Here is a 140760-nt window from a genome sequence, read left to right as displayed (position 1 = left end):
ATTGGTCGTCTCTGCTGGACATTCTAGTTCCATTGTACCTGCTTTGATATAAAGAAAAAAAGTTTTCCAATTCTTGCTTAAAGTTAATCAAATAATACGTAATCATATCCTAAATATTGGCTTATCTCAGTAACTATACAATTAACTACATGTAATTTAAACCTAGGATCTACAACAAGGCCTAATCCATATAAGAATGGAATATCTAACCAATATTTCTCATATTTTTTTTCCATCTTTGAAACAATTTCCATTAAGACGTCATTATATATATATTTAGCAAAAGTTTCAGAAATTTGAAGTAAAATATCTAATGCTAAATTAGTAGTAGGATAATAAATATCACTTAATGTATTAGTGGATTCATAAAAAACTTTAAAAAATGAATATAAAAGTTCGAAAACCATCCAATCATCATAGCTAACAACTTCCTCTGGATAGTTCTTTCGGTTGACGAAATCTGTAATTTATCTTATGGTTAGCAAAACTTTTCCCAACATCAAGTAGGTGGAGTTTCAACGGATGGGCATGTCCATACATAACTTCAAAGGTCGAGCTGGTGGGTTCTCTTGCTTACAATATTTGACGTACTCATGTCATCTTTTGTTGCTACCACCGATGATGAATCCGATAACCGCGCACACCCTCTCAATCTTTGAATTTATAACTTCTAGACATGCTTTAATAATCAAATTGATGATGTGGTACGCATATCTCTGGTGAAAAAAATTGTTTTCACCGCGCGGATCTATTCTCTTTTCAAATAAAGAGATAGCCGCAGTGTTAGCAGATACATTATCTAGCATTAGTGCTACAACTCTATCAGTTAATACATATTCTTGGAAAACTTCAAATATTGTAAAATAAATAGTGTCAACATTATGTGCAGTATATAATAGTCTAAAACCTATCAATTTTTGTTGTAAATCCCAACCATGATCTAAATAATGTATTGTGACAGTTAAAAAATCTGTTTTTTACCTACAAGCCCATATGTCTGAAGTAAGTGCAATAGATATATTCCTAAAATTTTGAATTTCGTTTTTAAGTTGAACATTTATTTGGTTATAAAGTTTTTGTATGTTCTTTCTACTTGTACTTCTACTAATAGGGGTATACGTTGGACAAAATGTATTTTTAATCATGTGAATAAAATAAGGATTTTCAAATAAAGAAAGGGGAGAGTCCGTAACAACTATGTATTTTGCTATTTCCTCTCGTGCTTGGAGTGCATTTTATTGTCATGTTAACAGAGTTGAGGATTGTGGATTAAAATTAAATTGAGTTTGATTTTGCTTACTTGGTCCGATTGAAGATGAACCAGATAGCTGCATTATTTGGGGGTGCTTCTTCTCCAAATGTCATTGCATCGTCGAAGTCCCCTTCTCAATGTTGATGACGGTTCCACAGAAATTACATACCCCATACGATTCTTCCTCTTCCCCATTCGCCTTTGTCCGTTTTGATTTGGTGAAGTCTCGTCATACATCGGACACAATCCTCTTTGACGGTCAGGGGAGTTGGGCTGTGGAGTCGCAACTCGTTTGTGTTTGACTGCACCCCATCTCGACTGAATGTGGTTGTTGTCATTGAATTGTGGCTACTGCCTCTGGAAAGGATGAAAATGGATCGAACCCTTCCATTTCTTCGGTGGATGGAACGTAGAACTCATTTGACCATTCCATTATGAACTTATGATAAAATAATAAATAATTAAAATGAAAAAAAAATAGTAATATGAATAAAAGATGATATTGAAAAATATAAAAAATTGAATAAAATAAATAAATAAAATGAATAAATTATAAATATAAATATAAATTGAATTGAAGAAAATATGAATGGTAATTGGGTTAGAGTAGAGAGATTGAGAATTGGTGTGAAAATTGGAAGTGTGGGGGATTATTTATAGTGTAGGATATTGGGGGGGTGGGGGGCGGCCCAAAACCGCATGACCGTTGGCTGCTAACGGTTATAACTGTTGGCAGCCAACAGTCGTGTTGTATTAATTGTTTTTTTTTTTGTAAAATATCAATTTATTCTTTAATATTTTTGTCAATTTCAAAATTTTCAAAGGGTTTTTAGATATTTTACAGATGACTTTTTTGAAATTAAGCAAAAGGGTTTGGGCCCAGGTTAGGATCGGTCCCAAGCTTGGGCCTTGGAGGAGGGCTCGATCAAGGGATCGGTCCCTCCTCCCATAGGCCTGGTCTGGTTTGGGACCAGACCCTCCTAGAACCGGTCCTTACAAGGACTGGTCCTTTGGGCCAGGTTTTTGGGACCAATCCCAAATGCCCAAGTAATTGAATTACCATATATGCTTAATCCCAAGTTTCTCTTAATAACACTCCATAACTATCAACTCCAACAGTTAAGATAAAATAAAAAAAATATATAATTATACCAAATCAATTATTGCCGAAACCATGTCATTCGACCGCTTGGATATAACCTATCTTGGCCAAATTACTTCATCTTCTCTAGCAAAACCTATGTTTTTTGGTTGAATCCAACCCCTTGATTCGACCAAAATACACAAATTTTGGCCACCATACAACCTAATTATCCGGCTATTTTCGCACTCTTCTCAACAACATTTCAACATATCTCCCATTCTTAACCCTAAAATCCCATCAAAAACCCTAAATACAAAACCAGTATTTCAATTCAAATTCTGCTCGATTTTGACACAAATAGGAGCAGGGTGGTTTAGGATTAAAAGTTTGAATTTTGGCAATGGAGGGAGGGGTAGGTTAGGGTTGAAGAAGATGGGTGAATACTATAAGTTTTATATATCTGTGGGGGCAATTTCGTCCCATAATATTGTGTGTAATAGAATTGTACGATTTCTTGAGACATTTCACACTTTAAAAAAAGAGTAATACTATACATATATCGTTTTCATACAACATTATGTGGCAATATATGATTGGCTAATTTAAAGTTAAAATTAAACTTTCACCAAATCATATCTTGCCACATAATGTTGTATGAGAATGATGTATGTGTAGTATTATTCTTAAAAAAAATGCTACTTCTCATTTCAAGGCTGTAAATAATATCATTTAATATAATTTCTCAAGCTTTTACCATAAATAAGTCCAATAAACAAACTCTCAAATATAATATTAAAAGGAAAACAATACAGTTACTGGAGAATGCGCACCGAATTAGTACACCGAATGACGTGACGTCATCCTGACCGTCGATTAATTATGAATTTCTTTTTTCAAGAAAACAGGATGGCGTCACGTCATTTGGTGCATGAATTCGATCTCATTCTTCGGTAACTATAGCATTGCTCATATTAAAAACAGTGCTAACTGTAGTCGAATTTGCAAGAGTCGTTCACTCCCTATGGGACACATAAAATTTTGCAAAAACAAATACATATTAAACTCACTTTTTATACATGTCAAAAGAAGATTTGACAACTATTAGAGACGTGATTATAACCAACAATTCTCTTAACATACGTTTAGTTTAGTGAATATTCTACTACTAGAAATGTTATATTAATGAAAAAAATTGATTATCTGTGAATGTTAAGAGAAATGTGTTGATTAGGTTATAATAAATTTGTGGGTATATTATATTGATATGTTTGGGTGGGATGAATAAATTAGCATGTATGTTATATAGATTACTAAATTACCCTCTTTTTTAAATATTAATATAATATTATTTTATTATTATTTTTGGAATCATTTCTTTTAACCCCCTTACATTTGAGATTTCACTAAAACAACCTAGCCACATAAAAGTTTTATTTCGAACAAAATTACCCCCACCCACCCCAAGCCATTATCGAACACTACCAGAAGTCACCATAAAGTTGCACAACCGATTGGATCTGGCCAACCATGCTGATCTAGCTAGAAACAGCCAAATCAATGGTTGTTAACGGCTAAATCTGTGGCTGTTAACAACCATGGATCTGGCTGTTAACAACCAAATCTATTATGGCATCGTGCGGCATGTATTAATAGCCAGATCTACAACCATCTAGCTATTTTTTACCATCACTCTGGCCGCTATTCTGGCGACCACCGGCCAATGGTGGTGGCTAGTAGGCAGCGGTGGTCCTAGGTGGCCTGTAATTTATTTTAAATATAAGGGCATTATGGTTCAAAAACTTGATGAATTAGGAGTAAAATTGTAATAGCATGTTCATGTAAATTAATTTCACAATAAAGACATTATGGTCCAAAAATTTTAATAATTAAGGATAAAATTGTAACAAAATTAAGACTATCAAGTAATCTTAAAATACCCAAGAAAAATGAGATAATCAAATTACCACCTATATAACCAATAATTATTATTATTGGTTTTGGAAGATTACCGAAATCTTATATTACTTGACAAACAGAAGTAGTAAATTAAATAATATAATATGACATTACCTCAATAATAAATGATAACTCCCAACCAAACACACCCTTATAGTAATTATGTATTCATTTTTTACATGTATTACAAAGAGAATTGACAATTATCAAAGGCAAGATTGCAAGCCCTTTAGCCAGTGGAATTAGTTATACCTAAAATGTTTTATACTCAAGTCGTAGGAGAGACCAGGGGCGGACCCAGGTCCCTTGAGGGTAGGCCCAGGCCTGCCCTCAACTTTTAAAAAAAAATTGAAATTTTTTTTTTAAAAGGTTAAAAAAAAATTAAAAAGTTAGGTTTTGTCTTTTTTATATTCAAGTTTTTCTTCCCTAATTCTCAATTTCCCTTTTACATGCGGATCTGGATTTGGATTGATTGTAATCTATCTTTTTGTAAACTTTGGTGTATTTTACTTTTGTTAGGGTTGTGATTGAGTTCTAAATTTGTATAGAATATTTGGTGGATTTGTAGTTATTGTAAACTCTTTTGATTATATTGGATTTAAGTGGATCGCTAGATTCCCGTGGTTTTTTTTATCTCTTCACATTGAAGAGGTTTTTCCACGTAAAAATTTTATTGTATTTCCTTGTGAATTAGATGTTATTTTCTTATGTTTTCATTAGTTGATTGACAAACAGTGGCAGAGTGATGGGGCCCTTCCTGTGTAAAAATTTTGGGTCGGTCACTAGGAGAGACACCTATTATACTGTACAATTACCTTGGTCTATTAGATTTGTGTTCTATAACCCTAAGAATTAGGTCGACTCGACTGATAATTGTGTCGGATATCTCATTTATAAAAAAAAAAAAAAAAAAAAAAGGATTATAATAATTTTGCGTAGAGGAAAACCTTACCGACAGAGTACTACATACTTACAATATAGACGCGAAGCATGCAGCCGAAGAAATGGGAAGTGGCCACTCCACATGTTACGTAGAATAGAAGCATTAGATTTTTAGTTTGTCTGCCCAAATTATAATATATGGTAGCAAAATATTTCTGTGCTACTTGCATGCCAAGTCCAACTGCTTTGGACCGTGGTCGCCACGTGCCTTCCAATCCAACGCACCAAGAACTTACAACTCAGCAACTTAACTGATCTTTGACTTTACAGTTTCAACAGCTTTCTAAAATCCTATTGGTTGACAATCTCACCGCGATCCACAGAATCTATTTTTTTGTAATCTCATATTGCCTTGAATTTTCCAAACCCTAAATTCAGCTCTAAAAATCCTCGATATTTGAACAATCCACCGGTTACCACGCTCGATTCAGCTTCCGAATTTCGATAGAGATGTCTGAGAAGTTCTCTCCGACGTTAAGAACCGGAGATCTTAGTGATTTTATCGCGCCGTCGCAGAATTGCGTAGTTTCTCTTAAAAAAGCCACCGCTAGAAACCCTGGTAAACCCCAGGTAAAGAAAGAATTTTGCCTGGAAGTTTAGTTTCATTTAGTGAATTTATATGTTACCCTTTCGGTAATTTTGGAAATTGTTTTGGTTTGATGAAGGTTTCTAGTTCTAGCAGGCAGCAAGCGGAACCGGTAAAAATATCACTCAAGGATTGCTTAGCTTGTAGGTAAGCTGATTTTTTTATTTTTTGTTCAAGTTTTTTTTTTTTTTTTTGGATTTTTGATCATATATGAATGAGAAATTTTAAAATTTATGATGGTTTTGGACCTGTGTAGCGGATGCATAACATCAGCTGAGACAGTAATGCTTGAGAAGCAAAGTTTGGATGAGTTTTTATCTAATATTAATAAAGGAAAGGCTGTCATTGTTTCACTATCTCCACAGTCCAGAGCTTCTGTTGCTGTTCATTTCGGCCTCTCTCCACTTCAGGTCAAGCTCTTATTATTCATTAATTTTTAATGGCTTTTTTCTTGTTTTATGCTTGTTGTAATTGAGGATGATATGAATTTAGGATATCAGCAATCGGGTATTTCTTGAGTGAGGTTGATATTAAGAATTGTAGTTTATCGTGTGAATTTTTTAAATATTTGGTAAATGATTTTGAGTTGGTGAGTGATTGTTATATGCAAAGAGTTTGGTACTTTAGAGTGAAACTGGTTTGTGGTTGTAATGCTTGCAAGTTATTTTCTAATTTTTCAGGTTTTCAAGAAACTTACAACGTTTTTGAAGTCTTTGGGAGTAAAAGCTGTGTTTGACACAAGTTGCAGTAGAGACATAACGCTTATTGAAACTTGTAATGAGTTTATTTCTCGGCACAGACAGAGCCAAGAATCTGATGATGAAAAGTCTCAATCCTCCTTACCCATGCTTTCATCAGCATGTCCAGGTATGTAAGGCAACTGTATGATTATTAGCTTGGCTCTAAAAACTGCCATACACTGTATGTGAATGCATGGTGTTCTAAGATGCACAAGCAAACATTATTGTTAAAGCACAAACACATGCACAGAGAGATGGAAGAGTGGGAGGGGCAGAGGAAGATGATGTTTTAGCAGTGGAAGGAGGCTTCCTAGGTGAATACTGTCATATGAACATCTTTCTTTAATTGTAGGTTGGATATGCTATGCTGAAAAACAACTTGGATCTTATATTCTGCCTTATGTCTCTTCGGTGAAGAGCCCCCAACAAACAATTGGAGCTACTATCAAACATCATGTATGCCAAAAACTGGGTCTTAGGTAATCTTTCCATTAAAAAGATACTTATCCACTGGAGCCCTTTTTCTTATTGGAATTGGAATGCTAGGCATATTTTTGGTATGAGTTATAGGGAATGAGATTTAATGTGTTTTAAGCTTTAATTTTAAGGAAATTCTGCGTAGTTGTAGAACACCCAAACACTTGTGAATCTTATTGTCTAGGTTAATGTAAGTGAATGATTTAATTGGAAATACTTGTTTAATAGGCCAGAAGAGATTTACCATGTGACTGTGATGCCCTGTTATGATAAGAAGCTTGAAGCTGCAAGGGATGATTTCGTTTTCCAAGTGGATTCTCAAGAAACATATAATAATGAAGGTCCTATGATTCCTGAGGTTGATTCAGTCTTGACATCCGGTGAAGTCTTGGATTTGATACAGGTGAGATGAAGCTTTTCATTTGTTGTAATTTCATTAGTTCTCTGAGAGATTTTTTTTTTTTTTTTGAAAGTAATCATGACTTATAATTTTGTGTTGCTCTATGTCAATTTTGCAGTTAAAAGCAGCTGATTTTAAAGCCTTAGAGGAATCTTCTCTTGATAAGATGTAAGAATAAAGATAATTTTCTAAGGTTTTCTTCATGCCACTTAGAATTACTGATTAGATATAGAGTTCCTTCAACCTTCATGCAGGTTGACAAATGTTGATGAAGAAGGGCATCTTTATGGGGTCCCTGGAAGCTCTGGAGGTTATGCAGAAACAGTTTTCCGATATGCTGCTAAAATGCTCTTTGGAAAAAATTTAGAAGGCAAACTGAACTTCAAAACCATAAGAAATTCTGATTTCAGAGAGGTGGTTTTGGAAGTAAGTTATCTTTTTAATTTGGTCTCATCTTATAAGCATATGAGAAGCTTATCTGTCAAACATAAGTTTTTCTATTAATTGGGATATCAGTATTTATACATAATAAACTGGAGCTGGTGCTAGGCCTGAAGAGCCAGCTTGTTTTTTTATTAATTAAGCGTGAACCCAGGTTACCTAAGCCGCATGTGATGCACTTTATTGCTGTATGATTACTGCACAGAGGACTTACGTATTACGTTTTATTTGTGTTATAACATTTTGTTCCTTCTTATAATGTAGGTGGAGGGAAAAACAGTGTTGAAGTTTGCACTATGTTATGGCTTCCAGAACCTGCAGAACATTGTCAGGAAAGTGAAAATGCAGAAATGTGATTATCATTTTGTGGAGGTCATGGCATGCCCTGCAGGTCAACCTCTTTTCTAATATTCTTTTTCATCCCATCCTTCCCCCACAGCGCCGCCCCCCCCCCTCTTTCTCTCTTTTTTACTGGATTTTAAATGTTTTGTACATATGGATGTTAAATTTGTATGGTAGCACATCCTTTTTTCCATTTTAATGTCAAAGCAAAAAGCTGAGTAGATAGTAATGGGCCAGCATATTTTAAACAGGGTGCTTGAACGGTGGAGGTCAAATCAAGCCAAAGTCAGGGCAATCTCCAAAAGAATTGATTCAGTCATTGGAAACCATCTATATGGAAAATGTAAGTAATCATCTTTAGTCAAGAACTTCGTTTCTGTGACTTGTGGTCTTCTTGGTTAGCTTGTTTATAACTTGGAAAAACATATTAAGTTTTTGTGTAATGTTAGAGTTGGATTGCATAATCATTAAATGTGAGTTCCTTGAAATGAGTAATCACATGCACAAGCATATTATTGGTACGTGATTTTGTTGGTATCAGCCTAATTCATCAAACCTTGGATGGTTGTATGTGAATGAAAAGACCCCATTCTCTCTCGATGCATTATCCAATGTTAGCTGGAAGCCAAATATAGTCCATCAAAACACTGTTTATAAACTCCTTCGAGCAATATATTCAGAAACACCTTAATGATTAAAATGTACACTGTGGAAATTTGGACTGTATTATACTACACTTGCATGCAACATCTATTTGTAAGTTCTTTTTAATTATGCGCTTTATTCGCGTGCGGTTAGTGCTATATTTTAACATGATTGTTCTTTAATATATAATAGGTGTTGGCAGCCGATCCTTTTCAGAATCCTCTTGTGAAAAGCCTATATGATGAGTGGCTTGAGCAACCTGGTTCCGAGAAAGCTAAAAGACACTTGCACACAGAATATCACCCTGTGGTAAAGAGCATTACTGCTCAGTTACACAATTGGTAAACGAGTTATGGTTCAAACGCTTGATCCTATACAGTCTTGGATATTAAAACTCTCCTTGGGCCCCATGCCCCCCTGGAAGGTGCGACATTGTAGCAATCACATACACAACACCTCATACAACACTGGCCCATAACTTCTCAATCACAGGATTTCATTGCAGGGGCGTTCAATTTTGATAGAGTAAACAGATGTTGTCAATTTTGATAGAGTAAACAGATGTTTTCAATTTTTTCCCCTTTGTGTACATGCCGTATATTAGAATCTTGTTATACATAGAAGAAAAGGTTCCTTTGGTCACTTAAAACTCTTTGTTTTTGAATGGTCCAAATAAAGTTCCCTTCATTTATGCACATGGCATTTGTTTATGGACCTGTCATTCTCATTTTTGTACAATTGAACAGGTTTTGGGGAACGGTGGTGCCTGCCATGAAACGAAATAATAGTCATTGTATGTGTTGATTAAACTTAATAATAGAAATTGAAATTCATTTATTTATTTCTATTGTATGATGAGTAGAATTTGTACCTTTCAATCGTGGCAATGACTATTTGACATTGAATATCTGGACACCTATCTTTACAATAATGTTTTGCGTACAACTGAGTCAAGTAATCAAATAAAAATTACGCAAAATTTATGTAAAATGACTATTATATCTTTTGTTTTTTGTCTGTTTGTATGAGTCAGTTGTAAACATAACATTGCTCTTATTTTTAAAATGAACATATGTTTAATTGCTTGCACTCAACTCAAATTTTATGCACTTCAATGTGTCACTCCTGCCTTCCACATCTCAACACTGTTGCGATACAGCTTCCACAGCCAACCACAACCACCACACCTCCAATCTGCCTTCTACAACACAGCACTACTGGCGGCAGCCTCTCACCAATTTCCATGGGTACCACCAAGACAGCCACCGTCACAACCCTCGAATACTAAAGAGATTTTGAATTTTGATTTTTGCAGCTTCATGTAAATTGACCATCCTGCCTTTCTTTAGAACGGATTTTACTAATGGATCTGGCATGTGGGTGAGAAAGTGTCGTTTTGAAACATTTCGAGTGGGAAAGTGTCTTTAGGCCAAACCTTGCGTGGGAAAATGTGGTTTACTCTTTGAAAAACCATCTAGTAATGGATACACTTATAACTAACCAATGTTAAATCCCCACACGTCGCATGTGTATTCATTGACTGGAAGATTTTCTCTTTGAATGGATGTAAAGTCCCCTTTTTTACTGTCATTTTACACCATTCTAATTATGTTCTTTTCTGTAAAATAGAAGAAATCCGATGAATTGTAACATTAAAGTGGAAATAATAGATGGCATTGGCATCTAAATTTTAGATAGGTTATATTCATGTGTATCTTGGATATATATATATATATATATATATATTAAGAACTTAATATGGTAAATCCATACTAAGTAATTACTATTATAAGAAATACTCCGCACTTGGCGTCTTTTCAGATTAGGCATGGCAATGTTCCCCAGAATTCTGGGGATTTGTCTTGGCCCGCCCCATATGGGGCGGGGAAGCCCCTATCTTTTCGAGGATAGGGGTGGGGGTGGGGGGCATTTTAATCCCCGTCCTTGGGGATGGGGCGGGGGTGGGTGATGCATTTTCCCTCCCTCGTATATAATATATAAAATTAAAAATTATATATATACTTTTCAGTTTTCACTAATACCCTTATATTTCACCCAGTCACACAATTATCCTATATTTCACCTAATTACACAATTATCCTATCTATATAAACCCATATTTTTCTAATTTCTCTCACCCGAAACAATTGAACAAGAACAAACCCTAACCCATATTTATGTAAAATTAACTATATTTAAACAATTAATTTAAGTGTTTATCATATGGACGGAAATTAACTATTGTGTTTGGTAATGCTCAAATTAATTTATATTTATGTAAAATTAACAGGGCGGGGATGGGCCTCCAGTATCCCTCTTTGGGGTAGGGAAGGAGAATTTCTGTCATCTTCGTAACGGAGATGGGGTGGGGGTAGGGAGCGATTTTGAGGGCGGGGATGGGTACGGTGAATGGAATCTCCGTCCCATTGTCATGCCTATTTCAGATAGATTAAAAATGGAAGGTGAGCAATAAATAAGTCCTTACCATAACAGAAACCAGACCAAACCAAACGTAGACACATACTAAATCTGTTGACTTGGTGCTGTTAAGGAAACGACAAAGCAGAAAATCCCAAAAACAAACCAGACAAACATGGCTTGAAACAGGCAAACAAGTGTTTAATTTTCAAAGCCACGGATTTTTGAAACCAGGACACCAGCCCCATGTTTCCTCTTCATAACTCTTCTTTCAATCTTATGATTCCCCAATTATAGAAAAAAAAAAAAAAAATTAAAATAAACAGCCTTCTCTGTAACAGCGTCTTCAACATGGTAAATCTCTCATCTTTTACATTACAATTGTGGGAAAATAAAGATTTTGATTCATTAATATTTTTCTTTGGAAAATTTTGATGTTTTCTTTGTTTTTTGTTATTTGGGTTTGAAAGACTACCTCAAAGAGGCTTGCAGAGAGGAAGATCATCAAGTTCCAGAAGAACATAACGAAGAGGGGATCTGTTCCTGAAGCCTCAGTGAAGAAAGGAAAAGACTACCCAGTTGGCCCAATTCTGCTTGGCTTCTTCGTCTTTGTTGTTGTAGGATCATGTATGCCCTTTCTCTTTCTCACATTGCCTTTGTTGCAGATCTCCTTAAATACCAGCTCTATCTATGATAGATCTATATGGTTTTGACTAATTTTTCTGCCTGATTAATCAATCGAATTTCTTCATTGTTAAACTGATTTTTGTGGTGTGAAATTGCATGATATTTGCCTAAAAGATCATTATGTGAAGTTATGTAAACTTGTTCACATTGATTAAACAGAGTGAATGTAGACTGAAAATCCAGATCTCAATCCAGAAGTATAAGAATTGATAAGAGTTTGTGAAATTTAGTCTTTTTTTTCAGAACAGTTAGAACGTCCACAGAAGACATTGACTATTTATAATAACCATCCTTGAAGAGAAAAATAACTAAACATGCATCAATTGGCGTACTGTGGTTCTTGAAATTTGTTATCTGCATATGTTTTTATGTTGTATCTTGTATGGTTGTTGATGAATATTGCTGGATTACTAGTGTCCATGTTCTTTAAGAAAGACGATACATATTGATGTCATATCATCAAAGCATTTAAGGGTTCGGATATCCTTATGATACTTATAAACAGTTCATTCTTTTATCTAATTTATTTCCTCAATTCCTGGTTGCAGCTTTGTTTCAGATAATCAGGACAGCTCTCCATGGTGGCATGGCCTGAGGAATTCAAGGAACAACTCTTTTGATAATGTTATAAGCTACCTAAGCAGTAACTATGTTGAAGAGTATGTTAGAAAACTGTCGACTTGATCCATAAATAAAGAGGTTTTCTCTTCACTAATCTCAAATTTTCCCATTACATTTCCTCTGTCAAGTTCTTTGCAGATAAGTTTATCCCGCAACATAGTAATTCAAAGATATAGCCTTTCATTTATGGCAACTCATGGCTCCCTAGTCCATAGGACATTTCATTGATGAGTATTCAACTTCCATATCACTTTCCACTCTTTATTCATGTGCTTAAAATCAACCATGTACAGCAAGGAGCTATTGCCATTACTCTAAATCAAACACTGGTTTGATTGGATACCAAAGACTGAATATTCATAATCTAGAAAGAGGAAATAGAGGGTAACAAAAGAAAACAGAAGATGAAAGAAATGTTGCAGAAACTATAAATGACCCTCAAGCAGATTAGAAAGCGTTATGGTGCATTTGTCTTCCATAAGTGCGTTTGTTTTCATCTGATTTACGAGCTGCTCGAGCCATTCTGCTTCCTCTGTTTGAATTCTGGCAACAGTCGGAACTTTTGGATAGTTTCCTGTTGTGAGAATTGAACCCAACCTCACTGGAGACTTGCACTTTATTCTCAGATAAGCTTTCATCTTCAAGAGAATCATAGCCCACTGCCTCAAATTCCTACAATACACCAGTCGTTTAACAAATTTTGCGATGTAAATAATCATCTTAAATCTACCAATGATATCGTTGTTAGATTCGACGTGATACAACTAAGCAAGAAAAGATCAGAAATGTACAGCATACCTTGGACTTTGTCTTGGCACAATAAGGTGTTAAACAGGGATTCAAATCCTTGAGAAACATGTCATCTGGACTGCCAGGAGTTGTTGCATCCTCAGAGCTGAACTCCTGAATAAGTTTTTGAAAAAGATCAACCAGGCATCCATTGTAAATTCAGGTTTGGCCAACACAATAAATACAACTGTTATTTTAAATGCACATTTGAATGTGGGGAGCTTACCAGAGAATTAGCAGCCTCTTCATAATCATATGTGGGTGTTCTTGGATCACTACCATGTCGTTGTAAACCTGTTCTTCCTGAATGCTTTTCTGCCTTCACCTGTTTAACCAATTTAATCAGCCATCCAAAGCCAAACAAGTCTCTACTTAATTAAAATAGCAAGAAGTAAGAATTTAGTTAAGATTTACAAACATATTCAACCATAAAATCAAACTTAATTCATTCACCAATCTTATTGAATAAGAAAATGTATGAAATTAGAGCAATACCTCAGCAAGGCCTTCTGCAAGGAACTGGAGCTGGTCTGTCAGAGAAGTAACCTGTTTCTGTAGATGTGGAATGACTTGTTTGGCTTGTTTCAACTCAGAACCCTGCTTCTCTAGCAGTTCTTGAAGCTGAGAATTCATAGCATCTGGAAACAAAATTGCACTCTTTAATGCTTTAATCTCTTCCCTCTGCTTCAAGCACAAATCTTTCAACTTCTCTACCTGCAAATTCCATACAAATATTCGCATTAATTTCAGATGAACCCCATTTTAATTCTGCTCAATCAATCGCATTAAAATCAAAAACCATAATACAAACTTTTAGCAAATAGACTTACTTCACTGTTCTTCTCTTCGAGCAACGACTTAAGCTGAGAAATCTCCATTTCTTGTTCCTTATTAGCATTCAAAAGCTCTCTCTCACTTCTCAAAACCATGGCCAACGTTCTCGTATTCGCATTATTATTTCCTCCCTTCAGTTCTGTCAAAGCTTTAACCTCACTCTTCTTCTCCCCTTTCCCAAACAACTTCCTCTGTAATCCCCCAAAGTTCCCGCCTTTCCTCGCCGTCTTCTTCAGATCCTCCGCTATCACATCCGCCGGTATCACCAGCCCCATTGTCCGATTCCCCGACCCTTTTGTTGACGACAACGACGACGACGATTTCTTCTGCAGCACCAAGTTCTTGACCAAGCTGGTCAAGTTTTGATTTTTATTAGCTGAAGGTTTAGAATTGACAAGTGCACGCGAAGTTGAACTGGGTTTGAGGGTTTTAGTTTTGAGTTCTGCTGACGAAGATGGATCTGAAAAGTAAGATGATGTCGAGGACCTTGAATCGTACGAATTGTACCTGGTTGCCATTTCGAGCAAATATATGATTCCGAATCGAATGAAATGAAAAACAAGGTGATGATTTGATAAGTGAAAGATGGATAAACAGTTCCTTTGAGGAGAGAATTAGAAGAAGAAGAAGAAGAAGAAGAAGAAGGAGAAGATTTGATTTTAAGATTGAGTTTTGTCTGTACTGTTGGCAGTTCTTGCTAAGGTTTTTGAAAATGGGGTTTTCTGACAAGGTGATGACGTGGCATAAAGGCCGCTGTCTGAATTCAAATTTTTTGAATTGGCGTGAGCGGCGCGGGCTTGTAATTATTTATTTGACTTTTTGATTTTAAATCAGAGTTGGGTCGGATCTTGATGGGCCGGACTTAGAACTGAATGGGCCGAAATTTTGGAGGAATGGTTGATCCATCTTGTTATTAATAATGGGCCATTATAATCTCCAATGAGAATTGTTTTTTTATAAGAAAAAAATGTTAAAATAAAACCGATGTACCACGTCATTTGTATATTTATTTAATAAAGTCTTATTATTTATATATGTTGTGACTCTTGAAGTCTCACATCGCTCCTATATGAGGATAATTGAGTGTTTAAATAGGACTAATAGGCCTATACTCAATAGACACGTTTTTGGCTTGAAGCCCAATAGCAAAACTATGAGGCTCTGTAGTGCCAAAGCAAACAATATTTGATGAGCATCCATACTCGGTAGACGCGGACCGTGAGGCCCTGTGGTGCCAAAGCGGATGGACAGTCACATACAATATCTGCTCAACACCTATACTCAGTAGATACAGACCGTGAGGCCCTATAGTGCCAAAATGGACGGATGGGTAATATCTGCTAAGCACCTATACTTGGTAAACGCAGACTGTGAGGCCCTATAGTGCCAAAATGGACGGATGGGTAATATCTGCTAAGCACCTATACTCGGTAAACGCAGACTGTGAAGCCCTATAATGCTAAAGCGGATGAACAGACAATATTTGCTGAGCACCTATACTCGTTATATGCAAACCGTGAGGCCTTATAATGCCAAGTGGACAGGCAGACAATATCTGCTGAGCACCTATACTTGGTAGACGCTGACCGTGAGGCCCTGTAGTGTCGAAGCGGACAATATCTGTTACATTCATAATGATAGTTTTCATTGTACGTTTCATACCAAGACAAACATCCAACATCTATGAATAAATTGTTGAGAAAACAAATTTGAATTCAATTAATCATCAAATAACTCAAAATTAAAATTGAATTATCCATAACAAAATCTTTTCATTTACTTAATTAATCTAGCAGGATTTCCTACAGCAGTACTTCTAGGAGGAACCTCCTTCAAAACCACTGACCCTGCACCAATTTTTGCCTCTTCACCAATTCTAATGTTCCCCAAAACTTTAGTCCCTGCTCCTAATAACACCCCATCTCCAATTTTCGGATGCCTGTCCCCTGAAACTTTCCCTGTACCCCCTAGTGTCACATTATGCAAAATTGTCACATTGTCCCCGACCACGGCCGTCTCTCCGATCACAATTCCGGTGGCATGATCGATCAATATCCCCCGTCCAATTCTAGCCCCCGGATGGATGTCCACAGCGAAAACCTCCGAAACCCTACTTTGGATTAGTAGTGCCATACTAGACCTACCTTGTGACCAAAGTTTATATGCAATTCTATGAGCTTGGCAGGCTAAAAAGCCCTTGAAATGTAGCAAACATTGTACGTTACTTATGCAAGAGGGGTCACGTTCTCTCGCAGCCCTCAGGTCATCTCTGATAGCCGTCTGGATGCCATGATCATCACCCACAATGGTGATGAAAATTTGTGAAAGAGTGTCAATGGGAAGAGTGGGATGGCTCAGCTTCATTGCCAGGTGGTTTGCGAGAGCGGATTCTAATGAAACGTGTGATAGAATTGAAGAACAATAGTAGTTGAACAAAATGGGCTCCTGTTTGATATCTGATTGAGCTTCCTCTCGAATTCTGAACCAGAGGTCGTCATCATCTATGGCGTTATTTTCAGTTTCCACGAAAACCCTTTTGAGAGATGGACATGAAAGTGGATTCGACAAAGTGCGGTGGCATGATCTGTTGGAGTGGAGAGGATAGGATGGCTTTGAAGTTTGACAAACTGCCATTGAAACGAAGCAAAGAGAAAGGGCTGGATATGAGATTTGAAGAGAGAAATGGGAAGATTATATAGGGAGGACTGAAGGGAAAAGGGATAAAGGACATGAAGGAGGAGGAATTTCTTGGAAGGAGATGGTGATGCAAGAGGTGACGATTATTTTTGTGGTTAAAATATAAGAATGATTGCTCCAAGAAAGAATTCCGCAGCCTGCACGAAACCAAAACCTATTTCCAGTGAAGTCAACACGAAATTTTGTTAAACGAAATGAGAGATCAAAGAACGATCGATATGATTGAAATTTTATAGTATTAAAAATTATATTTTTCCTAAATCGTTAATTCGGTAGATTGTTATAGTGTTAAATTCCCTCTTCTTTTGAATTAGTTTTTGAAAGTGAATTCGACTCTAACTATTGAGAGTGAATTTTACATTATCTAAGCCGGCTTATATGTTTGAATTTCTATAATTAAACTACTCTTGATAATTGACTTTCTGTAAAGAAATTTATATTACAAATTAATATTATATGTATCTTTTAACGGAAACATCATATAGTACTCTTAACGTTTCTAAATTTATATCGTAAATTAAAATAAGATATTGAATATATAATATAAGTGGAATATATTAATAATTATTAAAAGTCTTTTAAGTAATTGTCTATGGTTTTGTATTATGGATCACATGGTTATGTTGTTAAGATTATAGAAGTTTTTGAGGGTTAAATTTAGGGTTATTTTTATGTACCCCTTCGAGATTGTTTTATTCAAAAAGCATCCCTTTTTTTTTTTTTGAAAAACTTCTAAAATCTTTTGCCAAAAGGGTTTTTTATGGGATAATAATGAGGCGGATTATTTTGCACGAGCTTTGGATTTGGTCATTGCTCTTCACCTCATTCCCCAATTGTTTTAAGTTGGATGAGGATGACGATACTTATATACAGATAGTTTTCCTCGTCAAACTCTATTCCCCAATTTATTTAAGTAGGGCAAGAACGGACATATATAAAACTATGTATTATAATAACATTATGATTAAATAAATCATAATATTCTAAATAAAACCTCTATAACATATTGTTGCAATATTAAAAAAGAGAAAATTTAAACAAGTCATAAACCAACATAAATTATAATGGAGAATGTGGTGGTTTGAATGGGGACTGGGGAGTACAAAATCCATCCCCTCCCTATTTTAGTACGAGCATTCAGTTTGCCCCCCAAACCCATCAAATTCCCAAATTTACACCTCCATCTTTATCCAATAGAGGCAATTCTTTACAAATACCTAACTTGTCAGGCATTTACCACCTAATGTTTATACTTTTACAGGGGTTTTAAAAATTTAGGGTTTTTTTTTTTTTTTTTTTATATGGTTTCCTAAAGTGGGTGCATTTAAATTAAAATATACAAAACAAAAATGTTTAAAAAAAAAAAAAAAAGAGTTATGAAGTTGAAAATAAGATTTGAATACATTGACATTAAGAAAATGAAGATGAATCAAAATAAATGAAATGAAAAGATTGAGATTTTGTATTTAAAGCAAATAAATCTACAATGTTGTACTTGGTATATTTAGCAAAGCAATACTAATGTAGACCGGCATGTGTCATAATCACAAATTATACTTATTATGGAGAGTTTCAACGTCGTTTAGTATGTGTCAGTGTGTTTATGTAAGAAAAAACAATGTCCGTTATGACGGCCGTTATTTTCTCTCTTTTGTAACCCTCTCTATATATATGTTTGTGGCTAGAGTTGTGAGACACTGCAAAAATATTTATAATCTCGCATTTTCTTCCTTTACTGTTAAACTCGTTTTGAGTATTCTTTGTTAGTCCTTTTATTACAGTTCCATTTCACTTTCTTATTTCTTGTTCTTGCTTAGTTTATGAAATCCTTTTCAATGTTGTAGCTATTTGAAAATTAAAGCATCTCACATTTATTTGTTTATTTTCTGTAGGTTAAATTATGGCAACACCTTCGAACATACCATCGCCGCCATCTAAAATTGGAAACAGTAATGAGGCTAGAGCAGAGAAACAATCAACATCAACTCCGACAACCATAAATACACTTATCATGGTATCATCAGAGGAAAATAATGAATCTTCAAATGCTATACTAGTAGCACCGTCAACTTCAGAAATGTTGAAATCTCCAACCATAGCACCTATTACGGTACCATCAATCGAAACTCCATCTAAGAAGAAAAAATCCAACGGTATGCATATTATTATTATTATTGTCATAGCGAATGTTTTTATTATAGAACTCAACCAAAATATACGGGTTCTCGTTGATATTAACCCTTAAACTTGAGGCTTTTGTGAAATTTGATCGAATTTCATATGGTAAAAAGGCCTGAATTTGTTGGGCTTCAAGTCCACAACTAGGCCCAAATTATCCTTAGCAGGATTAAACAAAATACCCAAAAGATTTTTTGTTTTTAATTTTAGTTTTTTTTTTTTGTTTTTAATTTTAAGAAAATAGTTTTTATTTCCAAATATATCATCTCCTTGTGTTTATCCATAAGAATTTCCTTAATTGACAACCGAAAACCTTTTAATAATTTAAATAATATAATAAATAAATAAATTTTCTTTTTAATTTATATTTGAATGAACCCAAAAATACAGAAATGGTAATTTTTCTTGGTTGGCACCAATAACTTTCTTGCCAAACTAACACTCACATTCACTGTATCAGAGTAACCTGAGACTGAGAGAATTCAAATCAAATTGACCTGTAAACTTTATTACAAAATCCATTGGTTCTCTCTGTTTGGCGTCACATTTGGCAATGACAAAACAGTAGTTACTCACTTCACTCTTCACTTGCCTTTTATTTAAAACAAATTCAATCCAAATCTTCCACTGAGATGCAAAAAATCTCAGAAATTTATGATTTTCATCTATGCCCATTAATTGTTACCCAGAAATGGAAGAACCCTTTTCCCAATTTTAGAAGATAATAATGTTTCATACTTGTTGAGAAACTTTAGGGTTTTTTACTCTCACTCTCTTGGTCCCTATAAATACCAGTCTCTTTCTTGTTCTTGTCATTGCAATTTAAGATATTCACTATTACATACATTTTCTTGTAAACAAGCAGCTGTTCTTCGTGAGCTTATTCAGCTTCAGAAAGATATGGGTCGTTCTCGTGGGAATTTTCACTCTAATGACGAGGACCCAACTCAAAGGTTTGATAGAGTCTTGTTTCTTGATTTTAGTTTATTTGTTTCTTGTTTAAATCTATATGCCAAATTTGTGTTTGATTGTTGCATTGTAGTTATGTGATTATTAACTTGTAAAGTGTTTATTTTGAAGCTGAATGTTTTGGAAGTAGAATGGCTTCTGCTAAAGTGTATATTGTGACTGTTTCTGGTGTTTGAGGAACAGTGAAGAAATACAATGTGTTTCTTTGTACTTCAGTCATTTTGCATTTCCTATGACATAATATTTACTCAAACTCCATAACGGCGATCATTGTTCTGCCTATATTTGTGTCATAGAGATGTTCCATTTTGCTTGTTTCACTGAGCATGTTTAGCACGTTTTTGAAGTTTTATCTGAATCCGGGTTTTGGTCTGTGCAGGTCTAGGAGAAAGAAGAATGTCTCCAGTGAAAATTCAGAATCGTCAGCTGCAGGTACTTTACCACCATAATATAATTGTAAAATGAAATCTCATAACTGGCTCACTGAGTCGAGCTGGGCCTTGGCTCTAAATAGTAATGGTCGTACAATGTACTCTTTTTTTATTTGATTGCAGAATATATTGCATTACAGAGATGTTGTTTTTATTTGCCAGCAAACTCTTATGACTAGTGCCTTTTCTTTTCCTTCTAAATTCTCATTTGAAACCAGGTCAAGGAGCAGGTGAAGGGAAAAGGGCTTTATACCACTGCAATTATTGCAACAAAGACATCACTGGGAAGATACGCATCAAGTGTGCGGTTTGTCCTGATTTTGACCTGTGTATAGAGTGCTTCTCTGTTGGAGCTGAGGTGACACCTCATAAATGCCATCACCCCTACAGGGTTATGGTTAGTAATATTAATCCCTTGCTTAGTTTATAAGAGTCCTCTATGGTCTATGTTTTTATAGATCCTGCTTTTTTGTTTTCCTTACAATATTGAAGTGAACATTTGCTTTTAACATCAGTGTTCTCAAGTAACTGGAAAGTTAAAATTTGTTTTGTAAAACATTTAACCACTTACTATGCTTGAAGCCTTGAACCTCTCCGCTCAATTGAAAATCATATTCTAACAATTGCTTTTATCATTTTCATATTTTTTCGTCATCTTGTTTATGTCAATTCATTTTTGGCTGCAGCTTTTATCAGTAATTATATATCCACGTTTTATGCTTGTGTTTATATTTTTCATTTTAACAGGACAATCTCTCTTTCCCGCTAATATGCCCTGACTGGAATGCAGATGATGAAATACTGCTTCTAGAGGTGTTTTGACTTCTCCTTTTCTTTTCTAATCCCTTCAAAAATTTGTGACCAGTCCTGCATGATTTGCGACAATATTTGGAATTTGGAGTAAGTGACTTGTGTTTATCCTACATCTGTTGAAATTTTGTATATTAGGGAATCGAAATGTATGGCCTGGGAAACTGGGCAGAAGTTGCTGAGCATGTGGGGACAAAGACCAAAGAACATTGTATTGAACACTATAACAGTGTATACATGAACTCCCCGTTCTTCCCTCTCCCGGTATAACATTTTAAACAAAGCCAGTTCTTTTTCAAGTTATAAATTTTTTGACAGAATAATTAAGTTATCAATTTTTTTCCTAGGACATGTCTCATGTTGTCGGGAAAAATAGAAAGGAGCTCCTTGCTATGGCTAAAGGGCATACTGAGGACAAGAAAGGTTTGTTATATTATAATCATCATTCACCTTCCTTTTAATCATTTTTATTCTTGTTGTTGATTGTTTGGTAGAATGTTTTTATCATGCATTGGGCATGCACTAGAAATGTTATGCATCATAACCTGGGCTAAAACTGTAGCCAGATCAGGTCATGGGCTTAGTTGGTTTCCAATTTCTTAGTTTTTGAAGAATCAATACCATATTAGGAGGCAAACCTATTCGGTAGCAAACAGATGACTTCTGATCATTTTGCATAGTTAATGTTAACTACTCCAAGTTAAATTCTTATTGTTGAAACTTCTTATCATCTTTTTTCCCTGAAATATAAAGTCTTATAATCAATTGCTTGTGGCTGTTACAGGATCAACCATGCTTGGGGAGCTAACTTTGAAGGAGGAATCTCCTTTTTCTCCTTCAAGAGTCAAGTATGGCTATCATTCTTATTTGCTTTATCTTAGTTCACCTCTGTGTCTTATGTATCAACATGGGAAAGAATTTCTAATACTAATTTTCTTAATTTATTCAGACTTGAAGAACCACATAAAGGTGGACCCTCTGGCCGTTTAATTTCTGGTTCGAATGCAGGTGAGCCTTAATATATTTGCTTGACTAGCTGGTCATGCACAACTCACTATCTATTCAGTAATTTCATGGGTATCACCCTTAGATTTCTGCCTTGTTTGTCAAACTTCAGAGGTAGAATCTGGGGCCTGTACTAATCGCACAAATTTGGCAGCTAAAGCTGCTGTCAAGAAGGCATCGAATATGACCCAGGTTAAAGATGGCCCCAGTATCATTAAAGTGGAAGGTCTGATATATGATGTTTTCTATAGATTGTGATTAGTTGTTATTAAATTTCCCTCTTCTCTAATGCTATGTTTTTCACTTTGTAATAATGCTTGTCAACTACATAGTCTTGGGATTACCACTGTTCATTTCAAGTTCTAACTGTCTCTGGCACTCTAAATACTGATGTTGTCGGGTTTGGATGATGGTGATTATTGTGGTTTCACAAATGCCTTGGCCATTTTCTTGCTGTTGCCACACCTGCACATGAATTAGTGGCACTCTGTTAGCTGATGTTGAAGTTGAAAAACTGTCCATTGGAATATAAGAAACCAGAGTGTTATCTTGTTTGTGTACAAGATGTTAATGACTTGTTAGAGGAGCCATAATCTAATATGTTTGTAGAGAGAAGTGGTGTTGTTCATTGATAGCGTCTTAATCTTATTGCAGAACCTCAAACGGAGAGGAGTTTCAAGGGGAAGAAACCGATGTCTTCAGCGAATGATGGTCCATCTTTAGTTGAGTTGAGCGGTTATAACCCCAAAAGACATGAGTTTGATCCTGAGTATGACAATGATGCGGAGCAGCTATTGGCTGAGATGGAATTCAAAGATACTGACACTGAGGAAGAGCGGGAGCTGAAGCTGCGGGTACTGCGCATCTATTCAAAGAGGTAAGTGAATAAGTTGAGTTTCTGACATGTTTGTTGCCTGCTATTACATTAATACATAATTCCTTTTAGATAAAATTGTGGGATCCAAAAGTGTCAATTGTGTGATAGTAAAACTGCATTAACAAAAAGAGAAACAAAGTTGCTAGTTGTACTTGAGGCTTACTTTTTCTGAGACCTCGAAGTGATTGTAGTTATATATAAAATGCAATTACTATTGTTGATTACATATGTTATGGACCGCAGAGTGAATTTTACTAAAGCCTGTCTTTGCTTTCTTGTATATGTTTTATGGTTGAAACAGGCTTGATGAGAGGAAGCGTAGAAAGGATTTCATTCTGGAAAGAAATCTGCTGTATCCAAATCCTTTTGAGAAAGACCTGTCTCCTGAAGAAAGGGCAATATGTCGGCGTTATGATGTCTTCATGCGCTTCCATTCCAAGGAAGAGCATGAGGAATTGCTTCAGACTGTTATTGCAGAGCACCGAACTCTGAAGAGAATTCAAGAGCTTAAGGTATGAAATAGAAGAGTACTAGTAGCTATATTTCCTTTAATTTAATAATAAGCTTATGCAACATGGTGCGATTTTGTTTTAACTTGGTTTTTTAAACTTTTTTTTTTTTCTGATTCTTTGTTGATACTCATGATTCTAATATAAGACAACTAAGATTCTACTAAATTATGCAGGAAGCCCGAGCTGCTGGATGCCGTACATCTGCTGAGGCAGATAGATACCTTGAGCTAAAAAGGAAAAGGGAAGCTGAAGAAGCTTCTCGCAGATCAAAAGACAGTGCTCAGGTTGGTCCAAGCAGTCAGGGTGGTGCAAACGCTTTCATGGCTTCGGAATCTGGTGGCAAAGACTCAAATTCAAGACCTGCAGGACAGGCTTCTGTGAGCCATGTAAACGATTTCGATATCTTGGGTTTCACTGAAACTCAATTACTGTCTGAGGCTGTAAGTATCCTATCCATAGTTTCTGAACCATCTTTATCACAAAATGAACATAATGCCTTTAGACACTTCATCTTTCCACTGGTATATTGAAGTTGCCTTAATTTGTGTTGGCAGGAGAAGCGCCTATGCTGCGAGATCAGGTTACCTCCACCGCTCTACCTTAGGATGCAAGAGATCATATCAAGAGAGGTTTTCAGTGGGAATGTCACCAAGAAAGCAGATGTTCATCATTTGTTCAAGATTGAAGCAAACAAAGTTGATAGAGTTTATGACATGCTTGTGAAGAAGGGGCTTGCTCCACCATGATAACATACATCTCTTGCTTGTAAATCTCTCTGTTGTATTCATTGTCATACAGAAATGAAAAAATTTTGTTTACTTAATCAGTGTTATCAAAGAAAGCATCCAAAACTAAATACATCTATAAACATCAGGACTTAAATGTAATCGGGGAAATGAATACTAACAAGATTAAGAAATCCCCTTATGGTAAAAGCTTATTCAAAGGGTATTTTCAATCTTATTGAAGACGTCTCTAACTTGGGAACCTACTCAGGATTCCCTTAATTTGAAGGATTCAAAATCCTCCCTGAACCTTAGTTAAGACACCTCATGCTCATTCATGAAGATACTTCCAACACCTAATCGCTCCAACATTGCAATACTTGATTACTTGTGAAGACTGAAGACTAGCATTACACATTCCAATAAATTTAAAATTTTTATGAAATCCCAATAAAGATTCTTCATTTAAGATTAATTTTTTCACAACTGATAGAAGATGACACATTATTCTAATGGGGACTCTGCATTTCAGTATAATTCTTTCATATCCAATGCACTGTAACCACCCAGTTAAGGTGTACCATGTTCATTATGCATTTATGGACACTCCTTTATTGGGCAGTTGTACTTGCATCGGATGCACAAATGAATTGTACCTGCATTTGATGCTACTAGGCTTGTCCCTCCTCCCAACCCACCTTCAAACAAAAGATTAGAAAAAAACTTTCTTCCTTTTCCACCTTCACTTTAAATGGGTCCAAACTGGGAATGGTTCATGCAAACAACAACGAAAAAATGATACCTCCGGAGTAATATAAGTTCACTGTTTGATTTCCTTAACAAACATAAACAAACTTAAAACCTTTACAGTTAAAACTTGACACTATACTGAAAACATAAACCTTTTAACATGTAAAAGAAAATTACAGAAGACACTAGCACACCAACTATAGGCGCAAAAGAACACCCATCAATTGACGACTCCTAAGATTGAAGTCAGCTACTTCTGACCTAATACAGATACTGCTAAATCTTAAAACTAAAACTTCTGATGCATATTTTAACCCAACCCTATATTGCTATACATCTGCCATTTCTCCTGAAGTTAGAAAACCTGAGAATCAACCTCTGAACATTTGTATGCCAACTCTTCTCTATCTTATATACAGGAAAACCAGAAAAAAACATCATTTACCATCCAGGTCAAAATTTCTCCACCGCTTTCTGTACCAACTTTTATACAACTTACGCAATCACTTGCTGAGCTTCTACTGCTAATTTCTTCTGGTTGGCAGATTCAATATCATCATCATCCAAAACCATCTTGGTCTCGTCGCCAGCATCTTGTTTGTTATTTTTGTCATTAACATCCTCATCCTCATCCTCATCATCTCCATCTCCACCTTTGTTAATTTCATTTCCGACATCGACATGAGGCTGCTTTCTCATATCAACTTCCTTCACATTTTTCAGGTCGTCAATCATGATTGAACCTGCTAATTCTGCTTCAACTTCTATAACAGTTTCAAGTTTGGAAGTTGTTATAACTTTCTGCTCCAGCAATCCACTGCTACCGCAATGCTGTGCTTCTCCAATAGTAGAGCACATTAAGCGCTTCAGATTTGAATTCATATTTGCAGAAATATAAGAGAGTATATCTGGATTTACCATTACATCAACCCATTTGTCACCAACCCAATCTTTGGAAGTCCTAACATCTTTTTTCTGGACAGTCAGGAACTTGTCTTCTCCTAAAATCACAAAAAAATGCACATTGTTCACCATGATGCCTATTGAGCACATGACAAAGAAAAGAACCAGAAAGTACCATGGAACATACCAGGTAGGTAAACTTGCAGGAGATCATTTCCAGAAATGTTGACACTAAATACAAGACCTTCCCACCATCCGTCACTCCACCATGCATCAACTGGTGCTCCAACATCAAATTTAAAGCCTGCAGAATCTTCTGGGGGACATGGTCGGATTGTCAGGCGGCCTGGGCATCTCATGCCCAGTTTATCAGGAGCTGCGACTCTACATGCAGGCACCCATTCCTACACAGTAAATAAAACATATAAAATTAAATATTTTCTGGGTTAAGTCTTACTATAGACAGACACACAGACTGCTCAAGTGATGGTATCAAGGGCCACCTCTTTAGCTAAAAGTCACCAGCATTATTAATATAATTGAATTGTGTACCAGATAAAAGACACACCACCAACAAACTTTCAGTACAACCTTGAGAAATTAAAAAGAAAAAAAAAAGACTACCTCTAGATTTCCAGGACCATCAGCATCCTCCACATCGTCATATTTAACTTTAAGATGCTTCTGAGATGTTTGCAAAACTTGACACCTAAACCAGCAGCCTCGAATGCCACTGTCTTGACAGAGCAATTCTATTTTTTCATTCACCTCAAATGAAACAGGACATTTAGGCTGTGGTAAAACCACCTTTATGCCCATTGTTTTTCTTGAAAACCTTAACTTTAATTTTGGGTATTTCTGTTCACCATTCAAAATTTGGCCAGCAGGAAACTTATTTTTCACACCAAAACCACCTTCCAGTCCCTCTTGCCCCTTACTACTTCTACTTCTTTTAGCACTCACCCTCACAGGATCCTCATCTTCCTCATTCCTTTTATGGTACTTCACCTTCTGCTTGGACACAGTAGGGGATAAAGCAGAGAAGATTGCTTGATTAGAGTAACCTCGCAATTTAGTGAGAGTGAAGGGTTTAATCTTATTGTTTTTTATCTGCCTAAAGCAAATATGGATACTTGAGGTTGAAGTATGAGGAACAGCAGCCACACATTTCTCATAGTGCATAGGAGTCAAGATTGTTGCCAGACCGTCAACACTCTCTGCACTGATAACTTGAACATGAGCTGTGATGAAAACTTCTCTAGGATGTGGATGCAAATTAGGAATTACACCTTCAATTTCCTGATGGTGGTGAAACCACCGCACTTTCACTTTCTTCTGCCCCTTCTTGTCTTCATACATATCTTCCAAGTATGCAAGGTAGTGACTTTTTTCTTCAGCCATGATAAATACAAAAGAATGAACCTAGATGCCAGGGACACGAAGACAAAAGGAAGCAATCTTGTCGATCAGAAGCAAATGAGAAAAGTACCAGCACTAAACAAGAACAGTTTGTTACTATGAGTAAATAATTGACTAAAAAGTTGCATCTTACGGCTATTGTAGTTCCATTCCTGCAAAAAGATGGGTAGTGCTTGAGCTGTTTAGCGCACATCCAGGCAACACCAGACCACTGAATGTTTGAATGTTGAACTCTCAATTTCCTCAGTACCTGTATTTGCATTTAAAACTCAAACCTAACAATAAAAGAGAGTATGAAAATCTGCAAAGCAGAAATAACAGACCACAAAAGATTGATACCATTGAATCCGTTAAATGGGTTTGATGAGTAATTAACCCAGCCATCAAAAGATCAAGAGATCCGAAATCTTGTTGAAGACCATTCACCTGTGAATCTGCCATGAAAATATTAGTATTATCCATACATTTGGTATAACAGTAGACAGAAAGAGTAATTTAAAAAAAAAACATCAAAATTATTGAGCCTTCCATCTATGACTAAAAATGTAATTACGTCATTATGACAAATGTGGCAAGAGAAAGTATGTATATATATCCAAGATTGACCATGTGTCAAGGTTTTGTAAACACCAAAAGTCAAAAAATAGAGAAAAAAATCAAGTAATTATGAACCAAATAACCGCCTGCTTTTTTGGTAACCACTACCAAAGGGGCAAGATTATGACAGAAGAAATAAATAAAGCTATATAATACACCAATCCTTACGTGATTTTTTCAGAATAAATATTTAAAACTTTGAATACCTGAAAATTGAAAGTCAAAAAAGAAGCTTGGCACATTCTCACATGATAACATGAATTATGCTTTGTACTAGTTTCATTCTTACTACTTCCAAGTCACGTAGACTCCAAGATAAGCATGCCTTAGATAAGAACAAACACAATCATCTTACGTCTACATCAAACCAAATAAACGGAGGTAACCCAGGTGTCAATAGATTTCTATGAAACCCCTATGGTCCTTTTTCCCTTCATGAGTGATATGATCAACTGCATCACAATTTGCATGTTTTTATTGCTAGCAATGGTTGATGAAACTCGAGAAAGCATATGCTAAGTATTGAAATATCTAAAATCAAAATTTTCTTTCAAAATTTAATGAAAATAACTATATGGAATGTGAAATCGACAATTTGCCAAAAAATGAAGTACAACAATACAAGATTGACAAATGCAAGACCCACAAACGATCACTTTCTACATGCCAATTGATCAACCAAAAACGTAAAATGGCAAAATGCAACAAATTTCCTGAAGAAATATTAAAAAAGAAAAAAAAAAAATTGCACGAAATGCAAAATCAGCAAATTCAAGGTAAAAGTGAAATATTCCATTGTTCTTGCCATGCATGCGCAGCGAGAGTTCCCAAACACAATTCTATGCATGCCTAAACCCCATATCTTGTGCCACGTAAGATCCATCATTAGACAATACTAGCACACCACAACACTATAGAAAGATTAATGATAATGAAACCAATTTAGAATGCAATAATGGGATATAAACTAGAATCATTACATAACTATAGGTGCAAAAAAGGCTATTAAATAAGGTTCCAAAAAACCATTAGCACCTTGCTCCAATAGCCAAAATGAAATGGCCATTACTACTTTGGAAACTAAGAGTAAAGAATACAAAAACAACATCTGTGTGCTACAATACAAAATAACATGCTACCAAAAAGGAAGCATAGAGGAGAATGCCACATAATTATAGCGATTTTTAAGGTTCAATAATTAACTTAATTCCTCATGCAAAGCCCAAAAGTCTTGGCGAAAAATTCACGGCAGTCCTATGTCTTTCCCTCAGGTAAAATCGGATTGGAAAGATTGAGGAAGGTAAGGTAACAGATGTATGACATTATGACATGGTAAAAGAACAGGAGGGTCAAAAGAGCTTAAAGAAATAATCACCCTATCCAAACACGTAATGTACAGCCTCTCTGTATAAGAAAAAGACTGTTTTATAAGTGGGCTTTCAGATTTACTTACAATAAGTTAATGGTAATGATACTTTTCATAGAAAAAAATATATTTTACAGTCTTAAGATTTCAACAAGAATTCAAATACATTCTTTTGACATCTCTGATGTAAATATTAAAACACCAATGCTGTTGCAAACCATAGATAGAAAGTTATTATGTAGTCAACTTCAATCAAGTACACTTACCGCCCATAAAATGCAATCTAAAACAGAAAAGATGATGAAAAACACGTGAAAAGATAAACATGCTGTATCTCTAACAAAGGGCAACGTTGAACAATAATTAAGGCCAATAAACAAACAACTGATATCGATGATGTAAAATACTTAACTACCTCAAGATACTTCTGATGGCAAGTTATTAGTTAAGCCCACGTGAGTATGCATGCATGCATGTAAGATATACACGAGAACAACAAAATCAGGAATACTAATTAATACTAAAAAGATGGGCATCCAGTTCAAATATCATGGAAAAAGAGTTCCAATTACTATTAAATACTCACTAGACATAACACATAATCTACAACTCACAAAGAATTTTCAAATACTCTCATAAATACTGACAATGCCAAGAGATAAAATAACCTTGTGCAACTGTACGTGCGTACATATAAGAGAAAGGGACTGTAAGAGAATATCATATAAATTTTGTATCAGAAGGTAGGGAATATTGTTTCGATAGTGAAATTAAGGATCCTGTTATTCATGCTACAATATACAAAAAACTAGATAATTCAACATTGAATAAGAAAATCTGAAAGGTTGAATATCAGTGACTAGAACTCAAAAGATATTAAGGTCCATAAAATGCTTCACCCAACCAGTAGGATGGAACTAATGCAGCAAGCCATGACAAAGTCAGAGAAGAAAAATAAATTTTCACATTCCATTTCGAGGAGAAAGCGGCTCAAATAGTAACTAACAACCCGGCATGCAAGTTACAATCCTACCCTAACTGTTCAATTGCCACCCTTCTATCATGTAAGGCAAATCATAATTGTGCGTTTTAATGCTACGTCGTTATTCAATTACAAAAAACAACACTTATGGAATAATTTCATGCTACGTAAACTTGAATATTGACGATTATAGAACTTGCAAATGCATTCATTACATACTTGAAAAATCAACCGGGGGTCGACACTTCACAACCAGTGATGACAACCAGTCTACAACTTCTCGTCTTGCTCGCCATTTTGTAGACGCATTGATAAATCTTTCTGACCCATAAGCATTCAAGAACTCATCTGAAACAACATACATCATGTGCCTTATACTCCTCTCAGTGCCTACAACTGCAAGCACCAAATCCCCAAATGTATCCTTCAAGTAAAAGTGAACAACACGGTTACCACGCTCATGGCATATAATGTGCTCTTCCCAAGCAACAAAACCATGCGTATCTTTAGACATTTTGACAATGAAAAGTTCCACAAAGCTTTCAAAGAACCCCTTTTCTGCTACATTAGCTGAAAACAAGTGAACAACAATTCAAGCAATAAGTTTTTGACACTAAACTAACCCACTTAAGTTCACATAAACACAATTATACCCACAACAAGGAACCCTAATATGATACTTAAAATATCAACAAAACCCTAAAAGCACTAAAACAAAGCCATCAAATATATAAACAAATTAGAGAAAACCCAGTAAAGTTAAAAGTCTCACCATGGCGTTGGTCTCAGATTATCAGCTTTATGAACGAACAAAGTCCCACCAAGCACTGCAAAACAAGCCAGCAAACCAAAATAGACAGAAACTAGGGTTTGAAAACCAAAACCCAAGTGAAGAAAAAAACAAACTTTCCGCGGCTTAACTCGAGAAGCTAAGAACAAAAGAGCTCAGTCGGTTAAGACTTAACAGGGTTATCTTTGTTTCTCTTTTTATGTTGTTTTTAACGTTTAGGTCTAAGCCAATTCAGTCAAGAGACACAAGAAACAGAGGATTCACACACAGAATGAGAGAGGCTGCAGCCTTGCAGGACAAGAGTCAAGAGGCCATGACCGAAGTGGAGCACAAAGAAAATACTAAACAGGGGTAAAAATGGAATTTTTAAGCTACATGAGGATAGTCTTCTAATGTAACGGAAAAAAAAAAAAATAATAACATGATGAACCCTAATCAACACGTGGCGATTCAGAGTGCTTCGATGTCATCAATCAGAAAACAGATGAAGTTTTGATTCCTTGACCTAAAAAAGTAGTCTTGTTTTAGCCATTCAAGGGGTTTCTTGCAAATCTTAGTGTGGGATTTTTTTGGGAGATAAAATTTGACTAAAAGTGATAGTCATCTTTATACTCAATCTATTGCTTTATCTAAATGACTTTGTCTTTCGGTTATATATTTTTCAACGTTTAGTAACCACCTAAGGAAAATAATATATAGTTATTAAAGAATGTATACCGAATTTATGCATCGAATAACGTGACGTCATCTTGACAGTCGATTAATTATGAATTTCTTTTTTTTAAGAAAACAGGATGGTGCCACGTCATTTGATGCATAAATTCGATATATATTCTTCGATAACTGTGACATTGCTTAACCATCTAATGCCTTCCCTAAATCAAAATTTATGCATTTACCAAGGCCATAATACTTTTATCAATATCTTGGTCTGTTTGTTTAAATATTTTTAACTATCTTATTCATACTATTTCAAAAATACCAATTTTGTTTCTCTATTTTGAAAATACTGTTATATTTTCTTTAATTTTTTAGACCCCTTAAGTTTATTAATTTAACTAAATACCTCCAGAAAAAAAGTTTAGAAATTAACAAAAACACTCCTACCTACCCACATTTACCAAATTCTAGTCACCACCGCTAGAAGGTGGTCGGAATATGATATAATGGCGCACTACTGGCTAGATCTGACCGGTACTGCACCAATCTATCATTTTTTGGCCAGATCTTTGGTCGTAGCTGGTCGTTAACGATGGCCATATCTTTGGCCGTTGTTGACAACCAAACATGGCCAGATTTGGCCGTCAACGGCCAAATCAAGCCATAGATCTGGTCTTTTTCGATCAGATCTACGGTGGATTTTGCTGGAAAAGGCCATCTTGGCGCACGACCTGCCAGATTCAACCAATCGTGCGTCGACACGACAACTCTGACTACCCTCCGATTGTGGTGGTCGGTTGTCAGAATTTAATGACAGGATGGGGGTGTTTTTATAATTTTTAATGTTTTTATTACAGGGGTATTTAGTTATTTAACAAACCTAAGGGAGGTGTTTTTGTTAATTTTTAAATCCTACCTCATTATTCCCACCAAATTATAAAAATATCAAAAATACTATCTAAAATACTAAAACAAACACACCATTGACTTTCATTGGGAGGAAAATCAAAGAATTTAGTTGCTAGTAGGGGTGATTACTGGAGGGTACATCCGATCGTTAACTTTAAAAATCCTAAAAGATTAGTTGAGATGCGTACAAATTAGACGAACGCCCAGAAAAAAAAAAAAAAAAAAAAAAAAAAAAAAAAAAAAAAAAAAAAAAAAAAAAAAGAGAAGAAGATTTATTTGGAGACAGTCTGGGTGCTTTCACACTGAATTGGAGCCTCAGTTAACGACGTCTATATATTTTTAACAAGATAAGGTTGGGAATGGGAGCCAGGAAAAAGCCACAACCACCACTCACTCACTCATGGTAGTGGACTGGCTAGTTGTAGCATCTCTCACGATCTGAGCTCAGAAAGACACCAAAATGAAGACCTTTACAGTTCTGAGAACCCAATTCTACCTCCCAACATTCACCAATCTCACCAACTCAACTGCTAACCCTTCATTTTTTATCCCCATCAAAACCACTTCTTGCCTAAAACACCCCACTTCCCATTCACCTTCAAGAATTGTCACCCGCACAAGACAAACTCTGGGGCACTCTACAGAAACCTGCCACATAGACAAGCCCTTAGTTTTAGAATCTGGAAGAGAGTTTCTTCAAGTTTTGCCAGATGGGTATTCAAGGTTTTTGTTGCTTGGAGCTGTTTCTGTAGGATTTGCTTTGTTGTTTATGGGATTAGATGACCAAAAGGCCTTGGCTTTGGGGCCTGAAGGTCCTTTAGTAGAAGAGTTCTGGGAAAATGTTAGGAGATATGGACTTTATGCTCTTACAGTGAGTACTGGTGCACTTTACACCATCCTTTTGCCCATATTTGAGTTGCTGAAGAACCCCATCTCTGCAATTCTCCTTTTGATGATTTTGGGTGGTAGCATCTTCCTTATTTCTCAAGTACTTTCAGCCATGGTTGGTGTCACTGAATTTAATTATGATTATAGCTATTAGATTGAGAGTATAGTTTTGGTTTTTCTATGCAGATTTATTTGTGTACTTAATTTTGCAGCCTTATTTTCATTTTATATATGCAAACAGCAGATAGAAGGCTGATTAGCATGGGCCAAATGTTGTGTTAATCAAAACTCAACCATTGTTAAAGACTAGAATGGCATTGCAACAGTGATAGTGTTTCATTTTACATATATAAACACCAAATGCTGTTGATTTTGTCACGCCTCTACCAATGCAGAATTTATCAACAATTTGCGACCGAACAAAAGCATTCTAGTCTCACACCGACTAGGCACGCTTAAGTTCATTGGTTTATAAACACCAATTAGACACGCTCAACTCTACTAGTTTATAAGATTGGGTATACTCAAACCTACTGATTTATAAAAAAGGTAATCCTCTAATTCAACAAGGTTTTATCGCCTGATTCTATCAAAAATTAAACTAATCTTACAGCCTCAATTATCACAATAGATATCAAGCTAGCTCTTCAAAACAACAGATTCTGTCTAAGTCTTGCAACTATTATATAGCATTGTTCATTTCCCATTTTTATTGAGGAATCACAGTGTATGCTTATCATAGACAAAAACAGTAGGTACTCAAAACATATACACTATCAACATTGGTGGGATGGATCATCACTTCAGCAGCAAGCAACATTGGATATTGTTAAAGGGTAGCGAAAACTGTTAGCATACTGGAAGGAGAGAGTTTCTCCAGGACCAAGAGGCTCTCCATCATTGACCAGGCAATCATCATAGTACACTCGCCTAAACACTCTGGGATTTACCAACCGGGCAGAGCTGAACCATCCACAACTTACATGAATGTCGGAAATGCTACAGCCTGAGACACACACATTCAGGATTTGAACTGTGTATGAGGGAATTCCATTAGGGAGTGGAGCTGTTGAGCCTTGAAATATCAAAATGTCATCCTTTGAACAAGCTGTACCAATCCTATTTCCGTCACCATCATCTGCATCATTGTAAAGTATTAGGGCCTATGATTTTTCTATTTTGGACCTCCAAGTGGAGACTCTCTCAACCTAAAAGGCCTGCCCAGTGAGCCTGGCTAGGCCTGGTTAGTTTTTAGTTGATGAACAACAACACAGGCTGAAGTCCATTTCTAAACCAAGGGCTCTATATAGGGACTTTGCCCTTATCAAACTATCAAAGTCAGGACCCAGGCTTTAATGTCTATTTACAAAGTCCAATTCAAGTTTAAGGCAATTTCACAAGTTCCGAAGTGATTTTTAGGCTCCATCTAATTTAAATTAATGTTAAATTTATCAAAGCAAAAAATAAATTTAAAAGTGGGGTGAAGATCAGAAATAACATTATAATTTTTAAAATTTTAAATGTATTTATACTTTATTTTATATATATTTTTTAATTTTTAACATTGAATCTTACATAAACCCTAATCCTAAATTTTTAGAACCTAGTCCTAAATTTTCATAATCATTGAAACATTTTGTTTTATTTTAACTATTTGTTTGATGAAGATATAATACTAATAAAACTATAGAAAATATAACGGGATGAATTTAAATCCGAAGATGAATGATTTAGTTAACGACTGGGTAAACTCTCCAATGACCATCCCTATTAGGAACCGAGGTGACTTGAAATTAAGACATCTTTTAGGACATCTTGAGTAATATACCCAAGAGTCCTTATCTTATCACTCGACTATCCAAGGGTGGTTTAACTTGATTATTAATGGAAAACCCTTAGTTTGGCTGTAAAACTCTCCTTAATTCAATGAACTCATTAATTAGTGAATTAATACTCTCATTATTTTACAGTAACCAGCTGTAACAAAGAGTAAGGAGTGATGAGGAGTGAGGAGGAGGCACTGTTACCAGGAGACTGCAATAGCTTGCGAGCAATGGCAGTAGTGTTTTGCTTGGAAAAGACCAATCTTTTAATGCTGCCATGTTTAACCGGTTCAGCAAGAAATAACTCCACCCCTGCATGCATTTTCACCAACATGTTTCGTTTCAAAATTTAAAACTTTTCCCAGCAACTCAATAAATGGTGCAGCCCCTCTTAACTCTATCATAAATTAATTAGTACATCGCAGCAGACAACAGTTTAAACTCAAGGGTGTTTTTCATTAAAATTATATGATACAACAAAACCAAACCAAACCAAAAAAAACCCTGTTGCGTGCATGCATGTTCATCTATATTTGCACCAGAAACACCCCCATTATTTGTAATTATTCAATGCAAAACTTCTCATTTGATCCAAAAGTTAATATATATATAAGTTACTCCACACAGTTTGAAGTTTTGTGATTCAATATTGGGACACAGCGTAAAGCAACGGCTGCATAACGTTTTCTGAAAAGTTTTGCACAAAATCAGAAGTATCACAAATTTACGTCCACTTATAATTAAAGTCCGAATCTAAAGCGTAGACCAGCAGAAAACAAAGAAATGACTAAAGTTTTGCCAGTTTTAACGATGCATTTTGTTAACCAAGCAAAACATTTTTCAGTTAATCATCGGGGTTTTTCAGAAACACAGACGTTTGCACGATAATGATACTCGTTTTAGAGAGGTTAGAGATGAGATATAAAGATCTACGACGTACCAAAGTGAACAGCTAGCAATATAGCAAGAACCACAGCCACAAAAAGCATGTATATTCTTGGGATATCAATGATTCTGTGTTTGAGCTTCGCTTCTCTCATGGTAACTCTGACTCCCGTAAAACTGACCTGAAAATGCTGCACAGCAGATTATTAACATTCAAACACTTGAAGACCATGTAGGGACAAGCCAAAAATATATACTAATCTAAAATAGATAAAGACATTATATGATGATAGATATATTCAATAGACTAAAAAGAGAAAGAATTGAATAACCTTTGAACAAATTAAACAAGTACAAACAGCTGCAGAAGAAGAGGTAGCTTGCTTAATTAGCTGAATATGGAGAAGTAGTACTGATATGATGAGCGAGCGAGGCTGTGTTTATGCAGCTTCTGGGGTCAGAATATATTTATATATAAAATACAGTACTTAAATGCTTCCACTCACACGGGCGCCGTGCGTTCTTGTAATCAGAAAAGAAATAAAATCTAAGCAGCTAACTGTACATATTTATAATGGAAGTACAATAAGTGAATGATATATTGTTTTTAGTATACAACAGGAAGCGTGTTTGAACATGACTGCCTTCGTTTTTTGCAGAAGTAACTGTAGATTGTACACGTATGGAATGGTTTTAATGTTCATCTAGAGGTTCCTGCTCCTTAATTTAACCATAACTTTCAATGTGCTATTACCGTTCTTTATTGACTCTTTGCAGGCCCTTGTCCGAGGATGTTAATAATGCAGCAAAAATTCTCAGGTGTAGTCGGTCTGCAAATTTATAAATTTGGAAAAAAAGTTGAACATCTGTTTTGAAAATTAAAAAAGCTAGCTTTAAAAGAAAAGAGTGACATTGTTTACAATTTATTTGAAAAGAAGGGGAGCCATGAACTGGAAACATGGTGTAATTGATGTTGAAAGTGATGAATAAAGTTACAATTATGTCAAAAACAACCTTTAATAAAGCCAGCATGAAATTAAGCTGCCTTTGCGTATGTCAAATCAGAAGATGCTCTCCACCCTAGCTGATGTGAACCCTAATTTTTGTTTCAACTTCTGTCTTTGCTCAGAATCAGTTAATGAGGGCTTTGAAACATGCCCAGATCAGTAAATTAGTAACAGTTGAAAGCAGCTGGCAATCACAAACGTAGCGCTTGGAGAAATTACAGTGTACGTAATTACTTGTAAGGTATTAAGAGGTTCTTAATTATGGTGAAATTAATTAACTGAAGTTAAATGCATATTAAAGGTTTGAGTACTTTTTGTATTTTGAAGAAAGGAGAGCTGTCAAAAGCAGGAGATAGATCCTGCCTTTAAGCTTTTCATAAGCGGCGTTATTTACTGAAATTCTGTTTATTGACCCCCTAAACCTTGATTAAGTTAACCCTCCAGAGGCTCCAATTTGTTTTATCCATGATTGTCAAATCCCGTATCATATTATGTATTGAAAACCTAATTTTTTTAAATCGTGTATTACGTATCGTATCATATCATAGGATACGCATTTTTCAGAAAAATCAATAAAATAACAAAAATTTTCAAAAAATCAATTATTATCCTCAACATTAATTAACGAATTTTGTGGTATTTCTCAATCCTCAATGGTTGATGCAGTTACGATTCTGGAAAATTGACCATGTCCCTCGTTGCTAAAGTGGTGATGTTTTTGAAGCTCATTTTGGCCCGATACATCTTTGTAATATAATTTTGTGGTATTATTTGTTTTAAATTATGGTATTATATAATCAAAATTAATTACAAAATAAAAATCTATATCATTTTCCCTTAACCATTCATATCATTTCTAAGATCAATGTTAATATCTAATATCTCCACTTGTGTTATTATTATCATACAAAATAGACAACACATCTTCCTCTTCATTTTTTCTATGCAAAATAGGTAAATTTGGATAGGTTTTAGTGAACCGGGTTGGGCGACTTGGATCCAACCTGAAAATATTTTTGAGCATTTGGTCCAAATTAATAAAGCCGTATCAATTTGTATCGATATTTTTAATGATACGAACGGATATATATTGTATTGTAGGATACATATCAACGTATCGAAAAGATTTAGAATACACTCGTTAGCAACTCATATTGAATCGTATCGTAGGATATGTATCGTATATCATAGGATACTAATAATATAAGTTTGATCTTTCATTAGAACATGCAACAAAGACAAGAAGATTTGATTAAAGTTTTGTCTCACAGATGATATTAAGATTAAGTATTGTTGTTATTAACACATACACTGTGGCAAACTGAATCATGTTAAGAATCATTAAAGTGGGATGATTTAAAGGATGAACAGCGGCGGGCCACAAGGGGTGCAACCCCACTGCCTTAAATTAGGCAACACTGTACACACCTCGACTCATGTATCAATGGCTTGATTGATCTTGGCAGTGATAAGAACCGACTCATCAGTCTGCTCCAATTTGACTTTTGAAATGCGTGTTTCGATCAAAACTGTAATCTGTTTCTCTTACAAATGTATGTTGAATCGTATTATGTAACATTAATCAGCCATATATTGATAAAAATACAAACCTTATACATAGGATAAGGGTAATAAATAGAAAGAATGGACATATAACTAAGTGAAATTGATGGTACAAGTTTAGGAAAAATGGAACAACATAGGGCAGTAGAGTCAAAAGATTTTGAAGTGGAGGATGATCCTGAATGAATTCATGGCTAAATTGGACCAGGGAATCCTTATCATTATCCTCAAAAGTTGTTGAAACAAAATTAATTATGCCCCCTTTGCCTTGTGTTATCTTCTTATCCTAAAACCTAATAAAAGCCAATAATTGAAAGCTTTGCTCATCTCCCACAACCCACAAAATACCTTGTCTAGGACACCCCATATATCCCCCTTTTATTTTAGGGTAACCCATTTTTTCCCACCCAAGGTTTGCCTTAATAACACTTTCCCACCTAAAAAGTTTTAAACTATCACTTTTCTATCCAAAGTTAATACTCGGTTATTACCCAAAGCCGATTCCGACGCTTCGTCACCACCAACAACTGATTTATCGCTGATTGTTAGCCATCACAAAGCTAGAGTTTTTTGTTCTTAGCTGATTTTCGGATGATTTTAAAGGCGAATATTTAACCATTCACCACCATTTGATCCACTTGCCTTCACTCTACAAATATCCTCTTACCCTGACTCCTGTTAACTCGCCGAATGCTGACTGAGAAAATAAAGTGTATTTTGAATATTAACGGAATGTAAACTTTTTGGGTGGACAAGTGTCACTAAGGCAAACATTGGGTGGGAAAGAGTCGTTTACTCTTCATTTTATTTTGATTATTCTAGCCATATTTATTGATGAGGAGTTGTCTCTATATATAAAATTTAATTTGATTATGTAGAAAGAAAGCCACTCGACATTATTGAATATGAAAACAAAGGGCCATGCTCTCTTCAAACACGCAACTCAATTATGAAATTTGATGTCACACTTAAAAGAAATATTCTTGATTTAAGTTAAAAAATATGTAATGAATACTATGCAATTTTGTCCTAAAGTACTAAAGAGTATTGTGTATATGATGATCCTCTCTTAAACAATTATATTTTTGCAGGGAGAAAGTCTTTCGTGCATTCTTTTACGATACAATTATTTATTAAGAAAATATATTTTATTCGTGTTGATATGATATATTTTCATTAACAGGTTGTAGTGCAACAGGATGTACATAATTTTTTTTTTTTCTTTGTGCCGATATTTACCATATACTAAAGTAGGATTTGTTTTTCTGTCATTTATATTAACCATCGATAAAATACTAGTATTTTTTATTCAAAAAATTAAATATGAGATCATGAGAATATCCTAATGCAAAATTTTATATTTTTAGTAGCTAATTAGTTTTAACCAGAATGATCTAATATAATTAAAAAAAACAAAAAAACGATATTTGTATTGTACTAGTGAATTTGTATTAAAGAAAATTGTCATGATAAACAATTAAATATCCTTAGGGCTATATATATGTAAGCACCCCATTAGAACTTTAAGCTTCGAGAGAGAGAAAAAGAGAGAGAGAGAGAGAGAGAGAGAGAGAGAGGCATAAAGAGATGGCTCTCAGGTGGATAGTCCATACAGCATGCAATGTTTTAGGCTATGATCAAAACCACCCAAACAACATCCACTGCAAAAATGCTATGGGCTACCAGAACCAAGTTCATCCACAAGGTCTCCTCAACAACACCTCAAAGGTCACCACCACCACCACCACCACCAGCAATTCCTCTTCATCTTCAGGCTTCACCTAAGGAAAATAATATATAGTATTAAAGAATGTATACCGAATTTATGCATCGATAACGTGAGTCATCTTGACAGTCGATTAATTTGAATTTCTTTTTTTTAAGAAAACAGGATGGTGCCACGTCATTTGATGCATAAATTCGATATATATTCTTCGATAACTGTGACATTGCTTAACCATCTGCCTCCAAATCAAAATTTATGCATTTACCAAGGCATATACTTTATCAAATCTTGGTCTGTTTGTTTAAATATTTAACTATCTTATTCATACTATTTCAAAATACCAATTTTGTTCTCTATTTGAAAATATGTTATATTTTCTTTAATTTTTAGACCCCTAAGTATTAATTTAACTAAATACCTCCAGAAAAAAAGTTTAGAAATTACAAAAACACTCCTACCTACCCACATTTACCAATTCTAGTCACCACGCTAGAAGGTGGTCGAATATGATATAATGGCGCAACGGCTAGATTGACCGGTACTGCACCAATCTATCATTTTGGCCAGATCTTTGGTCGTAGCTGGTCGTTAACGATGGCCATATTTGGCCGTTGTGACAACCAACATGGCCAGATTGGCCGTCACGGCCAATCAAGCCATAGATCTGGTCTTTTCGATCAGATTACGTGGATTTTGCGGAAAAGGCCATCTTGCGCACGACCTGCAGATCAACCATCGTGCGTCGACAGACAACTCTGACACCTCGATGTGTGGTGGTCGGTTGTCAGAATTAATGACAGGAGGGGGTGTTTTTATAATTTTAATGTTATTACAGGGGTTTTAGTTATTTAACAAATCTAAGGAGGTGTTTTTGTTAATTTAAATCCTACCTCATTATTCCCACCAATTATAAAAATAAAAATACTATCTAAAATACTAAAACAAACACACCATTGACTTTCATTGGAGGAAAATCAAAGAATTTATTGCTAGTGGGTGATTACTGAGGGTAATCGATCGTTAACTTTAAAATCCTAAAGATTAGGTAGATGCGTACAAATTAGCAACGCCAAGATAAAAAAAAAAAAAAAAAAAAAAAAAAAAAAAAAAAAAAGAAGATATTATTTGGGACAGTCTGGGTGCTTTCACACTGAATTGGGGCCCAGTTAACGACGTCTAATATTTTTAACAAGATAAGGTTGGAATGGGAGCCAGGAAAAGCCACAACCACCACTCACTACTCATGGTAGTGGACTGGCTAGTTGTAGCATCTCTCACGATCTGGCTCAGAAAGAACCAAATGAAGACCTTCAGTTCTGAGAACCCAATTCTACCTCCCAACATCACCAATCTCACCAACTCAACTGACTAACCCTTCATTTTATCCCCATCAAAACCAGTCTTGCCTAAAACACCCCACTTCCCATTCACCTTCAAGAATGTGTCACCCGCACAAGAAAAACTCGGGGCACTCTACAGAAACGCCACATAGACAGCCCTTAGTTTTAGAATCTGGAAGAGAGTTTCTTCAAGTTTTGCCAGATGGGTATCAAGGTTTTTGTTGCTTGGATCTGTTTCTGTGGATTTGCGTTGTTGTTTATGGGATTATGACCAAAAGGCCTGGCTTTGGGGCCTGAAGGTCCTTTAGTAGAAGAGTTCTGGGAAAATGTAGGAGATGGACTTTATGCTCTTACAGTGAGTACTGGGCACTTACACATCCTTTTGCCCATATTTGAGTTGCTGAAGAACCCCATCTCTGCAATTCTCCTTTGATGATTTTGGGTGGTAGCATCTTCCTATTTCTCAAGTACTTTCAGCCATGGTTGGTGTCCTGAATTTATTATGATTATAGCTATTAGATTGAGAGTATAGTTTTGGTTTTTCTATGCAGATTTATTTGTGTACTTAATTTGCAGCCTTATTTTCATTTTTAATATGCAAACAGCAGATAGAAGGCTGATTAGCATGGGCCAAATGTTGTGTAATCAAAACTCAACATTGTTAAAGACTAGAATGGCATTGCAACAGTGATAGTGTTTCATTTTCATATATAAACACCAAATGCTGTTGATTTGTCACGCCTCTACCAGCAGAATTTATCACAATTTGCGACCAACAAAAGCTTCTAGTCTCACACCGACTAGCACTTAAGTCATTGTTTATAACACAATTAGACACGCTCAATCTACTAGTTTATAAGATGTATACTCACTACTGATTTATAAAAAGGTAATCCTTAATTCAACAAGGTTTTATGCCTGATTCTTCAAAAATTAAACTAATTTACAGCCTCAATTATACAATAGATATCAAACTAGCTTTCACAAACAACAGATTCTGTCTAAGTCTTGCAACTATTAATAGCTTGTTCATTTCCCATTTTTATTGAGGAATCACAGTGTATGCTTTCATAGACAAAAACAGTAGGTACTCAAAACATAACACTATCAACATTGGTGGGATGGATCATCACTTCAGCAGCAAGCACATTGGATATTGTTAAAGGGAGCGAAAACTGTTAGCATACGGAAGGAGAGAGTTTCTCCAGGACCAAGAGGCTCTCCATCATTGACCAGGCAATCATCATAGTACACTCGCCTAAACACTCTGGGTTTACCAACCGGGCAGAGCTGAACCATCCCAAACTTACATGAATGTCGGAAATGCTACAGCCTGAGACACACACATTCAGGATTTGAACTGTGTATGAGGGAATTCCATAGGGAGTGGAGCTGTTGAGCCTTGAAATATCAAATGTCATCCTTTGAACAAGCTGTCCAATCCTGTTTCCGTCACCATCATCTGCATCATTGTAAAGTATTGGGCCTATGATTTTTTATTTTGGACCTCCAAGTGGAGACTCTCTCAACCTAAAAGGCCTGCCCAGTGAGCCTGGCTAGGCCTGGTTAGTTTTAGTTGATGAAAACAACACAGGCTGAGTCCATTTCTAAACCAAGGGCTCTATATAGGGACTTTGCCCTATTCAAACTATCAAAGTCAGGACCAGGCTTTAATGTCTATTTACAAAGTCCAATTCAAGTTTAAAGCAATTTCACAAGTTCCGAAGTGATTTTTAGGCTCCATCTAATTTAAATTAATGTTAAATTTATCAAACAAAAAATAAATTAAAAGTGGGGTGAAGATCAGAAATAACATATAATTTTAAATTTAAATGTATTTTACTTTATTTATATATATTTTTTAATTTTTAACATTGAATCTTACAAAACCCTAATCTAAATTTTTAGAACTAGTCCTAAATTTTCATAATCATTGAACATTTGTTTTATTTAACTATTTGTTTGATGAAGATATAATACTAATAAAACTATGAAAATATAACGGGATGAATTTAATACGAAGATGATGATTGTACGACGGTACTCCAATGACCATCCTATAGACGAGTGACTTGAATTAAGAACTTTTAGGACATCTTATACCAAGAGTCCTTATCTTACACTCGACTACAAGGGTGGGTAACTTGATTATTAATGGAAAACCCTTAGTTTGTCTAAAACTTCCTAATTCAATGAAACTCATTAATTAGTGAATTAATACTCTCATTTTTACATAACCAGCTGTAACAAGAGTAAGGAGTGATGAGGAGTGAGGAGGAGGCACTGTTACCAGGAGACTGCAATGCTTGCGAGCAATGGCAGTAGTGTTTTGTTGGAAAAGACCAATCTTTTAATGCTGCCATGTTTAACCGGTTCAGCCAAAATAACCACCCCTGCATGCATTTTCACACCCTGTTTCGTTTCAAAATTAAAACTTTTCCCAGCAACTCAATAAATGGTGCAGCCCCTCTTAACTCTATCATAAATTAATTAGTACATCCAGCAGACAACAGTTTAACTCAAGGGTGTTTTTCATTAAATTATATGATACAACAACAAACCAACCAAACAAACCCTGTTGCGTGCATGCATGTTCATCTATATTTGCACCAGAAACACCCCCATTATTTGTAATTATTCAATGCAAAACTTCTCAGTTGATCCAAAAGTTATATATATATAAGTTACTCCACACAGTTTGAAGTTTTGTGATTCAATATTGGGACACAGGTAAAGCAACGGCTGCTAAACGTTTTCTGGAAAGTTTTGCACAAAATCAGAAGTATCACAAATTTACGTCCACTTATTAAAGTCCGAATCTAAGTGTAGACCACCAGAAAACAAAGAATGACTAAAGTTTTCCAGTTTTAACGATGCATTTTGTTAAGCAAGCAAAACATTTTTCAGTTAACATCGGGGTTTTTCAGAAACACAGACGTTTGCACGATAATGATACTCGTTTTAGAGAGGTTAGAGATGAGATATAAGAATCTACGAGTACCAAAGTGAACAGCTAGCAATATAGCAGAACCACAGCCACAAAAGCATGATATTTCTTGGGATATCAATGATTCTGTGGTTGGCTTCGCTCTCTCATGGAACTCTGACTAACCTCTCCGTATACGACCTGAAAATGCTGCACAGCAGATTATTAACATTCAAACACTTGAAGACCATGTAGGACAACCAAAATATATACTAATCTAAAATAGATAAAGACATTATATGATGATAGTATATTCAATGACTAAAAAGAGAAAGAATTGAATAACCTTTGAACAAATTAAACAAGTACAAACAGCTGCAGAAGAAGAGGTAGCTTGCTTAATTAGCTGAATATGGAGAAGTAGTACTGATAGATGAGCGAGCGAGGCTGTGTTTATGCCTTCTAGGGTCAGAATTATTTATATATAAAATACAGTACTTAAATGCTTCCATCACACGGCGGCCGTGCGTTCTTGTAACAGAAAAGAAATAAAATCTAAGCAGCTAACTGTACATATTTATAATGGAAGTACAATAAGTGAATGATATATTGTTTTTAGTATACAACAGGAACGTGTTTAACATGACTGCCTTCGTTTTTTGCGAAGTAACTGTAGATTGTACACGTATGAATGGTTTTAATGTTCATCTAGGTTCCTGCTTTAATTTACATACTTTCATTGTATTACGTTCTTATTGACTCTTTGCAGGCCCTTGTCCGAGGATGTTAATAATGCAGCAAAAATTCTCAGGTGTAGTAGGTCTGCAAATTATAAATGTTGGAAAAAAAGTAACATCGTTTTCAAAATTAAAAAAAAGCTAGCTTTAAGAGAAAAGAGTGACATTGTTTACAATTATGAAAAGAAGGGGAGCCATGAACTGGAAACAGGTGTAATTGAGTTGAAAGTGAGAATAAAGTTCAATTATGTCAAAAACAACCTTTAATAAAGCCAGCATGAATTAAGCTGCCTTTGCGTATGTCAAATCAGAAGATGCTCTCACCCTAGCTGATGTGAACCCTAATTTTGTTTCAACTTCTGTCTTTGCTCAGAATCAGTTAATGAGGGCTTTGAAACATGCCCAATCAGTAAATTAGTAACAGTTGAAAGCAGCTGGCAATCACAAACGCAGCGCTTGGAGAAATTACAGTGTACGTATATTGTAAGGTATTAAGAGGTTCTTAATTATGGTGAAATTAATTAACTGAAGTAATGCATAGTAAAGGTTGAGTAATTTTTGTATTTTGAAGAAAGGAGAGCGCAAAAGCAGGAGATAGTCTGCTTTAAGCTTTTCATAAGCGGCGTTATTTACTGAAACTTCTGTTTATTGCCCTAAACTTGATTAAGTAACCTAGAGGCTCCAATTTGTTTTATCCATGATTGTCAACCGTATCATTATGTATTGAAAACCTAATTTTTTAAACGTGTATTACGTATCGTATCATATCATAGATACGCATTTTCAAAAATCATAAAATAAACAAAAATTTTCAAAAAATCAATATTATCCTCAACATTAATAACGAATTTGTGGTATTCTCAATCCTCAATGGTGATGCAGTTACGATTCTGGAAATTGACCATGTCCCTCGTTGCTAAGTGGTGATGTTTTTGAAGTCATTTTGGCCGATACATCTTTGTAATAAATTTGTGGATTATTTTGTTTTAAATTATGGTATTAATAATCAAAAATTAATTACAAAATAAAAATCTATATCATTTTCCCTTAACCATCGTAATGTACAGCCTCTCTGTATAAGAAAAAGACTGTTTTATAAGTGGGCTTTCAGATTTACTTACAATAAGTTAATGGTAATGATACTTTTCATAGAAAAAAATATATTTTACAGTCTTAAGATTTCAACAAGAATTCAAATACATTCTTTTGACATCTCTGATGTAAATATTAAAACACCAATGCTGTTGCAAACCATAGATAGAAAGTTATTATGTAGTCAACTTCAATCAAGTACACTTACCGCCCATAAAATGCAATCTAAAACAGAAAAGATGATGAAAAACACGTGAAAAGATAAACATGCTGTATCTCTAACAAAGGGCAACGTTGAACAATAATTAAGGCCAATAAACAAACAACTGATATCGATGATGTAAAATACTTAACTACCTCAAGATACTTCTGATGGCAAGTTATTAGTTAAGCCCACGTGAGTATGCATGCATGCATGTAAGATATACACGAGAACAACAAAATCAGGAATACTAATTAATACTAAAAAGATGGGCATCCAGTTCAAATATCATGGAAAAAGAGTTCCAATTACTATTAAATACTCACTAGACATAACACATAATCTACAACTCACAAAGAATTTTCAAATACTCTCATAAATACTGACAATGCCAAGAGATAAAATAACCTTGTGCAACTGTACGTGCGTACATATAAGAGAAAGGGACTGTAAGAGAATATCATATAAATTTTGTATCAGAAGGTAGGGAATATTGTTTCGATAGTGAAATTAAGGATCCTGTTATTCATGCTACAATATACAAAAAACTAGATAATTCAACATTGAATAAGAAAATCTGAAAGGTTGAATATCAGTGACTAGAACTCAAAAGATATTAAGGTCCATAAAATGCTTCACCCAACCAGTAGGATGGAACTAATGCAGCAAGCCATGACAAAGTCAGAGAAGAAAAATAAATTTTCACATTCCATTTCGAGGAGAAAGCGGCTCAAATAGTAACTAACAACCCGGCATGCAAGTTACAATCCTACCCTAACTGTTCAATTGCCACCCTTCTATCATGTAAGGCAAATCATAATTGTGCGTTTTAATGCTACGTCGTTATTCAATTACAAAAAACAACACTTATGGAATAATTTCATGCTACGTAAACTTGAATATTGACGATTATAGAACTTGCAAATGCATTCATTACATACTTGAAAAATCAACCGGGGGTCGACACTTCACAACCAGTGATGACAACCAGTCTACAACTTCTCGTCTTGCTCGCCATTTTGTAGACGCATTGATAAATCTTTCTGACCCATAAGCATTCAAGAACTCATCTGAAACAACATACATCATGTGCCTTATACTCCTCTCAGTGCCTACAACTGCAAGCACCAAATCCCCAAATGTATCCTTCAAGTAAAAGTGAACAACACGGTTACCACGCTCATGGCATATAATGTGCTCTTCCCAAGCAACAAAACCATGCGTATCTTTAGACATTTTGACAATGAAAAGTTCCACAAAGCTTTCAAAGAACCCCTTTTCTGCTACATTAGCTGAAAACAAGTGAACAACAATTCAAGCAATAAGTTTTTGACACTAAACTAACCCACTTAAGTTCACATAAACACAATTATACCCACAACAAGGAACCCTAATATGATACTTAAAATATCAACAAAACCCTAAAAGCACTAAAACAAAGCCATCAAATATATAAACAAATTAGAGAAAACCCAGTAAAGTTAAAAGTCTCACCATGGCGTTGGTCTCAGATTATCAGCTTTATGAACGAACAAAGTCCCACCAAGCACTGCAAAACAAGCCAGCAAACCAAAATAGACAGAAACTAGGGTTTGAAAACCAAAACCCAAGTGAAGAAAAAAACAAACTTTCCGCGGCTTAACTCGAGAAGCTAAGAACAAAAGAGCTCAGTCGGTTAAGACTTAAAAGGGTTATCTTTGTTTCTCTTCTTATGTTGTTTTTAACGTTTAGGTCTAAGCCAATTCAGTCAAGAGACTCAAGAAACAGAGGATTCACACACAGAATGAGAGAGGCTGCAGCCTTGCAGGACAAGAGTCAAGAGGCCATGACCGAAGTGGAGCACAAAGAAAATACTAAACAGGGGTAAAAATGGAATTTTTAAGCTACATGAGGATAGTCTTCTAATGTAACGGAAAAAAAAAATTAACATGATGAACCCTAATCAACACGTGGCGATTCAGAGTGCTTTGATGTCATCAATCAGAAAACAGATCAAGTTTTGATTCGTTGACTTAAAAAAGTAGTATTGTTTTAGCCATTCAAGGGTTTTCTTGCAAATCTTAGTGTGGGATTTTTTTGGGAGATAAAATTTGACTAAAAGTTGTAGTCATCTTAATACTCAATCTATTGCTTTATCTAAATGACTTTTGTCTTTGGGTTATATATTTTTCAACGTTTAGTAACCATCTAATGCCTTCTCTAATTCAAAATTTAGGCATTTACTAAGGCCGTTTGTTTAAATATTTTTCACTATCCTATTCATACTATTTCTAAAATACCAGTTTGTTTCCATATTCTGAAAATATTATTATATTTTCTTTAACTATTTTAAACCCTTTAAGTTTATTAATTTAACTAAACACCACGAGAAAAAAGTTTAGAAATTAGCAAAAACACCCGTATCCATCCCACATTTATCAAATTTCAGCCATTATCACCAGAAGGTGATCAGAATATAGTATAATGGTGCACTATTGGCTGGATTCTATCATTTTCTAGCCATATTCATGACCAAATCTTTGGTCGTAGCTGGTCGTCAACGACGGCCATATTTTTGGCCATCGTTGATGACCAAACATGGCCAGATTTGGCCGTTGGCCATAGATTTGACCTTTTTCGGTCAGATCCATGATGGATCTGGCTGGAAAAGGCCATCTCCGTGCACGACTGGTTAGATCCAATTAGTCGTGCGTCGACATGACAACTCTGACCACCCTTTGGTTGTGGTGGTCGGTTGTTGGAATTTAATGGGTGAATTGGGCTGTTTTTGTAATTTTTAACTGTTTTTATTACAAGGGTGTTTAGTTATTTAACAAATCTAAAGGTGTGTTTTGTTAATTTTTAAATTCTACCTCATTATTCCCATCCAACTATAAAAATATCAAAAATACTAAAACAAACACACCCTTGACTTTCATTAGGAGGAAAATGAAACAATTTGGTCGCTACTAGGGGTGATTACCAGAGGGTATGTCCGATCGTTAACTTTAAGATCCTGGAAGATTAGTCCAAATACATACAAATTAGCCTAACACCTAAGTTAAAAAAAAAAAAAAAAAAAAGGATTTATCTGGGGACAATGTGGGTGCTTTCACACTGAATTGGAGCCTCAGTTAACGACGTTTATATATTTTTAACAAGATAAGGTTGCGAATGGGAGCCAAGAACAAGCCACAACCACCACTCACTAACTCATGGTAGTGGACTGGCTAGTTGTAGCATCTCTCACGATCTGAGCTCAGAAAGATACCAAAATGAAGACCTTTACAGTTCTGAGAACCCAATTCTACCTCCCAACATTCACCAATCTCACCAACTCAACCGCTAACCCTTCATTTTTTATCCCCATCAAAACCACGTCTTGCCTAAAACACCCCACTTCCCATTCACCTTCAAGAATTGTCACCTGCACAAGACAAACTCTGGGGCACTCTACAGAAACCTGCCACATAGACAAGCCCTTAGTTTTAGAATCTGGAAGAGAGTTTCTTCAAGTTTTGCCAGATGGGTATTCAAGGTTTTTGTTGCTTGGAGCTGTTTCTGTAGGATTTGCTTTGTTGTTTATGGGATTAGATGACCAAAAGGCCTTGGCTTTGGGGCCTGAAGGTCCTTTAGTAGAAGAGTTCTGGGAAAATGTTAGGAGATATGGACTTTATGCTCTTACAGTGAGTACTGGTGCACTTTACACCATCCTTTTGCCCATATTTGAGTTGCTGAAGAACCCCATCTCTGCAATTCTCCTTTTGATGATTTTGGGTGGTAGCATCTTCCTTATTTCTCAAGTACTTTCAGCCATGGTTGGTGTCACTGAATTTAATTATGATTATAGCTATTAGATTGAGAGTATAGTTTTGGTTTTTCTATGCAGATTTATTTGTGTACTTAATTTTGCAGCCTTATTTTCATTTTATATATGCAAACAGCAGATAGAAGGCTGATTAGCATGGGCCAAATGTTGTGTTAATCAAAACTCAACCATTGTTAAAGACTAGAATGGCATTGCAACAGTGATAGTGTTTCATTTTACATATATAAACACCAAATGCTGTTGATTTTGTCACGCCTCTACCAATGCAGAATTTATCAACAATTTGCGACCGAACAAAAGCATTCTAGTCTCACACCGACTAGGCACGCTTAAGTTCATTGGTTTATAAACACCAATTAGACACGCTCAACTCTACTAGTTTATAAGATTGGGTATACTCAAACCTACTGATTTATAAAAAAGGTAATCCTCTAATTCAACAAGGTTTTATCGCCTGATTCTATCAAAAATTAAACTAATCTTACAGCCTCAATTATCACAATAGATATCAAGCTAGCTCTTCAAAACAACAGATTCTGTCTAAGTCTTGCAACTATTATATAGCATTGTTCATTTCCCATTTTTATTGAGGAATCACAGTGTATGCTTATCATAGACAAAAACAGTAGGTACTCAAAACATATACACTATCAACATTGGTGGGATGGATCATCACTTCAGCAGCAAGCAACATTGGATATTGTTAAAGGGTAGCGAAAACTGTTAGCATACTGGAAGGAGAGAGTTTCTCCAGGACCAAGAGGCTCTCCATCATTGACCAGGCAATCATCATAGTACACTCGCCTAAACACTCTGGGATTTACCAACCGGGCAGAGCTGAACCATCCACAACTTACATGAATGTCGGAAATGCTACAGCCTGAGACACACACATTCAGGATTTGAACTGTGTATGAGGGAATTCCATTAGGGAGTGGAGCTGTTGAGCCTTGAAATATCAAAATGTCATCCTTTGAACAAGCTGTACCAATCCTATTTCCGTCACCATCATCTGCATCATTGTAAAGTATTAGGGCCTATGATTTTTCTATTTTGGACCTCCAAGTGGAGACTCTCTCAACCTAAAAGGCCTGCCCAGTGAGCCTGGCTAGGCCTGGTTAGTTTTTAGTTGATGAACAACAACACAGGCTGAAGTCCATTTCTAAACCAAGGGCTCTATATAGGGACTTTGCCCTTATCAAACTATCAAAGTCAGGACCCAGGCTTTAATGTCTATTTACAAAGTCCAATTCAAGTTTAAGGCAATTTCACAAGTTCCGAAGTGATTTTTAGGCTCCATCTAATTTAAATTAATGTTAAATTTATCAAAGCAAAAAATAAATTTAAAAGTGGGGTGAAGATCAGAAATAACATTATAATTTTTAAAATTTTAAATGTATTTATACTTTATTTTATATATATTTTTTAATTTTTAACATTGAATCTTACATAAACCCTAATCCTAAATTTTTAGAACCTAGTCCTAAATTTTCATAATCATTGAAACATTTTGTTTTATTTTAACTATTTGTTTGATGAAGATATAATACTAATAAAACTATAGAAAATATAACGGGATGAATTTAAATCCGAAGATGAATGATTTAGTTAACGACTGGGTAAACTCTCCAATGACCATCCCTATTAGGAACCGAGGTGACTTGAAATTAAGACATCTTTTAGGACATCTTGAGTAATATACCCAAGAGTCCTTATCTTATCACTCGACTATCCAAGGGTGGTTTAACTTGATTATTAATGGAAAACCCTTAGTTTGGCTGTAAAACTCTCCTTAATTCAATGAACTCATTAATTAGTGAATTAATACTCTCATTATTTTACAGTAACCAGCTGTAACAAAGAGTAAGGAGTGATGAGGAGTGAGGAGGAGGCACTGTTACCAGGAGACTGCAATAGCTTGCGAGCAATGGCAGTAGTGTTTTGCTTGGAAAAGACCAATCTTTTAATGCTGCCATGTTTAACCGGTTCAGCAAGAAATAACTCCACCCCTGCATGCATTTTCACCAACATGTTTCGTTTCAAAATTTAAAACTTTTCCCAGCAACTCAATAAATGGTGCAGCCCCTCTTAACTCTATCATAAATTAATTAGTACATCGCAGCAGACAACAGTTTAAACTCAAGGGTGTTTTTCATTAAAATTATATGATACAACAAAACCAAACCAAACCAAAAAAAACCCTGTTGCGTGCATGCATGTTCATCTATATTTGCACCAGAAACACCCCCATTATTTGTAATTATTCAATGCAAAACTTCTCATTTGATCCAAAAGTTAATATATATATAAGTTACTCCACACAGTTTGAAGTTTTGTGATTCAATATTGGGACACAGCGTAAAGCAACGGCTGCATAACGTTTTCTGAAAAGTTTTGCACAAAATCAGAAGTATCACAAATTTACGTCCACTTATAATTAAAGTCCGAATCTAAAGCGTAGACCAGCAGAAAACAAAGAAATGACTAAAGTTTTGCCAGTTTTAACGATGCATTTTGTTAACCAAGCAAAACATTTTTCAGTTAATCATCGGGGTTTTTCAGAAACACAGACGTTTGCACGATAATGATACTCGTTTTAGAGAGGTTAGAGATGAGATATAAAGATCTACGACGTACCAAAGTGAACAGCTAGCAATATAGCAAGAACCACAGCCACAAAAAGCATGTATATTCTTGGGATATCAATGATTCTGTGTTTGAGCTTCGCTTCTCTCATGGTAACTCTGACTCCCGTAAAACTGACCTGAAAATGCTGCACAGCAGATTATTAACATTCAAACACTTGAAGACCATGTAGGGACAAGCCAAAAATATATACTAATCTAAAATAGATAAAGACATTATATGATGATAGATATATTCAATAGACTAAAAAGAGAAAGAATTGAATAACCTTTGAACAAATTAAACAAGTACAAACAGCTGCAGAAGAAGAGGTAGCTTGCTTAATTAGCTGAATATGGAGAAGTAGTACTGATATGATGAGCGAGCGAGGCTGTGTTTATGCAGCTTCTGGGGTCAGAATATATTTATATATAAAATACAGTACTTAAATGCTTCCACTCACACGGGCGCCGTGCGTTCTTGTAATCAGAAAAGAAATAAAATCTAAGCAGCTAACTGTACATATTTATAATGGAAGTACAATAAGTGAATGATATATTGTTTTTAGTATACAACAGGAAGCGTGTTTGAACATGACTGCCTTCGTTTTTTGCAGAAGTAACTGTAGATTGTACACGTATGGAATGGTTTTAATGTTCATCTAGAGGTTCCTGCTCCTTAATTTAACCATAACTTTCAATGTGCTATTACCGTTCTTTATTGACTCTTTGCAGGCCCTTGTCCGAGGATGTTAATAATGCAGCAAAAATTCTCAGGTGTAGTCGGTCTGCAAATTTATAAATTTGGAAAAAAAGTTGAACATCTGTTTTGAAAATTAAAAAAGCTAGCTTTAAAAGAAAAGAGTGACATTGTTTACAATTTATTTGAAAAGAAGGGGAGCCATGAACTGGAAACATGGTGTAATTGATGTTGAAAGTGATGAATAAAGTTACAATTATGTCAAAAACAACCTTTAATAAAGCCAGCATGAAATTAAGCTGCCTTTGCGTATGTCAAATCAGAAGATGCTCTCCACCCTAGCTGATATGAACCCTAATTTTTGTTTCAACTTCTGTCTTTGCTCAGAATCAGTTAATGAGGGCTTTGAAACATGCCCACATCAGTAAATTAGTAACAGTTGAAAGCAGCTGGCAATCACAAACGCAGCGCTTGGAGAAATTACAGTGTACGTAAATAATTGTAAGGTATTAAGAGGTTCTTAATTATGGTGAAATTAATTAACTGAAGTTAAATGCATAGTAAAGGTTGAGTATTTTTTGTATTTTGAAGAAAGAAGAGCCGCCAAAAGCAGGAGATAGATGCTGGCTTTAAGCTTTTCATAAGCGGCGTTATTTACTTTTACTGAAACTGTCTGTTTATTGTCCCTCTAAACCTTAATTAAGTTAACCCCTTAGAGGCTCCAATTTGTTTGGCCATAGTTGTCAAATTATGTTTAAAAATCTAATTTTTTTAATTATATATTACACGTACGTATTGAATTGTAGTATACATATTTTTCAAAAAAAAATATTAAAATAATAAAAATTTTCAAAAAATTAATTATCACCCCTAACATTAATTAACGAATTTTGTGGTATTATTAATTTTAAATTATGGTATTACATAATCAAAATTAATCACAAAATAAAAATTTATATTATTTTCTCTTAATCATTCATATCATTTCCAAAATCAATGTCAATATTTATATCTCCACTTGTGTTATTATTATCATGCAAAATGGGCAATACATCTTCCTCTTCACTTTCTTCATGCAAAATGGGTAAATTTGGGTAATAGGTTTTAGTGAACCGGGTTGGGCGACTCGAATTCGACCCGAATTTTTTTTGGGGTATTTGGCTCAAATTAATAAAGTCGTATCAATTTGTATTGATATTTTTAATGATACGAACGGATACGTATTGTATTGTATGATACATATCAACGTATCGAAAGATTTAGGATACACTCGTTTACAACTCATATCGAATCATATCGTATGATACGTATCGCATATCGTAGGATAGTAATAAGATAAGTTTGAGCAAAGGCAAGAAGATTTGATTAAAGTTTTGTCTTGCAGATGATGTTTAGATTTAAGTACTGTTGTTATTAACACATACACTGTGACAAACTGAACCATGTTAAGAACCATTAAAGTGGGATGATTTAAAGGATGAACAGTGACGGGCCACAAGGGGTGCAGCCCCACTGCCTTAAATTAAGTTAGTCTGGTTTTTAATTAGGCAATACTGTACACACCTCGACTCATGTATCAATGGCTTGATTGATTTTGGCAGTGATAAGAATCGACTCATCAATCAGCTCCTATTTGACTTTTGAAATGCGTGTTTCGATCAAGACTGCAATATGTTTCTCTTACACATGTAGGCACTTACGCATACCTAAGGTTTATCGAAACGATAGTTGGTATCCAAAAGATTTTGAAATAATAAATAGGTACATTCTGTCATGTTTTGTTAGTGATTTTCGTTTGATAATAGTGAAAAGACTAAAATACCCTTGAAAGTTTAATATTTTAGTTTTCTATAAATTTAAAAATTTCAAGAAACCCCCTAGGCTTGCTAATTTGACTAAATACCCCAATATATAAAAATTTTATAAAATAACAAAAACACCCCCACCACCCGCAGTGCCAGATTCCGGCCACCACCACCGGAATCTGACCGAAAAAATTGCGTTACGACACAGACCCATCGGATCTGTGTCGTAACGTGTAGATCTGGCATTTTCCGACAAGATCTGTGGCTGATCTGGCCGGAAAAGGCCAGATATAAGGCCAAATCTGGCCGTCGAAGCCGGAATCTCACCAGAAAATTGTGTTACGACACAGATCCGAATCTGGCATTTTTCGGCCAGATCCGTGGAGGATCTGGTCGGAAAAGGCCAGATCTGGCCGCCGAGGCCAAAAAAGGCCAGACATAGATTTGGCATTTTCTGGCCAGATCGATGCGTTACGATACAAATCTGACGGGTCTATGTCGTAACATAATTTTCCGGCCAGATTCCGACAGTGGTGGCCGGAATTTGGCACTGCGGGTGGCGGGGGTGTTTTTGTTATTTTATAAAATTTTTATATATTGGGGTTTTTAGTCAAATTAGCAAACCTAGGGGGTTTTTTAGAAATTTTTAAATTTATAAAAAAACTAATATATTAAACTTTCAAGGGCATTTTAGTCTTTTCACTATTATCAAATGAAAATCACTAACAGAACATGACGGAAGGTACCTATTTGTCGTTTCATGACCTTTTGGGTACCTATTTATTGTTTCAAAACCTTTTGGGTACCAACTTGTCGTTTCGATAAACCTTGGGTATGTGTAAGTCGTTCTCCCTACAAATGTATGGTGAATTGTATTATTTATGTAACATTAATTAGCTATATATTGATAAAAATCACAAACCTTATACATAGGATAAGGGTAATAAATAGAAGGAATGGACATATAACTAAGTGAAATTGATGGTACAAGTTTAGGAAAAATGTAACAACATAGGGCAGTAGAGCCAAGGATTTTGAAGTGGAGGGTGATCCTGAATGAATTCATGGCTAAATTGGACCAGGCATTCCTTATCATTATCCTCAAAAGTTGTTGAAAGTTAAACAAACCCACTAACTATTAATTATGCCCCCTTTGCCTTGTGTTATCTTCTTATCCTAAAATCCTAATAAAAGCCAATAATTGAGCTTCGCTCATTCCCCTTTTATTTTAGGGTAATCCATTTTTCCACCCAAGGTTTGCCTTAATGACACTTTCCCACCTAAAAAGTTTTAAACTACCACTTTCCTATCCAACGTTAATATTCGGTTATTACCCAAAGTCGATTCCGACGCTCCGTCACCACCATTTGAACCTCTGACTACTCTCTACAAAACCCCTCTTACTCCAACAACTGATTTCTCGCCGATTGTCAGCCATCATAAAGCTAGAGTTTTCCATTCTCAGTTGATTTTCGGATGATTCTAGAGATCCTCTTACCCAAACTCCTAATAACTTGCTGAATGTTGACTGAGAAAGTGAGACGTGTTTTGAGTATTAACAGAATATAAACGTTAGGTGAGAAAGTGCATTTTGAAACTTTTTGGATGGGAAAGTGTCATTAAGGCAAACCTTGGGTGGGAAAAAGTTGTTTACTCTTTATTTTATTTTTATTATTCTAGCCATATTTATTGATGAGGAGTTGTCTCTATATATAAAATTTAATTTGATTCTGAAGAAAGAAAGCCACTCGACATGATTGAATATAAAAACAAATAAGGCTACTTACTGTCCACTCTAATCCTCATGCCCTATCTCTGCCTTCCATGTAATCACTTAACATCTATCTCTACCCAATCATTCATCCATTTTAATACTTATTTATATTGTTCTAATATCGTATGCTATGGTGTTCTTCATTTAAGTTAACAAATATGTAATGAATACTATGCAATTTTGTCCTAAAGTACTAAACAGTACTGTGTATATGATGATCTTCTCTTAAACAATTATATTTTTGTAGGGAGAAAGTCTTTCGTTCATTCTTTTACGATACAATTATTTATTAAGAAAATATATTTTATTCGTATTGATATGATATACTCTCATTGACAGGTTGTAGTGCAACAGGATGGTACATAATTTTTTTTTTCTTTGTGTCGATATTTACCATATACTAAAGTAGGATTTGTTTTTCTGTCATTTATATTAACCATCGATAAAATACTAGTATTTTTTATTCAAAAAATTAAATATGAGATCATGAGAATATCCTAATGCAAAATTTTATATTTTTAGTAGCTAATTAGTTTTAACCAGAATGATCTAATATAATTAAAAAAAACAAAAAAACGATATTTGTATTGTACTAGTGAATTTGTATTAAAGAAAATTGTCATGATAAACAATTAAATATCCTTAGGGCTATATATATGTAAGCACCCCATTAGAACTTTAAGCTTCGAGAGAGAGAAAAAGAGAGAGAGAGAGAGGCATAAAGAGATGGCTCTCAGGTGGATAGTCCATACAGCATGCAATGTTTTAGGCTATGATCAAAACCACCCAAACAACATCCACTGCAAAAATGCTATGGGCTACCAGAACCAAGTTCATCCACAAGGTCTCCTCAACAACACCTCAAAGGTCACCACCACCACCACCACCACCAGCAATTCCTCTTCATCTTCAGGCTTCCAGATGCCCCTTCATTACCCTCGTTACTCCAAGGCAGACTACGAGAAGATGGAGGAATGGAAGATCGACATGCTTCTCAGAGAATATGGCCTCACTTTCCAGGGCACCCTCGATGAGAAAAGAGCTTATGCAATGGGGGCATTCTTGTGGCCGGATCAATTCTAATCATTCACCCTGGAGAATTTTATACCATAGTTCTTCACATATATATATATATAATAAGTTCTGTTCATATATTATATATGAAGTTTATGCTTTCATGGTTATTCTTCCAGACAAAGAGAGACCTAGTTTGGTATGCTAATGCTATATATGTACTGTAATTTGCTTCTTTTTTGTTAATTACATTACATTAATTTCTCTCTGAAATTGATTAATGAATTAGGAAGCAATTTCTGGATATTCCTAGCTTGCAGAGATCATAAATTTCGTGACTGATTTGAATTGAAGTTCTAGTTCTAGTTCTAAAGGAGTTTGCTTATGTTTGATGGAAAGTATGAACATAAATATCAACCGTATCATAAATGTTTCTCTAAATTATCATTTATATCACAATTATTACCTTAATTGATACCTTGTTCTTTGCATTTAATTACTATATTTTCTTAATATTAANTAATTTGCTTCTTTTTTGTTAATTACATTACATTAATTTCTCTCTGAAATTGATTAATGAATTAGGAAGCAATTTCTGGATATTCCTAGCTTGCAGAGATCATAAATTTCGTGACTGATTTGAATTGAAGTTCTAGTTCTAGTTCTAAAGGAGTTTGCTTATGTTTGATGGAAAGTATGAACATAAATATCAACCGTATCATAAATGTTTCTCTAAATTATCATTTATATCACAATTATTACCTTAATTGATACCTTGTTCTTTGCATTTAATTACTATATTTTCTTAATATTAATGTCCTTCTCACTCCAAATACAACTCAAGATATATGTAAGGCCAAAATTATATTTTATTGTGTATAAGTTAATGGGAAAATTGATGTCACATTAGTCAATTGAGTTTGAGTGTACGATTTATTAAATTAATTTACAAGAAGGTTGATTGTATTAGTTCTACATTAATTAATGTTTAAGTTATAATTATTACCACTAATAATTTAACTAAAATACTATGAAACGACATAATTCATGGAGTAGGTTTTAATTGGTTTTGTCTATTTCTTGAAAATTACCTATGAAAAAGATCGTAACTCAATCATTTCCTCGATAAAATCCTTCGTGGAACAGTCTTGGAGAATACATCAAGTCATGTACTTCATCTATGCTGAATTTTGTGGACTTCCCTAATTTCATGAAGACAAATGGTAAACAGGAGTCGTTGGGGATAAAACTACGTATATAATTGACAATTTTCATGCTTAAACATGGGAATAATTACGGGAGAAGAGCCGTAATTTGAGGATTCATATAGAAATATCGTGTAGAGAAAGCCAGAAAATATTGTTAAAAAAAGAAGTTCCTTATGAGAGTGTATAATGAATGAGCTATGTATCATAGAGCAATGAAGGCAATAAATTAATTGCTTACGACAGGAGAAAAGAAAACCCAAATAGCACTTCTATTAGGTTCTGTAATTTAATATATAAATATTATTATACAATAAGGTCAACATTAGACTGAAAAATAATTAAAATATTTATAACATTCATTGATGGTTGATTAAGTGGTGAATGGTGATAGCTAGAAACTTCTAAGGTATAAAGATTTTTATCTTTCTACAAAGTGCTTGTACAGTGGATTGATTTTGGGGTGATTTTATGGCCACAATTCTTTGGAAAGTTCCATTCCATGCCCTCTGGAAATACAATTAGCATGGTCATATTCGTAATTTCCTTAAGAACCCCATGTCACTGTACCAGTTTAGGACTTGTATATAAACCAAGAGCCTTCAATCTTCATTCACATTGAACTCCAAGTGCCCACAAACAAATTTGAAGACCCTTTTCAAGGCCATTGATTTCTTCAAACTTTGGTTTTGTGTTTTATTGCGTAGATATAAAGAAGCAAACCAAGATGTATGAATACAAGCACTTGATCAGGAAAAGCAGCAGCAGCTTCCTGAAAAGGACTTTGCAGCTTGTTCTTTCAATCTCTATATTTTCTTGCATTCTTTGTTACTCTTCAGGATTTTCTTTCTTTCCTCATTCTTTCAATGTCTACTTCTCTACTTTCCTTTTCTCATTCTTGACTCATACTCTTGAGAGGAAGTACATGTTCCTTATTTGCAATGGCATCCTTGTGTTCCTTGCCAAAACCTCAATTGCTTGTTCATCTTCTTCTTCATGTGTTGGTAAAAAAAATTTACCGGCTTCTGAATTGTATTCTGAAGTTAAAGCACCAGTTCGTGATGTTGGTGAAGAAGCTATAGTTGAGGCAAGAACTGAATCTAATTCTCTGGAGAATGCTGCACTTGCCGCCGAGGAAGAACTAGATCAACAAGAAAAAGAAAAAGAACAAGGGTATTTGCTTAGAGAAGAAGAAGAAGAAGAAGAAGAAGAGCGAGAAAAGGAAGCTTTGAGAGCAGAAGGTGAAGATGAAGAAGAAAGGTCTGTGACTGTAGAAGAAGAAGAAAATAGAAAAGTGCTAGAAGCAACAGAAGGAGCAAGCACTGAATATACACAAATAAGTACAGATGAATTGAACAAGAGAATTGAAGATTTCATAAGGAAAATGAAGGAAGAAATCAGGATTGAAGCTCAAAGACAGCTAATCACAGTCTAATTATGAACCTACATTTTGAAAGAAAAAAAAGTTATTAAGATGAACTATTGAGCTCTCATGTTTATTTTTTGTTTCCTTTGTAGATTTTGGCCCCTCTTTCATGTATGCCTCATCACTGTTTAGTTCATAAATTAACTATACCTTTAGTTTTCTTCCTGTTATTTCACTTTCAATTTTCAATTCTCTAAACTGCGAACTGGTCGATGAGAAGAAGAATCGACACAAGGGTATCTTAGATTTCATTTTGAAAAGAAAAATTTGAAGAATCTAACACTTTTTTTTTTTGTAACAGTGCTTTCAGAATAAAGTATACATACTTTCTTGGTTGATTCGTAGCATAATTTAATGTGGAAAATACTAGAATGGACTAGGGTATACCGTATATATAAAGCAGACACTCGACAATTTGATTCATTATTATTATATTATGCAAACATGATTCTAAGTAATTGATAAACGCCAGATGAAATGAGAAAGAATGTATTGTTTGGTATTGGGAATTAAACAAGATGGTCTCTGCAGAATCACCCTGGGCACATTATGCTGTATGCTAGAGTTTGCTATTCCTCAAGTTAATGAATCAAATTTAACCATAAAAAATGTTTACGTACACTTTAACTAACCCTTGAGACTCTAGAATTATCGATCGGGTAAGAACTCCAATGTTTACCTCTTTTAGCATTGGAGGGAATATCCATGCAGCTGATTTTCAACCTGATTTCATTTAAAGACAGCTTTTTTGAAACTTCTAGAGTAATTAAAGAATTTCTCCCGGAATCTTGATGAATGAAATCATATATAAATCTGCAACAGACAGCTGATAAAAGCGAACCAGATTCTACTTCCTATGCAAAATCTCAGGAAAGAAGAAGAAAATGTGCCAATCAGATGTAACTTTTAAGCAACTATCTATGGCTTTAGTGTAGCCCTTTCTTTTATGTAATATCCTTACACATGTTACACATACCATATCTCTCCCTAACTATACAAAAAAGATTGATAATAAACTTTCCAGGTGCCTCCATTTCCTGGCAACCAAACATACCCCAAATGATGAACACCACAAGCTTAAGCTCATAATGCAATCTCCAGTGGCCCTCAGGTTGCTTCGTCAATGTCAATGGTCCATCTTTATCAAGAAAGAAGAAGGTCCATCCCAGGTTTCTTAAGCTTGGAGCCTAGGACAACTAAATCATTACCAAAAGTTGTTAAGATTTTATATTACATAATCATGCATGCCAAAATATCAATCACTGTTACGTTATTAGAATCTAATATTAATTTGTTAGATCTAAATAAAACTTACGAGTTAAAATTAATCATATATGAGCAAGATTAATGTATCGATTCTACAGACTGATTCTCTATCTCGACTGATGTGGAGTGCGATATGAGAAGCCCCGTACCAACCATATCGTACTTCACAGTCAATCAAGATCGGCCTGCAAAATCGATAAGTATAGTATATTTCATCATTTACTCTGTCTTTTTCCTATCTAACAAGCCTGAATATTTTGATTATTTAGCAGCAGATAAGTATTGCCATTTGTCATGTACTAATTTGTACAGTAATGAAACCGACCACCCAATGCACGTGGCTCTTTACATTTTATGTGGCTAGAAGTTTGCAGGTTTTCATATTCATTTCTTTTACAGAGATATATATTTCATTTTATTCACCACCAATATCGTGGACAGGGTCATGGTCATTTGCTAAAAGGGACCCTCTTGAATGTGAAGATTCAATCATTCAGATTGAATGAATGAGGCCAAATTATTCATAGCTGCAAAGATTCAGAGAATTATTAATTGAGGGAAAAATCTAGAAAGCTAGACCCCATTTTGATGATGATCACATCAGCTTGAAGAAGCAAGTTCCATCTTGTCTGCAAGTGGCGACAATATTGAGTGAGTGATAGATTATTGCCAATAATTCAACTATGGAACAGTGCAACAATCAATTGAAGAGAAACAGTTGTATAAAGTATAAACCGTAATTCTGATAGTACAAAAATCAGTACATTTGGCAAATTATAAGCATGTGAATGCGGGTCCAGAATATCCAAACTTGAAGAGGATTGAATTCGGTAGGGCCTGGGAAAATCTCTCATGTTGGATGAAATCATGAAAACTTGCCATCTCCATAGTTTGAATGACAAGAATGGCGTTAAATTTGTATGTTTTGCATAGCTATTATTGTTTCAATTTGTGGTTCCTGGCTTCCTGCAGATGCCATATTGGCATCGCAGCCACGCTCAATCAATCAAACAGATAAATACTGGTCGTTTTGAACCTTAGAGGCTTAAACAGTAAAAAAAAGACTCATTTGTTAGTGATATGAGACGTAATATGTTCAGTTAAAAACTGAACTGTCATCTACAGTATGCTTTGTTTTACAAAGTTCTGCTGAATCCACTAATGAAGCTACTAGAGCCTCAAAGATATTGCAGTGGAGCAAGTTGCAGAGGTTGTAGTGTTATACATCACATATTTTTTTTTGCATGATTTGGGCTGCAACAGAAATGAAGTTAGAATTTAGAGCAATTTTGGTGATGACTCCTTTTAACATGGACCCTGGGATTCAAATGCTGTCATACTTCATAATCAAATTATTTCAGGGCCTGGTAGAAATTCCCCAAAAGCCAAAGCTGAAACATATGCAAGTAAATTTGCAGTAGACTAATTGACATCAACAAATTCATATGAAAGTAAAGAGCAGAAGAATTTACATGCAGTTATCTATTTATTTGACTTGAGGAGGACAAGTATTGAAATCTGTATGATACTTAATAGGATAGCTATCAGTCTCAAACAACTTCAATAGAGTTTATTAGAAAGCTTATCAATCTCAAACAGCTTCAATAGGACTCCCAGGAAAATTTCGACCTTTTTTTTGGATGTGACTTAAATGCATTTCCCCTTCCAACCTAACAAAATCGTTCTCATACACCCAATTCCTGGACCACTGTAAGCAAGTTTTTTTCACATAAGCTGAAATTATAAAAGCAGAAAGGAAGCATCGATCAAGTGCTCACAAACAATAGTATCATACTTCATGAATCAAGCACGCTTACTAAATGCTTATGGAGTCAAAAAGGCAAGAACAGAATGAAAAATGCTCATTACTTTTCTTTGTTACTCCAGAAATAAGTCCAGAAACACACATCTCATATTTACAGAGTACACCTTGGCAAGTGTATACTACAGTACCGACAGGGCCAACAACGCCCTTCTCTTCAAATCCAAGGGTTCTTATTTATTTATTTATTTTTTAAAAAGAAAAGGAACCGGAATGGCATTTTACTATTTCCTTCACAGTAGTTTTTCATTTCAACATCTACATCTTCTGATTGTAAGTTGGCAGTCAGATAATAGTCATTCTGCTCTGACTCTGACTGTAAGTTGGCGGTGAGATAATTGTCATTCTATTTTTCTACCCTTGCTTCCATCAAATTTCCAATTGACTGTTTATTCTTTTCTTCAATGAACAATGAAGACCTGGTGATTTTGCTCGCTATGTCCACAGTTTACATCTCTCCAATATCAATCAGTTGGTGAAAGAGTAAACTCCATAGCAATTCCATCACTCTCTGGCATATCTCTAACCTCGTTAAGAAGCTTAGTGAGCTCTTTTGTTAGTTCTTTACGAATATAGTCAGATCGCTCTTTTGTAATTGACGATTCAGCAAGTAGAGTTTCAGTAAGGGAATAAAATTCTTCATACCATTGTTCATCGTTTTGATGAGTAGCATGATCATAGAAAATGGCTAAAGAGCTTTCCCGCCGCCATCTACTTAGAAAATACTTATCAGGAAGTTGAAAGTAGTTCTTTATGATGAAAACACGAAGAGCGTGTCTGCATAATATACCTGAAGACTCAAATTCCTTACAGGAGCAATGAATTTGCTCATCTTCAGGTACCCATAGAATGAGAAATTCACCATCAACCTTCTTGAAATGTCGAACAAGATATGACCCATTAGCCATTTCAGATGCAGCATACTGCATAGCTAGCACCAATTCATGTTGAAAAGCATTAAAGGCAAAAGGTGTAAGAGTCCTACAGGCATGCTCTTCAATGGGCATGCATGTTTTTATATGCATATATTGCATATCTTGACGTGGTCGGTCCTGTAAATTGGCAGAGATACCTACCTGCAAGAGTTCCAAGCAAAAGTATAAACAATTATGCCATGAAAATCTGTTCAAGAATTACAGGACAGTAAATGTAACTGAGATACCTGCTCAAAAAAGCTACGTAAACATGTTTGCGCACTAAAGATTCCTTTCAGAATTGCATGTACTGCCTTCGAATAGGCAGTTGTTGCCATCTGAGCAAGAAAATAGCCTCTTGTGTGGGGTATTGCCCATGACATCCGGAGAGAATAGAGTAAAGCAATGTGTTTATCTGAACCAAGGCCAAACATGGAAACCATTTCACTCCATCGAAGTTCAAAATCCTCTGTACTCTCTGTACGATATAATGCGTCAAACTCAGATTTGAAGTGAGAAAACTGAGATCCCAGTGGCAGAGAGAGCCAACTTGATAACTTGGGGAGGATATTACATATAGATATAACATGTTTAGTGCTAGGTAATTCACTTCTTATAGCATCTTTGAGCCCCGGGTCAAGATCAGTTATAATTGTCTGTGGACATCTTCCTTTCATAAAACGCAAAAAGGTCTGCATCCAAACAGCAAGATAAAATCGTAAAAGGGAAGAAATATGAAGGTATTTGAACTCAACTAAAAGGGATTTAGTGGTAAACCTGCAAAGCCCAAGCAAATGAACGGAGTGTTTCATCCTGCAACAAAGCACAACCAAAGAAAATTGTTCTGCCATTGCTGTCAATCCCAAGCCATGCTCCGAAAATCATACCATAAGTGATCGACCGATAAGAAGTGTCAAAATAAACCACATCACCAAGCATGTTGTATGCATGAACAGAGTCAGCATAAGCCCAGGCAATATTCTCAATCTTATTGTTCTCATCAACTGTAAAATCATAAACAAAGTCTTCATCTGTCACTTTTGAAGCCTTGCATGCCTCTACAAGTTCCATTGTGTCATTCTCTCTTTTCTCAGTGAGTAAAGCATCATTTTCTTGAACAAATCTTTTGCGGTTTTGGACAAAATTTCTGACATCCCTCTCCAAAAAAGGCAACTGACCACCTTGAATCCCCTTCTCCAGCTCAAGCACCTTCACTATGCGATGTATCGGGAACCCAGCTTTTGAAAGCAGTAAAATTCTCTCTTGATCAACCTCATGAATCTTCCTATAAGCAGGCAAGAGCCTCACTTGATCATCTTCCAAGAGTTCATGATTATGGACGTTACTAAATTGAACAACAAACCATTGAGAAACCCCTTCAACTACTTCCTTTGATAAATACATCTTCGCATCACATCCACACCGCACAGACTTCCTATCCCGATGGTGTTCCCCACCGGGCTTCTTCCTCATAGGAGCAAACCCAGAGCGATAACAAACAAAGTCACGTTTATAGATACCCAATTGGGGGCTCAATCTGGACCTTTCTTTCCTAATTGAAAACCCATTTTTCCTAGCAAAACTTCCGTAATACTCAAATGCATCATCATCACTCTTAAACACCATTCCTACATATGGAGCAACCATAGATTCAGACAACAAAACATTATCATTTTTAACTAACTGGGACGCTTCTGATGTCTCATCAGCATCTCCCTCGTATGTGACATAACATTTCCAATCCCCACATGGACATTGTTGCCTCCTCATCCATATGTTCTTCGACGGTATAGTTGTCATTAATCACAACTAATTGAAAAATATATACGAGTAATTCCAACCAATGCAACTCAAATCTCCAACTCACCCAGTAGCTTGCATAGGATAAACCCTTCAACACACAGATTAACAAGAAACATTAAAAGGTTAACTTTTTTTGCATCAAAAACTGAACTCGAAGCAAGCCCATTTTAGATAAGATTCATATCATACAATTGGCATCAGAATTCATGGGTTTTATCATGTCTTAAAGTTACTGCAAAATAAAGTAAAACAAAGAAAGAAAACAAAAGAAGCAAGCGAAGTTTTTGCAAGAGTGTCTAGAAAATGAAGTTTTTTGACCGGAGAAGTTTGAGATAAGCTGTAGAGGAGAGGGAAAGCGCATACCAGTCAGAGAGACAGAAGTGCTTAAACTTAAACCCTTGCTCTTACTAGCTCACTTTCCTTCTTCTTCAGCTCTGCTCTGGCAACACTATTTTCTTTGTTTTTTCCGACTATAATATGGGTCGGGCCTTTTATCGTCTCTGATAGAAGGTCATAAGAGGAACTCTAAATAGCTCCACGAATTAACCCACAATTGGTTGACCCAATAGCAAAGACTTGGGACAAGGGGTTTACTTTGCATGTGGTCTCAGGTTTGAATTATAAGAAAGGTTATTAATATTATTGGTTATGGATCGGACTACAAAACTTATCCTATTTCAAAAGTCTTGTTTGGGGTTGGGAGACTAATTGAGGTGCGCGTAAGTTAGCTCTGACACCTTCGGTAACAAAAAAAAAAAAAGAAATACCCCACCAATTTGCCAAATATTTCATTTATGATTTATATTTAGGATTGGATAGTGGTAAAAACCCTTAATTTTAATTAGTAAAATTGGAGTAAAGGGTTTAAACCCCTTTGAAATTGCCTAAAACTATGTTTGAAAATAGCCTTAGTATTAAAACTCATGATTTTAATGGAATTAGTCAAATATTGTATAACAAAATAAATATCCTATGGGTAATTTTGTAAGTTATTACAAAATGCATTGTTTTAAAACCCAAGTTGGGCCTGGGGGGCCTTCTCTGGGCCGAGTCACCCTTGTTCACTGTTTAAAACCCCAAATTCATAAAGAAGCAAACCCTAAAGAGGAGGACGGCGATCGACGAGTAGACGGTGGCAAAGCTATTCGGGGGTTTGGAGAGGAAGTGTTAGTGAGTCAAAAGGTGGCAATGAAGGTGAATGCCGGTGAATGAAATGACCGGAAAACGCTGAGAAGAGTGTTTATTGGTGAGGGGGGCAATTGTCGACGTTGGAAACATGCCTATTTGGCCTAGGTTGGTAGTCGTATGCAGTGGTGTTTTTTTTTGGTTGAAAATGATATGCTTTCAGCTAGATCTTAAGCAGATTTGCTAGGGAATGACTCAAAGGTTGGTGGGATTTGCATGTGGTATGTCATCGTCGTCAACGCCAATCAGTCAATCGTCGAATTGCATTTGGCCATATTATAGGGGTGTGTTTGCTAGATTTCAAACATGTAGGGATTGATGCATAATTTATCAGGGGTATGTTTGCTGAATTTCAAACCTTTGGACATGCTGATGTCATTGGTCCGACCCAAGACCCAGCCACTTTGCCAAGTTTGACCCCTGTAAAACCCCCCTCCAGTTAGGTATCCCCTGAATATCCCTCAATGAGAATCCCCGAAGATACATGTCTGGAGAACGAGTTGTATTTAGAAAAAAAATCTGTATAAGGATAATAATAATAATATCCAAAACATGCATATAAAATATCACGCAGGATCTAAACTTATAATTTACAAACTTTAAGAAATTACACAATCAAAACATATTTATAGGGTGGAAGCTTCCAAATGTATTTCACAAATATTTATCATTTACATATTTACATAAAAGATAAAAACATCGAGTGATATAAATCATCTCCCCTCACGTGTAGTCCCACTGTTTAGCATCCCTCTTTAGTCTACCTGCTAAGCAATCAACAATGAAAGGGTGAGCGCAATCGCTCAGTAAGGAAGATCCGTTTCGTTCTAAATGTACTATTTGATCTTTATTTAAACATATTTGTTAACACACACTTATCTTTTACATCTAGGGATACTTCCCCTTTTATTACTAATCATATGCTTTATCATTTTATCCCATGGCTAATAAACATCAATGTGTACACACACATCACATATCAGACATAACATCTAAAATCATCAACATGAGTATAAATCACTCATGATGAAATAACATCATAACTCATGTAATGCAACTAAATGCATATGAACAAATTAACGTCTAGCCGATCGGACCTTTCTTAGCATCTTAAGCACTATATCATCTAGCCTCAAATTTCATCTAGAGCTCATATCATCGGGAGGCGTGCTTACGCGTTATTAGCATCTAAAGCATATATTCTCTTTCCTCAACCGGTATACGAGGATATGCTTACGCGTTTTCCATGTGTCTATATGCATCTGTCATGTCATTTGCATCTCTAACATCTATAGGCATGTAAAATATATTTTGGTGAGTTAATACTTTTAATTCATCTATGGATTATCAACCATTTACATTACTCTTGCTCACATACATCATCTTAACACATGTATATATTGCATCTTCATGCCATTTCATAACATTAATCATGCATTGACATCATGACATGTATATCTTTCAAAGATCATCTAACTAATGGGTAAACATAGTACTGGCATAATTACAATAATACATTAATAATCAATTCATAATCATGAGAATTGATTATGTTAAATCTTAAACTTTAATAACCAGTTTATGCTTCAGGCCATTTCCATCATTTTCTCAAACGAATTGGCTTGGCAAAACATAAAAGTTAGGTCTGTGTCTTAGCTTCTAATGCTTACAGAATCATCTCATTTAGATTTTTATAACTCAAGTTATGGTCGAAATACAGAAGCAGGGTTAACAAAACCCCTAAGCCATAAATCCGAATTTTCATATTAACATGCCACATCAATTCCTATTGACATTAACCAATAGGTTAACTGTGGATCAAATAAACCTCCCCTTAATAGTCTTTAACATCTTAAAGGAAGTGTAAAATCTCATTTCCATAATCATTCATTATGTATAACATTGTAAGCTAATGCAAACAACCATCAACACTTCAATAGCAACCATTCAACACCATGTGGCCTCCAATACTACAATTTTGCCACAATCAGTTAACACTTCATTTTCTTCAATCAAACATAACAACTCATAAAACATAAAGAGCAATAACTTCATGTATAATGAATTCAAGGCATAAGTAGTAAATGAGTTCAACTACACTTGCCATCAACTATTCTATGCCTTAAGCTTTATTTAAGGTTTCATAAAAATCTACAAACCCTAGCATAAACCCTAAAGTCATGGGAGGTTCTTCCTTACCTTTTTAAAGACTTCTTCCAACAAATCCTTTGCCTTTGAATTCTTTTACACCTTAATCCTAAATATAACATTATACCTCACATCTACCTCAAATCTTCAAATCACATCAAAACTAAAGTTTTAATCCTTACCTTAAACCCTTCAAATTGAAGATCCAAGGCTCCTATCTGTTCTCCTTGAAAAATTATGCAAAACTCCTTGAAAACCTAGAGAAAGAAAGCTTGTTTGATGGAAGATTGAGAGAAAATGAAGAAATGTTGAAGAAAGGCTCTCTCCTTTGGCTTGAACGAATTTCATCTCATTTATAGGAAAATATTTCATTTATTTTCCAAAATATGCAATTGGCCTAATTATTAATTGTATAACTCATAAGTCCTTATTCTTCATATAAGGGCATTTGGTCATTCAACTAGACATAATTATTACTTAATTAATGCCATTAAATGCAATGAAGCCTACTCATCCTGACTTTTTCAATGCTTATCCTGCAAAAAACCATTTTGCCCCTAAGCTCTTTATGGATAATTGATTCATACCGTTCCAAATGAAGTGATATTTTTGCCCTTAATAGATTTTTGCTTTTTAACATAAAAAAACATTTAAAGGACTATTTTGAGTTAGGAACTACCTTTGACATCTTGGTATTACAACCCCGCGTCTATTATTAAACATTGACAAAATGTTTCTAAATTAAACCCCAATGAGATCAAGCACATATAAGTTTTGAGGGGTTGATAATTAATGGATTTCAAATCTCACTTAACATGATAACTAAAATGGTGTGTTTGGTTCGGGAATGTTTTATTGTTAAAAAGATAGGATTACCTCTGAGATAGATTACCTTGAAGATTACAAGGGAATGTTATACCAATATATTTGGTTAGATTAGTGGGTATAAATAATTAAGATGTTTCGTTGAAAAGAATAAAATGTTATCGACAGAGACTTTTACTAAATTGCCCTTCCTTTTTAATATCATAATAATAATAATAATAATATATTATTATTATTATTTAAATAAATTCCTTCAACCCCCTATATTTGAGAATTTAGCTAAAACACCCCTAACAACAAAGTTTAAATTTTAACAAAATACCCTCAGCTACTCAAGACCACTCCTGACCGTCGGTCACAAACATCAGTCACCAAAACAGTGCACGACCGATGAGATTAGGCTAGCCGTTTTGGCTGTTTTCGGCTAGATCGAAGACCAAAAATAGCTAGATCATTGTGGATCTGGCAAAAAACGACCAGATCTAGGGCAATCTGGCTGTTTCCAACTAGATTCACCCTGATTTGACTATTTTCAGCCAGATCAAAGGCCAAAAACAGCCTGATTGCCTAGATCTGGTAAAAAACGGCCAAAAATGGCCGATCTATTCTGGCCAGATCCACGACTATCTGGTCGTTTCTGGCCTTCAATCTGGCTGAAAACAGCCAGATTAGCGCATGGCTGGCTAAATCTCGCTTGTCATTCGTCAATCTGGCGATTATTGTCGGTGGTCGACAGTGGTCTTTGGTGGCTGAGGGTATTTTGTTAACTTTTAAACTCTTTGTGGCTGGGGTGTTTTAGCTAAATTTTAAAATGTAGGAGGTTTGGGTTATTGTTATTTGGTAGACATTTGAGGACAATTGTGTCCAGAATGGTATTTAATTAAGGGCAAAATAGGTATAAAATTAAGATTACCTCGGTAATATTTAAATATCACTCCCTCAGGAGGTAATATGATTACCCTCTATTTAACCAACAGTAATCACTATTAGTATTGAAAGATTACCGATATCTTTTATTACTTGACAACCAAACAAGAGAATGTCCGGAATTAAAGATAGATTACCGGAGTTATCTTTCCAGAGTTCTAACCAAACACACCCAAAATGTAATTCCCATACTTGAATTCCGGATAACCTCTAACTCTATTTGAGTAACTCCACCACATTAAACCCGCAAATATACTATAAAGATCTCATGGTCGCATTATTCCACATAATACTCCATGTAACTTTGACACAAATTAAAGTTGATCAGATTTATACGGTGGTTAGTTTATAATTTTAATATCAATATAATTTATCTAGTGCGGACCGTTGAGATCAAAGCATGCAAGCATTTCACTTACGTTAATGTTGGCCAGATTGGTTCACATTCTTAGGGGTAATCATATGGCCACTTGGACACAATCCGCCGACTTTCCCGCTTCCCCTGGCTCCTTTGTGCTAGATTTTCATTGAGTACTACTTTACAGGACAAGAACCATCAACTCATCAGGTATGATCTTAGAATACCTTTTTTGTTTTCTTTCAATTGCGAATTGGGTTTTTTATTGGATGATTTGATTAATCAAATGGTTGAATGTTTGTGAATATTGTCGTTTGATTTATATGATTTCCAATGTGATGTGCCCAGAAGAGCAAGTCTCATGTTAGTTTTGTAGTTTGGCTTGTGGGTTTCGGTGTAGATGTGATTGAGGGTGAAAGAATTGATAATCTTGGATTATAATTAGCAGAATTTTTACTGCTTGATAATTTTATTATTTATGTTCTGTAGGCAATCATGTTCTGATGGCTCAAGATGATGCTAGACAGTCTTTGCTTTCCAGAAATGGGGTTCCTGCTAATTTCAGTGGAAACACAGCTCTCCAGAGAAGAAAATCTTGGTGTGGTGAGACCAGTGCACTTTTAAATAAGTCTATCTCCCTGGGGGAAAATAATATTCAGTCTCTTCTACGTTCAGGATCTTCCATAGATCAACAGGAAATTAGGTTCAAGCAAGTGTTTGTCTTGTTAGTGGCTTACCTTGGAGCGGGGACAGTTTGCTTTTACCTCGTTCGGCATCAGATTGAGGGTAAGAAAACAAATGGGATTTTCGATGCCATGTACTTCTGTGTTGTGACAATGACTACTACTGGATATGGGGATCTTGTGCCTCGTAGCACGTTGGCGAAGTTAATTGCCTGCATTTATGTTTTCACTGGCATGGCTCTTGCTGGGTTCACTCTTGGTAAGGCAGCAGATTACCTTGTTGAGAAGCATGAAATTCTTTTTGTTAAGGCAATGAGCAAGATTGAAAAGGTTGGTTCAGCTGAGATTCTTAAGGAGGCTAAGGTCCACAAAGCCAAATACAAGTTTTTGATGTCTACAGTAATGCTGTTGGTGCTTATAATTGTGGGAATTCTCTTCCTAATTCTCGTTGAAAAATTAAAACCTGTTGATGCTTTTTATTGTGTTTGTTCCACCATCACTACTCTAGGATACGGGGATGAGAGTTTCTCAACTGGAGTGGGTCGGATTTTCGCTGTTTTCTGGATACTGAGTAGTACTCTTTGCTTAGCTCAGTTCTTTCTTTGCCTCACTGAACTATACACCGAAAGTAGGCAAAAGTCAAGGATTGAACGGGCTCTTACACGAAACCTTACATTTTCAGATCTTGAGGCTGCTGATCTTGATCATGACAGAAAAGTCAGGTGCGGGTGGTTTTTATGATTTTGGACTCAAGAATTCTGAACTAGGAAAACTCTAATGACACACTAATTTACTTTTTCTTTCTATGCAGTCACTTATGCCTAAGTCAGATATATGTTATTATCAGTGATTATTGTTTTTGTAATTCCATTTTGCGGCATTTCTGATGTATGCTGTTGGTTTCCTTTACAACAGTGCTGAAGAATTTATCATATATAAGCTGAAGGAAATGGGGAAGATCAGCAACGATGATATTTCACTCATACTGGAAAGGTTCCAAAAACTTGACGCTGATCATTCAGGAACTTTGACAGCCACAGATATGATGTAACCTTCATCATCTCAAGCACAAAGCTAACTGACAGCATCTTGGTAAAGTTAATAAAAAAACATATTGAGAATTTATCTCTTATCACTTGATTCATATTAGTGAATGAAGTCCTTAAGGATTACTCAGTCATTCCTTAATTGGTCTGATACTCTTTTTAATATTTGTCATAAAGCAAAAACGTAATTTCTGTTTCCTCTGCACTGATTCTATATTGATCATAAGTTACTCGAAACAAACTGGAAGCATGTGGGATGCACCTGCATCTGCTTGAAATTGATCGCTTACTCTCTACATTCTTTTCTTATGTTTTGGAAGAGGATTAACAGCATGAGAACTGTATGATTACTTGCACAAGAAAAATTTAGCTTTGGTAGGAGAGTAATGGACATGTTATCTGAATGATTTTTTATTTATTTTTTTCTACTTTGCAACTGTTTGATTGCTTTCAAGAAACATGATGTGATGTAACATCTAACTATCATAACTACCTAGGATGGTTGGGTCAAGGAAAGTGCTTCTTTTTCAAGCTTTTTTAGAGGTGCCTGGCATTCATAATTGGTTGCAACCACCAGTCACATGATTTACTTGCAAGGATACCAGAAATTGGTGCCTTATATCACAAACCAAATCAATCTGAGATGATAAAGCGTAGATAGGACAAACAGAGAATCAAGTGCTAACTGTGACAAGTCTACTTTGTGGTGGGTGGAAAAATTAAAGGAAAAAAAGTAACCAAGTATACTAGGATTTGGGATTTCTGCTTATATTTGAAATGGTAATTGAAGTTAAACTGGAGGATGCGTTGTAGATTTTGTGGTTGACAATGGTTCGTCTTAGCTTTGCTCTAAACCTCTATGGTAGGACTTAGGAGTGATATTGGTTCCAAGTGCTATCGTGGTTTCCATGGCCATCTGCTACGAAGATAGGACTGATAGCTGGAAGGGCCATGGTCTCATTTCCAAGTATAAAGAGAAATTGGCTCAGAGGCACCGAGAGCCTTAATCTCTTGTCACTATGACCAATAAGAGACCTTAATATGTCTTTACATTTCAAAGTTTTACCATTTGGGAAACTTCTATTTGCAGGTTCTAGAGATATTTATAAGAGGCTTCAATTGGATTTCTAATGTTGAGAGCACAAACAGAGAGAGGCATCCTAAAAGAACAGAACTTTGGCCAACATAAAACCAGTAGTTGATGACGACTAAAGCTCTACCTCCGTCTTTAATAATTCTATTCCTTGGTCATATTCTGTGCAATTATGCTGTGCCAAACTGCCATTCATAGTGAGATCATAACAAAATGTGCTAGGAAATGCAATCTGAGAGAGATTAGAGACTGAAGCTGCAATTCACATTTACCATTCTAAAGTTAACAGTTTGATTGACATTCTAGTGTTTTTACATTCATAGAGTGAGTGAAAGAAAGAGATACAACTTCCTTATATGCAGGGGAAATAGTTACAGCGATGAAATACAGTTTGAGCCTATGTATCTGAGATTGAGACATGAACCTTTTTTATTTACTCATATTTCTGAGATTCTCCAACATGCTCCGGTCGCCCTGCAACATAATCTAGGAATCCTTCACCGGCCTTTTCACCATGACCGTCAATTGCCAGATGCGAAACGCCTCCAAAGGTGATGATCAGCAGCAAGAACACAGCTGTTGACGCGAAAAGAGGCCAAAAGTATGTCAGAATGGTGAGCATACGGGGGGCTGCATATGACAACACGCCAAGAATTAAAGAACCAACAGCTACTAAAGTGAGGTGATATTTATATTGCATAAGCTTTGGTGAAATGTTATCCATGGCCTCTCTTAGGTTAAGAAGATTGCAACTCAATTAGAAAGGTAAGTTACTTCTCTATTTAAGCAGTTGTATGTTGTAGATGATGATGGTTTCATAATTTTTTTCAAACTTGTTTTGTCTTTCCTCTAAAAGTTTCTTGAGAGATTCCTCTTGTTTCCTAAACAATCCACCTCCAATTTTGTCCATGTTTCCCCAATTACCAAAACACCCTCCATGCAAGAACATACACACAGATATATCCACTTCGACTATAGCTTACACAAATTTGTTTTTGGGTTTCATGCAAGCGAGACTTCAGAGTTGAGACTTAAAAAGTGATTACTATATAAAATAATGTTATGCTTATAACTGAGTCATACAACTAGATGAAAAACGTAAGATAGAGTAATCATTTTATATGAATTTCGTGTAATTTTTGTTTGATTGTATGATTCAGTTGTAAGTATAATATTATTTTTACTATATATTATGTGATGTGGGTATTTTTTGGAAAAAAAAAAATGGGGCAAATTGGTGGGATGGCACAATGGTCATTACAAGAAAGCCAAAGGAATGTTGGTGGTATAAATTCTTTGTCCACTTCTTGGATTGGTCGGTTACTTTTGAAGAAGTGGGTGCTTATCATGTGAAATTAAGATGAGGACTAAAGGAAAGGCATAACTTCTTTTTCTCAAATGTGGTAATGAAGTTGATGAAAAGATTAGCTAATTAATCTATTCTTTTGATTCTTGGCTTATTTTTCGTCATTCTTTTGGGTGCTTAGTGATGGGAAAAGCATAACTTTGCCGGTGGACTTTCGGAAACTTTTCAATTCTTAATTCTTCTCCCACTAATGGATTCTACACAGGTGTCTCTCAAGGATTAGTTGAAATACGCGTAAGTTGGCTTAGACACTTGAGTCACAAAAAAAAAAAAAAATACAACAACATTTGGTAGATTGTGTTGTATTACCGAAGGGTAATGTTACCTTATATGAAATATCAGGTCATATTTATATTCAGGTTGGAATCCTTTAACTTAAATTGTTAACGCAAAGTTTTAATCGTTTATCGATTACAACGAGTTGATGAGGTGACAATAAAATAATTACTTTCAAGTTCTATCTCGTATCTCTTTGATTGTAATAAATTATGTTCCAATTCAAGTCATAAATTTAAGTTAAAAGGTCTCATCCTTTTATATCCATCGTTAAATTATAATCCAGAAGTATATACGAATATACGAATACGAGGTAACGGTACAGGTGTCCGAATAAGCCCACCAGCAAAAGGAAAGATTGTTTGGGTCTAACAATTGAATCGCCCAACAGGTGCAAGACCAGCCCAACAGCAATCTGAAAATTGAAATTGAAAGAGAGCTCACTAATAATTATTATTTTTATTTTATTTTATTTTATTTAAGTAAGATTCTCTTAAGATATGATTTTTAGCTATACAAAATCTAAAATTCGGATTAATTGATACTAAAAAAAAGGATAAAAACAACTAAAACAAGTCTTATATATATATATATATATATATATATAATCAAGACCGTTATGATACAATTATCGGTTAGATTCACTCGTTGGACTGAAATGATATTGTAAGTATAATTATAAACAATAAATATTAGGTTTAATTTAAATGTATTTATTTATAGATATTACACTTACCTACTCAAATAAACAAGGAGCACACAAAGAACTTGATCCCACTTCCCATCACTATCAAAACTATTATTAGTGAGAATTCAATAAGGATATGATTATAATAATAATAAAAAAAAACCCAATAATTTAATTTAATTTAATTAATTACCTTAATTAATCAAATCCTCCTTTGACTCTTTTGGTGCTATCTGGGTTTGTTGTTGTTGGTGAGGGGAAGAAGATAAGAGTCTTGCTTTTGTCATCTACCCAGAAAACCTTCAAGAATATTTGCCAATTGGCAAAGTGCTTGATAAAAAAGCACTTCTATAACATAACAGCTGGAGCTTCATAATTTTTATTAATTAATTTATATATTTAATGATGAAATATACTTAGCTTTAAATTAATTTACTTATATGTTTGTTCTTATAAGCCACTTTTAGTTTGTCACTTTCATTGAACAAGTCCTCAATTCAATTATATATGTATGCTTAAGTGGCTTCCACTAAGTTAATTTAGTGCTTGGTTTAAGCATATTTTAGCGGTTAAGCAACTGGGATTACTCCAAAACCAGAGCTTTCTATCAACAACAATCATATTCTAATTAAAATTTCTCTTAATAATGCTAATATTATTGTTCATGGACCATGGTATGGTTTAATATATTATTATCTCAAAAGGAAAAAACAACCCATAAAAGCAGATAAACATTTCTTTCATTGACGCAATCCTTTTGACAATCTTATCATTAAAATCATGGATTAAGTTTAAGACCCTTTTTCTTTTTTGTATAGGTTTCAAATAATACCTACCATCTCTCACTTTCATCCCCTCATCAACACAAACAAAAACCCTAATTAATCAAATGGGGTTTTAGACTTCTCGAAGATTTATTATAATTCTCTTGTTATAGGTGGGTTGTTCATTGCATATTTGTTATATAAGTTGGTATAGATGAACTTTCGGATGAATACGCCTACAATATACTAGATTTCGAAAGTTCTCATATGTGAACATCTTAAAATTTATAATGTACAAACTTGTATAATCGATAGTCTTACTTTAGAAACTTAATTCTGTTGGTTGGTTTTTTTGGTTGGGGGTGATTAGGGTGTACAGATCAGTTTGAGCGCACCTCAGTTAATCTCCGAAGCTCTAAAGTTAACGGTCGGGTAATCTTTCAGTGGCTACCTTATTAGCAATCAAGGTGAATCGAATTCAGGATCTTTTGAGTACTACCACTCGACCACCCAAGCGTGGTTATTCTGTTGGTTGTTACTGATGAATATTGAAGTGATGAAACATATAATACATAAGATATCGGAAATTTTCAGATGGGATTTTTTAACTGAGGTTTTTAACATGCTGTAAACCTGCTAACCTTTGTCAACTTAGAGATTGAGTATATATAAAGAGATTCAACATGAAGATTTGGGAATGAAACCGTTGAGATAAGGTGGTTGGTTTATGATGTTATCAGGTGAGAAAAATTTGAGTTTAAAAGATGATATCATGCTAATAAAAAGAAAGTAACCGTTACTGTCAAGATAAGAGCCGACTAGGCCGGCTCTAATGAATGTAACTTTCAAATATTGCTTCATAGTAAGGGAAGATCCTTCCTCTTTTTGCGGTCAATTCCTTAAAGGGATGGACTCTCTCTGTGTTTCACACTAAACCCTCTTATTAAACCCCCCACCTTCAGCTCGTTTTTATTGTAGTTTTGTTTTGCCCATTCATTCTTTATTGTTGCATTAGAAAACTAAGCTTGCCAAAAAGTAACCAAAAAGATGGTTGGTTTTGAAGAAGTTAAACTTGGAGGAGTTGAAGAGCTCTCTCTTGTTCACCCTGACCCTGTTGTGTTGGAACTCAATCGTTTGCAGAACCACCTCAAAGGTTTGTGCATGTCTCTCTCTTTTGATTCTTAGAAGTTTTTTTTTTTTTTTTAACAGATGTTACTGTATTCTTTCTAAACAGCTAGCTACCATATTCACTCTTTCAATATACAACTGCTAGACTTTCAGAAACAACATGGAATTTTCTAGGGTGGTATGTTAAGAGGCTAAGGACCACAAAGCCAAATACAAGTTTTTGATGTCTACGTAATGCTGTGGTGCTTATAATTGTGGGAATTCTCTTCCTAATTCTCGTTGAAAAATTAAAACCTGTTGATGCTTTTTATTGTGTTTGTTCCACCATCATACTCTCGGATACGGGGATGAGAGTTTCTCAACGGAGTGGGTCGGATTTTCGCTGTTTTCTGGATACTGAGTAGTACTCTTTGCTTAGCTCAGTTCTTTCTTTGCCTCACTGAACTATACACCGAAAGTAGGCAAAAGTCAAGGATGAACGGGCTCTTACACGAAACCTTACATTTTCAGATCTTGAGGCTGCTGATCTTGATCATGAAGAAAAGTCAGGTGGGGTGGTGTTTTATGTTTTGGACTCAAGAATCTGAACTAGGAAAACTCTAATGACACACTAATTTACTTTTTCTTTCTATGCAGTCACTTATCCTAAGTCAGATATATGTTATTATCAGTGATTATTGTGGTTGTAATTCCATTTTGCGGCATTTCTGATGTAGCTGTTGGTTTCCTTTACAACAGTGCTGAGAATTTATCATATATAAGCTGAAGGAAATGGGGAAGATCAGCAACGATGATATTTCACTCATACTGGAAGGTTCCAAAAACTTGACGCTGATCATTCAGGAACTTTGACAGCACAGATATGATGTAACCTTCATCATCTCAAGCACAAAGCTAACTGACAGCATCTTGGTAAAGTTATAAAAAAACATATTGAGAATTTACTCTTATCACTTGATCATATTAGTGAATGAAGTCCTTAAGGATTACTCAGTCATTCCTAATTGGTCTGATACTCTTGTTAATATTTGTCATAAAGCAAAAACGTAATTTCTGTTTCCTCTGCACTGATTCTATATGATCATAAGTTACTCGAACAAACTGGAAGCATGGGGATGCACCTGCATCTGCTTGAAATTGAACGCTTACTCTCTACATTCTTTTCTTATGTTTTGAAGAGGATTAACAGCATGAGAACTGTATGATTACTTGCACAAGAAAAATTTAGCTTTGGTAGGAGAGTAATGGACATGTTATCGAATGATTTTTTATTTATTTTTCTACTTTGCAACTGTTTGATTGCTTTCAAGAAACATGATGTGATGTAACATCTATCTAAACTACCTAGGATAGTTGGGTCAAGGAAAGTGCTTCTTTTTCAAGCTTTTTTAGAGGTGCCTGGCATTCATAATTGGTTGCAACACACCAGTCACATGATTTACTTGCAAGGATACCAGAAATTGGTGCCTATATCACAACCAAATCAATCTGAGATGATAAAGCGTAGATAGGACAAACAGAGAATCAAGTGCTAACTGTGACAAGTCTACTTTGTGGTGGGTGGAAAAATTAAGGAAAAAAGTACAAGTATACTAGGATTTGGGATTTCTGCTTATATTTGAAATGGTAATTGAAGTTAAACCGGAGGATGCGTTGTAGATTTGTGGTTGACAATGGTTCGTCTTAGCTTTGCTCTAAACCTCTATGGTAGGACTTAGGAGTGATATTGTTCCAAGTGCTATCGTGGTTTCCATGGCCATCTGCTACGAAGATAGGACTATAGCTGGAAGGGCCATGGTCTCATTTCCAAGTATAAGAGAAAATTGGCTCAGAGGCACCGAGAGCCTTAATCTCTTGTCACTATGACCATAAGAGACCTTAATATGTCCTTACATTTCAAAGTTTTACCATTGGGAACTTCTATTTGCAGGTTCTAGAGATATTTATAAGATGCTTCAATTGGATTTCTAATGTTGAGAGCACAAACAGAGAGAGGCATCCTAAAAGAACAGAACTTTGGCCAACATAAAACCAGTAGTTGATGACGACTAAAGCTCTACCTCCGTCTTTAATAATTCTATTCCTTGGTCATATTCTGTGCAATTATGCTGTGCCAAACTGCCATTCATAGTGAGATCATAAACAAATGTGCTAGGAAATGCAATCTGAGAGAGATTAGAGATGAAGCTGCAATTCACATTTACCATTCTAAAGTTAACAGTTTGATTGCATTCTAGTGTTTTTACATTCATAGAGTGAGTGAAAGAAAGAGATACAACTTCCTTATATGCAGGGGAAATAGTTACAGCGATGAAATACAGTTTGAGCCTATGTATCTGAGATTGAGACATGAACCTTTTTTATTTACTCATATTTCTGAGATTCTCCAACATGCTCCGGTCGCCCTGCAACATAATCTAGGAATCCTTCACCGGCCTTTTCACCATGACCGTCAATTGCCAGATGCGAAACGCCTCCAAAGGTGATGATCAGCAGCAAGAACACAGCTGTTGACGCGAAAAGAGGCCAAAAGTATGTCAGAATGGTGAGCATAGAGGGGCTGCATATGACAACACGCCAAGAATTAAAGAACCAACAGCTACTAAAGTGAGGTGATATTTTATTGATAAGCTTTGGTGAAATGTTATCCATGGCCTCTCTTAGGTTAAGAAGATTGCAACTCAATTAGAAAGGTAGTTACTTCTCTATTTAGCAGTTGTATGTTGAGAGTGATGAGGTTTCATAATTTTTTTCAATTGTTTTGTCTTTCCTCTAAAAGTTTCTTGAGAGATTCCTCTTGTTTCCTAACAATCCACCTCCAATTTTGTCCATGTTTCCCCAATTACCAAAACACCCTCCATGCAAGAACATACACCCAGATATTCCACTTCGATATAGCTACACAAATTTGTTTTGGGTTTCATGCAAGCGAGACTTAGGTTGAGATAAAAAGTGATTACTATATAAAATAATGTTATGCTATAACTGAGTCATACAACATATAATAACGTAAGAAGAGTAACTTTTATACTGAATTTCGTGTAATTTTTGTTTGTTGTATGATTCAGTTGTAAGTATAAATTATTTTTACTAATTATGTGTGTGTGGTATTTTTTGGAAAAAAAAATGGGGCAAATTGGTGGGATGGCACAATGGTCATTACAAGAAACCAAAGGAATGTTGTGGTATAAATTCTTTGTCCACTTCTTGGATTGGTCGGTTACTTTTGAAGAAGTGGGTGCTTATCATGTGAAATTAAGATGAGGACTAAAGGAAGGCATAACTTCTTTTTCTCAATGTGGTAATGAAGTTGATGAAAGATTAGCTAATTAATCTATTCTTTTGATTCTTGGCTTATTTTTCGTCATTCTTTTGGGTGCTTAGTGATGGGAAAAGCATAACTTTGCCGGGGACTTTCGGAAACTTTTCAATTCTTAATCTTCTCCCACTAATGGATTCTACACAGTGTCTCTCAGGATTAGTTGAAATACGCGTAAGTTGGCTTAGACACTTGTGGTCACAAAAAAAAAAAAAAATACAACAACATTTGGTAGATTGTGTTGTATTACCGAAGGGTAATGTTACCTTATATGAAATATCAGGTCATATTTATATTCAGGTTGGAATCCTTTAACTTAAATGTGTAACAAAGTTTTAATCGTTTATCGATTACAGAGTTGATGAGGTGACAATAAAATAATTACTTTCAACTTCTATCTCGTACTCTTTGATTGTAATAAATTATGTTCCATTCAAGTCATAAATTTAAGTTAAAAGGTCTCATCCTTTTATATCCACGTTAATTATTAGTATTTTTGTCATATATGTATTAATGTGATTTTTTAAACAGTTGGATTAGTACTTGAAATTAATATGAGTTTTTTTTTTTTTTTTTTAATATATACGGGTACCAAAATTACCAATAAAATATTTAGTATTATTAAAATGTAACTTGATAACTTATATATATAATAATACATTATTTTAACAAACTACAATAAAATATTATATTAATAAATTATTTATAAACAAATATATTAATCAAATATTCAACACAAATATCAAGGTCAAAATACTCTACCAAACACATATTCTGAAAATCCTATTCTCGTAATCATAAACCTATCCAACTATCCAATACTATCCCCAAAATCTTATCCAAAATACTAAACAAAACGCACCCGATAATAATAATAATAATAATATATTATTATTATTATTATTATTATTTAAATAAATTCCTTTAACCCCATATATTTGAGAATTTAGCTAAAACACCCCTAACAACAAAGTTTAAATTTTAACAAAATACCCTCAGCCACTCAAGACTACTACTGACCGTCGGCCACAAGCGTCAGTCACCAAAACAGTGCACGACTGACGAGATTAGGGTAGCCGTTTTGGCTGTTTTTAGCTAGATCGAAGACTAAAAACAGCTAGATCATTGTGGATCTAGCCGAAAACGGTCAGATCTAGGGCAATCTGGCTGTTTCCAACTAGATTCACCCTGATTTGACTATTTTCAGCCAGATCGAAGGCAAAAAACAGCGTGATTGCCTAGATCAGGTCGAAAACGGCCACAAATGGCCGATCTATTTTGGCCAGATCCACGACTATCTGGTCGTTTCCGGCCTTCAATCTGGCCGAAAACAGCCAGATCAGCGCACGGCTGGCTAAATCTCGCCTGTCATGCGTCAATCTGGCGATTATTGCCGGTGGTCGATAGTGGTCTTTGGTGGCTGGGGGTATTTTGTTAACTTTTAAACTCTTTGTGGCTGGGGTGTTTTAGCTAAATTCTAAAATGTAGGGGGTCTAGGTTATTGTTATTTGGTAGACATTTGAGGGTAATTGTGTTCAGAATGGTATTTAATTAAGGACAAAATGGGTATAAAATTAAGATTACCCCAATAATATTTAAATATCACCCTCTAAGGAGGTAATCTGATTACCCTCTATTTAACCTATAGTAATCACTATTGGTATTAAAAGATTACCGAGATCTTTTATTATTTGACAACCAAACAAGAGAATGTCTGGAATTAAAAATAGATTACCGGAGTTATCTTTTCAGAGTTCTAACCAAACACACCCAAAATGTAATTCCCATACTTGAATTCCGGATAACCTCTAACTCTATTTCGGTAACTCCACCACATTAAACCCGCAAATATACTATAAAGATCTCATGGTCGCATTATTCCACATAATACTCCATGTAACTTTGACACAAATTAAAGTTGATCAGATTTATACGGTGGTTAGTTTATAATTTTAATATCAATATAATTTATCTAGTGCGGACCGTTGAGATCAAAGCATGCAAGCATTTCACTTACGTTAATGTTGGCCAGATTGGTTCACATTCTTAGGGGTAATCATATGGCCACTTGGACACAATCCGCCGACTTTCCCGCTTCCCCTGGCTCCTTTGTGCTAGATTTTCATTGAGTACTACTTTACAGGACAAGAACCATCAACTCATCAGGTATGATCTTAGAATACCTTTTTTGTTTTCTTTCAATTGCGAATTGGGTTTTTTATTGGATGATTTGATTAATCAAATGGTTGAATGTTTGTGAATATTGTCGTTTGATTTATATGATTTCCAATGTGATGTGCCCAGAAGAGCAAGTCTCATGTTAGTTTTGTAGTTTGGCTTGTGGGTTTCGGTGTAGATGTGATTGAGGGTGAAAGAATTGATAATCTTGGATTATAATTAGCAGAATTTTTACTGCTTGATAATTTTATTATTTATGTTCTGTAGGCAATCATGTTCTGATGGCTCAAGATGATGCTAGACAGTCTTTGCTTTCCAGAAATGGGGTTCCTGCTAATTTCAGTGGAAACACAGCTCTCCAGAGAAGAAAATCTTGGTGTGGTGAGACCAGTGCACTTTTAAATAAGTCTATCTCCCTGGGGGAAAATAATATTCAGTCTCTTCTACGTTCAGGATCTTCCATAGATCAACAGGAAATTAGGTTCAAGCAAGTGTTTGTCTTGTTAGTGGCTTACCTTGGAGCGGGGACAGTTTGCTTTTACCTCGTTCGGCATCAGATTGAGGGTAAGAAAACAAATGGGATTTTCGATGCCATGTACTTCTGTGTTGTGACAATGACTACTACTGGATATGGGGATCTTGTGCCTCGTAGCACGTTGGCGAAGTTAATTGCCTGCATTTATGTTTTCACTGGCATGGCTCTTGCTGGGTTCACTCTTGGTAAGGCAGCAGATTACCTTGTTGAGAAGCATGAAATTCTTTTTGTTAAGGCAATGAGCAAGATTGAAAAGGTTGGTTCAGCTGAGATTCTTAAGGAGGCTAAGGTCCACAAAGCCAAATACAAGTTTTTGATGTCTACAGTAATGCTGTTGGTGCTTATAATTGTGGGAATTCTCTTCCTAATTCTCGTTGAAAAATTAAAACCTGTTGATGCTTTTTATTGTGTTTGTTCCACCATCACTACTCTAGGATACGGGGATGAGAGTTTCTCAACTGGAGTGGGTCGGATTTTCGCTGTTTTCTGGATACTGAGTAGTACTCTTTGCTTAGCTCAGTTCTTTCTTTGCCTCACTGAACTATACACCGAAAGTAGGCAAAAGTCAAGGATTGAACGGGCTCTTACACGAAACCTTACATTTTCAGATCTTGAGGCTGCTGATCTTGATCATGACAGAAAAGTCAGGTGCGGGTGGTTTTTATGATTTTGGACTCAAGAATTCTGAACTAGGAAAACTCTAATGACACACTAATTTACTTTTTCTTTCTATGCAGTCACTTATGCCTAAGTCAGATATATGTTATTATCAGTGATTATTGTTTTTGTAATTCCATTTTGCGGCATTTCTGATGTATGCTGTTGGTTTCCTTTACAACAGTGCTGAAGAATTTATCATATATAAGCTGAAGGAAATGGGGAAGATCAGCAACGATGATATTTCACTCATACTGGAAAGGTTCCAAAAACTTGACGCTGATCATTCAGGAACTTTGACAGCCACAGATATGATGTAACCTTCATCATCTCAAGCACAAAGCTAACTGACAGCATCTTGGTAAAGTTAATAAAAAAACATATTGAGAATTTATCTCTTATCACTTGATTCATATTAGTGAATGAAGTCCTTAAGGATTACTCAGTCATTCCTTAATTGGTCTGATACTCTTTTTAATATTTGTCATAAAGCAAAAACGTAATTTCTGTTTCCTCTGCACTGATTCTATATTGATCATAAGTTACTCGAAACAAACTGGAAGCATGTGGGATGCACCTGCATCTGCTTGAAATTGATCGCTTACTCTCTACATTCTTTTCTTATGTTTTGGAAGAGGATTAACAGCATGAGAACTGTATGATTACTTGCACAAGAAAAATTTAGCTTTGGTAGGAGAGTAATGGACATGTTATCTGAATGATTTTTTATTTATTTTTTTCTACTTTGCAACTGTTTGATTGCTTTCAAGAAACATGATGTGATGTAACATCTAACTATCATAACTACCTAGGATGGTTGGGTCAAGGAAAGTGCTTCTTTTTCAAGCTTTTTTAGAGGTGCCTGGCATTCATAATTGGTTGCAACCACCAGTCACATGATTTACTTGCAAGGATACCAGAAATTGGTGCCTTATATCACAAACCAAATCAATCTGAGATGATAAAGCGTAGATAGGACAAACAGAGAATCAAGTGCTAACTGTGACAAGTCTACTTTGTGGTGGGTGGAAAAATTAAAGGAAAAAAAGTAACCAAGTATACTAGGATTTGGGATTTCTGCTTATATTTGAAATGGTAATTGAAGTTAAACTGGAGGATGCGTTGTAGATTTTGTGGTTGACAATGGTTCGTCTTAGCTTTGCTCTAAACCTCTATGGTAGGACTTAGGAGTGATATTGGTTCCAAGTGCTATCGTGGTTTCCATGGCCATCTGCTACGAAGATAGGACTGATAGCTGGAAGGGCCATGGTCTCATTTCCAAGTATAAAGAGAAATTGGCTCAGAGGCACCGAGAGCCTTAATCTCTTGTCACTATGACCAATAAGAGACCTTAATATGTCTTTACATTTCAAAGTTTTACCATTTGGGAAACTTCTATTTGCAGGTTCTAGAGATATTTATAAGAGGCTTCAATTGGATTTCTAATGTTGAGAGCACAAACAGAGAGAGGCATCCTAAAAGAACAGAACTTTGGCCAACATAAAACCAGTAGTTGATGACGACTAAAGCTCTACCTCCGTCTTTAATAATTCTATTCCTTGGTCATATTCTGTGCAATTATGCTGTGCCAAACTGCCATTCATAGTGAGATCATAACAAAATGTGCTAGGAAATGCAATCTGAGAGAGATTAGAGACTGAAGCTGCAATTCACATTTACCATTCTAAAGTTAACAGTTTGATTGACATTCTAGTGTTTTTACATTCATAGAGTGAGTGAAAGAAAGAGATACAACTTCCTTATATGCAGGGGAAATAGTTACAGCGATGAAATACAGTTTGAGCCTATGTATCTGAGATTGAGACATGAACCTTTTTTATTTACTCATATTTCTGAGATTCTCCAACATGTTCCGGTCGCCCTGCAACATAATCTAGGAATCCTTCACCGGCCTTTTCACCATGACCGTCAATTGCCAGATGCGAAACGCCCCAAAGTGATGATCAGCAGCAAGAACACAGCGTGTTGACGCGAAAGAGGCCAAAAGTATGTCAGAATGGTGAGCATGGGGCTGCATATGACAACACGCCAGAATTAAAGAACCAACAGCTACTAAAGTGAGGTGATATTTATATTGCATAAGCTTTGGTGAAATGTTATCCATGGCCTCTCTTAGGTTAAGAAGATTGCAACTCAATTAGAAAGGTCATACTTCTCTATTTAAGCAGTTGTATGTTTGATGATGGATGGTTCATAATTTTTTTCAAATTTGCTTTGTCTTTCCTCTAAAAGTTTCTTGATAGATTCCTTTGTTTCCTAAACAATCCACCTCCATTTTGTCCATGTTTCCCCAATTACCAAAACACCCTCCATGCAAGAACATACACACAGATATTCCACTTCGACTATAGCTTACACAAATTTGTTTTTGGGTTTTCATGCAAGCGAGACTTGAGATGAGACTTAAAAAGTGATTACTATATAAATAATGTTATCTTATAACTGAGTCATACAACTATCTCAATTATATAAAAAACGTAGAACAGAGTAGTTCATTTACATGATTTCGTGTATTTTTTGTTTGTGTGATTAATCAGTTGTAAGTATAACTTATTCTTACTACTATTATGTGATGGGTATTTTTGGGAAAAAAAAAATGGGGCAAATTGGTGGAATGGCACAATGTCATTACAAGAAAACCAAAGGAATGTTGTTGTATAATCTTGTCCACTTCTTGGATTGGTCGGTTACTTTTAGAAGTGGGTGCTTATCATGTGAAATTAAGATGAGGACTAAAGGAAAGGCATAACTTCTTTTTCTCAAATGTGGTAATGAAGTTGATGAAAAGATTAGCTAATTAATCTATTCTTTTGATTCTTGGCTTATTTTTCGTCATTCTTTTGGGTGCTTAGTGATGGGAAAAGCATAACTTTGCCGGTGGACTTTCGGAAACTTTTCAATCTAATCTTCTCCCACTAATGGATTCTACACAGGTCTCTCTCGAGATTAGTTGAAATACGCGTAAGTTGGCTAGACACTTAGAGTCACAAAAAAAAAAAAAAAAAAAAAAAAAAAATACAACAAATTTGATAGATTGTGTTGTATACCGAAGGGTAATTTACCTTATATGAAATATCAGGTCATATTTATATTCAGGTTGGAATCCTTTAACTTAAATTGTTAACACAAAGTTTTAATCGTTTATCGATTACAAGAGTTGATGAGGTGACAATAAAATAATTACTTTCAAGTTCTATCTCGTATCTCTTTGATTGTAATATTATGTTCCTATCCAAGTCATAAATTTAAGTTAAAAGGTCTCATCCTTTTATATCCATCGTTAAATCAATCCAGAAGTATATACGAATATACGAATACGAGGTAACGGTACAGGTGTCCGAATAACCACCAGCAAAAGGAAAGTTGTTTGGGTCTAACAATTGAATCGCCCACAGGTGCAAGACCACCCCAACAGCAATCTGAAAATTGAAATTGAAAGAGAGCTCACTAAACTTATTTTTTTTTTTTTTTTTTTTATTTAAGTAAGATTCTCTTAATATGATTTTAGCTATACAAAATCTAAAATTCGGATTAATGTACTAAAAAAAAGGAAAAAACAACTAAAACAAGTCTATATATATTATATATTATATATATAATCAAGACCGTTATGATACAATTATCGGTTAGATTCACTCGTTGGACTGAAATGATATTGTAGTATAATTATAACAATAAATTTAGGTTTAAATTAAATGTATTTATTTATAGATTACCACTTACCTACTCAAATAAACAAGGAGCACACAAAGAACTTGATCCCACTTCCCATCACTATCAAACTATTATTAGTGAGAATTCAATAAGGATATGATTATAATAAAAAAAAAAAACCCATATTTAATTTAATTTAATTATTACCTTAATTAATCAAATCCTCCTTTGACTCTTTTGGTGCTATCTGGGTTTGTTGTTGGTGTGAGGGAAGAAGATAAGAGTCTTGCTTTTGTCATCTACCCAGAAAACCTTCAAGAATATTGCCAATTGGCAAAGTGCTTGATAAAAAACACTTATAACATAACAGCTGGAGCTTCAATTTTTATTAATTATTTATATATTTAATGATGAATATACTTAGCTTTAAATTAATTTACTTATATGTTTTTTCTTAAAGCCACTTTTAGTTTGTCACTTTCATTGAACAAGTCCTCAATTCAATTATATATGTATGCTTAAGTGGCTTCCACTAAGTTAATTTGTGTGCTTGGTTTAAGCATATTTTAGCGGTTAACAACTGGGATTACTCCAAAACCAGAGCTTTCTATCAACAACAATCATATTCTAATTAAAATTTCTCTTAATATGCTAATATTATTGTTCATGGACCATGGTTGTTTAATATATTATTATCTCAAAAGGAAAAAACAACCCATAAAAGCAGATAAACATTTCTTTCATTGACGCAATCCTTTTGACAATCTTATCATTAAAATCATGGATTAAGTTTAAGACCCTTTTTCTTTTTTGTATAGTTTCAATATAACCTACCATCTCTCACTTTCATCCCCTCATCAACACAAACAAAACCCTAATTAATCAATGGGTTTTAGACTTCTCGAAGATTTATTATAATCTCTTGTTATAGTGGGTTGTTCATTGCATATTTGTTATATAAGTTGGTATAGATGACTTTCGGATGAATACGCCTACAATAACTAGTTCGAAATTGTCTCATATGTGAACATCTTAAAATTATAATGTACAAACTTGTATAATCGATAGTTTACTTAGAAACTTAATTCTTGTTGGTTTTTTTTTGTTGGGGTGATTAGGGTGTACAGTCAGTTTGAGCGCACCTCAGTTAACTCCGAAGCTCTAAAGTTACGGTCGGTAATCTTTCAGTGCTACCTTATAGCAATCAAGGTGAATCGAATTCAGGATCTTTTGAGTACTACCACTCGACCCACCCAAGCGTGGTTATTCTGTTGGTTGTTCTGATGATATTGAGTGTGAGAAACATATAACATAAGATATCGGAAATTTTCAGATGGGATTTTTAACTGAGGTTTTTAACATGCTGTAAACCTGCTAACCTTTGTCAACTTAGAGTTGAGTATATATAAGAGATTCAACATGAAGATTTGGGATGAAACCGTTGAGATAAGGGGGTGGTTTATGATGTTATCAGGTGAGAAAAATTTGAGTTTAAAAGATGATATCATGCAATAAAAAGACGTAACCGTTACTGTCAAGATAAGAGCCGACTAGGCCGGCTCTAATGATTACTTTCAAATATTGCTTCATAGTAAGGGAAGATCCTTCCCTCTTTGCGGTCAATTCCTTAAAGGGATGGACTCTCTCTTGTTCCACACTAAACCCTCTTATAAACCCCCCACCTTCAGCTCGTTTTATTGTAGTTTTGTTTTGCCCATTCATTCTTTATTGTTGCATTAGAAAACTAAGCTTGCCAAAAAGTAACCAAAAAGATGTTGGTTTTGAAGAAGTTAAACTTGGGGGAGTTAAGAGCTCTCTCTTGTTCACCCTGACCCTGTTGTGTTGGAACTCAATCGTTTGCAGAACCACCTCAAAGGTTTGTGCATGTCTCTCTCTTTTGATTCTTAGAAGTTTTTTTTTTTTTTTTTTTTTTTTTTTTTTAACAGATGTTACTGTATTCTTTCTAAACAGCTAGCTACCATATTCACTCTTTCAATATACAACTGCTAGACTTTCAGAAACAACATGGAATTTTCTAGGGTGGTATGATAATCATTAATCGATACACTTCATGATAGTAATTTTTTTTCTTCTCATAATTGCAGAGAAGGACAGGGAGTTTGGGGTTGCTCAGGGTGAAATCAAGGCATTGCGAGCAACCGATGTCCTGAAGGATAAGGCTATAGAAGAGGTACTGAGCAATTTTATGGAAGAAAATTTAGTATCAGTTTGGCGTTTATGTGCAGACGTCTTAAAATGTCATACACAATCATTGCAGCATACAATAAGATGTTCTGCAAGCATGGCTTTAGAGAAAGTTTCAATTTAATAGAGTTTGAATATGTTTTTCTATGTTTACAGCTCAGAAATGAAGTTAAAAAGTTGGATGAGAAACTTACTGTGACTGAAAATCTTCTCGAACATAAGGTGGGTCGAGGTCTTACAAATTTGTGTGTGTATTACTTGATTTGTGAAAAGTAAGGTACCTAATTATTTTTGTTCAATTGTGATTCAATGCAGAATCTGGAAATAAAAAAGCTAACAAATGAGAAGAGAGATGCATTGGCTGCTCAATATGCTGCAGAAGCTGCTCTTAGAAGGGTGCATGCAAATCTAAAGGATGATGATTCTGTTCCAATTGAATCTATTCTTGCTCCTTTGGAGGCAGAGGTTAAGATGTATAAAAATGAGGTACAGAATAAATATAACCCTTTAGATTGTGTTTGTGTTTGTGTTTATGTGTGTGTTTATTCATTTTTTATGCTGCAAGCTCTTGTCATTTCTGTTGGCATTCTCAGGTTGCAGCACTTCAAGAGGATAAGAAGGCATTGGAACGTCTCACTAAGTCAAAAGAGTCAGCTCTTCTTGAAGCGGAAAAGATTTTGCGAAGTGCTTTGGAAAGAGCTTTGATAGTTGAGGATGTTCAAAACCTGAACTTTGAATTGAAGAGACAGATTGAGATCTGCCAGGCATGATTTTTACCATAAACTGACACATTCTTTGTTATATACAATATCAATGATTGAGTAAATTAGCTAATTTCAATTTACCATATGCAGGAGGAGAACAGAATCCTTGAGAAAACCAATCGTCAAAAGGTCTTAGAGGTCGAAAAGCTTAGCCAAAGCATTAAAGAACTTGAGGAGGCTGTTCTAGCTGGTGGGGCTGCAGCCAATGCTGTTCGTGACTTTAAGCGACAAATTTCTGAGCTAAATGTAGGTATCATGCTTATCTGTGCTGATTTTGAGGATTCAGATTAGGAGTTGTGAAGCTATTTTTACCTCTACCAGAATAGTAATACTATGGATGAGAGCTATGCATTGATTTGGTGCTTGACCTTCAACTTATTTTTTCAGGAGGAAAAGAGAATCTTGGAGAGGGAGTTGGCCAGAGTTAAAGTATCTGCTAACCGTGTGGCAACTGTGGTGGCTAATGAGTGGAAGGATGAGAATGACAAGGTTATGCCTGTTAGGCAATGGTTGGAGGAGAGAAGGTTGATGCAGGTATTTTTTTTCATTGAAAAAATGCTCTTGGAAGCCAGTTTCGCAGATCTTTTAATTAAGATTTACACCATTCACTATCTAGATTTCTTTCTTGTATGATTAACCACATCCTTACATATATATAGGCAGAAATGCAACGATTGAAAGACAAACTGGGTATATCAGAAAGAACAGCTAAGGCAGAAGCACAATTGAAGGTTAAATTTGATTTCTTCTTCAAATCAGATTCTCCATCATATTCTTGAATTAGTTGAATTTATGTGCTAATGGGAAACTAATTACTTCAGGATAAACTGAAGCTGAGGCTAAACACATTGGAAGAAGGCTTAAAGAATTTATCAAGTTTCTCAGTCAATCCGAATCTGTTTTGTGGATCCCCAAAAACAGAAAAGTCCAGTAACATTCTAGGGTTCTTAACATCCAATGGTGGACTAAGGAAGAGGTCTACATCACAGCCAAGGGCTTCAACCGTCAACAGAAGCTCTCTATTGCAGCAGCCAAACATTGAAAATGGAACAGTCAGTGCTACCGGAGGACTAAAGACAGCTGATAACTTGAAAAAGAGAGAGAATATGCTGAGAAAAAGTATGTGGCCATCAAGAAGTAAGGTTGTTGATAGCAGTGGAAAGGAAAATACTGAAGTGAAGGGGAACACCAACACCAATTTTGATAAGTTTAAGGATGATGACACAACAGTTCCAGCAGAAGTCAGAAACAGAACTGGTGGTGGTGGCCTTGAGGACTCGCAGAATAACAAGGGAAATGGAAATCCTGATTGTGAAGACATGGTTTCCGGGTTTCTATATGATAGACTTCAAAAGGAAGTCATAAATTTAAGGAAGTTTTGTGAGGCTAAAGAAAGTAGCTTGAATGCCAAAGATGAGGAAATCAAGGTGAAGTTCTTTTTCTCTTTGTTGCAAAGTTGTTGAAAGCACGAGTAGCTAAATATGTGAGATAAATTTCTTTGCAGATGCTGATGAAGAAGGTTGATGCACTAACAAAATCCATGGAAATAGAGTCCAAGAAAGTTAAGAGAGAAGCAGCAGCTAGAGAAAAGGAAGCTACATCAATGAAGCAAGAAGACACCAAAAAAACCAGAAGCATAAGCTCCTCTAGAAGGTTGGTAAAATATCTATTAAAAGTTTCTTCTTTTCTTTTACTCTCCATTACTCTCATTAACACTCCTGATGGTTTGAATTGCGGCAGGGGAACCAAAGCACCTTGAAGGTTCCTTGGCTTGGATAAGTTGAAGCTTTCAGGATTCGTTTGATTTATCATCCTTGTCGAGGGATTGTATCTGATTTTCAATGTAAATATGGATTGCTCTACTGGTGATAGCTAGTCGAAATAAGTTATGAAAATTGAGAGAGAAGGGGAAGCTGACATTGTGTTGAATATTGTTTTCCATTGTTTTGGATTCTTTTGAGTGTCCCATGATTTTTCTTGGTTTGTTATAAAGCTCAGACTGATTACTAGTTCTTGGAGTGCTGATTAAAAATCTCCAGAGGAATGGATGTCAAAAATGCAATTCTGAGGTTTCTTCATCATTCTGGGACTAATAAGAACAATGAAAACAGATTTCCAGAATCAAGTTCTTATCTTCTACTCATTACAAGTTACATTTTCATCGATAGGCAGCTAAATCTTTTTTTTTTTCTTTTTTTTTTTTGTGGTGATCAAGGTGTCCGAACCAACTTATGCACACCTCAACTAATCCCGTAGCCCTAAAGTTGACAATTGAATAAATCCCCTTATAATCACCCCTATTAGGTTGACAACTAAGTGGATTAAACTTAAAATTTCTTAAGTAATCACACCAGAATCTTATTTGAACCACCCAATGTGGTTGGCCCCTAAACCTTAAAATTAGAAAAGAAGCTGCCATTTAGTTTCACAGTAAAGTTTAAATTGATAATTGTGGCGTTAAGCTAAGACAGGAGAGCTATCATATGATTTGAGACAACAATATTTTTATTCACAGCACTGCATGAGAGAACTGTTCATGGCAACTGACTTGTGCCATTCGCATATTTTACCCTTTAAATGTAAGGTCCTAACATATTTCTACATAAACTGACACACCAAATACTCTAGTAGATGATGACCTTTATTATTTCCCAGTGTTAGAGCTAAAAAATTGCTCCAGTGCTGAGAGTAGAACTGCTGACACAAACATACATAAAAAAGTGCCTCTCAACACCTGTGCAGCTACGGGTTACCATCTTCGAACCACATACGATCCAACTCAACTGCAGAAGAAATGCTAATGCAATTAATCTCAACTCAGGAGGAAAGCTATGCTATTATTTACCATCCAAAGTCTGGCACCTCCTCATGGAGGCAAAGATGGATACCATTTCCGATAATCCTGTTCAAAACTACAGAAGACGACTGCAAGCTTTCCAGACTGGAACTTCTTTGCATTTCTCAGCAGAAACTCCAACTGCTGCTTTGTGATCACAATCTTTATATCCCAGTTTTGCGTATCTCTTGTTTAGCCTTTTCAATAGAATCAAAGGCTTCCATGGCACCTTTGGCACATCCGGCACAAGATAGTAAATCCCCCCTGTCCAGGCTTGGAATCTTGAGGCAATGGGGAGAATGGCTTGGTATGTTGCACCAACTTATACCCTGGTAGCGACCAGAAATGATTCTTTTGATGGGTGTTGAAGCTTTGACTCTTTCTCTGCACCATTCAAGGAGACAACTCCTCATGGCATTCGTCGCCATTCCACGTATACAGTTCCCCATGGTGCGTGATCGTTTGAGCTTTAGTATTCCCATTTTATACTGGTTGCTTGGCAGCTTAACGTGCACCCATCATATATTATATATTATATCAGACTTCTTTATTAGCAGGTCAATGGTGGGACTGCTTCTAATTTTGCAAAAGGACGAACATGGCTGACAGTATTCTTAATCTCCACAGTCAAGGTACTGTGCAACATAGTGTTGTATTAAGTCGACTTCATATGAGTTTCTTAAGGCTAAATAAGTTTAAATATAAAAAGACAAGGTGGGCATTACTACAGCTAGTATGCAGTATGTGCTTGCCTCAAAGGCCATCAGGAGAGTGCAAGTCATTTAAAATGAATTGTAAGTCGTCCTTGCCAGGTTGGTTAACCTTTAAAGTGTTATACATAATTAAAATATTGAAAACGGTTCATGCATTAAGCTATGTAAAAAAAATGTTGAGACCAGGTCTCCGAGTTTGAGAACATAAAACAAGTTTACCAGCATTTGTTGACCAACAGCAACTCGGGCAATTGAATCGGAGGACTTGCCATCTGAACTCTTTGGTATTCCCTTCTGCTCTGTTTTTCGTTTCTCCTGGTCCTCTGGCTTTTGGTGGTCAATTTAACTGCAAATGTTCAAATTTCCTGCAAATACCCTATCTGAAGTGCAAGTTTGAGCCACTATGGTGCCTGGAAATAAAAAAGGTAGACCATACTCCTCCTGGTAGCAAAACTGCTCTTCGCTCCAGAACACCACCTACTGAAATTTCGTTAATCTTGCTCTAGGCCTACATAGTGAATGAATGTGATTCTACTTGAGAGTAATATTAAACATCACCTGGTATGAAAATCATGCTCTCTTCTGAAGCAGATACAGCTAGTCCAAGTCCCAAATTGCAGTCTTCGACAATACACGGGACAGTCTGGTTGCATCAGCTCTCAAATTGCAGTTTTCTCTCCGTTATTCCTGATTTCTAGAACTTATACAAATTATAAAGATACTAAGAATCACAGCACATAAGAATGATGCTAAAGAATCAAAGCACAACCGTAAGTGGCCTATCATTCCATAAGATCAACATTCTTCTGATTTCATTAACTCTAATACTTTGCAAACAAAAGTTCTTTCTAATAGTATAAAAATTCTCCTCTTCCAAGAGAGATAATATGGAGAAATGATAGATGAACTCGAGAAGGTGAACATGTCTTTGCTAAATATAGATACTGAAGCAAAGAAGATAGTTATTGCCAAACCCTCCGAGCTAAGAACCTAGGCAGTAACTAATTCGGTGAATTCTAGACTTCAACCATGACTTGGCTGCATCCTCCGTATTAAAAACCAGCCAACTTGATCTGTGGCCTCATGGAAAGGAGCATTTAAGTCCTTCAATGTGACTCAAACACAGTCCTAAGCCTTTGTCCGGTAGTTGTGTTTCCCATGCCCTGTATTAATTCCAAGTATGGAGAAACTCTTCTCCTGATTCCATTGCCTTTGACAGGTCATTTATCCAAACATGTAATGCAGTCAATGCAGCCCCAAGAGAGAGACTCTTCAGATGTAAGGACCCTGAGTTGGAGACCTGACTCTATATCTGTATAAATCTCCAGCATAGCCCCAGCTAGCAGCTCACAAGCTTTCTCCAACAGGTTGAGATTGACACAGAGATCAATTAAGCAATTGCAGTATGCTTTCTTTACATCATTCTAATCAAATTCACGCAGATGCTTCCATTTTAAAATTCCTTCACTACCTTGCTCCTCCAAGAGAAGATTTACTACATTACCGAGCTTGAATTGGCCTTCTCAATGCACTCAGTAAGCTTGGCAGCTCCTCCTTAGGTGTGAGTCATCACATTCAGAAGACAGGCACAGACCGATCATCAGGCGTTATGCTTAAGTCTAGCATTCGATTGCATGTCCTCACACACCATCAATACGCTGGGCTTTTCCATAGCATTGGATAAGCGATGTTAGAATAAGATATTAGGCTCAAGCCGGCTTCTAACATGTCATCCAACAAGGCCTCTGCCTCAGAGATTTCCCACTGCTGAACATTATGGTAATCAAAATGAAAACGTCCAACTGTCAGGATGCAAGTCCAGAACTTTCATGTCTCAAATATCTTGAAAGCTTCATCAATAACCAAGATCCGCCACATGGCCAAATTGTATTATAAGAATCACATTCAATCCATTCCCTTCTCCTTCATCTCCCTATAAACAGCGAGAGCATCCTGACCATATCGCTCTCCATAAGCCCGCAACAGAGATGCATACGTGCTCCATTTGGCAAATACCCATTACTATCATGTCTTATAAATATTCTTTGCCTGCCATGGCCTCTTGGCTCTCCCATAGCTTCCAACAAATTGTTATATACACATATTCGCTAACACCTAAAGCCTTCATTTCTTCATAAACATTTAAACACCCATCAAATTTCCAGATGTCCCATACTTTTAATCAAAGTGGAAAACTTCATACGATCAATACGCCATTTCTCATTCCTCGCCTATCATACAAACTCAAAGCCATATCCACATTACCACCCGTCCATATGCATCAATCATGGCTGAAAAGTAACATCATCAGGCTCACACCCATGACTAGGCATCTTTTCGAACAACTCAACCGCCTTACGGGCAAGAACACGCCCTACACAACAATTAAAGTCGAAAACGTAACATTATCAGCTTAACCCCTCTCTCGCATTTCCTCGAACACTTCTCCGCTTTTCCAAATCCCTACTCTTTCTCAACACTTTCAAGTCACATTATACAAAATCACCTCCCTCCTGGCTTTCTTCAACTTGTTTTGAAAATACTTTAAAGCAGCAATGCAGTACCCGCATTCGACATGTTATTAATAATACCACACAATCTTGCTCCAAAATTTCATCACCTAAACAACTCAATACTACAAACACTATCCTCATTAGCACTACAAACATTCAAAGCTTCAGCTACTTTAACGAGAACTATACCTCGAGTCGTAAGATGTTTCTTCACTTTGAAGCCCTGGGCTTCTGGGGTTGACCCAGATGTGAGAGTTGAAGAAGAATCATCATTAGTAGCGTTAGGATTGGGAGTTTCTTGCAAAGAAACGTAGGTCTTGGAGAGGGTTAGAGTGAAACTTGAAAGTGAAGGGTCTTGGTTTTGGCTTCGGTGTCGAGGAAAAGGAGTTCAAGAGAGGCTGGCGATCGAGGAAGAGAGAGGAGTAGAGTGGCAGAGATTATAAGCCTTGTTTAGGCTTTGGTTTTGGTTTGAGTTCCAGAGAATCAAAGAGCAACCCTTATCAACTCAAACGTCTCAAACAGACAAACACGACAGGAAGACTTGAGAATATTTGTGTCCTTGAAAATATCACTTTGAGCTGGGCCGTATGAAGCCCTTGGAACCGGGTTGGCTCAGATTCAATGTACGAAAAGATCATTGGGCTCCCATGGGCTCAGATCCGTTAGTAATGTACTGAAATGTAGAATTAAATGATTCGTTTGTTCATTATTCTGATATTTTTTAGAATAATATTTTAAAAAAAGTTATATTGGGGCGGTATTACAATGTGGATTTAGAAATTAACAAAATACACCATATGTTTTTTTATTTACTAAACACACATATAATAAAATATTAAAAGTTAACAAAACACACTAACTCACCCATTAATACGGACAGCCAGCCACCACTGTCGGAGGGTTGTTAGGGTATTTTGTAATTTCTAAAAAAAAATATTTAGGAGTGTTTTATTAATTATAAATTAGTGGGTTTAAAAGAAATTAAATAATATAAATAATATTTGAGAATAAGTCAATTTTACTGCTTAACTTTATTGGGAATACTAAGAGTATAACAGATGGAGCCAAAATGAAAATACAATTGAGATGGATCGAGAAGGGTTTAATTTCCTTGTAATATAGGATTTATTATCTCTACTATGTATAATATACTTTCATTAACGCTTCTTCATAATTATTCAGATTAAGTAAGTTAGACTACAAGGCCGAGGAGAAGACGATGGAGCCAGAGAATTTCGGTACTTCCATTGCGATAGAGTAGTAGATTGCATACATCATTAGTTCTCATGTCTTATCTTTTCTTCCCATGAAAGACGTAGAGCAAACTAAAATACTTTCTAGTAGATGGAATAGATTAGGCCATTATAGAATTCCCTATCTAGACTTGAAGGAAGATATATAGGGGGAGGAAGAATGGAAAGGATGGTTTTATAAATTTTGTGGACAAGTATATAAATGATCTTTGAAAAGTCAATTAAATTTATCAAATTTCGGCTTTCATGTGAAGAAGCATGTGATAACTCTCATGTTAATGCATGGATAACTTCTACAGTAATGGGTGGAGTCGAAGAAGTTGATTTCTACACTCGAGACAAATTTATGGATGCTCGTAGTCTACCATCCCTGAATTATTTTGTTTCCCAAAGCTGAAAAGAATGGAGCTATTCAGAATAAGTTTACCTAATAACTTTATCCATCAAATATGCACAGTCCAAATCTTGAATATTTGTTCTTAGACTTATGTCGAGTTCGCACTACGTCTTCCCTAGATCTTACATTACAAGATCTGATGGCAGATGATTATAACTTAGAGAATTTCTTAGTAAATTCATGAGGAGGCTTTGTAATGTTAAGACTCTATCCCTGCGAAAAGGATCCATTATGGTAAGTACCCACATTCTCTTCTTTCTTTTTTTTAGTTGAAGTTATAATATATTGGGTTTGAATTAAGTAGTGCCATATTTTTATGCAGCATATGGGATGTAAAAGCTGTTTAATGGATCATTTGCCAACTTTTTGCAATGTCAAGCATTTGGAAATAGGGATGTCTATAGTTGTAGAAGAAATTGGTGTCATGGTTGTTCTACTCTGGTACTTGCCTGTTCTTAATTCCCTTCACATATTATTTTTTAATTCAAGATGGATGGAAGAAAAAGATGTAAAGGTAGAACAGTTGCCTTCTCTTTCGACTGCAAGTAATTTAAAAAGGATTGGAATGGATCATTTTCGTGGTAGTATGAATCATTGTGAGCTTATGAGACTGTTTTTAGCAATTTCAAAATGGTTAAGAGGAGTTTATTGTTCAAGTGCATAAATATGGTGAAAAAGAAAAACATCCAATGAACAAGCTAAGAATTTTCGGAGGGANACTGTTCATGGCAAAACTATGACTTGAGGCATTCACATATTTGTACCCATTTAAAATGTAAGGTACTAACATAGTTCTACATAAACTGACACACCAGAATAACGCTAGTGATGACCTTTAATATTTCCCAGTGTTAAGAGCTAAAAAATTGCTCCAATTGCCAAGAGTAGAACTGCTGACACGAAACATACATAAAAAAGTGCCTCTCCAACACCTGTGCAGCTACGGGTTACCATCTTCTGAACCATACGGATCCAACTCAACTGCAGAAGGAAATGCTAATGCAATTAATACTCAACTGCAGGAGGAAAAGCTAATGCTATTATTTACCATCCAAAAGTCTGGCACCTCCTCAATGGGAGGCAAAGATGGATACCATTTCCGATAATCCTGTTCAAAACTCTCAGAGAACTGGACTGCAAGCTTTCCAGACTGGAACTTCTTTGCATTTCTCAGCAGAAACTCCAACTGCTGCTTTGTGATCACAATCTTTAGTATCCCAGTTTTGCGTATCTCTTGTTTAGCCTTTTCAATAGAAATCAAAGGCTTACATGGCACGTTTGGCACATCCGGCACAAGATAGTAAATCCCCCCTGGCTCAAGCTTGGAATCTTGAGGCAATGGTGAGAATGGCTTGGTATGTTGCACCAACTTATAGCCCTGGTAGCGACCAGAAATGATTCTTTTGATTGGTGTTGAAGCTTTGAACTCTTTCTCTGCACCATTCAAGGAGACAACTCTCTCATGGCATTCGTCGGACATTCCACGTATACAGTTCCCCATGGTGCAGTGATCGTTTGAGCTTTAAGTATTCCCATTTTATACTGGTTGCTTTGGCAGCTTAACGTGGAAACCATCATAATAATTTTATATTATATCAGACTTCTTTATTAGCAAGTCAATGGTGGGACTGCTTCTAATTTTGCAAAAGGACAGAACATGGCTGACAGTATTCTTAATCTCCACAAGGTCAAAGGTATGTGCAACATAGTGTTGTATATAAGTCAACTTCATATGAGATCTTTAAGGCTAAAATTAAGTTTAAATATAAAAAGAGCAAGGTGGGCTGCAATACTACAGCTAGTGGTATTGCAGGTAATGTGCTTGCCTCAAAGGCCATCAGGAGAGTGCAAGTCATTTAAAATGAATTGTAAGTCGGCCTTGCCAGGTTGGTTAACCTTTAAAGTGTTTATACATAAATTAAAAATATTGAAAACGGTTCATGCATTGAAGCTATGTTCAAAAAAATGTTGAGACCAGGTCTCAGAGTTTGTAGAAACATAAAATAAGTTTACCAGCATTTGTTGACCAAACCAGCAACTCGTGGCAATTGAATCAGAGAACTTAACATCTGAACTCTTTGGTATTCCCTTGCTCTGTTGTTCGTTTCTCCTAGGTCCTCTGGCTTTTGGTGGTCAAATTTAACTGCAAATGCTCAAATTTGCTGCATCAATACCCTATCTGAAGTGCAAGTTTGAGCCACTATGGTGCCTGGCAATAAAAAAAGGTAGACCATACTGCCTCCTGGTAGCAAAACTGCTCTTCGCTCCAGAACACCACCTACTGAAATTTCGATTAATCTTGCTCTAGGCCTACATAGGATGATGAATGTGATTCATACTTGAGAGTAATATTAAACATCACCTGGTATGAAAATCATGCTCTCTTCTGAAGCAGATACAGCTATGTCCAGAGTCCCAAATTGCAGTCTTCAACAATACACAGGGACAAGTCTGGTTGCATCAGCTCTCAAAATTGCAGTTTTCTTCTCCGTTATTCCTGATTTCTAGAACTTAATACAAATTAATAAAGATACTAAAGAATCACAGCACAATAAGAATGATGCTAAAGAATCACAGCACAACCGTAAGTGGCCTATCATTCCATAAGATTCAACAATTCTTCTGATTTCATTAACTCTATAATACTTTGCAAACAAAAGTTCTTTCTAATAGTATAAAATTTCTTTCTCTTCCAAGAGAGATAATATGGAGAAATAGGATAGATGAACTTCGAGAAGGTGAACATGTCTTTGCTAAATATTAGATACTGAAGCAAAGAAGATGAGTTGAGATTGCCAAACCCTTCACGAGCTGAGAACCTAGGCAGTAACTAATTCGGGTGAATTTCTAGACTTCAACCATGACTTGGCTGCATCCTCCGTAGTTAAAAACCAGCCAACTTTATCTGTGGCCTCATGGAAAGGAGCATTTAAGTCCTTCAAATGTGACTCAAACACAGTCGCTAAGCCTTTGTCCGAGTAGCTGTGTTTCCCATGCCCTGTATTAATTCCAAGTAATGGAGGAAACTCTTCTCCTGATTCCAGTGCCTTTGACAGGTCATTTATCCAAACATGTAATGCAGTCAATGCAGCCCCAAGAGAGAGACTCTTCAGATGTAAGGACCACTGAGTTGGAGACCTGGACTCTATATCTGTATAAATCTCCAGCATAAGCCCCAGGTCTAGCAGCTCACAAGCTTTCTCCAACAGGTTGAGATTGACACAGAGATCAATTAAGCAATTGCAGTATGCTTTCTTTACATCATTGCTAATCAAATTCAAGAGTTCAGATGCTTCCATTTTAAAATTTCCTTCACTACCTTGCTCCTCCAAGAGAAGATTTACTACATTACCGAGCTTTGAATTGGCCTTCTCAATGCACTCAGTAAGCTTGGCAAGCTCCTCCTTAGGTGTTTGAGTCATCACATTCAGAAGACAGGCACAGAACCGATCATCAGGCGTTATGCTTAAGTCTAGCATTCGATTGCATGTCCTCACAACATCATCAATACGCTGGGCTTTTCCATAGCATTGGATAAGCGATGTTAGAATAAAGATATTAGGCTCAAAGCCGGCTTCTAACATGTCATCCAACAAGGCCTCTGCCTCAGAGATTTTCCCACTGCATGAACATATGGTAATCAAAGATGAAAACGTCCAACTGTCAGGATGGCAAGTTCCAGTACTTTTCATGTCTTCAAATATCTTGAAAGCTTCATCAATATAACCAAGATCCGCACACATGGCCAAGATTGTATTATAAAGAATCACATTCAATTCCATTCCCTTCTCCTTCATCTCCCTATAAACAGCGAGAGCATCCTGACCATATCGGGCTCTCCCATAAGCCCGCAACAGAGATGCATACGTGCTCCAATTTGGCAAATACCCATTACTAGTCATGTCTTTATAAATATTCTTTGCCTGCCATGGCCTCTTGGCTCGTCCCATAGCATCCAACAAATTGTTATATACAATCATATTCGGCTTAACACCTAAAGCCTTCATTTCTTCATAAACATTTAAACACCCATCAAAATTTCCAGATGTCCCATACATTTTAATCAAAGTGGAAAACGTCATACGATCAATACGCCATTTCTCATTCCTCGCTCTATCATACAAACTCAAAGCCATATCCACATTACCAGCCCGTCCATATGCATCAATCATGGCTGAAAAAGTAACATCATCAGGCTCACACCCATGACTAGGCATCTTTTCAAACAACTCAACCGCCTTACCGGGCAGAGAACACGCCCTAGCACAACCAATTAAAGTCGAAAACGTAACATTATCAGGCTTAACCCCTCTCTCAAGCATTTCCTCGAACAACTTCTCCGCTTTATCCAAATCCCTACTCTTTCTCAACACTTTCAAAGTCACATTATACAAAATCACCTCCCTCCTGGCTTTCTTCAACTTGTTTTGAAAATACTTTAAAGCAAGCAATGCAGTACCCGCATTCGACATGTTATTAATAATAACCACACAATCTTGCTCCAAAATTTCATCACCTAAACAACTCAATATACTACAAACACTATCCTCATTAGCACTACAAACATTCAAAGCTTCAGCTACTTTAACAAGAGAACTATACCTTGAGTCGTAAGATTGTTTCTTCAACTTTGAAGCCCTGGGGCTTCTGGGGTTGACCCAGATGTGAGAGTTGGAAGAAGAACCATCATTAGTAGCGTTAGGATTGGGAGTTTCTTGCAAAGAAACGTAGGGTCTTTGAAGGGAGGGTTTAGAGTGAAACTTGAAAGTGAAGGGTCTTGGTTTTGGCTTCGGTGTCGAGGAAAAGGAGTTCAAGAGAGGCTGGCGATCGAGGAAGAGAGAGGAAGTAGAATGGCAGAGATTATAAGCCATTGTTTAGGCTTTGGTTTTGGTTTGAGTTCCAGAGAATCAAAGAGCAACCCTTATCAACTCAAACGTCTCAAACAGACAAACACGACAGGGAAGACTTGAGAATATTTGTGTCCTTGAAAATATCACATTGAGCTGGGCCGATATGAAGCCCATTGGGAACCGGGTTGGGCTCAGATTCAATGTACGAAAAGATCATTGGGCTAGCCCATGGGCTCAGATCCCGTTAGTAATGTACTGGAAATGTAAGAATTAAATGATTCGTTTGATTCATTATTCTGATATTTTTTAGAATAATATTTTAAAAAAAGTTATATTGGGCGGGTATTACAATGTAGGATTTAGAAATTAACAAAAATACACCATATGTTTGTTTATTTACTAAACACACATATAATAAAATATTAAAAGTTAACAAAAACACCACTAACTCACCCATTAAATACGGACAGCCAGCCACCACTGTCGGAGGGTTGTTAGGGTATTTTTGTAATTTCTAAAAAAAAATATTTAGGAGTGTTTAGTTAAATTAATAAATTTAGTGGGTTTAAAAGAAATTAAATAATATAAAATAATATTTTGAGAATAAGTCAATTTTACTGCTTAACTTTATTGGGAATACTAAGAGTATAACAGATGGAGCCAAAATGAAAATACAATTGTAGATGGATCAGGAGAAGGGTTTAATTTCCTTGTAATAATAGGATTTATTTTATACTCTACTATGTATATATAACTTTCATTAACGCTTCTTCATATATTATTCAGATTAAGTAGAGTTAGACTACAAGGCCGAGGAGAAGACGATGGAGCCAGAGAATTTCGGTACTTCCAATTGCGATAGAGTAAGTGATTTGCCTAATGACATTATTTATCATGTCTTATCTTTTCTTCCCATGAAAGACGTAGAGCAAACTAAAATACTTTCTAGGAGATGGAATAGATTAGGCCATTATAGAATTCCCTATCCAGACTTGGAGGAAGAATATAGGGGGAGGAACAATGGAAATGATCTTTGAAAAGTCAATTAAATTTATCAAATTTCGGCTTTCATGTGAAGAAGCATGTGATAACTCTCATGTTAATGCATGGATAACTTCTACAGTAATGGGTGGAGTCGAAGAAGTTGATTTCTACACTCGAGACAAATTTATGGATGCTCGTAGTCTACCATCCCTGAATTATTTTGTTTCCCAAAGCTGAAAAGAATGGAGCTATTCAGAATAAGTTTACCTAATAACTTTATCCATCAAATATGCACAGTCCAAATCTTGAATATTTGTTCTTAGACTTATATCGAGTTCGCACTACGTCTTCCCTAGATCTTACATTACAAGATCTGATGGCAGATGATTATAACTTAAAGAATTTCGTAGTAAATTCATGAGGAGGCTTTGTAATGTTAAGACTCTATCCCTGCGAAAAGGATCCATTATGGTAAGTACCCGCATTCTCTTCTTCTTCTTCTTCTTTTTGTTGAAGTTATCGTATATTGGGTTTGAATTAAGTAGTGCCATATTTTTATGCAGCATATGGGATGTAAAAGCTATTTAATGGATCATTTGCCAACTTTTTGCAATGTCAAGCATTTGGAAATAGAGATGTCTATAGTTGTAGAAGAAATTGGTGTCATGGTTGTTCTACTCTGGTACTTGCCTGTTCTTAATTTCCTTCACATATTATTTTTTAATTCAAGATGGATGGAAGAAAAAGATGTAAAGGTAGAACAGTTGCCTTCTCTTTCGACTGCAAGTAATTTAAAAAGGATTGGAATGGATCATTTTCGTGGTAGTATGAATCATTGTGAGCTTATGAGACTGTTTTTAGCAATTTCAAAATGGTTAAGAGGAGTTTATTGTTCAAGTGCATAAATATGGTGAAAAAGAAAAACATCCAATGAACAAGCTAAGAGTTTTCGGAGGGATAAAAGGTTGGTTGAAGTCGATTCATTGGTCAACAAATTAAAAGGTTTCCAATACTATCAACCAATTTTGTTGTACAAATTTACATTAATGATTGGATACAAGCATAACTCATGGTTAATGGTATGATAAAATTATATTGTTAGTATTTTCTTCGAGTTCAATCAAGATTTATTTATTTATTTTCATTGTCTTCAATTGGGTTAAACTTGTAGGCACACAAAGAGGGCATCTATTTATTTATTTATTTTCATTTTCTTCAATTGGGCTATGCAATGATAGGTGAATTCATTTTGTAAATCAATAATTGTATTGAATAAAGTGATAAAAATGTTAGAAAAAAAAATGAAGACAAGGAAAAGAGAGGGAAAAAAATGAAGAGTACATATAAGATTTTAAGCAGTGAGCTGAACTCTGGTTTGTAAAAAGAAACACGTTAAATGGGTAATTATCTATGAGTAATGCTATACTTACATCAATCTTTTACACAATTTTCATTACATCATGATGTGGCATATGTCACAACCATACAAATTTTTAATTCTTAATATTATAATAGAATTTGTGTGGTTGTAGCATATACCACATCATGATGTTTACAAAATGGTGTAAATGTAGCATTACTCATTATCTATTGGCAGCTCACAATTAAACTAAGCACACCACAAGACTAGGTTAGTGATAGACCCGTAGATTTCTATGCAATGATAAACTCTCTTTTTTTGTCATTGTGTTCAATTGGGTTAGTGATAGGCTTAGGGTGCGTTTGGTTTCAAGAATATTTTATTACTAAAAGGATATGATTATCGGTCAGTGAGATAGATTGTCTTGAAGATTACTGGAGAATGTTATATTAATATATTTGATTAGATTGTAATAAATTGGTAAGTATAAACAAATAATATGTTTTGTTCGGAGGAATAATAGATTATTGGGAGAAGTTTTTACTAAATTGCCATTTCTTTTTAATATTATTATTTAGAGTACTATTTTTAACCCCCTATATTTGAGAATTTAGCTAAAACACCCCAACCACTATAAAAGTTTAAAATTTAACAAAATATCTCCAGCCACCCAAAATGATTGCTGACCGTTTGTGTCGTTATTAATGCTGGAACGACGTATGATCGACTAGATCTGGTTATTTTTAGTCAGGTCCATGGCCATAAATGGCCAAATCCACGGATATGGCCAAAAATGAGACTAGATCCATGACAGTTTCTTTTCGGTCAAATCCATGGATTAGGCTAGAAATGATTAGATCAATGCATAGCTGGTCATATCCGATTGGTCGTGCGCTGTTTCGACGATCACTATAACAAAAAGGGCCTTTAGCTACAAACTTTTTCGTTACTAAAAGCTTAGAAATTGTTGCGGTATACGTTTAGCGACGAAAGAAAATCATCACATTAGGCATGTCGCGCTTTATTTTAGGTGACGATTTGTTAAAATTCGTCAGTAAATCTAGCAATAAACCAAAAAATTATCGATCATACCATTTTCGTCGCTAAAACTATTTACCGGTGAAATATTAGCTGTCGTCGTCTAAAGTTAATAGCGATGTACTCTCTATTGTGTTGCCTAACGTATACCACGACGAAATGTGAATTTTGCTCGCCTATGATATACCACGACGAAATGTGCATTTTTGTTGCATAAAGTTAATAACGACATCATAATTGTGTGCGTTGCTTAAAGTATATAACGACAAAATATAACATTTTGTTGCCTAACATGTAGTGCGATAAAATATGAGTTGTCGCCTAAAGTAATTAATATTTAATTTATCTAAGACATTTTAAAATTTAATTCTAAAAACATAAATATTAATTTGTAAATGTAATTAATTGAAATCACATAAATATATCAAACCAAATATATTATAGAACTATATATGTTAGTTTTCAAATAAAAAGTTAAAAATATATAAAATTGACTAAATTGTAATATTCAACAAAAAGTAACAAGTGAAAACTCAAATTGTTGCAGGTGGTGGAAGATCTGGTGGAAATTGGCCCGAGAATGTTTGTGAGCCATTAGAACAAGAACCTATATTAACTGAGATGCACTGCATTTTCTCCATCATTTGCCTATATTGGCAAAATTCTTCCCTTATGCCTTGTAGTTCTTGCACCTCCTCACAAGTGTGTGAATTTCTCCAAAACTTCTTGATTGGCTCGCCTAGAAGACTTAGAAGATGCAGGTGGTTTTGAACTATAACCCAATCCACGATTTGTTCTTACAAAAATAATATATATGTACATAAACACAAATGTATAAATTAAAACAATATAATATTATAAATTAAAAAACTAGAAGGTATTAGGTTATAATATAAAAATATAATAAAATTTTATACAAAAAAAAAAAATGAAATACACTACATAATACTTACATGTCGAACCTTGGCTTCATCATTTATCCAAGTATTTCTTTTACTGCTAAAATGAGTGTCATGGAATAAATGCACCTCCCCTTAGAGCTGGCCTTAAGAAAGATACTAATATTAAAAAAAAAAACAAATAAAAGACAATTAATATTAAAAAAAAAACAAATAAATAACAATTACAATATACATATTAAATAAAAAATTATTCAAAAATAAATATTTTAAACCTTTGAATTATTTGTTTGGTGAAAAATGATTATCAAAATAAACCCTACCCATAAGCTAATTAAGGTACACAAGGACTAAAAGATCATTCAAATCAATATCAAACTTTGTCTACTAAAAAAACAATATTCAATATATTAGTAATTAAAAAATTGTAATTAATAAAATTAAAAACAAGTTTACCAATAAGTGAGTCATAATCAATTTTTTATCATCAAGGTCAATCTTCTTGCTCCAAACAAATCTAAGAGTCAGTTTCTTTCACTAACACTAATCTAACAAAGAATCAATCACAAACAAATCTGAAAGATTAAAAACAAAAATTAATTCCAAAACCAAAATTACCTCAGCCATCTCAACATTTCCAGCGGTTTCAAACAAGCCAGTAAGCTGGGCACTGTCATTTGATGTCCCTTCTTCATGCCATATAAGCACTACACAATTTAGTATTGAAGCTCATTCTATTACCTGAAACTGCTCACGATATAGCTTAACAGCCTTGGCATGTGACAGTAACATGTTGTCCATAACAATGAGGGGCTCTACATCAGAGTTGCCAGCAGAACAATTTCCAAATGGTTCTGAACAGTGAGCTGGAGGGTACCATCCCCTAACATATCCCATTTCGCTTAACAGGTTCGGCTCGTTGATGGTTGCCAACTCTTAACTCGATCACCAAAATTCTCAAAGCATATTTTGGCAAAATGTACGAAATCTTCCCTGTAAGAACACTGAAATCACATTCTGTACCAACAAAACTGATTCATCATAACTAAATGAACAAGAAAGGGATTAAGGGATCTTAGAGCAACCAGGTATTGCAATCTTAAAAGCAAAAGTACTGAAGAAACCCCTTTAGAGAATGGTAGAACTCAGTTACTAGGCATATATTCAGAACCTATCGAAAATCTAGTCGAGCATTTTTTTTTCAGGGAAACAGAAAAGCTTATAGAGTGTGAACAGAAGTTAAATGAATTAGAGGGCTGAGCCAAGACCCATATCTATCTTCTAGTTCTTGTGGTAAGTCAAAATGGAATATGGTCACAAACGGCTCAATTCCTGCCTTAACCAATTCATATTCGTCATCTTCAAGAATATTGTAAAAAAAAAAACACTAGTGCTTAAGTTATAGATTCATTGAAAAGGATATTACCTCTGAGCAAGAGATGGTCTATAATATTATTATAAAACATGATTCCACTTGGATTAACTTCACCAAATCTGCCTTCTGTTACAGCTCAGGAACATTATCATCAAGTAGTTGAATATTAATCTCACTACATTAACATTCAATTAATTGCTACTAAGAACATACTTGGTAAAATTCTAACCATGAAATTGAGAACCGGTACGCATTTACTCCAAGTGAATGCATAATCTCAATATCTTCCTGTGAAAATAAATAAGAAATTCATGTATATTGAATAGAAGTTGCAGGTAAGTAAAAAATTAGTAAATTTAACCATTCATTTACCAAGAATCGGTGGTAATGATCATCAGCAACATCTCCATTATCATTAATTTCTTTAATTGACGAATCTGTTCAAGCGATTCTTGAGTTCAATCAGCTCCTTTTTCAAATACGACGCGATATAGAAGGTCACGTAATTGCCCAAGAGGAGAAGTGGCGGATTTAGGGCAGAAATTGGAGAAGATCAGTGGCGGCCGGAGTGGAGAAGTGGATCTGCAGTGGCGTCGTCGGCGGTAGGGTTTTGTGGTTTGGGGATTTTCGATGCCAAAGTGACGAGGACTGTGATTTTAGGAGCTAGTAATTTTTTTTAACTTTTTTTACTTCTAAGGGTTCAAACGTTTTTCCATTTGGGGCAAATTTTTTTATTTTTTATTTTTTAAAACCCGGTTTGGGTTTTTGAGATTCTCTTTAATTTTACATTTATAATCTTTTAAATTTAAATTTTTTTCTTTTTTAATTTTAACAAAAAATTGTTTACTTTTTTTTTTTTTTTTTTAATAAAATCAGAAATTTGGTTTTCTCTATTTCTATAGACCAAAACCGAACCAATTTTCCGAATAACCAAAAAACCACTTCAGTTCCTGGTTTGGATTGGTTTTTACATTTTTCTGAGCACCCCTACATTTGGGTGTTGGGGATACACCTCGACAAAAACTCACCGAAGTTAACAAACTCCATCGGAATAGGCACAAAGTCACTGAGCTAGTCGTCGTCTACTAAACGGGAGTCGTAAAAACGAGAAGCTTTTTGTTTAATGCCGGAAATAGGTCGACTATGAGGGTTTGCAAAAATGAGTGAAATAGAGGATAAAAATAAGTTTTAAGGAAAAAATTGTGGAAATTGTGAATGAAAAATTGGTGGCAAAAAATGGGCGGGAAAAGTTTTAGACAAATTTTTTTTTTTGTTTTTTATATACACCAAGTAATCCTAAAGTAATTGCTAGTTTCATTTTAATTAGTAGAATGTCCTCGAGTAATCTTGAATTACCCAAGAAATCCTAAGGTAATAATTTTACTCAATGTAAAATAAATAGTGGGTAATTTTTCCTACCCTAGTGTATATATAGACAATTAAAATACTGTAACCACAAATAGATAATGTTGTCTTGTGATAGACCATGTCCTTGAGTTTTACATGTATCACATTCTTATGATGTGAATACCCGCATCCACTGTTTAAAGAACCGAACCTTACTTGTTGGTCAGACCAATTGAATCGGAACCTTGTACCTTTAACGGTCCGGTTCTCTCTGAAAACCGGAATACACATCGACCTGGTTTTCATATTGATGCCGAAGTTAATGAACAAGAAGAACTTTGTAGTGTGGATATGGAACCAGAGGTTGTTCAATTTGTGGAGCCAAGTGGTAAAGTTAGTGATGATGATATCAGTTTCATAAATAATGATAGTGAAAATGAGATGAGTGATGAAAAGTTTTCGAATGACAGTGAAGATGTATAAATTGAAGATGATATTGAGAATTAATAATATTTATTATTGTTATTCAAGAGTCAAACTTCTACGACATTATTTTTTATATTGACACTACTTTGAATTTTGATTTCTTTTATTACTGATTGGTTTTACACTTTCAGCTATTGTCATATAAATATAAAATTACATTAAAAATTAAATTCTAACATACTAATGGCAACAATTTTAAGAAAATTGACACAAAAACGGTTTCATGACGAAACATAGATTGCGTTGCAATACGTTTTTGGCATTGTTTTTTATATTTGCGTTGCCTAAAACGTTTTCTGACGAACTATTTGTTGCATAGCCAGATGGATTTTGCGTCATTATTTATGTTTGTGTCACCAAAAACGTTTCCCGACGAACTATTTGTTGCGTAGCTAGATGGATTTTGCTTCATTTTTTTGTAGTTTCGTCATCAAAAAGGTGTTACGATGGGCTTTTTGTTGCGTAGCTAAACTTCATTAGCTTCGCTTTCTATATTTTCGTCGCCAAACACATTTTATGGCACTGTGCATTTGCATTGCTAAATACTTTTGGCTATGTTTTCTATTATTTTTGTCTCTAAAAAGTATCCACGACGACATATGGTTACGTTGCGAAAAAATTTGGGCATCGCTATTTGTATTTTCGTCGTAAAAAACATTATGTGACGAATTATGTCATCGCTAAGTCTGTCGCCAATTTGCTTCCCGCCATCTCGTGCAAGGATTAGAAAGTCCACGAAACTATTAGCAACCAATTTCATATTTCGTCGCTAATAGTTACCTTTGGCGACGAATTTTGAAATCATCGCTAAAAAAATCGTAGCTAAAAGCCTTTTTTGTTACAATCGATTGTGGCGGCTGGTGGTGGTGGTTGGCGGCCAACAGTCATCTTGGGTGGTTGGGGTGTTTTGGGTGGTATTCATGTAAACAGTTTTCATAATAAGGGCATTACTGTCCAAAAATTTAATTACGTATAGGTAAAATGGTAACATGTATTTTGGGGCATTTCTGTCCAAAAAATTAATTTGTGAGGTTATAGAAGTCATTTCGCATTGTTTGGCTAATTGTTATATGGTGGACATATGAGGACATTTGTGATCAAAATGTTTATTAATTAAGGGTAAAACGGGAATAAAATTTGGATTACCTTGGTAATCTTTTAATAACACTCTTGAATCAAATAATTTGATTACTCCCTATATCATCTACAGTAATCACTAATGATATTGGAAAATTAATGAAATCTTTTATTACTTGACAACCAACAAAGGAATGTTCGTAATCACATATAGATTACTGGAGTAATCTTTCTAAACCCCTATCCAAACACAACCTTATAGATTTCTATGCAATGATAGGTGAAGTAAAGATTTGGTAAAGTATAAATTAGCCAACATGCTTAATTAACTTGCACTAAATATAATTTTGTTAACAGTAGATTCAAAACATATTATCCAATATATATAATTCATTTTTTAAATCAATGATTGTATTGAACGAAGTGATAAAAATGTTAGAAAAGAAAAGAAAAAGTATTAGATATGTAACCTATATCTAATGGTACAACTATACAATGCAAGATATAATATGCGAAAAAACCTTATTTTTATAAGTAAATTTGAATATAACATGCCATATTGATATAATAATTCAAACGGTCTCCTTTCAATGTAACAGCTAATGTCTATTGTATGCAACATGCATATCTTTATTTACTAGTTGACCAACTTTTTTTTCCCCTTCTCAGAGAAGAAGAAGGCTGGCAATGCTTCACCATGGAGAATTAAATATTAAACATGATGACCCTAATCGTTGAATATTGAGATAAGTGATTAACAAAAGCCACTTGCTAATCTTATAATTTTTAATTCATCACATGGAGTCGAATATGCACATGCAGGTTATTGTGTTTGTGGTAGCTAGCTTGCATTACACGGCCATATTTATAGTTTATAAATATATTGATTCCTTTCGATCTTCTTATTCGATTCTCTGCCCTAATGAAGTTGAGTTTATTTGTGTCGGTGTCTCAGTGTCTTCTTGTTAGGTTTCTATTCGCAATGTACTGGAAATGCATACATTATTCCCGGCCATCTGGTTCCATAATATTCTTGTTCAACATTAGTTTTGTACTAGCTTTCGTGCATTTCAATTTCATGCAGATTTAACCACCCAATTGTGGCCGGATGGATAGAGGGGTTTATGGTTGAAAGCGCCACCGATCTTGAGTTCTAGTTGTACAAAAGGGTGTCCAATTATCATACCTAAAAAAAAAACAAATTGTGGGTTAATAGTAAGATTAATTGACCTTCTCAGTTAAAATTGGCTTGTTTTAATCAATATATATCAAGGACGAAACCTAACTGCTCATCAATATTTTACTTGCATTGTAATTCTAGCTAGATCATCAAAAGGTCCATTCCAAAAAGGCGAAAATTAGGTATTCAAAAAATCTTTAATATCTATTATGTAAGCATCTATCTAACATTTGTATCCGCTTTCAGTAAAGTCCTTGATGCATAATATTAACTAATTTATTGATTATGATTGAATGAATTAATAATTAACATGATAATTTAAACTATACAGTTATTATATTATACTTAGAAAGAAAAGCTTGATCATGATCACTAATGGTGACCTTTCATCAAATTCAAAAATATTATACATATATGATCAATTTATCCCACCAGCAAAGCTTATATATTTTAACATAAATTTTATGTCAAATCACATGTAGCCATCCACAAACACTTAGGGGGCGTTTGGTTCAGGAATGTTAGATTACTGGGAATATTGGATTACTGAAAAGATAGATTACCTTGGAAGATTGCTGAGAATCTTTAGGAAAATGTGTTTGGTTAGTTGGTGGGTATGTTATATTAATATGTTTGGTTATGGGGAATAAATAATAAATTGGTGGGTATATTATTTAAATTACTAAATTGTCCCATTTTCAATAATTAATATAATATTATTTTTATTATTAATTTTTGAATAATTTTTTTTAACCCCCAATATTTCAGATTTAGTTAAAACACCCCCGCTTATATAAACTTTAATTTATTACGAAATCACCCCCACCTCTTATCGCCACTGCAAACTACCGCCAGAAGTCTCCAAAAGTCCCCGTGAGAAGCTCACCATGACCAAGAGGCTCCGGTATGGCTGTTTTCGACCAGATTGATGGCTAAAAACGGTCATATCAAGCCAGATCTGGCCGTTGACGACCAGATCCCTAGCCATTAGCGGCCAGATTTGGGTGAGATCCAGCCGTTATTGGCCAGATCTATTCCGACCAGAATAGATCAGGCCGTTAATGGCCAGGGATCTGGCCGTTAATCGCCAGTTCCATCGATCTGGCCGGAAATGGCTAGAATAGATCTGTCCATTTCCGGCCATATCGAAGCCTCCTGGAGCCTCCCACAGAATCTCGTTCTTTTTTAAGGACTCCGGTGACTTTTCGGCTGCGGTCCATGGTGGTTGACCGTTGTCGGCGGTGGTCGTTGAGTGGCAGTGGTGGTGGTGGCTGAGTGGCTGTGGTGGTCTGTAAATTGTTTTAAATATAAGGACATTATTGTCCAAAATTTTAGTTAAATAAGGGTAAAATTGAAACATGATATTAATGTAAATTTATTTTAAAATGAGGGCATTATTGTCTAAAACTTTTATTAATAAGGGATAAAATTGTAACAAAAAAAGATAACCCTGATAATCTTAGAATACCTAAGAAAATGGAGGTAATCAGATTACCTTCAATATTACCAATAGTAACTACTATTGGTATTTAAAGATTACCGGAATCTTATATTACTTGACAACCAAACATAGTAATTAAGTAATATAAGATGACATTATCCCAATAATCTCACATTATTGCCAACCAAACGCCCCCTTAATGTTATTTGGCATACATAATTAAACTAATTAAGAGCAAACCACGAGATGATCGATCATGAAACACGATATTGATTACAATGCATATATCAACCATTAAACCAATTACATAATTGAGCAAGTTGAAGGATTTTCTTCACAGAAGTAATCTCCACGACTCCAGCAATTACCTCTACTCCAATCACCGTCACCGCCGCCCCAACTATCATAAACCGGCCGTCCGTAATAACCATCATAATATATAGGTCTTCCATAACCAAGCTGTTGACATGGCCCCCCTCCATGCCCCCCATAACACTCCCTGCAGCACGCCCCAAATGGGTAATTCGGGTAGCCCGGTGGGTAACCCGGTGCCGGTACAGGAGCCTTGGGAGTTGGTACTGGTACAATAGCCTTGGTAGTTGGTGCTGGATCAGACGCCTTGGGTGGTTGTGGCTTCTGTTTCGGTGGTGGGTCGACAATAACAACTTTTGGTTTTGTTGGTTTGGGATCTTCTGGCTTCTCTGCCTCTTTCTTCTTCTCGGGCTCTTTAGGTTTTTCCTTTTCGGGTTCTTTCTTCTTCTCGGGCTCCTTGGGCTTTTCCTTCTCTGGTTCTTTCTTCTTCTCGGGTTCTTTAGGCTTTGCAGGTGGCTTGATTTCGATACTCTTGACTGCTTTACCGCCTTTGCAGCATATCTTTTGCATCAATCTATCAGGACAGCAGGTAACCACTTTTATCGTCACCGTGTTTTGCTTCTCGTCGTAAACTTGGTCTCGTATCTCTGCCAATAGCACGTCCCTAAAGTTCAGAATCAAACGCACAAGTAAACACAAAGAAAGAAACACAGGAGAGAAACTTACCTGGAAATTTACAAAGCACTTTCTTCACTTTCTTGTAACACTTTGAGCACTGGAGGTCAACTTTCAGCAGCATTATCGTAACCTGCAAAGATTGCCGATTTCGTTAATTCCTTGGTGCTCGTTCCAAATTCGAAGTACCATTTGTACAAATAAGAAATCAGTTTAATGGTGATGACAGTTTAAGAATGATAAACTATGCTTAATGAGAAATATAAGAGAGAAGAATACAAACCTCTGCCATTTCTGTGAGTGCTCAGATCTGAACCTCGGAGCACAAAGAAGAGTGATAGATTATTATTTATTATGGAGTGGAATGATAAGAGAGAGAGTTCAAGAACCTTCTGTACATGAATTAATTAAGCCAATTGCATGTAAGAAGAAGAAGTTAAAACAATACATCATTTCTTAATAAACAATACAATATTCAGATCAAATTTGTCGGTGATTGATGATGATTGGAGAGGCCTTGACGAATAAACAGGTACATTTGTGAGGTGAGGGTCTCCCGTATTACGTAGACATATTTGAGGCTCTCCAATTACTCTAAAAATCTTCATTCAATTAAAGTTTATTAGATTCTAACACTGCGTAGATATAAGTTGAAAAGTTAGACAAATCTTGTACATGTTACCTTTTTGCAAAATAAAAAAGAAAAAGAAAAAAAAAAGTGTATCTTATTTATATTTATATCAATTCATAATTGACATTCATTTAAAGAGTAAGTCACGTCACTTATATTCATTCCTTTGCAAGAGACTTTGCATAGTGTTACTCTTTATAAATGTAAATATAGCGTCAAATCGCTGAAAGGTCTTGAAGATAGAAAACCACAATGATTTCAAACTTCACTTCAATTGCTCGTATCCTGCTACCCCGACTCTGTTAACGTTGACTAAGCGGGACATTCTAAACTCTTTCTTATCAAACCCTTTTTGTCCTTGTACAGCCTTTACCAGGCTTTTTTCATTATATGTTCGCCAAGAAGAAGAAGTTCCGTCGCCATGCTCAGATAGCATAAAAAACAAGATTTTTATACATCGAAATAAACATTCATGTTAGTATCTTTATCTCCTATAGTCACGAACTTTATGCACTAGTTTGCAAAGTGGTTCCTGCATCGATCGTGCGTATTTTCCTACGCGTTCCTTGTGTAGAAAAACACAATTTCTATAGGAAGATAAGGGATAAGAAACGGGAGAAAAAAAGGAGCCAACAGAACGGTACCTTTTCAAAAATTATTGAATTACAAATTTCCACCCTCACAAAAACTTATCAAAGAAGAGAAAGACACACGCACACCCACAACCACACCCACAGAAACTTATTAAAAAAGAGAAAGACAAATGCCCACACCACAAAAATATCTATGAATTCCACGTAATTAACAACCATCAAGAAAAAAATCAAACAGAAGATTGATCGATGTCCATTGCATCGATGATGCATAATGTGATTACATAATCGGCAAGGTTCTTCACAATAATTGTAATAACACAACGATTCCTGCAATAATAACCCGTTGCAACCACAATTACAACCAATAACCCAACTATCACAAACTGGCCTTCCAGAACATGGAGGTCTCCCACAAACAAGCTGTCCACACGGACCCCACACCGATGTGGCTTCTTAGGCTTTCTGGCTTCTTAGGCTCTTCTGGCTTTTAGGCGGCGGTTTGATTTCTATACTTAGGATTGACTTACCGCCCCTGCAGCGGATCTTTTGCAATATTTTTTCAGGGCTGTAGCAACACGCCACTTTTATCGTAACTTGTGTTTTCTTTCATCGTAAACTTGATCTTTATTTCTATATATACAAGTTAAAGAGAAATTAACAAACCCAATAGCTTACATATTCATGCACAAATATAAACACCCAACACAGAGACTCACGTGGGATTTTACACAGTACTTTCTGACTTTCTTGTAGCACTTGCAGCATTCAGGTCAACTTTGATCACCATTGTCGTAACCTACGATTATTAATCAGAAAATTTAAAAATATTAAGAAGAATATTAAATAGCAAGAAAGGAGAGTTTAGGAAGGTGAGACTAGTTTGCACACCTCGCCCATCTTGAGAGTGTTGATAGGATCTGAACCTCAAAGCATAAGGATCAGATGTTATTGTTATATATAGACTTGAATAGCTTCTCTAAGTAATAATTAATTAAGCCAAATTGCACTTGGAGAGGAGAGTTAATTACAAAATTAAAGCCCGACTGCTTGGTGACGTTTCCCAACTGACGTCGCGTAGGGCTGTGCAAAACGGGTACCCGCTCCGAATTTGGCCAAAAACCGGGTACCCGAAATCGGGTACCTCAAAAATACACCCGCTAACCGAACCGTTTTAAACTACCCAGTTTTGCGGGTACCCGAAAATTCGGGTAAAAAACCGGGTAACCGATTTTGGTACCGAATTTTTATATTGCTGGTTACAAAATTTTTAAAAGTTTCAAATATTAATAACCAAAAAGAAAAGGTTTTAACATGTAAAAATAGATTGAAAATTTACAATTAATTAAGCTCCAAAAAAGCTAATGAGAGAATCTCAAAAAGCCGTAAATTAATTATTTAAAATCTACAAGCCTTCTTAAATACAAACAAATAATTCATATGTTAATGTTTATGACTTTAAATAAGCTTTTCTTAATAAATAAAACTCTTAGATAAGTTGTTTCATTGTCAACAACCAACTGGTAATTTCGGCTTCAAATATGTAATTAATTTATGAGAAAATACATATTTACATGGGGTTTATGAATTAGATTGATGTCAAAATCTGTGACTTGCCCACAACTTAGTATCATTAGTTAAATATTCCAAAGGATATAGAAATGTACAACTTAGTATCAATTGTAATAATTATGAGAAAAACCACATCTAATCATATATATTCCAAAGGATATAGAATGTAAAACTTAAATCTTATTCATGTAGTATCATTAGTTCCAGAACATCAACTTTTAATTTAATGCCTTCAATACTAAGATTTAATATACACCAAATCAAATGTAATACTCTATATCCTTCATCTCAATCTCCAAGTTCAGATCTCTCCATTTTCAAAGTATATTATGCTCAAACAAATCTCAGACTCCAAGATCAGATCTTTCCATATAATTTAACCCAACAACCATCTCCTGAAGTTAAGTTCATCTCTAGAAACTGAAATGAAATTTCACCCAGTACCAACAATTAAATCCATTACGAGAAAATTAGTATCATTTTAGTTTCTTGGTCTGCAGAATGAAATTAGGCAGAAACAGATATTGATTCCAAAATATGATAAAGCCAAACCAATTCAATGAGCAAGAAATAAACCATAAGAGATTTAATATAATTAAGAAATGACAAATGTCTTTTACACCAGCAAACAACAAACTTATACAGCAGTACCGTAGAGCACTAGAGCTGGCCAAGTCGCCAAGAGAAATTGCTAGTTGAAGTATGTAGCTGTATGACTTTCCTTTAGCCAGTGTAATCCTGCAGAAAATCAGTTACCATTAGGACCATCATTCGTATGGAGTTTCAGAAAATAAAATTTGATTTTCAGATTTGACAGTGGAGAGTGGAGAGTGGAGACTGGAGAGTGACGGCCTGAAGGGGTTTTAGTTTTAGGGCAACTGAAATTTTTAGATTTGGCATTTGGGGATTTTTTTTGCACAGACGAGTCGTGACGTCTTCTTTCACTCTTAGTCTCTTTTGTTAATTTTTTTTTTTTAAAAATAAAAACCGGGTACCCGGTTTTTAAAAATTAAAAACCGATACCCGAACCGAAAATTCGGGTACCTTCTAAAAACTACCCGAAACCGACCCGAATTTTTGGGTATCCGAAAATTCAGTTTCGGTTCGGTTCGGTTACCGTGTTCGGTTCGGTTATCGGTTTTTTTTGCACAGCCCTAGACGTCGGCCTATTGACCCTATATGCATATATATTCGCAATCCTGCTCTCATACCTTTGATTACTCCACACATAACGCAAAATTAACAAAAAATTGGCAAAATTGAAGCATAAAGATGTAATCTATGACCTCATTCAACCGATATTCAAATGAAGGATAGCGACTTCACTAATCAGAAAACTTGAAAGTGATAATGTTACTTTATTAATGGACCTGCAAAAAAAAAAAAAAAAAAAAAAATTTATAACTTTGAAGTCAGGCCGCTGGTAGTGATAATATTACTTTATTAATGGCGTCAACTAATTGAAATTCTCGTCAATAAATTATATAAAAAATATTCATTTCAATCGACTTCACTTCTCTCTGGCCTCTTCCCACCATCTATTTATTCTCCAAGTCTATATCCATCCAACTCCATACAATTACTTTAACATTTATGTCAAATTGTCAATTAGGTAAGAAAGGGAAGATAACATTTATAGCTAGTATGGAAATTATTGGGTTACATTTATTTATTTATTTATTTTCTTTTAAATTCGGATAAATATTTGCTGGTGGTAGTGCATTGGGCCTTTACCAATCAATCCTGATAGCGACCAAACACATCACTTTCTGTAATTTGATGAATCAACCAAATCAAAATAATCGATCCCTATCTTCCTTTTCCGCATGGTGAGAGGAGAATTGTGTCTGGTTCAATCGTTTTTCCTTCTTCATGTTTTCTCAATGATTTGTTTTCGATACATCTTTATTACGTGTACTTTCTGGTACCTAGAAAGGATATATCTCTTTGATCTAGTAGACATCACAATTTTTAGAAAGAGGAGGAAAAGGAAATGCACTATGGAAAAGTATTAATGGAGAACAATATATTGAACCGACTATATTAATCCCTATTCTTTGGACGCAAATTAAAATTTAAAAAATGATTTGTGAAGTGAAATATTATGCTCATTTTTTTTTTTTAACATTTTAATAAGGGAGACCGACATTTTCCCACCCAAGGTTTGGCAAAACGACACTTTCCCACCCTTCAAGTTTCAAAATGACACTTTTTTATCATTCATTAGGTTCTGTTATGTTTTCCGTTAATATTTTATTGAAAAGACGAAAATACCCTTAAATATTTGACTTTATAAATTTTTTATTATTTTTTAATTAGCCAAAAAGTCAAATATTAAAAAATTTTTAGGCCCCACCTAAAAAGTTAGGAGTAATACTTAGCAATTGTTTAAAGTTAATATTTATTTATTTATTTACAATGTCATTAATATCCCATCACTATTATTCAATAATTTATGAAATTTATATTTTTCATAATATAAATGTTTTTCAATTTTACTAATTAACATAAAAAAATCAATATTCCTAATTAATTAAATAAACAAAGGAAAAAAAATATCTTTACACTTGAACTAATAAATAATTGAGTAAAGACTTTGATTTAACTAAATTTTAATTTATAATAAACTAATTAAGAAATAAACTATTTAAGGGTATTATCATCTTTTTAGTCGAATATTAACAGAAAATACTAACAGAACCTGACTAAGGGTAGGAAAATGTCATTTTGAAACTTGACGGGTGGAAAAGTATCGTTTCGTCAAACCTTGGGTGGGACAATGTCATTCTCCCTTTTAATAATCCAAAAACCCTTTGTGAAACTAACGAAGTAGATACTGATTGAAAAGATACATACCCACCAACAAAAATACGGATAATGTTTCAATGTAGGATGTGTCGAAACCCTTCTAACAAAGTAGATACTGATGAAAAGACTTGATGCCCACCTTTAAAATTTTGTTGTCTTGTGTCACATGTGGATAAGATTTCAAAATAGAATATGCACAGGGAGACAACGACAAATGATGCATGCATCACCTTTGCTTTTACCTGATTCTGCAAGCTGCATTAGGATTCTCTTCGCAAAAGTAATCACGTCTATTAACTCTGTAACAACCGCCACCGCCACTACCACCCCAGCTATCGTAAACCGGCCTCCCGTAATATCCCTCATAACATCTTGGCGGCCACGCCCACACCCCCCCCACCCCCCCCAGCATTCCCTGCAACACGTTGGGTTCGGATAAGCCGGTGGATCAACAAAAGTAACCTTACCGGCTTGTCTTGTTTTGGCGGCGGGTGGTTTCTCTTTCGGCTTTGGAGGTTCTTTAGGCTTTTCAGATTCTTCCGGCAAGGCGGGTTCTTTAGGCTTTTCAGGTTCTTTAGGCTTGGGTGGAGGTAGAATTTCAATACTCTTGATTGAATCACCACCTTTGCAGTTAATCTTTTGATTGATCTTCTCAGGACTACGGCACACCACTTTGATCGTCACTGTGTTCTGCTTCTCGTCATACACCTGGTCTTGTATTTCTGATCTTTTTCACAAAAATCAAACATTCCTTCTACATTAATTATACACATACTTCAAATTCATTAACAAACAGAACTAGTCACTTTCCAATATTTACCTATATTTCTAATCACCAATCCAAGTTATTTTCATGAATTAATGTTCTTCTTTTGTTAGGTTTCGTCGGTTGATGTGGAAATGCTACCCTTACCCACCTTTGGTTGGACTTTGGAGTATTATTAATATTCAACAGATTTTGTACTAGCCCCCGTGACTTTTAGTTTAGGCGGAACTGTTAATTAAATAATTATCATATTGATAACAAATTAAGTTTGTCCATGTGATATATGGAATAATATAATATGCATTTATGAGGGATCGATATAGAGGAGGAATGAGTTCAAGCAAACTGTTTTTCTTCTTTCAGTTAAAAAAAGAAAATTAAATATTGCCTATAAGATAATTTAAACTTGGTTGAATGTTAGTTTCTGAGAGCATCTCCAAAGGACTATTTATATGACCTAAACTCTTTATTATAAAGAGTTTATCTATAAAAACAAGAGTCAAACAGACTCTTTATCTTTAAAATATAAATTAGAGAGCGAATTTGACTCTCTACATTTAGAGAGTCAAATTTCACTCTCTATCCTAATTTTAATTAATAAACTATGAATTCCTATACATTTTATTTATTAATTCTCTCTCACATTAAGTCTTTGTCTTAAAAATAAAGAACATTTTCATTAAATTTAAGGAGTCTATTGGATTTGAATAAAAATTGTATTCTTTATATTTTAAAATTAATGAAGATGCTCTTTATTTGTATAAAATATGCTCTTCGAAATAAAGAGTATCATTGGAGATACTCTTAGTGTTATAAGTGGTAGACTTTCACCAATTTGGCACATGGCCTATGCAAGTCCACTCTGAAGACAGATGAATTATTATTTGTTATTAGATAATTAGTCTTTATAATAGGTGGATTGGTGAGAAAAGGCTATAAATTGAGCTCATCTCCTTCAATTTATTTCTAAACTCAATTATGAGAAAAAGTTAATAAAAGTTTCTCCTTTCAGCCCTCTTTTTTCTACTCTTACCTTCAGTCCCTATTAGTTTATTTTATTACAATTACACCACTAAGAAGTGAGATTATAACACTTTGAGAAGTTTTGAAAATTTTCTCACCGACATTCATTTTACTTGCATTTTAAGTCTTAAATGTAGCATATTTATATGGTTAAATAATAATTCAATGTTAATATACTGTTACTGTTTACATTTCTACATACTGCAAAATTTTCAATCCCAGTTGTTATAACAATGTGGAATTATGAATTAGTTATTATGCAATGTTCTATAAACCGAATTGGTCAGACCGATGATGTCAGCAACCAAATTTAAAAAAAAATTATAATTAGTCCCTTAAATTTAGTATATTGCAAAAATACCTCTAAAAATTATAATTAGTCCCTAATAGTTTAATATATTTTAAAAAGTGCCCAAAAACTATGAATTAGTCCCTAAGGTTTTCGAAATACTGCAAAAACACTCTTTTTAAAATGTAAATATAGACAAAGAAGAAGTCCTGCTCAATTACCGCGTAAAAGAAGAAGTCACAATCTTTATGCAAATAGTTTGCTATGTTGGTTCCTGCATCGATCTTGCGGACATTTTCCCAAGCGTTCCTTGCATAGAAAAACAGATTTTTTTTTTCTTTTTTTCTGTAGGAAGACAACGGATGAGAAAAAGGAAGCTAATAAAGAATGGCACCTTTTACGAAACTGTTACAATATAGTGACATTCCTTCTACGAAAAGTGATGAAACCTCTATACAAAGAAGAGAAAGACACATGCCCACACCCACAAAGACTTATCTATGAATATTCTACATAATTAACAAACCATCAAGAAAAATAATCAAACTAGAAGATTGATCGATGATCATGTGCATCGATGAAGCATAATGTGATTACATAATCGAGCAAGATGAAGGGTTTTCTTCACAATAATAGTAATAACCACCACGATTCCTGCAATAATAACCCCTGTTGCAACCACAATCACAGCCACCACCCCAACTATCACAAACTGGCCTTCCATAATAACCACCATAACATGGAGGTCTCCCATAAGCAAGCTGTTCACATGGCCCCCCTCTCCGCCCCTCGGAGCACTCCCTGCAACACTCCCCAAACGGGACCAGGTAGGCGTAGCCCGGCGGACAGCCCAGTACCGGTATCTTGGGTGGCGGACTGGGGGGTGGTACTTTAATAACAACTTTAGTAGGTGGCTTGTCTTTAGGATTGGGACCTGGTTGCTCATCAGGTACGTTTGGTTTATTTCCATCTTTTTCCCCTCCAGATGGTTTTGATTCATCTCCGTCTTCTTTCTCTCCAGATGGTTTGCCATGCGGTTTCTCTTCTTTCTTCTTAGGCGGTTTGATTTCTATACTTATGATTGACTTACCGCCCTTGCAGCGGATCTTTTGCATTATTTTTTCAGGGCTGCAGCTACACGCCACTTTTATCGTAACTGTGTTTTTCTTCTCATCGTAAACTTGATCTTGTATTTCTACATATCAAAGTTCAACAGAATTAACCAAATCCAATAGCTTACATAGTCATGCACAAAAATAAACACACACACATACACACACAGAGACTCACGGGGGATTTTACACAGTATTTTCTTGACTTTCTTGTAGCATTTGCTGCAATTTAGGTCAACTTTGATCACCATAATCGTGGCCTGCGATTATTAATCAGAAAATTTAATTACTTAAGAAGAAAATTAAATGTCAAGAGAGGAGAGTTAAGGAAGGTGAGATTGGTTTGCAAACCTCCGCCATCTTTGAGAGTGTTGATAAGATCTGAACCTCAAAGCTTAAGGATCAAGACTTGTTATCATTTATATATACACTTGAATAACTTCTGTTATGAAGTTAATTACAAAATTAAAGCCCAGCTGTCAGGTGACGTTCTCAAACTGACGTAGGCTTATTTACCTCGAAAATGACTTCAAAAATTATTGAAGGACTAAAGGGTAATTAAACTTACCTTAGACTTGTAATTATGCACATGATCAATTTGTATATAATCACAAGCGTGCTCTTATACCTTTGATTATTCCACACATCAATCAGGATCATGCATTTCATCTTCTCCAATTCACTTAAATATTATTTTAATCCATCTTATAACAATAAGTTAGTGACTATCGGTCTTCCCATGCCTTATTCGGAATGAATTCAATTTTATAATTACATAATGATTGTGTGGTAACATATATTTAAAAATATTTAATTAACAAAATTTGGCAAAATTGAAGCATAAAGATGTAATTGATGACCTCAATCAACCCATATTTAAGATTAATTAAAGATTATTCGGATGAGGGATAGAGACTTCACTAGTAGAAAACTTGTGCAAATACGTAACTTTCAGTGGTAATGTTACTTTATTAATGTCGTCAACTTACTGGAATTGTCGTCAAGAAATTGTATATAAAATGTAAAAAAGAAACCTTTCAACCGACACTTCATTCTGGCCTTATCCCCACCGGCCTTTTTTTTTACCAGGCAATCAGGCCAGCTTGTGTTAACGATCGAGTAAAGCTCTAGTGACCAATCCTATTAATAACTAAGGTGAAACAAACTCAGGATCTTTTGGGTAATATTCTAAGAGTCTTTATTCAACCACTCGACAACCCAATGGTTGTTAGCATCCTCTTTTTTATCCGAGTCTATACACATATGCTTATTAAATCACCAGTAATTTCATGTGGAAATCTTACCAACAATATATAATATCGCTAGCCTCCCATTGTCTAAAACAATACAAAGCATTATTTATTAAAATATTTGTAATTTTAGTTTGTATTCCTTAAAGCTTTATTTATTAAGATTTTGCAAACATTCTCCCTCATGGCTGGCTAGTGGGGTTGCTCAGATCTGAGTCTGAAGTCGGAACCTCGTTCTCAGAATATTAATGAGTTGAGTTTGATTAATAAAACTAATGAGGAAGAGAATGACCAGTGAGAGTGAGACTGAGACCGAGAGAGAGACACATATTATAAAATTATATAAACTTATTTCAATCTCAAGAAGGCGTATGAGTTTGATTTCCGTACATCAATAACACTACGATTTTGACACGTGTAAGGATGTTGAATGCGATCATCAAGATTGTCCACTAGCTTTTTGCTTTGAATGATTGAAGCAGCATTTATTTATTTAGCAGCCCACTTTGTTAATTATATAAACTTATAATTGTTGTAGGTAGTAGCCTAGTAGGCTTCCATCAGTTTAATGCATAGCCCACGTAAGTTTATATGAAGACACATTGTCTATACAAGTCCAATTTGAAGACATAGGTGCGTTTGTTATTGGATAATTGGAGGTAGGTTGGTAAGGAAAAACAAAACTGAGCTCATTTCTTTCATTTTATACACAACTCAGTCGAATGAAAGAGTTAATTAAAATTAAAAACTTCTCATTTAAGCCCTCTTTATTTTACTCTTTTACTTTTTAGTCTCTCTTAGTTTATTTTATTACAATTACACTACTAAAATTATAAGACGTTATCAGCACAAGAAACTCAGTAAGTGTAACAATTTTATTCAATCATTTTATTACATTATATGATACAACTACCATTATGAGTAAATTCTATGGTTGCTATAAAATGGATCTTTCATTAAAAAAATACAGTTAGTTCCTAACAATAATATATTTGTTATAATCATTTCCTGAACTAACCAATTGACTTTATTTATATGTATTACTAATTCTGCTACATTTTGCAATCAATGACTTAACTACATTACGGTTTTTTTTTTTTTTTTTTTTTTGAGGTTTATTATATTACTAGAGACACAAGAAATTATGGAAACTTGAAGTTTGTAAATATAAATGATAAATGAACCTGAAGTTCTAAGATTTTGATATTTATTTTAGAATCTAAAGTTTCAAACGTCAAAACCTGAAGTCCTAAGTTGCGATTTTGATATATGGATTCAAAACTTGAAGTTCGAAATACCGAAGTTATTGTTAGACAAACAGTGAAACGGTGACGTTTGTATAAAGCTGACCCAAAGTGTTGTCGTTTTGAATTGTAATGATCAGCTATTAAAGCTGACTTTTGTAACACTATTGATTAATGGAAAACACGTGAAGTATTTCTTCTTTCTCACTGATTTTTGCTCTCAAATCCCTAACCTTCATAAAATCCCTAACCTTCACATGGTATCAGAGCATCCTTGACTAACGTCAATGGCGGGAAAATCTAATAGCTCCAATTCAACCGAAAACATTGACAGAATGTTTCACAACTCTGTCAACAATTCTCTCAATCTCACTTCCTCAGCTATTTCATCCAGCCTCCAAATCATTAATCCAAAGCTTACTCTCGATAATTACAGATTCTGGTGTTCTCAAGTACTCTTTGCAGTAGGAGCTCACTAATTGGAAGATCATCTAACAGGTTTAGTTCCCTGTCCAGCTCCTTTAATTCCTAGCAATTCTGATAGTTCTAAAGATATTGTTGATGGTCAAGATGTTGAGCTATTTTCTAAAGAAAAGATTAATCCAGCTTACACTCTATGGAAACGAATTGATAAGTTTCTTGTGAGTTGGTTATTAGCTTCAATATCTGAGAATATGTTTAAGAATGTTTCTAAATGTCAGTATTCCACTAAAATTTGGTTTGTTCTTGAAAAAGAATTCATTATAGACTCCAAAGCTAGGGCTTTACATTTAAAGAATTTACTTCAGAATACTAGCAAAGACAATCTTAGTATAAGTGAATATGTTAGAAAGATGAAAGGAATTTCTGACAGTTTGTCAGCTAGTGGACAAATTATATCTGAGGAAGATTTGCTCCGATATATCTTAGATGGACTAGGTCCAGAATATGATGCTGTTGTTGTAAACCTCACCTCAAGAATTGAATCTAGAACTGACTCAGTGTCCTTGCAAGAAGCTCAATTTCTGTTGCAAAAGTACGAAATTAGGTTAGACAAGTTCAATTCAGTAGACTTTCATAATAGCTCAGCTCACATTGTAGCTATAATTAAAACCAGTTCCACATCTGTGCCTAGTAATCATACTCAGCATGTCACCCCTGATTTTACTAATGTGTCTCATAGTCTTGATCCATCCTTAAACACATTAGGAAGTCATAAACTACATGGTAACTACCCTGTTGCTACTGGACAAATAGGCCAAACCATATCTAGTTCTCAATTTGGTCAGCAAGGTTATCCTGATACCAATAGTGGCTTTGGATCTAGTTTTGGAAACAACTTTGGAAGTTATAGACCTTATTTCAATAATTTTGGAAGAGGTAGAGGCAGATCCAGTGGAAGAGGTAAACCTATTTGTCAGGTTTGTAATAAGACTAGACATATTGCTATACAGTGCTATCATAGATACATTTCAACTTATAATGGACAGATGCAAGGCACTGGTTATCAGAACTTTTACAATAATGGTAATCTGCAGTCCACTGGACCACAAAACTTATACACTAATCCTGGTATTTCACATCAAGGTTATGGGGTGTTCAATGTACCAAGTCATCAGGATCAGAATTTTATCGAGCATCCAGCTCTTCTAATCTCTTTACTCCATCTCAGCAAGGCTTTGGACATATTACCTTTTCACAGAATTATTCTCATGTTGGCAATTCTGGAAATGTACCATCTCAAGCATCAGTTCAAGCTCATTTTGCTGATCAAACTGTTCAGAATACCAACTTAATCACTAATTATGGTCATATTCCCAACTCATCTAACCATGGAGCTCAACCTGTTGTGGTGAATCAGAACAGTGGTCTGTCTGTTTATAAAGCTTCATCATCCACTCCATAGGATCCTACCTGGTACATGGACTCAGGAGCAATTGACCATGTTACATCTGACCTCACTTAGTTAAACATTAGCAAGGACTATGATGGATCAAATCAACTCCAAGTAGGTAATGGTGAGTTCCTTCACATTACACACACTGGTTTTACTTCTTTGCCTAGCATTTTACAGAATAAATGTTTACATCTAAAACATGTTCTTTGTGTTCCTAGAATAACCAAAAACTTACTTAGCATATCGAAATTCACTAAAGACAATAATGTTGTAGTTGAATTTAATGTTGATTCCTGTGTTGTTAAGGACAAAGTCACCAGAGCAACTTTACTGCAAGGAGAGCTTAGAACAGGCTTATATCAACTGAATCTTTCCCCAAAATTACCTTCATATTCACCTTCTTGCTTAAAGTCATCGATTTCACCTCATAATTGTTCCCATAATGTCAATCTAACTTCTGAACCTTTAAGTGAGTCTCATACTTGTACCATCAATAAAGATGTTGTTATAATGATACATGATAGTTTAAATGGTCAAATAAATAGTATGCAGAATGCTACTACACCTTGTATTGATAACTCTACATCTTGTATTGAAAATTCGTTTCCTCCTATTCATCCAGTGTTAATAAAAACAATGATGTTTCTGCTTCAGTTTGTGTTGATACAACTTTAGTTGCATCTGATAATTCTGTTTCATCCTGTGTTAATGAAGATATCATTGTATCTGATAATTTTTTAGTTGACTCTAATAGTAATAATACTTCACTACCATCTGTTCATGTTGTTCATAAACACACTGATGATGCTATGTTATGACATATGAGGTTAGGACATCCACACTTAGCAACCTTGCAAAAGATTTTAAAAAGTATGGTAGCAAATGAAACCCTAATCACAAAACCTAAACTGCCAATTCCCTTTTGCGATTCTTGCCATTTAGGGAAAATGCATCAAAACACCTTTCCTACTTCACATTCTAGAGCTAGTGCACCTCTTGAACTTGTTCATAGTGATATATAGGGTCTTGCTCCATTGGTTTCCACAGAAGGTTTTAGGTATTATGTACACTTTATAGATGATTACAGTAGATTCACCTGGTTATTCCCTCTTAGGACAAAGGCTAAAGTCAAATCTATATTTCTAAAATTCCATCATCTAGCAGAAAAACAGTTTAACTATAAATTGAAATGCCTTCAATTTGATCAAGGTGGTGAGTACAAGGGACTGGTTTCACATCTTACCACTTAAGGCATTCAATTCAAATATTCTTGTTTCTATGTGCATCAGCAAAATGGTCGTAGTGAAAGAAAACATAGACACATATTTGAAACAGACCTTACTCTCTTAGCTCATGCATTTATGCCCTTAGATTTTTGTTGGCTTGCCTTTGAATCTGTTGCATTCCTCATTAATAAAATGCCTTCACCAGTAACCGATAATCTGTCTCCTTATCAGTTGTTGTTTAAGACAGTTCCTATTTATTCAACACTCAAAGTGTTTGGTTGTGCATGTTTTCCTTTTATTAGAACTTTCAATAGGCATAAATTTAGTTTCCATTCATCAAAATGTGTCTTTGTAGGATATAGTTTAGTTCACAAAGGCTATAAGTGTCTCACACTTGATGGCAAAATCATTATTACACCTAGTGTCAAATTCAATGAATTCGATTTCCCTTTTTCCATTGGTTTTAAGTATCCTAACATGTCCACACTGTCTCCTTCAGACCAGAATCAGTCTTCCTTATTTTCTAAACAGTTTTCTAGTTTACGCTTTCGGTATATAGCTCCTTCTGAGTCTCCTACAGTAAAGTTCTCTGTACCTAAGTTCTCTACAGTAACTGGTAAACAAAATTCCTCCACAACTTCCCCTTTTCCTTTCTCTTATAACACTGTTGCCATATCCCAAAAACAATCTGCCATATCACCTATATTATCTTCATCTCACTCACCCACACTCTCTCCTACACCTTCCACAACTGATACTCCATTTAACATTAATCCATCATCATCTTCATCTCTCCAATCACCACAAACTATTCCTTCAGACAAGGTTATTCCTATTTGTTCTATTGAGGTTGATCTGTGTCCATCTCAGTATGCTGATAAAACTGAAACATCAGATTCTGTTCTTAATGTGCACCCCATAATGACAAGAGCAAAAACAAAGAGCAAAGCATCTTGTCCTACAATTTTTACAGCTGTAAGTTCTCCTTTGACTAATCCAGCATGTTGTGGGAAATAAGTGGGTTTTTAAAGTCAAATATCATGCTGATGGCACTTTACAGAAGTATAAAGCAAGATTAGTTGCAAAGGATTTCCAACAAACTGCTGGATTGGATTATTTTGAGACTTTTAATCCAGTCATAAAACCCTCAACTATTAGGATTATTTTTACACTTGCTGCCACAGACTTAAAGCAGAAATTGAATGTTGTTGATCAAGGTACAAGTAATATTGGTTGATTAAGTTGCTTTGACTGAGTAAGTTTTGGGTTGGTAGTTATGCAGATGAAAATTGCTAATGTTGAGTTCTTGAGCTGTGAAAGTTGGTGTTGCCGTGATAATTTTGCTGTGCAGATTAAAATTTTGCAGTTGTTTTTTTGCTTGAGTAATTTTGTGGTCAGTTGAGATATTGCAGTTTTTCTGTGTTTTGTGAAGAAATCTGTCGTTGAGCAGATTTGAAGTAGTTTAAAAGTGTAGATGTTAAGCTAAAAAATGTGCAGTTGTATAAAAATGCAATTGTGAAGTTGTAAGACCGAGATTTATAGATTGGTGTTGAGCAGGTGTTAATTTGTAGAAAAATGCTTGTGTGAAGTTGTGAAAAATGTGAAATCACAGTTGTACTATTGTGAAGCAGAAATTGTTGTGAAAGTTGTATGACAGTGTAGATATGAAGTTGTGATAATAAGAAGTTGCAGGTTGTTGTTGAGCAGGTGTTGAGCTGTATGAAAAGTGTTGATGTAAAGCTGAAGTTCTATGAAAGTTGAGCAGGTGTTGAACTGTATGAAAAGTACTAATGTAAAGCTGAAGTTGTATGAAAGTTGATTAAGTGTTAAATTGTATAAAAAGTGCTCATGTGAAGCTGAAGTTGATGTGAAAGTTGGGAAGATATTAAATTGTATAAAAAAAAAAAAAATGCAGTTGTGAGGCTGTGAAAGTGGCAAAATTTTATGAAAGTGGTGTTAGTTTTGTTGTAAGGTGTTAGTCTCAATTTTCTTGTAGTTGAACAAGTGTGAAAGTCGTATGAAATAGCAAATGTTTAGCTGTGAAAGTGTAGAAGAGAAGATGTGAATATGCAGATGTGGAGGTGTGAAAGAGCAGTATAGCTTGACAGAGGTTGTTGGACAAACATGACAAGCTAAAACTGTAAGCAATAGAGTTTAGCTTGACAGAGGCTGTTGGACAATCATGGTCAAGTCAAAAGTGTAAGTAGTAGAGTTTAATTTGACTAGGGCTATTAGACAAATAGTGAAACGGTGACGTTTGTATAAAGCTAACCCAAAGTGTTGTCGTTTTGAATTGTAATAATCAGCTATTAAAGCTGACTTTTGTAACACTGTTGATTAATGAAAAACATGTGAAGTATTTCTTCTTTCTCACTGATTTTTGCTCTCAAATTCCTAACCTTCATAAAATCCCTAACCTTCACAGTTATGTTCTTATATAATTGCCAACTTGAAGTTTATAAATAATAGTAATAAAATGCCTCAAGTCTAAAGAACTCAAAATTTAGAACTTTGAGTTCTAAGTTTAAAGATTCTGATATCATAAATTGAAGTTCTAACTCTAATTATTGTTTCTTTTTATTACACCCAATTTATTGTTATTATTGACATTTTATTATTCTTTACTTTTTGGGGCCGTTTGGATTGGGGGTATATAAGATAACAGGGGTAATCTCTGTTTATTTTGCAAGATTCTTGTGTTTGGTTTGCAAGTAATAAAATATTACGATAATCTTTTATTGCAAATAGTGTTTACTGTTGATAATGTAGGGGGTAACCTTATTACCTTATTAGTGGGTGTTATTAAAACATTACTAGGGTAATTTGATTTTCTACCTATTTTGCTCTTAATTAAAAACCATCTCAGACACAATTGCCCTATAATGACTACCAAATAACAATTACCTATCCCTACATTTGAGAAATTAGCTAAAACACCCCAACCACAAAAAATTTTAAAAGTTAACAAAATACCCCCAGCCACCCAAGACCACCACCAGTCATGACTCACTACTATCGGCCACGAGCGTCAGTCACCATAATGGTGCATGACCGGCGAGATCTGGCCGGTCGTGCACTAGTAAGGCATTTTCTGGAAATGGCCAGATCTGACGTTTCTATGGTCATTTCATGGCCAAAGATGTGGTTGTGAAAAGGCCAGATCTTTGGCCATGAAAATGGCATGACCAAAGATTTGGCCTTTTCATGGCTAGATCTGTTGTTGTTTCACGGTCACATCTTTGGCCGTGAAATGGTCATAGATCTGGTCGTGAAATGGTCATAGATCTGGCCATTTTTCGGCACATTTTTGGATTTGCCGATGCATGACTGGCCATTTACAGCCACTCGTGCACCATTCTATTGACTGTTGACAATGACCGACGGTGGTGGCTGACTACCGACAATGGCTTGGGGTGGGTGGGGGTAGTTTTGCTACAAATTAAAGTTTTATATGACTGAGGTGTTATAGCAAAATTTCAAATGTAGCGGGTTAAAAGAAATGATTAAAAAAATAATAATAAAAAATACTATTACATTAATATTTAAAAAAGGAGGGCAATTTAGTAATCTATATAGCATACCCACCCATTTATCCTCCCAACTAAACATATTATTTACCAATTTATTCGAACCAACTAAACACATTTTCTAAACATTTCTAGTAATCTTCAATGTGATATTTCTTTCCGTTAATATAATATACTCCTATAATAAAACATTATATGATCCAAAAGCCCCCTTTATACAATTTATTGTTCCTTTACGATTATCACATTTTATATTTGTTTTTGGATGCCATAATGCATCTTATGACATGCATCAAGAAGATGCAGATTCAGGAAAGAAATTACCTATCCTTGTAGGATAAAATAAAATCCTAAATTTATTTCTACCACCTAAAATGAATTATGGGAGCTAAATTTCTCAGCATATAGGACTCGTTGATCTTATAAAAGAATAGAGTGATCATTGAAAGGAGATGTTCCCTTTAAAACTCAAGATATGCTCCTATTGTGGTAGTATATATATCAATCATTCCTTGTAATAGTGGTGTAATAAGATCAAGTTTACAAAATATTTAGAAATTGATTATGAATCACCTAAAAGTGATTACTTCACCATTCCTTGAAGCGAATGTTAATATTCATATAGTCTTCGTTAAGACACTCACTAGAAGTGGGATATTTATAAACCAAAAGACACTAAGGTCTATAGAAAAATCTTCCTGAACCATGAAAAGACATTTTATGGGCGTGACATAAAATATAATTACCATGTACCTACAGTACGTTTGTATATTCGAAAAAATGTACTTTCAAGCCTCTATGAAACTGAAAGGAAATATGATTATATCATTTTACTACTAAGCATTAATATTACTCTTTATATTATGTTGTAATGCATATTCTTATCACATTTATAATGTAAATAATATGAAATCACAAAGTGAATTGTGTGCCTTGGAAAAGAATGGTGGAAACGTTTGACTGGTAGATAGTGCAACGACGCATACCATCCTTTAGGATAAAAAAATATTTCTCCGATTTGACATTAATTAATTAAAGCTAAAGTAAATACTATATTAGAGTCTATAAACATAATTGAGGGCTCTGGAAGAGCAACACTCCTGTTAGCAAGAGGAATTGAGTTAAGTATCCATTATCTTTTACATTCTATCAAATCTAGAAGAAATTTACTTAGTTTCAAAGATATACAAATCAATGTATACCACATTGAAACTTTAAGTGAGAATGATACAAAATTTCAATGCATCACTTCCAATGTTTCATGCTAGAAGCACATACTAGAAATGCTTCATGTTTTCTCATTATATTAAACATTCATAAAGAATATTGAAACTTACGTAGTTATAAACCAAAAGTTCACTGATCCTAGACTTTTTAAACTTTGGCACGAATGTCTTGGTCACCCAGGATCTACTATGATGTGTAGGATCATAGAAAACTCATATGGGCACTCGTTAAAGAACCAAAAGATTTTGTTACCTAACGAGAGTACTTGTATTGCTTGCTCACAAGGTAAATTGGTAATTAAGACATCTCTCTCTAAAGTTGGTCTAGAATCCTCATCATTTTTACAAATAATTCAGGGGGACATATGTCACGTCCCCATTCTGACTGTGGGGCCTGGCTGGTACACCTAGGCTCACCTCAGGCCCACTCTACATGACTCACTAGGAATATCTCCCCCCCCCCCCCCCCCCCCCCCCTTTAAGGGATTTCTTTCGCCTCCCCCACCACTCGACCCCACTTGGGTTCGGTGGTGGGGGAGCGAAAGAAATCCCTTAAAGGTGGTAAGGTGGGGGGGGGGGGGAGGATATATTCCTAATGAGTCACGTAGAGTGGGCCTGGGGTGAGCCCAGGTGTACCAGTCGAGCCCCACGGTCAGAATGGGGACGTGACAATAAAAAGGCGCATTTTGAATGTGACGACCCAATCTAACCCTAGGCAGGGCTGGTACACCTGGGCTCACCCCAGGCCCACTTTCGTCACCTCTACTCAGTACTGAGTAGAGGTGACAAAAGTCAGCCTGGGGTGAGCCCAGGTGTCCAAGGGTTAGATTGGGTCGTCACAACATATGTAGACCTATTCATCCATCAAGTGGACCATTCTACTTTATGGTATTAATTGACGAATTGGCATGATGGTCGCATGTTTGTTTACTGTCAACCTATAATATTACTTTTGCTCGATTTTTGGCACAAATCATCAGATTACAGGTACACTTTCCATACTATCTGATTAAAGCAATGTGTTTGGACAATGCTAATGAGTTTACCTCAAAAACATTTGTTAACTGTTGCACATCAATGAGCATTGATGTTGAGCACCCAGTACCACATGTACATACCTACAATGGTTTGACAGAATCATTTATAAAGTGTATCCACTTAATTGTAAGAAATTTGCTTTTACGTAAGCAATTACGGACTTTCGCCTGGGCTCATGCTGTTTTATATGTTACGGTGTTAATTCGCCTAAGACTCACTGCATATCATCAGTATTCCCTAATAAAACATGTATTTTGACATAAACCTAATATATCCCTAAAAACTTTTGGTTGTGCTATGCAAGTTCCAATTGCACCCCCTTAAAGCACCAAAATCGGACCCCAACATCGTTTGGGAATATATGTTGGCTATAACGCACCATCAATCATCAGGTATCTCAAGCTCCTGATAGGTGATCTGTTTATTGCACGTTTTGTAGACGACAATTTTGATGAGACAATATTTTCGTCTTTAGAGGAAAATGTAAAGCCCTTTGAAGTAAAGCCTAAATTTTCTTGGAAAGTAAATTCTATATCCCATTTAGATCCTTGCACATCCCAATCTGAAATCAAAGTACAAAGAATAATGCATTTGCGAAATATAGCTAATCAAATGTCTAATGCATTTATAGATGCAGCGAAAGTAACAATATCATACATACCTGCTATTAGTACGCCAGCAAAAATTGATGTTGCTAATGAACTATTCATTCAGGCAGCAATTTGTTCATCTGTTGCACGTTAGAAGTGTCTTAGACCTGTTGAAGCCAAAGATATTGTTCCTAAGAAATGAAAGAGAAAGAGTCAAATAGGGTCCGTTTGGTTTATTATTTTCGATAGGATTTTTGATATTTTTAGAGTTGGTTGGGAATAATTCAAGCAAAATTAATTTATCTAGCAAAACGTAATGTGTTTGGACCTATAGTCTAAACTCTTGAAAACGCTAAACCTGTAGGATACAAATGTGTATTCACAAGAAAATGAAATGAGAAAAATGAGATTTCTAGATAAAACCTGTAGGATACAAATGTGTATTCACAAGAAAATGAAATGAGAAAAATGAGATTTCTAGATATAAGGTTAGACTTGTGCTTAAGGTTTCCTACAAAGACCAGGAATTAACTTTAATGAGACGTATGTAGCAGTGATGGATGCAATCACAATTAGATACTTAATTAGTTTATCAGTCTCAAAAGGACTAGATATGCCTCTCATGGACATTGTCACTGTATATTTGTATGGTACACTGGATACTATTATCTATTGAAAATCTCTGAAGGATTCAAAAAGCCAAACGCAAAATAAAGCAAGTCAAAGGAACATGTATTCAATAAAATTGCAAAAATCGTTATATGGGTTGAAACAATCAAACGAATGTAGTATAATCATGTTAGTGAATATTTGATGAATGAAGGATTTCATAATAATCCTATATGCCCACGTGTTTTCATAAAAAAAGGTTAGAATCAAGATTTGTCATTGTGGTAGTATATGTCAACGACATGAACTTAATTGGTACTTTTGAAGAGCTTACAAAAGCTGTTGAGTACTTAAAAGGAGAATTTGAAATGAAGGATCTAGTGAAAACAAAATATTGTCTCGACTTTCATATTAAGCATTGTTTAAATGAAATATTTCTCCATCAATCAAATTATACTAAAAAGATCTTAAAGTGCTTTAATATAGATAAGGCTCGCCCCTTGAATACCCTAATGGTAGTTCGGTCTCTTGATCTTAAGAAGGATCCATTTCATCATAAAGAAGACGATGAAAAAAATACTTGGTCATAAAATACAATATTTGAATGCAATAGGTACATTATTATATTTGGCACAATGTACGAGACCAAACAGTATGAAGCACGTCTAATGCCGCATTATAGTTTCATTATAGAGTTGAAGTTCTTTACTTAGATTTTTTGTCACAATGGGTTTTTCCTAAGTAAGGTTAAATGTAATTATCTATGAATGGTGGATGTCCAAACGAGAGTGTTGTAAGTGGTGGACTTCCAATAATTTGAAACATGGCCCATGCAAGTCTACTTGAAGACACATGACCCATGCAGTCCACATGAAGACACATGATCATGCAAGTCCAACTTAAAGACATATGGCCCATGATTTGCCATTAAATAAATGGTCTTTATGGGAGGTGGGTTGGTAAGAAAAGCCTATAAATTGAGTCCATTTCCTTCATGTTATGTATACTCAATTGAGAGAAAGAGTTAATAAAAGCTTCTCATTTCAGCCCTCTTTATTTTGCTCTTGTACCTTTTAATCCCTCTTAGTTTATCTTATTGCAATTACACTACTAAAATCATAACAATAATAATAATAACCATGAAATTTTTCTTGTGTACCCACAATTGCCAACTGTACACGTGTCCCGAGGCCTGGTGCTATGGATCAAGAACTCAATTACAAGGCAACAGAGTGTCGGTGTAGGAATTTAGATGGATCATGAATTATATAATTAATAGCTTAACTCACTAGTTTAATTGCAAAATTTATCAGTAATATAATCAAAATTATTGATAAAATGAAGGTCCAATGAATGTAACCTTTGAAAGCTTAAGCAAACTTCATATGTCCTAACCTAGCTAGGGAGTGTGATTAAATTAGGTAAAAGTAGGCATGGCAATGGGGCGGGACGGGGCGGGGATCTCATTCACCGTACCCATCCCCACCCTCAAAATCATTCCCCACCCCCGCCCCATCCCCGTTACGGGGATGACAAGAATTCCCCTTCCTCGCCCCAAAGGAGAATGTTAGAGGCTCGTCCCCGCCCCGTTAATTTTATATAAACATAAATTAATTTGAGCATTACCAAACACAATAGTTAATTCTCGTCCACATGACAAACACTTAAATTAATCGTTTA

At 35.2% G+C, this 140760-nt stretch overlaps 20 protein-coding genes and 1 long non-coding RNA gene across 25 annotated transcripts; 10 read left to right on the top strand and 11 right to left on the bottom strand.

Annotated features, from left to right (window-relative positions):
- The first annotated feature begins 5505 nt into the window (after nt 1–5505).
- Nucleotides 5506–9681, top strand: LOC116131935 (protein NAR1). 2 transcript variants are annotated; one of them, XM_031417607.1, is made up of 11 exons: nt 5506–5804; nt 5900–5967; nt 6077–6230; nt 6501–6687; nt 6913–7039; nt 7266–7440; nt 7556–7605; nt 7692–7863; nt 8143–8269; nt 8472–8563; nt 9058–9681. In XM_031417607.1, the coding sequence occupies exons 1-11, from the start codon at nt 5685–5687 to the stop codon at nt 9208–9210; spliced, it is 1425 nt and encodes a 474-aa protein (XP_031273467.1). In that variant the 5' UTR covers nt 5506–5684; the 3' UTR covers nt 9211–9681. The 2 variants fall into 2 exon arrangements, with proteins under 2 accessions (XP_031273467.1, XP_031273468.1); XM_031417608.1 differs by having other exon boundaries at nt 5663–5804; nt 5917–5967.
- Nucleotides 9682–11355: 1674 nt separating this feature from the next.
- LOC116131996 (stress-associated endoplasmic reticulum protein 2-like) lies at nt 11356–12664 on the top strand. Its single transcript, XM_031417685.1, has 3 exons — nt 11356–11637; nt 11754–11910; nt 12519–12664. The coding sequence occupies exons 1-3, from the start codon at nt 11635–11637 to the stop codon at nt 12563–12565; spliced, it is 207 nt and encodes a 68-aa protein (XP_031273545.1). The 5' UTR covers nt 11356–11634; the 3' UTR covers nt 12566–12664.
- Nucleotides 12665–12809: 145 nt separating this feature from the next.
- LOC116131980 lies at nt 12810–15061 on the bottom strand. Its single transcript, XM_031417669.1, has 5 exons — nt 14211–15061; nt 13876–14094; nt 13607–13705; nt 13390–13494; nt 12810–13263 (listed from the first exon to the last, which is right to left on the bottom strand). Exons 1-5 carry the CDS (start codon nt 14730–14732, stop codon nt 13039–13041), a joined length of 1170 nt encoding a protein of 389 aa, XP_031273529.1. The 5' UTR covers nt 14733–15061; the 3' UTR covers nt 12810–13038.
- A 198-nt stretch (nt 15062–15259) lies between these two features.
- On the bottom strand, nt 15260–16869 carry LOC116131966 (serine acetyltransferase 1, chloroplastic-like). The gene has a single exon (XM_031417646.1). The coding sequence runs from the start codon at nt 16846–16848 to the stop codon at nt 15991–15993; it is 858 nt and encodes a 285-aa protein (XP_031273506.1). The 5' UTR covers nt 16849–16869; the 3' UTR covers nt 15260–15990.
- A 2657-nt stretch (nt 16870–19526) lies between these two features.
- LOC116131938 (transcriptional adapter ADA2) lies at nt 19527–24516 on the top strand. Its single transcript, XM_031417611.1, has 13 exons — nt 19527–20042; nt 20438–20490; nt 20708–20886; nt 21237–21302; nt 21438–21563; nt 21647–21722; nt 22084–22147; nt 22249–22307; nt 22417–22530; nt 22959–23181; nt 23483–23693; nt 23867–24133; nt 24248–24516. Exons 1-13 carry the CDS (start codon nt 19990–19992, stop codon nt 24437–24439), a joined length of 1683 nt encoding a protein of 560 aa, XP_031273471.1. The 5' UTR covers nt 19527–19989; the 3' UTR covers nt 24440–24516.
- A 361-nt stretch (nt 24517–24877) lies between these two features.
- LOC116131967 lies at nt 24878–31534 on the bottom strand. Its single transcript, XM_031417647.1, has 7 exons — nt 31208–31534; nt 30655–31005; nt 27830–27924; nt 27624–27740; nt 26696–27493; nt 26259–26475; nt 24878–26169 (listed from the first exon to the last, which is right to left on the bottom strand). Exons 2-7 carry the CDS (start codon nt 30947–30949, stop codon nt 25664–25666), a joined length of 2028 nt encoding a protein of 675 aa, XP_031273507.1. The 5' UTR covers nt 30950–31005; nt 31208–31534; the 3' UTR covers nt 24878–25663.
- A 1653-nt stretch (nt 31535–33187) lies between these two features.
- Nucleotides 33188–34007, top strand: LOC116131986. Its single transcript, XM_031417676.1, has one exon. It carries the CDS (start codon nt 33255–33257, stop codon nt 33834–33836), a length of 582 nt encoding a protein of 193 aa, XP_031273536.1. The 5' UTR covers nt 33188–33254; the 3' UTR covers nt 33837–34007.
- A 311-nt stretch (nt 34008–34318) lies between these two features.
- On the bottom strand, nt 34319–36545 carry LOC116131890 (TPD1 protein homolog 1-like). Its single transcript, XM_031417549.1, has 3 exons — nt 36446–36545; nt 35710–35817; nt 34319–34820 (listed from the first exon to the last, which is right to left on the bottom strand). Exons 1-3 carry the CDS (start codon nt 36543–36545, stop codon nt 34486–34488), a joined length of 543 nt encoding a protein of 180 aa, XP_031273409.1. The 3' UTR covers nt 34319–34485.
- A 13605-nt stretch (nt 36546–50150) lies between these two features.
- LOC116131972 lies at nt 50151–50990 on the top strand. The gene has a single exon (XM_031417654.1). The coding sequence runs from the start codon at nt 50238–50240 to the stop codon at nt 50817–50819; it is 582 nt and encodes a 193-aa protein (XP_031273514.1). The 5' UTR covers nt 50151–50237; the 3' UTR covers nt 50820–50990.
- A 311-nt stretch (nt 50991–51301) lies between these two features.
- LOC116131889 (TPD1 protein homolog 1-like) lies at nt 51302–53528 on the bottom strand. The gene is made up of 3 exons (XM_031417547.1): nt 53429–53528; nt 52693–52800; nt 51302–51803 (listed from the first exon to the last, which is right to left on the bottom strand). The coding sequence occupies exons 1-3, from the start codon at nt 53526–53528 to the stop codon at nt 51469–51471; spliced, it is 543 nt and encodes a 180-aa protein (XP_031273407.1). The 3' UTR covers nt 51302–51468.
- A 4836-nt stretch (nt 53529–58364) lies between these two features.
- Nucleotides 58365–59014, top strand: LOC116131973. Its single transcript, XM_031417655.1, has one exon. It carries the CDS (start codon nt 58421–58423, stop codon nt 58775–58777), a length of 357 nt encoding a protein of 118 aa, XP_031273515.1. The 5' UTR covers nt 58365–58420; the 3' UTR covers nt 58778–59014.
- A 1400-nt stretch (nt 59015–60414) lies between these two features.
- LOC116131861 (cilia- and flagella-associated protein 251-like) lies at nt 60415–61432 on the top strand. Its single transcript, XM_031417525.1, has one exon. The coding sequence runs from the start codon at nt 60641–60643 to the stop codon at nt 61346–61348; it is 708 nt and encodes a 235-aa protein (XP_031273385.1). The 5' UTR covers nt 60415–60640; the 3' UTR covers nt 61349–61432.
- Nucleotides 61433–64170: 2738 nt separating this feature from the next.
- Nucleotides 64171–67644, bottom strand: LOC116131864 (putative protein FAR1-RELATED SEQUENCE 10). The gene is made up of 4 exons (XM_031417528.1): nt 67508–67644; nt 66119–67232; nt 65590–66033; nt 64171–65503 (listed from the first exon to the last, which is right to left on the bottom strand). Exons 2-4 carry the CDS (start codon nt 67139–67141, stop codon nt 64892–64894), a joined length of 2079 nt encoding a protein of 692 aa, XP_031273388.1. The 5' UTR covers nt 67142–67232; nt 67508–67644; the 3' UTR covers nt 64171–64891.
- A 4992-nt stretch (nt 67645–72636) lies between these two features.
- Nucleotides 72637–74594, top strand: LOC116131958 (two-pore potassium channel 1-like). Of its 2 annotated transcripts, XM_031417638.1 has the most exons (4): nt 72637–72797; nt 73077–73190; nt 73263–73992; nt 74186–74594. In XM_031417638.1, exons 2-4 carry the CDS (start codon nt 73091–73093, stop codon nt 74319–74321), a joined length of 966 nt encoding a protein of 321 aa, XP_031273498.1. In that variant the 5' UTR covers nt 72637–72797; nt 73077–73090; the 3' UTR covers nt 74322–74594. The 2 variants fall into 2 exon arrangements, with proteins under 2 accessions (XP_031273498.1, XP_031273497.1); XM_031417637.1 differs by having other exon boundaries at nt 73077–73992.
- Nucleotides 74595–79213: 4619 nt separating this feature from the next.
- On the top strand, nt 79214–94893 carry LOC116131956 (microtubule-associated protein 70-5). Its single transcript, XM_031417634.1, has 11 exons — nt 79214–79656; nt 92101–92186; nt 92357–92422; nt 92516–92686; nt 92794–92964; nt 93055–93210; nt 93352–93498; nt 93624–93695; nt 93786–94391; nt 94469–94617; nt 94705–94893. Exons 1-11 carry the CDS (start codon nt 79551–79553, stop codon nt 94721–94723), a joined length of 1749 nt encoding a protein of 582 aa, XP_031273494.1. The 5' UTR covers nt 79214–79550; the 3' UTR covers nt 94724–94893.
- LOC116131957 (two-pore potassium channel 1-like) lies at nt 84956–86913 on the top strand. Of its 2 annotated transcripts, XM_031417636.1 has the most exons (4): nt 84956–85116; nt 85396–85509; nt 85582–86311; nt 86505–86913. In XM_031417636.1, the coding sequence occupies exons 2-4, from the start codon at nt 85410–85412 to the stop codon at nt 86638–86640; spliced, it is 966 nt and encodes a 321-aa protein (XP_031273496.1). In that variant the 5' UTR covers nt 84956–85116; nt 85396–85409; the 3' UTR covers nt 86641–86913. The 2 variants fall into 2 exon arrangements, with proteins under 2 accessions (XP_031273496.1, XP_031273495.1); XM_031417635.1 differs by having other exon boundaries at nt 85396–86311.
- Nucleotides 94894–101406: 6513 nt separating the features above from the next.
- On the bottom strand, nt 101407–102739 carry LOC116131934. Of its 2 annotated transcripts, none has more exons than XM_031417605.1 (2): nt 102690–102739; nt 101407–102234 (listed from the first exon to the last, which is right to left on the bottom strand). In XM_031417605.1, the coding sequence occupies exon 2, from the start codon at nt 102175–102177 to the stop codon at nt 101689–101691; it is 489 nt and encodes a 162-aa protein (XP_031273465.1). In that variant the 5' UTR covers nt 102178–102234; nt 102690–102739; the 3' UTR covers nt 101407–101688. The 2 variants fall into 2 exon arrangements, with proteins under 2 accessions (XP_031273465.1, XP_031273466.1); XM_031417606.1 differs by lacking the exon at nt 102690–102739 and having other exon boundaries at nt 101407–101657; nt 101771–102669.
- A 498-nt stretch (nt 102740–103237) lies between these two features.
- On the bottom strand, nt 103238–105624 carry LOC116131933 (pentatricopeptide repeat-containing protein At4g16390, chloroplastic). The gene has a single exon (XM_031417604.1). It carries the CDS (start codon nt 105545–105547, stop codon nt 103496–103498), a length of 2052 nt encoding a protein of 683 aa, XP_031273464.1. The 5' UTR covers nt 105548–105624; the 3' UTR covers nt 103238–103495.
- A 5386-nt stretch (nt 105625–111010) lies between these two features.
- Nucleotides 111011–111690, bottom strand: LOC116131863. The gene is made up of 3 exons (XR_004128317.1): nt 111555–111690; nt 111234–111308; nt 111011–111139 (listed from the first exon to the last, which is right to left on the bottom strand). It is a non-coding gene; the product is annotated as an uncharacterized LOC116131863 (long non-coding RNA).
- Nucleotides 111691–116987: 5297 nt separating this feature from the next.
- Nucleotides 116988–118109, bottom strand: LOC116131987 (protein PYRICULARIA ORYZAE RESISTANCE 21-like). Its single transcript, XM_031417677.1, has 3 exons — nt 117984–118109; nt 117752–117833; nt 116988–117672 (listed from the first exon to the last, which is right to left on the bottom strand). The coding sequence occupies exons 1-3, from the start codon at nt 117990–117992 to the stop codon at nt 117017–117019; spliced, it is 747 nt and encodes a 248-aa protein (XP_031273537.1). The 5' UTR covers nt 117993–118109; the 3' UTR covers nt 116988–117016.
- A 7778-nt stretch (nt 118110–125887) lies between these two features.
- LOC116131988 (protein PYRICULARIA ORYZAE RESISTANCE 21-like) lies at nt 125888–126873 on the bottom strand. The gene is made up of 3 exons (XM_031417678.1): nt 126846–126873; nt 126673–126754; nt 125888–126577 (listed from the first exon to the last, which is right to left on the bottom strand). The coding sequence occupies exons 1-3, from the start codon at nt 126852–126854 to the stop codon at nt 125976–125978; spliced, it is 693 nt and encodes a 230-aa protein (XP_031273538.1). The 5' UTR covers nt 126855–126873; the 3' UTR covers nt 125888–125975.
- Nucleotides 126874–140760: the final 13887 nt, after the last annotated feature.

Source organism: Pistacia vera, unplaced genomic scaffold (assembly GCF_008641045.1).
Source record: "Pistacia vera cultivar Batoury unplaced genomic scaffold, PisVer_v2 Contig246, whole genome shotgun sequence".
Taxonomy (NCBI): Eukaryota; Viridiplantae; Streptophyta; class Magnoliopsida; order Sapindales; family Anacardiaceae; genus Pistacia; species Pistacia vera.
The sequence above is the reverse complement of the archived record's forward strand: the minus strand, read 5'-3'. Positions and strand labels throughout refer to the sequence as shown.

Excerpts from the sequence above, each read along its gene's own strand:
- LOC116131972 (XM_031417654.1), top strand. The coding sequence starts at position 50,238 with ATGAAGACCTTTACAGTTCTGAGAACCCAATTCTACCTCCCAACATTC.
- LOC116131935 (XM_031417607.1), top strand. The coding sequence starts at position 5,685 with ATGTCTGAGAAGTTCTCTCCGACGTTAAGAACCGGAGATCTTAGTGAT. Across the intron at positions 7,441-7,555 it reads AAGTCTTGGATTTGATACAG|TTAAAAGCAGCTGATTTTAA; the intron begins GTGAGATGAAGC and ends TCAATTTTGCAG. Across the intron at positions 7,606-7,691 it reads GAATCTTCTCTTGATAAGAT|GTTGACAAATGTTGATGAAG; the intron begins GTAAGAATAAAG and ends ACCTTCATGCAG.
- LOC116131889 (XM_031417547.1), bottom strand. The coding sequence starts at position 53,528 with ATGAGAGAAGCGAAGCTCAAACACAGAATCATTGATATCCCAAGAATA. Across the intron at positions 52,801-53,428 it reads ATTGCTAGCTGTTCACTTTG|GGGTGGAGTTATTTCTTGCT; the intron begins GTACGTCGTAGA and ends AAATGCATGCAG. Across the intron at positions 51,804-52,692 it reads CAAGCTATTGCAGTCTCCTG|ATGATGGTGACGGAAATAGG; the intron begins GTAACAGTGCCT and ends ACAATGATGCAG.
- LOC116131967 (XM_031417647.1), bottom strand. The coding sequence starts at position 30,949 with ATGTCTAAAGATACGCATGGTTTTGTTGCTTGGGAAGAGCACATTATA. Across the intron at positions 27,925-30,654 it reads ACCCCCGGTTGATTTTTCAA|ATTCACAGGTGAATGGTCTT; the intron begins GTATGTAATGAA and ends TTTTCATGGCAG. Across the intron at positions 27,741-27,829 it reads CCCATTTAACGGATTCAATG|GTACTGAGGAAATTGAGAGT; the intron begins GTATCAATCTTT and ends ATGCAAATACAG.
- LOC116131934 (XM_031417605.1), bottom strand. The coding sequence starts at position 102,177 with ATGGGGAACTGTATACGTGGAATGTCCGACGAATGCCATGAGAGAGTT.
- LOC116131980 (XM_031417669.1), bottom strand. The coding sequence starts at position 14,732 with ATGGCAACCAGGTACAATTCGTACGATTCAAGGTCCTCGACATCATCT. Across the intron at positions 14,095-14,210 it reads TCGAAGAGAAGAACAGTGAA|GTAGAGAAGTTGAAAGATTT; the intron begins GTAAGTCTATTT and ends TGGAATTTGCAG. Across the intron at positions 13,264-13,389 it reads GTGCCAAGACAAAGTCCAAG|GAATTTGAGGCAGTGGGCTA; the intron begins GTATGCTGTACA and ends GGTGTATTGTAG.
- LOC116131957 (XM_031417635.1), top strand. The coding sequence starts at position 85,410 with ATGGCTCAAGATGATGCTAGACAGTCTTTGCTTTCCAGAAATGGGGTT. Across the intron at positions 86,312-86,504 it reads GATCATGACAGAAAAGTCAG|TGCTGAAGAATTTATCATAT; the intron begins GTGCGGGTGGTT and ends CCTTTACAACAG.
- LOC116131958 (XM_031417637.1), top strand. The coding sequence starts at position 73,091 with ATGGCTCAAGATGATGCTAGACAGTCTTTGCTTTCCAGAAATGGGGTT. Across the intron at positions 73,993-74,185 it reads GATCATGACAGAAAAGTCAG|TGCTGAAGAATTTATCATAT; the intron begins GTGCGGGTGGTT and ends CCTTTACAACAG.
- LOC116131938 (XM_031417611.1), top strand. The coding sequence starts at position 19,990 with ATGGGTCGTTCTCGTGGGAATTTTCACTCTAATGACGAGGACCCAACT. Across the intron at positions 22,531-22,958 it reads CAGTATCATTAAAGTGGAAG|AACCTCAAACGGAGAGGAGT; the intron begins GTCTGATATATG and ends ATCTTATTGCAG. Across the intron at positions 23,694-23,866 it reads AGAGAATTCAAGAGCTTAAG|GAAGCCCGAGCTGCTGGATG; the intron begins GTATGAAATAGA and ends TAAATTATGCAG.
- LOC116131864 (XM_031417528.1), bottom strand. The coding sequence starts at position 67,141 with ATGACAACTATACCGTCGAAGAACATATGGATGAGGAGGCAACAATGT. Across the intron at positions 66,034-66,118 it reads CATTTGCTTGGGCTTTGCAG|ACCTTTTTGCGTTTTATGAA; the intron begins GTTTACCACTAA and ends GTTTGGATGCAG. Across the intron at positions 65,504-65,589 it reads TACGTAGCTTTTTTGAGCAG|GTAGGTATCTCTGCCAATTT; the intron begins GTATCTCAGTTA and ends GAACTCTTGCAG.
- LOC116131987 (XM_031417677.1), bottom strand. Across the intron at positions 117,673-117,751 it reads AGTGCTTTGTAAATTTCCAG|AGATACGAGACCAAGTTTAC; the intron begins GTAAGTTTCTCT and ends TGCTATTGGCAG.
- LOC116131933 (XM_031417604.1), bottom strand. The coding sequence starts at position 105,547 with ATGGCTTATAATCTCTGCCATTCTACTTCCTCTCTCTTCCTCGATCGC.
- LOC116131956 (XM_031417634.1), top strand. The coding sequence starts at position 79,551 with ATGGTTGGTTTTGAAGAAGTTAAACTTGGAGGAGTTGAAGAGCTCTCT. Across the intron at positions 79,657-92,100 it reads TTTGCAGAACCACCTCAAAG|AGAAGGACAGGGAGTTTGGG; the intron begins GTTTGTGCATGT and ends TCATAATTGCAG. Across the intron at positions 92,965-93,054 it reads GACAGATTGAGATCTGCCAG|GAGGAGAACAGAATCCTTGA; the intron begins GCATGATTTTTA and ends TACCATATGCAG.
- LOC116131996 (XM_031417685.1), top strand. Across the intron at positions 11,911-12,518 it reads CTTTGTTGTTGTAGGATCAT|CTTTGTTTCAGATAATCAGG; the intron begins GTATGCCCTTTC and ends TCCTGGTTGCAG.
- LOC116131861 (XM_031417525.1), top strand. The coding sequence starts at position 60,641 with ATGTATGAATACAAGCACTTGATCAGGAAAAGCAGCAGCAGCTTCCTG.
- LOC116131988 (XM_031417678.1), bottom strand. Across the intron at positions 126,578-126,672 it reads AATACTGTGTAAAATCCCCC|AAATACAAGATCAAGTTTAC; the intron begins GTGAGTCTCTGT and ends TTTGATATGTAG.
- LOC116131966 (XM_031417646.1), bottom strand. The coding sequence starts at position 16,848 with ATGGCAGTTTGTCAAACTTCAAAGCCATCCTATCCTCTCCACTCCAAC.
- LOC116131973 (XM_031417655.1), top strand. The coding sequence starts at position 58,421 with ATGGCTCTCAGGTGGATAGTCCATACAGCATGCAATGTTTTAGGCTAT.
- LOC116131986 (XM_031417676.1), top strand. The coding sequence starts at position 33,255 with ATGAAGACCTTTACAGTTCTGAGAACCCAATTCTACCTCCCAACATTC.
- LOC116131890 (XM_031417549.1), bottom strand. The coding sequence starts at position 36,545 with ATGAGAGAAGCGAAGCTCAAACACAGAATCATTGATATCCCAAGAATA. Across the intron at positions 35,818-36,445 it reads ATTGCTAGCTGTTCACTTTG|GGGTGGAGTTATTTCTTGCT; the intron begins GTACGTCGTAGA and ends AAATGCATGCAG. Across the intron at positions 34,821-35,709 it reads CAAGCTATTGCAGTCTCCTG|ATGATGGTGACGGAAATAGG; the intron begins GTAACAGTGCCT and ends ACAATGATGCAG.